Source organism: Cheilinus undulatus, linkage group 1 (assembly GCF_018320785.1).
Source record: "Cheilinus undulatus linkage group 1, ASM1832078v1, whole genome shotgun sequence".
Taxonomy (NCBI): Eukaryota; Metazoa; Chordata; class Actinopteri; order Labriformes; family Labridae; genus Cheilinus; species Cheilinus undulatus.
The window spans coordinates 7936457-8056799 of record NC_054865.1 but is presented as its reverse complement, the minus strand read 5'-3'; the positions used below and the strand labels follow the sequence as shown (position 1 = coordinate 8056799).

At 39.4% G+C, this 120343-nt stretch overlaps 2 protein-coding genes across 3 annotated transcripts; both read right to left on the bottom strand.

Moving 5' to 3' along the window:
- Positions 1 to 13473: 13473 nt before the first annotated feature.
- Positions 13474 to 61219, bottom strand: LOC121515193 (USP6 N-terminal-like protein). 2 transcript variants are annotated; one of them, XM_041795874.1, is made up of 15 exons: positions 60984 to 61219; positions 46180 to 46253; positions 45930 to 46011; positions 33180 to 33265; positions 33055 to 33094; positions 32875 to 32955; positions 29775 to 29882; positions 27454 to 27563; positions 24083 to 24131; positions 21445 to 21565; positions 21205 to 21299; positions 20989 to 21054; positions 18062 to 18161; positions 17311 to 17463; positions 13474 to 15433 (listed from the first exon to the last, which is right to left on the bottom strand). In XM_041795874.1, exons 2-15 carry the CDS (start codon positions 46185 to 46187, stop codon positions 14775 to 14777), a joined length of 1758 nt encoding a protein of 585 aa, XP_041651808.1. In that variant the 5' UTR covers positions 46188 to 46253; positions 60984 to 61219; the 3' UTR covers positions 13474 to 14774. The 2 variants fall into 2 exon arrangements, with proteins under 2 accessions (XP_041651808.1, XP_041651890.1); XM_041795956.1 differs by lacking the exon at positions 45930 to 46011.
- A 7934-nt stretch (positions 61220 to 69153) lies between these two features.
- On the bottom strand, positions 69154 to 97623 carry si:ch211-71n6.4 (para-nitrobenzyl esterase). The gene is made up of 10 exons (XM_041785424.1): positions 97520 to 97623; positions 91233 to 91503; positions 88098 to 88518; positions 85278 to 85385; positions 84119 to 84315; positions 78178 to 78377; positions 78042 to 78100; positions 77529 to 77696; positions 74463 to 74690; positions 69154 to 71142 (listed from the first exon to the last, which is right to left on the bottom strand). Exons 2-10 carry the CDS (start codon positions 91494 to 91496, stop codon positions 71000 to 71002), a joined length of 1788 nt encoding a protein of 595 aa, XP_041641358.1. The 5' UTR covers positions 91497 to 91503; positions 97520 to 97623; the 3' UTR covers positions 69154 to 70999.
- Positions 97624 to 120343: the final 22720 nt, after the last annotated feature.

Below are 120343 nucleotides of genomic sequence, written 5' to 3'. Positions count from 1 at the left end.
AAAATCTTTTTACTGTTGGACAGAAATGACTGTTCAAGTACCTTATTGGGACAGGTTTAATGGAAAGAATTTAAGATCAGTCTGTTCTATTTATTAGTATTTATTTTTGTTTCCTTTTTTTCTAGTTAAATATATATATATATATATATATATTTTTTTTTTTTAAGTTAGATTATTATTTTCAGTAGTGACTGGTTGAACACAGGTAGTTACTCTGGTCCACACTCCAACACAGTAGGTGGCGGTAATACACCTTTAACGCTGGTTGCCACCCACCAAAAAACAACGGCTGTTTTCGAATTGGCATACTACATACTCCTGCCAAACGCAGTACTGCGTTCGACAGTAGTATGCAGTATGAATGCCAGTCAGACGTTATCGTGTAGTATTCCGTGCCCGGTTTCGCTGGTTTCCGGTATACAGAAGTACGTCATACCCTGGTCAATATTAAATGACTTTTTTAAATGACTATTAAATGCCGCTAGTGTTTTCCATCCATTTATGTACAGAAAAAAATCTGGGAAGTGTTTTTATTTGATTTTTCAGGATTTCTATAGCTGTTGCTTTTAGCTTAGCATGTATAGTGCAGTGGAAGGACACGCTTGACAGCACCTTTCCGGTCGTTATGAGCCGTAACGGCTAAACAAAAACAACAGTGACCCTACTACACCATATTTCGCTATAGTACATGTTAAAAAAGGTAAAGATAAAAGGTAATGGCACTTCTTGTGACCATCGGCCGTTCTGGTGAAAGTTACGCCGCTCTCCGCTATTACGAACTCTGACCCGGCGCTTTGCATTGTGGGTAACAGTAGGCGAAGCAGACTGGTCCGATGCATACTGTGCAATTTTCCCGAATCAGTACGTCATCCGGGTATTTTTGGCATACTGCAACTTTTGCATTTGTTCACATACTGCATACTACATTTTTGGCAAATCAGTATGTACTGCTAGTATAGTAGGCGAATTCGAAAACAGCCAAGAAGAAGAAGTAGAAGAAGAAGAATGGCTGTTTTCGAATCAGCTGCGCATTGATATGTGCCAGTGGAGGAGGAGACAGGCGAGTCTACGGACTGAAGTTAGTTATTAAAACTTATAGAAAAAAGATAAAATCTAAATCATTTCCGAGAAGCAGATAAATAGGAAAATACAAATATACTGAAAAAAGGCTCCAGCTGCGATCATGTGCAGCACCGTTCTTTATGAGAAAATCCATGAGAAGTTAAAAGCTGTAGGAGCTGAATTTGTACGTGGGGAATTAATTATTCTCAGTGGATATCTACGTTATAACAAGACTGATCTAGCAAAGCATTTTTTTGTGTTAATACAAGCCATGAAATTTCTCTGCTTCACTACGATGATGATGATGGTGATCATGATCGATAAAAAAGGTGAAAGTAATCATTTTACAAAATTAATAGCATGACGTTATCTAAAGAAACTGGTACTGATAGCCCTCTAAACGAGATTAATGCGTCCCCTTTTCTTAATCCAGCTGTCTGTGACATGACAAGCAGTAAAATCAGATGGCTCGGCTTGAGCTGCAAAGTGCTGCGACGCTCTGCTTGACAGCTGATTGCCGCCGTAGTGCGCATGTGCGTTTTCAGAAATTGTCTTTTTCCCTGTTTACACGAAGATGGGGGCATATTGGAAAACTTCCACCCTGGAGCCCGCTTCCAGAAAGTTTCGTTTTCAGGCACCAAAATGCCGTTGCTGTGTAAACGGACTGCCAAAACGCGACAAAACTTTTGCGTTTTCACCTGAAAACGTTGTCGTGTTAACAGGGCATCAGACACATGAGAGTGACCAGTATCATTTGAAACGGAGCAAGCTTTCTTTTTCCCTGTGGCAGAAAGGGGCTCAACAAAACATTGAAAACTTTATCATTTGGAAGTCCAGTGTAATATTTTACTCTATCATCGTCATGCTTCAGAAACTCCTCTGTAATTTCTTTTTCAGCAAGTTTACGCTTCAAATTCCTATTTTCCTCCAGTAGACAGTTGATTTCGTCGCACCTAGGCTTGCACAGAACACACTCCTCTTCACACTGGTCATCAGGAAGCAGCACTGTGCCCGCTTCCCTTTGTGCCCTGTCCTCTTCTTCTTGTGTGTTGTCCTTTTGCTAATAGTCCTCCGCTCTGTCCTCCACTTGAAGTTGTACCATTCCCTCCTCTTCTAGCGATCTCTCCTCTACTCTGTCCACTCTGTCCCCTGCCCTTTCCTCCATCTTCTCAGCTTGGTTTTTGTGTCTCTTCAAGTGACGTGCAAATCTGTCTTGGTCAGGAACTCTCACCTCATCGTGCCCCAAGAGCAAAGACGGCGTCCAATCATGATGAGTTTCCAACATTTCATATGCTGGTTGTCCTGTGAATGCAGAAATTGTGTCAATTATACCCAATAATGCAAATACTAACATGATTTCACAAGCATTTCTTTAAGATAGGAACAAAGACTGAAGACAATTTTGACTGGAGAACGCTGAGTAACGTAGGCGTCAACACACACATTTGAGGCCAAAGTCAGATCAAAGAGAATCACCAGATTGTACCTCAAAACACCACAGAACTGAAAATGAAGAGAACACACTCTCAGATGTTCAGAATGGTGTTAAATGTCATGTCTTTTCTCCTTACTGCTGATATCCACGCCATTCGCTGTCTTTTGGTAAGTTCCTCAACTTGTGGGCCTTCGTTTTTTCTCCACTTAGGAAAGGAGAAAAAGTGGATGCCATTGTCCAATTTTTTGCCAGATCTATCATGTGATCTACTGTGGCAATTTGTTACGCTGCAGTCCTGTCCTACCATGATTACTTTTAATTGCTTTTATAGGCGAGTTTAGCGAGACGAGACAAACAAAGTGTGGGTACAACCGCGATCCTCCAGTGATGGCGCCGACGCCCCACAGTGCAAAGCGGCATGACGTAACTTCCCATTCTCTATAGAGTAATCCTTGGCTGAATCTCAATATCCTCCCTAAACCCTGAGCCCTCATTGACTTAACTGACTGCTCCTGGAAAGTGATTGAGTGAGTGAGGCTGCAAGGGCTTGAAGGGTAGAAACAGGAATGGGACAGCCCTTTGTGTTTTTTTGTTGACAGCCGGCATCTTGTAGAGCTTAAAACAAAGATAAAAACAAGCGTGCCTCACCTACAGATCTGTTTTCTCAGTGGATGAAGGCTGTTTTATATAATATACTTACAGGAAAAAATGCGTCTTTTAACGTCCACCCCTTTTTGCACCTTCCATGTTTTTTTGTTTACATTTTAGCTCTTTTGACTTCACTTTTATAGGGTTTACTAGCCAATCCCAATGTCCACACTCACATTGGGATTGGCTAGTAAACCCTATAAAAGTGAAGTCAAAAGAGCTAAAATGTAAACAAAAAACATGGAAGGTGCAAAAAGGGGTGGACAGTGTAAAAAGAAGTATTTTTTCCTGTAAGTATATTATATAAAACAGCCTTCATCCACTGAGAAAACAGGTCTGTAGGTGAGGCACACTTGTTTTTATCTTTGTTTTAAGCTCTACAAGATGCCGGCTGTCAACAAAAAAACACAAAGGGCTGTCCCATTCCTGTTTCTACCCTTCAAGCCCTTGCAGCCTCACTCACTCAATCACTTTCCAGGAGCAGTCAGTTAAGTCAATGAGGGCTCAGGGTTTAGGGAGGATATTGAGATTCAGCCAAGAATTACTCTATAGAGAATGGGAAGTTACGTCATGCCGCTTTGCACTGTGGGGCGTCGGCGCCATCACTGGAGGATCGCGGTTGTACCCACACTTTGTTTGTCTCGTCTCGCTAAACTCGCTTATAAAAGCAATTAAAAGTAATCATGGTAGGACAGTACTGCTGCGTAACAAATTGCCACAGTAGATCACATGATAGATCTGGCAAAAAATTGGACAATGGCGTCCGCTTTTTCTCCTTTCCTAAGTGGAGAAAAAAACGAAGGCCCACAAGTTGAGGAGCTTACCAAAGACGACGAACGGCGTGGATAGCAGCAGTAAGGAGAAAAGACATTGTATTTAACACCATTCCTGAACATCTGAGAGTGTGCTCTCTTCATTTTCAGTCAGGTGAGTTCTATGGTGTTTTGCTGGTCCAATCTGGTGATTCTCTTTGATCTGACTTTGGCCTAAAATGTGTGTGTTGACGCCTACGTTACTCAGCGTTCTCCACTCAAGGTTCTGGTCTAAATTGTTTTCAGTCTTTGTTTCTATCTTACAGAAATGCTTGTGAAATCATGTTAGTATTTGCATTATTGGGAATAATTTACACAATTTCTGTATTCACAGGACAACCAGCATATGAAATGTTGGAAACTCATCATGATTGGACGCTGTCTTTGCTCTTGGGGCACAACGAGGTGAAAGTTCCTGACCAAGACAGCTTTGCACGTCACTTGAAGAGACATAAAAACCAAGCTGAGAAGACGGAGGAAAGGAAAGGGGACAAAGTGGACAGAGTAGAGGAGAGCTCACTAGAAGAAGAGGGAATGGTACAACTTCAAGTGGAGGACAGAGCGGAGGACAGTTATCAAGGAGAGGACAACACACTGGAAGAAGAGGACAGGGCACAACAGGAAGCGGGCACAGTGCTGCATCCTGATGACCAGTGTGAAGAGGAGTGTGTGCTGTGCAAGCCTAGGTGCGACGAAATCAACGGTCTACTAGAGGAAAATAGGAATTTGAAGCGTAAACTTGCTGAAAAAGAAATTACAGAGAAGTTTCTGAAGCATGACAAGGATAGAGTAAAATATTACACAGGACTTCCAAATTATAAACTTTTCAATGTTTTGTTGAGCCATGTAAGCCCTTTCTGCCACAGGGAAGAAGAACGCCTACCCAGTTTCAAATGATACTGGTCATTCTCATGTGTCTGATGCCCTGTTAACACGACAACGTTTTCAGGTGAAAACGCAAAAGTTTTGTTGCATTTTGGCAGTCCGTTTACACGGCAACGGCATTTTGGTGCCTGAAAACGAAACTTTCTGGAAGCGGGCTCCAGGGTGGAAGTTTTCCAATACGTCTCCGTGTAAACAGGGAAAAAGACAATTTCTGAAAACGCACATGTGCACTACGGTGGCAATCAGCTGTCAAGCAGAGTGTCGTAGCACTTTGCAGCTCGAGCCGAGCCATCTGATTTTACTGCTTGTCATGTCACAGACAGCTGGATTGAGAAAAGGGGACGCATTAATCTCATTTAGAGGGCTATCAGTACCAGTTTCTTTAGATAACGTCATGCTATTAATTTTGTAAAATGATTACTTTCACCTTTTTTATCGATCATGATCACCATCATCGTAGTGAAGCAGAGAAATTTCATGGCTCGTATTAACACTAAAAAATGCTTTGCTAGATCAGTCTTGTTATAACGTAGATATCCACTGAGAATAATTAATTCCCCACATACAAATTCAGCTTCTACAGCTTTTAACTTCTCATGGATTTTCTCATAAATAACGGTGCTGCAAATGAGCGCAGCTGGAGCCTTTTTTCAGTATGATATTTGTATTTTCCTATTTATCTGCTTCTCGGAAATGATTTAGACTTTATCTTTTTTTTTCTATAAGTTTTAACAACTAACTTCAGTCCGTAGACTCCCCTGTCTCCTCCTCCACTGGCACATATCCATGTGCAGCTGATGGAGGAGACAGGATTAAAGCTTCCGTGTTAAGGTTAAAAAAGATAGTTAAAGGGATACTTTATCATTTTGGCAAATTTGCCCATTGCCAAAATTCCTATAGTCTTAGCAATAGGTTTGTTACCTTTAGTTGTCAGTACAAGCTGTTTTTAGATTGGCGCTGCCGAGTTCAGACCTGCTGTGCCAACTCAATGTAAGCAGACGGTATTCTGGCTTTCCCTCATCAAACACACAATCCAACAACTCAAAAACGCTCTCGTGGACAAGTTGTGACCTGCACATTCACCATGCTATGAAATAATTATGGAACATTATGAGACAGAGATGTTTTAATGCAAAGCCAGAACTACACTCCAGACACGGCTGCTGCACTGTGTCACTCCGCCCAGTGGTTTACTCAAGAAATACTTCAGAGTATTTGCTTCCTGCATCGTAATGTTACACAATTATACGTTATTATTTCATTTATTTGGAACAGGTGTTTATTTGTCAAAATGTACTGCCACACCCAGCGGTTAATTGGGGCCTGGCGATTATTTGGTGTTTTACGGTACGTGCCAAAAAGAAGCAACCTTACCTTTGTCAAGTACGACTGTGTTCTCGCAGTTCTCCGGCTTGTAAATGAGCAAATCTTGCACCCATCCACTGCAGAACTGCTCATGAGCTTCTACAGATTTATATGTTTTGAATTCTTTTTAAGTATATGCACTCAGTCCAAAAACGAGATAATTTACAATGTCTAGATAAGTCAGTGGAGGGAGTACATCGGGGTCTTGAATCCAGTCCTTGGTCTTCAAAACGTACAGATCAACACCGTTAATAGTTTGCAGTTTCTCTGTGTACCATTGCTTCACATTTAATTTGAGTTTGTCAGGGTAGTGTCCTCTTTCATTTTCTTTTCCCTTCTCCATCTCTTATTTTTCTTTTGGTTTGTCTTCAAACTACTTTTCTTTCTCTGTTTCTCCTGTTTGTTTTCCATATATATTTGTTTAGATTTGCATTCCTCCAGTGATGGCGCCGACACCGTAAGTGCAACGCAGCGTGATGTCAGCTTCACATTCTCTATAGAGGGAAAAGCCTAAATGTAGGCCCTTTGCCCCATGTCTCTCCCCACTCTCTTCCCTGTTTCCAAGTCTATCCACTGTCCTTCCTCTATCGAATAAAGGCATGAAAAGTCCCCATAATAAATCTTTAAAAAAGAAAAAAAAAAGCTTAAATGTAGCTCCGGTGTGGTCCTTCTATTTTGGTCCTATAGCTTTCCCCTGAGGTTCAGTTTCAGCTCAGAGTCTGGGATGAACCTGGGATAAATTGCACTGACTGCTATTCTGGCCAAACCAGCAAGATATATACAGCTGAGAACAATATAACCCCCTATGAAATTTAAAGTTTTTTCAAGATTCTCCCAAGTGTTTTACAACATAGCATTTCTGAACATACTAGTTATCTTTAAAGGCATAAATATTTTCATTTGCACACAAAAACAGAAGTTTTTCAGAAAAGGCAAAATGACCAGGGTCAGTATTATTGGCCCCCTTCAAGAACTGACCTTTCTACTGAGCCACAGCACAAACAACTGTTGTGCACAATGCTTTAAGTTTGCCATGCTCAAAGCTGGTAAGATCTAGCTAAAACCAAGGGTTATTTCCTAGTTTACACGCAGTATAAAAGCCTCGGAAAGGGTTTGAGCTGTCACTTGAGACGGCACCATGCCAAAAACTAAAGAAATCAGTTTAGACTTGAGAAAAAGAATTGTTGACTCTCACAGAGCAGGAGAAGGATCTAGAGAAGTTATCACCGAATTTCCAAGTGTCAAGAACTGGAGTGAGAGATATCATCAACATGTATATGAATATTTTTGTGGAATATTTTCATTTCTGTGTGCAAAGTTAAATAATAATGACAGCATCTTAAATAAAACTGGGATGTTTGAAAAGCTGTGTTAAAAAAAACTTTGCTTTGTTTAGCAGCACTTGAGAAATTCACTTAAATCAATGACATTTTTATAGGGGGGGCTAGTAATTTTGTCTTCGTTTGTCCATTAAATCAATGATAAATAATACTATCATAAGTGAAATGAAGGGATATCTGGGGAAAAAAAAATTATCACTAATATCAATGATAATAATTAAAATATATTGGAAGATTTTACCCAGCCAGGCTCCCAGTCTTGTTGATCTAAACGCAATGAGAGATTTTACAAATATCCTGTAAGCAAGGATGGATAAAAATGCAAATCCCAATATAAAAGTAGTCACAATTTTGAACAGGGCCTTAATTAACCAAATTGTGAGTACTGTTAAAATTTCTTTAAATGTGCTTTCTGCTAAAAACTCTCTGAGCTGCATGATCTGAGCCCTGACTTGTGAGATAAAATACGTCCCCCTTTCTTTAGCTTGGACCAAAAGCCCTCTGAGGCCGATGACTGTCCTGCCTATAAAGGCTGAGGTTTTGGTCCAGGCATTGGGAAACGCTTTCACAATCTTGCTCCATCTTGTGCCATTAGGCTGTGCTGTGTCCAAGCCAGGGACATTGTAAGTATTAGTATTATCATTACTATTAATGATAATATCATGATCATTTTCATGATCGTTAGTGGCACTGATTGAGGGATACTCCTCTGCCCATGTTCTAATTTCTTCTCCATCGCTGAAAGAATAATGAACTGTTCTTTCTAGTTTTGGTTCAGATGGAGGTGGCCTAATAAGGTCCAGAGCAGATCTCGCAAATCTGCAAACAGCTGCCTGACACGTTGTGAAAAAAGACATGTTTGCTAAACTGAGGTGGGAGTTGAAACGAGGTTTGGTCTGAGTTTTCTCAGACTACCTAACAGACTGAGGCGTTTCTGATTCCTCTCTAACCGAGTGAGCGCTGCTAATCCCTTCATATGCGTTTCGGCCTAGCATATGCACCATACCCCGCAAAGATCCAAGGATCAAAGCAATCCATTTGTGAGAAGGCTGGCCTTTCATCTGTGACGTCAGAACAACGATGAGCTGATAGGCCGCTGGCGTCGCGCATGCGCCATGGCACACTCGGGCTTTCTCAGAAGCGTCACGCAGGCCGGCGCCATATGTAAGAGGGCGAGTGCGGCTGACGATGAATTTAAGTCAACGACTGAGGGACGTCCATCTACGATTAAAATACTCTTAATTAACGGGATAATGAATCGATTTTTGAGCCGTTTGCTTTGTCATAGACGTCAGACATGCCTTTATAATTCTGGATACCTGATCCAGTGAAAAACACAGGATTTCATACTACAATTCTTCATCTTATATAAAATATTACAGTGATTCTGAACAAATGGCGACGGATATATAATAAGTTCAGGTGACGACATTTTCTGAAATGACAACTGGGGAAATTTCCACTTTAGCGGACAAAAAGCATTACATTTTTTTCATTTTACAAAACGGGGAAACTCAAAGGGGGAGGGAACAAACGCAGCCTTGTTTAGAGACTATTTTATGTTAACAGTTGAGCAATAATAAAAGTAGTGTTTAATGAATCAAATACAATAGCTCATTAACATAACTGCTACATGTGTCAGTTTACCAATCTTCTGTATAATTTTTCTTCCCCAAGAAAACAAATTAAAAGACGTCCTCTGTGAATATTTTAAATTACCAGAGGTCCCCAAGTAACATGAGTACACTTTGGAAGTGATCTGGGTCATATTCCAGATCCAGGAGTTCATATTTTTACATTATTTTATTTTATTAATTTTAATTTTGTTAACAAGAAGCTGCCTTGTCGCTGTATCAAGTTGTTGCTTGTAAAAATGAAATCATTCCAGCAGTTGCAGTTTCCAATTAAAAACATTTGAATACTGAAACGCAATTTGACTTTTATTCTGAAGAGACATTAGACTGCTTACAGGAAACACCTGACCCACATGTGGCCCCTTGGCTAGCTAGCTAACTAACCAACTAGCTAGTTAAGTTACCAAGCTAGCTCACTTACAGAGAACTAAAAGGACAAAGCTATTTCCCAAACTGTTTACCTGCCTCTTAAATTTCTACTATTATTTTCCCTGATGTTAAAGGGCATAACTACAATTCTTAACACTTTAAGCTACCAAAACTCCCAGTGCAATATTTACAGGTATTTTTGTAGAATTTGTTCATTGTTCTCGTGCATGTCTCAAGTGAATCGTCTTAGATACCTTTATCTTGTCGACCTCCTCGGCATAACCTGCCATAAATTTTATTAATAATAATTTAAAACTTTTTTGTGGAGCTCAGCGTCCTCTGTGCTCATTCCTTGCTACAGGACATTACGTTTGTAAGATCAGACACTTTAAAGTGACAGACAGCACACAGAAAACCAGAGAAGATAAGTTGTATTGTCTCAGCTCAAGGATTTCATAACTTCAAACTTTTAACTAAAGGTGCCTTAGATTTACAACAAATCTGCAGTAAATAATTAAACACTTTGTCTTAACCCCACATGGACCAGATGTGCCTTAAAAAATCCACAAAATACGTCTAATTCAGGTAGACTTCAGGCAAACCGGTTCAACAAATGAGTTAGCGGACAATTACAGTGAAATGTCATAAAGCCAGAACATATTCACAATTTAAAAGGCATTAAATGACTTTAAATACTCCAAATCTTATTTTCTGTTGTTTGTATGAGTCCTAATGTCTTAAAATGGACTCGGCATATATCAGGACATGTTGACTTCATACAGTATACATATAAAAGCTACATACTGTATGTTCAGAGGATCACAACATTCAAACATTTCAACAAGATAGACACACAGGCTGCCATTGTTATGCAGTGCATTCTGGGTAGTGGTGTCAAACCAAGTGTAAGAAGTGAAACTATAAGATGGTTATCATAATAATGAGATGGAAAGGCAAAACTAGTTCACACCAACCCATTCACACCATTTTATTCCATATTCACACACTAATGGCAGAGGTTGCTATGAAGAATTGGCCATCAGTATTGGCTAATCTCATTCATGCACACCCATACACATTTACATGCCACGGACAAAGCAGTGGAAGCAAATCAGGGTTAAGTGTCTGGCCTAAGGATATGTGACTACAGGAGCTGGGGATGACTGAGTCTACTCACTGAGACCTCAAAAGGACAATTATGGGATATTAAGTAATAATTATGTGAATGTCAAAATTATGAGATATGCCATAATTATGAGCGGGGCGGAGCCAGGAGTGTTTGATACCCTGGGCTTATCCCAAACTAAAGATACATAGTATCTTTACATACGTATTTCGGCAGAAAAGCTGTTTTTTATGTATTTGCTTTGTCAGGAATGTCATATTTGTTTATGATCCAAGAACAGGAAACGGTTTGACAATAAAATCACATGTCAGAGAGTTATGAACATTTTAACAGTGGAAAGACCTCCAGCCTTCTTAGACTTACATCCATCATGAGCTGCTGCAGAACTTCTTTAACATGTGGGCCCAACTAAATAGTTATATGTGATGTATCTCTCCTGAAAACTGTTCTGGCCCAGGTAGCACCTAGATGTGTACATTTCTGCAATGCAACCATTTGATTTCACTACCCAGAGTGCCTTACACAATAATGGCAGCCTTTGAATTTTTGTTTTAAATGTTCTGAAAATGAAGAAGTCAGGAGTATTCTCTTGTATTAAAGACACTGTTTTTAGTCTGTTCAGGTCAACATGTCTGACAGTAATATACAGAGCTTCCTTTAAAACCTTTCTACAACATTTCTACTCCTAGACAGATCTAGATCGAGACATGCTTAACCTAAAGCAACCACAAGATGTCCACCTTTCACTATTTCTACTCACAGAGCTGCAGAAAAGGTTTTCCTACCTTCAAATTTAATAACTGTTTCTAACTGTTCTAACCTACTGGTTCTACAATACTGTACATCTGTAAGCACAAAGTTAACAAAATCTGACACATAATCTAGATCCTTGTTTGTAGGACTAAAAACAAAGGCCGTTTTTCACCATTAAAGGAACTCAATGGAAATGCAGCAAATGTTCCAGTTGGAAAGGACGAGCCCAAAGCGGTTATTAAATGGCCTGGAGGATAAAACAATAAATAATTGAGCTAGAAAAACAACATATTTAAACTGAGCTCAATAGGTTTTAAAGTGTACAATCATAACAGTGAGCCAGCTCACCAAGTCAGATGATTTCAGTCCAGAACAACACCTGAAAGTCTGTTTTTGTCTGCCGTGTTGTGTTAAATGACCTCACTCCTTCTGTTTCTGTGCAGGGTTTAACATCAACAGCGTCCACAGAAGAACTGAAGCCCATCCAAATAAGGCATCAAGACATTAGTACAAAAAATAAAACTGTAACTCTGCTAGCAAACATTTTACAAAGGCTAACCGAGCAACACTTGTTCTCTAACAAAACATTACAAAACTACAAAAGTGTTTCTTTTATTGTAAAGGGCGATGCCTCAGAGACTCCTGTCTGTGTGTCAGTTCCCCCACTATTATAAAACTCCATCAAAATGACCCCCCAGATAATACAGACTTTTATATCTCAACAGGAAACGGCGTGGATGTGGCCGTGAGCGCTCCAGAGATCTGTGAGGTCACTCTCTTCGTTGAACTTTCCAACATTTACCAAGATCTGACATAAAAGAACAAATTCATGGGGTTGTAAATAATATGCTTGGTGCAAAAGGGGTGAAAGAAGTCTCTTTGTGAGGATTAAATCATGATATACTGAGATAATGTCAATAACGCTTGCTCTAGAGGTGTCACATTACTGTAATTTTGATATGATTCACCTAAATAAAGGTATTTTAGTACCACAACATCATAAAATACCTCCAGGACATCCAAAACTGGCTCATTATTGTAAGTTGTTTTTTGATTTCAGACCTGCAGATTAAAGATATAGTCAGGACCTTTCTGTGCTGAGTTTGCATGTTCTCCCTGTGCATGTGTGGGTTCTCTCTGGGTACTCCACTAAAGACATGCTCGTTAGGTTAACTGGTGACTCTAGATTGGCTGTAGGTGTGATTGTGGCAGTGCCTGGTTGTTTGTCTCTGTGTGTCAGCCCTGTGACTGACTAGCCACCAGTCTAGATTGTACCCTGCCTCTCGCCCAACAACAGCTGGGATAGGCTCCAGCCCCCCGTGACCCCGAATGATTGAGATTCTTGAAAGGAGGCTCAGTCAAGCCCAAGAATCTCAATCAAGTCCAGTTGCACCTTTGACAAACATTTGGACATTAACTTGACAAAAGAAATTATGACTTATTATGGATAGAAAGTTAAATGAAAATAGTGTATTATCCTCTGAGACCCTCATGTATATGAGGATATTACATGTTGGCTTTCCTACAACACAGTGACAAATTCTGCTATTAGAATTTTTGAGGTAATTGATTAAACTTGGTATATCTGCTTTAAACGTGATGAGAATTTGTATGAAATTTTGGGGGATATGGTTGTATATTCTGGAGCTTTCTGTATTTTGTTTTTAATTCTTAGTTACATAGGTACTTTCATGTGAATTTGGGGAAATTGCATTTCTTTTTTTTCAAAGTTTATTTGGAAATTTTCCATAGAAAATTTTCCTGAATTTTCATGGAAATATTAGGCATTTTTAAGGATGTTTGCATAAATTTCTCTGGAAATTTCGACAATTTGCCATGGATTCTAGGGAAAACTATTTTTTTTTACACTTTGGGGAATTTGATCAGAAAGTTTGGGTGGAATTTGAATTTTGGGGACATTTTTCAGAAATTGTCTTGTAAATTTGGGGGGTTTTTTTTTTTTTTTTTTTTTTTTTTTTTTTTGGTTTTGTTTTTTTTAGATTTATTTGTGGGCCTTTTCGTGCCTTTATTAGATGGAGGCCGACAGTGGATAGACTCTGAAACAGGGAAGAGAGTGGGGAGAGACATGTGGTAAAGGGCCATAGGCCGGAACCAGGGCCGCCCACGTACATGGTGTGCTCCTAAACCACTCGACCATGTGCACGCCCAGCGGGAATTTTTATTATTGAAATCTTATCGACTTTTTCAGAAAGTTTCACTGAAACATTTTGGAAATTAATGTTAATGGTTGTTTTTCAAAGTGAGTTTTAAAAAAATGTTCAAAACCTTTTAAGGAAATTTGAAGGGATTTGAGTGTTTTGGAAATCTCTTATAGTATTATAGGAAAGAGCAGGGGCCCATTCGTTGAGCCTATATCTTCATGCCTGGTCACAGGATTGATTCTTTGTTTGGTGCATGTTTGGTGGATGTCTTCCCCTGTTATCTCCTCTCTCTCCTCATGTCTCCTGTTTGTTTTTGACTATCCTAATAAATTTTATACAAAAAGATGATAATGCCAGTGGAGAAACCGATCTGACTTGTCTTTTCAAGGCTAAAGTTCCAGGTCTAGAATCTGCTGCCTCTGCCTGGACAGCATTTATTTTCATTTTTTCCTTGTTTTGTGGTGATATTTCCTTGAAAATATAAATATAAAGCATACAGACCTATTTGTAAATAATGTTACCAATGTAACAAGGGAATGCAGAAGTCAACTTTCAGACATGAACAACAATAAATAAACTGGGGCTGCAGGTGCTGCCCGCACTTAAGCACCAGCTGTGGACGATGGCCTTTATTGGATCAGATCAGTGGTTCTCAAATAGTGAGGCAAGTCTTGATTTGGCATAGGAGTTTTTTACAATCATGCATCAATACTACAACTACCACAACTAAAGATACTCTAAAAAGTTTGAGGGAGGCATGGATATGGTGTGCCTTGAGCTTTTGGCTTGCTCTTAGTTATTCCTTAGGCTAAAAGTTTGAAAACCACTGGATTATATCAACTTTACATAAACTGTTGCTAATCTTGCAGTGTGGCTCCTTAAATTTATTCTGGAGGTCTCTAGCTGTTGACCCTGCTGCCTTTTGGAGTTTCTGTAACAAACAGGGAGTCCAGTTCTCTCTTCCCACATCTACTTATGTAAAAACAGTAATTTACATGAAAACTGTTTTTAAATCTGGCTGGTTAAGGTCATGAAAAAACTTCAAAGAAATAAGAGTTGTCTCTAAACTGATATCATGATTTAATCCGGTATCTGATTGATAAATAATCCACCAAACATGTGACCTTCACAGAACCGTTCAGCGCCACCACGGGACACATCCTCCAATAAATGAATGCTCATTTCAAGAAACATCCGTCGGCTGTGTTTCCTCTGATGCCTCACTGGAGTCATGGGTCAGGTGTCTGTTTGTCAGAGCTGAGGCCTGCTCCAGCAGCTGAACCAGGTACCGGTCCTCAGCCCTCTCTGCTGCAGAGAGACTCTCAGACTGAACCAGACCCAAGGACGGTGAGACCGCCTGGGCTACGGGGGCTGAAACAGTCCGGGGGAGCTTGCAGGAGGATTGTTCGGTGTTGACGGCTGATCGTGTGGTCAGAGAGGAGTCGTCTGTGGAGTGAGTGGGTGAATCTGTAATCTGTGGTTTTGTTTCCTCCCTCATCTGGTCTGAAGGTGATGGATGATCCTCAGTGTGACTCTCTGGAGGCTGGTAAGGTGGGGGTCCAGTCAGCGGAGAGCCGTCAGGGGTAAGCGGGGCCTGGCTGTGGATGATGATGGGGTCTGGAGATGGGAGCGGAGCCTCCTCCTCGCCTGCAGCTTCGAGTTCTCGGGGGTCCTTGGAGGGGCTCTGGTCAGGAGAGATGGTGTCAGGATGGTGGGAGATAATGTGGAGGCTCAGACCAGCTCTGGGGAACCCGCTGGCTGAAGACGCCTTCCCTCTCGAGGGACTCAACAGCACCGGCAGCTCCTGACCCAGAGGCTTACGAGGCAGCTCCTCAGGCTTCCCTAGAAACACAAAATGTAAAAAGGTAATCTTGCTGAGCTTGTTGTTTCAATCAGAGCTGGGCAAATGTTCAATTACTGTTAAATATTGGTATTAATTTTCAACATGGAACATAAATTTTAAAACTTTAAAAAACAAACTAATGAACGGGCCAAATTGATGATACCCTTATCTTAATATTTTTGGCACAACCTTTAGAGGCAATCACTGCAGTCAAGTGATTTCTGTAACTCTCAATGAGACTTCTGCACCTGCCCACAGGTGTTTTGGCCCACTCCTCATGAGCAAACATCTCCAGCTGTCTCAAGTTTGAAGGTCGCCTTCTCCAGACTGCATGTTTCAGCTCCTTCCACAGATGTTCAGTAGGATTTAGATCAGGGCTCATAGAAGGCCACTTCAGAAATGTCCAATATTTTAGTCTTAGCCATTCTTGGCTGTTTTTAGCTCTGTGTTTTGGCTCATTATCCTGTTAGAGGATCCATGACCTGCAACCAAGACCAAGCTTTCTGACACTGGGGAGCACATTTCGCTTAGAATGCCTTGATAGTATTGAGATTTTATTGTACCCTGCACAGATTCAAGACCCCCTGTGCCAGATGCAACAAAGCAGCCCCAGAACATAACCGAGCCTCCTCCATGTTTCACAGTAGCTAAAGTCTTCTTTTCTTTTGATGCTTCAATTTTGCATCTGCGAACAAGAGCTGAGGCAAATTGCCAATAAGTTCCTGTAGCTTTGTGGCTTGTCAGTATGCATTTTGGTAAATTCCAGTCTTTTATTTTGATATGCTTTCAAAAGTAGAGTCTTCCTCATTCGTCTTCCGTTAAGTCCACTTTGGCTCAAGCAGTAATGGATGGTACATTCTGACTAAGATGAACCTTGACCTTGGAGTTCTCCTCTAATCTCTTTGGAAGCTGCTCTGGGCTCTTTGGCTACCACTTGTGTTATCCGTCTCTTCAATTTGTCATCAATCTTCCTCTTGCGGCCACATCCAGGGAGATTGGCTACAGTCCGGTGGGCCTTAAACTTCTAAATAATATGGTCAGCTGTGGTCACAGGAACATCAAGCTTGGAGACGGTCTTATATCCTTTAACATGTCTATAATGTTTTTTCTGATCTCCTGGGACAACTGTCTCCTTAGCTTTCTTTGGCCCATGTTCAATGTGGCACACACCATGATACCAAACAGCACAGTGACTACTTTTCACCCTTTAAATAGGCAGATTGACTGATTACAAGTTTGACAACACCTGTGATACTAATTACAGCACACATCTTAGTTTAACACATCCCTATGGTCAAATTATTTTCAATCCATTCTAGGGGTACCATCAATTTGGTCCAGGCCAATCAGTTTATCTTTTAAAATGATTCCGTTGCACCACAATTCAAAAGCAATGTCTGATTTTCATTATTTAATTTTCAGTAATTTTTTATTTAATACTGTTGTCAGTTTCAAGTTATTCCAGTGACCACTGTGGGTTTTTGTCCAATTTTGTCCATGTGTGTAACTGGTAAAAATGACCAAATGAGTGAATTAAAACACAGTATAAAATGAGATTAATTTCTGTGACACATAGTCCTGCAGTGAAGATGTTACCTTAATTTTATTTAAATTTTATTTAATCTTGATTTGTACTCCATTAGGGGTTGGGAAATTGTTAAGGAGCCTGAAGCTGTGACATTGTGCTTACACCTGCCTGCTGCACACTGAGAATGGGAGAGAGGAAGAGCTGCAGGCTTAGCTGAGGATCCCTACTTCTTTGTTTATGGAGGTTTTATTGAAGCAACTTTCCTCAAAAAGTGATCTAACTTCACTGCAAGACACAAAAATGAGCATTTAAGGCTTTAAGGCTTTAGAATTGTGTGTGGCTGTGTACCTGGAGGAGGAAGGTCCAGCTTCATCTTCCTCAGTTCAGTCATGGAGGCCTGAAGCTGCTCGACGATCACGTCATCGGTGTAGAAGAAAGTTTGAGCGATCCGCTCCTGCAGGAACTCTCTGAGCTCCTCCAGAGACATCTTTAACAGACGCTCTGTAGAGACACACACATAGGTGTACAGTTTAAATACTGAGGCGATCTAAGGAGTGAAGTTTATTACTCTGTATTCTCTTTTTTCCTTGAATTTTAACACTTTATCTATTTGTGTTTTTGAGATTGAGTCATCTCTCAAGTACAAAAAGACAAAATTAAACCTTTCTACTTGATTATTTTTAAAACCTTTAGACCCTTTTTTTTGTCACACTTTAAATCAGTATTAGTACTGTTTTACTGAACAAAAGTTGTCTTAAATTGAAGAACCTTAGCTACAAAACAAAAATGCTGTTCTGGGGATAAATATTTTAGTCAGACCACAAAGAAAGAAGAGGGAAATGCAACAGCCCAAAATTATGCATCCAGGACTTTTTGTTGCTTTTTTTTTTTTTTTTTGGTACCAAACTCATACCAAACTGTATCTTCTGCATACCATCACACCCCTAAAATCCAGTAATAAGACATGTAAGTGGTGTTACTGGTCTATTTATCTCATCAGTTACAAACTACTAGGCAGACACACATGTAAAAATGGACCATGATTAAAAATAAATCAGAATTCCCCTCAGATACAGTGGACAGTTCCTCATATTCTTACTCTTGTGTATCTTCAGGATGGTGTAGGACATGGCGGTGAGGAGCCTCTCTCCCTCCAGGATGAAAATGTCCCACAGACGGAGGGTCAGTGTGAACGGCGTCTGCAGGAACAGGAACACAACAGGTCATCATGTATCACGGTGAGACGTCTGAAGCTGTTTACGCCAGCGGTTTCTCATATCTGCAGTTCTCCTCCGGGCCGGAGTCTAGAGGTTTGTTTGGTTCAGTCCCAGACCTCAGAGGCCTGCAGGCCCCTCTGAGCTGAGCGACTCAGCGGGACGGAGAAGTGCTGACAGCGGCTAAATCCTGCCAGACCACCACCACAGGATTGTGGGCATGCATGAAGGAGACTAATAACAGTTTAACTTAACAGCTCCTAATGCTCTTTTCTAATGCAGTGGCCCTGAGCTGGAATATCACTGGGACTTTTACTGCTGATATCATGTAAAACTGTCCTGAGAATGGAAATCTGACAAAGTCTTGTTGTCTTTCAAGGTTAAAAGCTGATGATGCATTAGCAGTTTTCTTTTTTATGTCAAGTTTGAATTTTTGAAGACAGAGATCTTTTCTCCCTACTTTGGTACAACAACTATACAACTACAAGGTCTGTTAGCCAAAGAACTGCTGCTCACTGGATATTTTCTCTTTGTGTCACTGTTGCTGTGGCTGTGTATGAAAATCCCAGTAGATCAACAGTTTGTAAAATATTGAGCCCAGCCTGTCTGGGACCAACAACAATGGGATGATCAATAAATCACCTCTGTTCTCCATTCTGATGGTTAGTTTGAACTTTGAAGCATCGATCTGACCATGCCTAAAAGCACATGCATTTTGAATATCCCACCACCCAAAGTACATAATATCATTAACAGATTTAGAGAATCTGGAGAAATCTCTGTGAGCAAGGGACAAGGCTGAAGGTCTATGCTGCATGCTCGTGATTTTTGGGCTCTGAGGCAGCCCCGCATTAAAAAAAAGGCATGATTCTGTACTGGAAGTCACTGCATGGGCTCAGGAGCACTTCCAGAAATCTTTGTCTTTCAACACAGTTTGCCGTGCCATCCACAAATGCAATTTAAAGCTGCATTATGCCAAGGAGAAACCACATGTGAACACAATCGAGAAATGCTACTGTCTTCTCTGGGCCAAAACTCATTTAAAATGAACTGAAATAAAAAGGAAAACTGTTCTGTGGTTAGACAAATCAAAATTTGAAATCTTTTGGAAACCATGGACACCATGTCAGTTCCAAAGGCTACATCTCTGATGGTGTGGGGCTGCATTAGTGTGGTGTGGACATCTAGAAAGGCACTATCAATGCAGAAAGAAGATAAAGGTTTTAGAGCAACATGTGCTCCCATCTAGACAATGTCTCTGTCAGGGAAGGCCTTGAATATATCAGCAAGACAATGCTAAACCGCATACCACATCCATCACAACAGCATGACTTCACAGTAGAAGAGTCTGGGTGCTGAACTGGCCTGTATGCAGCCCAGAACTTTCACCAATAGAAAACATTTGGATCATCATAGACCCAGGACTGTTGATCATAGGGCTGAACAATTTGCAAAAATAATCGAATTGTGATTTTTTTCTCCCCATACTGCGAATGCAACTGAATATGCAATTACAATGAAGTTCCTCATCTTATGTATTTTTCAACAAATTCAAGCGATAAATCATTCTATATTATAACCTACATTCAGTCAGGAACACGCTCATCATACATTTCACCATTTTATTGCAAAATGGATATACAGTTTTACTTGGCAGAGTAGAATCTGCCAAAAAGATGCTCCCTGGGTCAGTCAAGTAGCATGCTTTGACTTTACAGGGAGTGCATAGCTAGAAACCCCTGTATGGACAGATCATTTTATGACAATGCGTAATGAAAACAATGAAATTATTTCAGAGGCAATTAATCCATAGTGGCATGAATCTGAATATGAGGGTGAAACATGCTTTAAGCTATAAAGGAGGAGGCTGGGTTGGAGGAAGTGAAGCTTTGCCAGCAGAGGCAAGTGTGGTGCATCAGCATTGATGCAAGAAGGGATTAGTGAGAAGCATGTCATATCTAAATGGACTGGTGTATTGACACTTGAATGTTTGCATATATGTATAAAATCTCTGCTGCTGCTGCAAAAAAAGAATGGATCAAATAGTATCTTGACACATTTCAAATTAAAGATATATTGCAACTTCTGCAATTTGTAAAGTGCAGCAGGCCATATTGTGATTTAATCTAATTTGCAATTAATTGCCCAGCCTTAGTTAAGCAACTATATTCCTACATTAGCCAAGAATGGGACAGCATTCCTCTCCAAAAACTCCAGAAACTGGTCTCCTCACTTCCCATATGTTTACAGACTGTTGTTAGAAGAAGATGGAATGAAACACAATGGTAAACATCACCCTGTCCCTACTTTTTTGAGATGTGTTGCTGCCATCAAATTCAAAATGAGCTAACATTTTTAATGAAATGGTAAAATATCTCAGTTTCAAGATCTGATATGTTTTTATATTGTATTGTGAATAAAATATGGGTTAATGAAATTTGAAGTCATTGCATTTCATTTTATTTGCATTTTACAGTGTACCCCAACTTTTTTGGAAATGGGATTATAGAAGTGGACATATTCTGATTGCCCTTTCTTGCAAAGACTACAGTAATTAAAGCCTGTTTCATGAATAAATCAGAATAAATTTCAACACCTTTGTTGCAATTCAGCATCTGGATGTCCAAATAAAACTACCTGAATTCAATTATGGGTACAAATTAAGTAAAATGGGTTAGGATTATCTCTGCTCTGGGTTATCTGAAAAGGTTAAAGTGTGATGTATTTTTTTATTAACTGGAGATGAGCACACACGGATGTGCAGACATAAAATGGATAAAGACACAGGGCAACAGTAAAGCTGGTTTCTCACCCTGTCAATGAAACACTGTAGGAACCATTTAGTGCAGTAGATCCCAGCAGACATCTGCTCCTTATCCTGCAGAGAAACAGAGAGAGAGAAACAAGAAATCAAACTGATGGTGAGACATGTCTAACACCATCACAAATCTGATATTTAGCTGCAGAGCCGTTCCTCCATCATCATGCTCTGTTATAAAATACAGTAGTTGCGTAATGGTGATCTCACCAGATGTTTCTTCAGCTTGGGGATGAGTTTAGAAATAATCTGATCATGATGTGCCTGGAAACGCTGGAGTTTGGGAAAACCGGGCACAAAAAATCCTTTAGAATAAAAGAGCAGAGAGAGAATGGACAGATTTTAATCCCTCTTAATACAGGTTTAAATTTCTCCGAACAAGCCTGTATGCCATCAGTATTTATTTGACTGATCTCTTCACAACAGTGCATGCTGAGATCGCCCTCTCACCGTGCATGCCGTGCCTCTGATTGGTCAGCAGCTGTGACAGGGCCCAGAAGGCGTCCTCCTCATTCATGTACATCAGCAGCAGGGCGGCGATCTGACTCATCCCCTGGCAGTAACTCACCTCCTGGTGGCAGACAAGCAAAATGGAGGACAATGGCACAACAAATTCTCCTATGGCTTTCAAACCCCTGATCTTCCTAGTTGTTTATGTTCAATCATTGCTAAAAGTGGAGCTAAAAGCAAGCAACACAAATACACAGGGGGATTAAAAGTGTCAATTCTAGAGTTATTTATTAACAAATCATATCCCACTTTAATTGTCTCTTAGAAGCAAAATGTAAAGATTGGGCAAAGCTTCCTCCTGGGTGTAGTGCAGGTCACTCTGGAAACCTGTGGGCACAGGTTAGTTCTTAAAGGCCTGTGTCCACAATGTGGTTTTGTGCTGGCAGCACTCAAACAAAACCAATGCAGTCCAGCATTTTAGTGCTCAGCATCCTGAACCCTAACACATTCTCATCATCAGCTGTTTTTCTCACCGCACTCACTGCAGCCTGAGTTCTCTCACTTAAAAACAGTTTAACTTCTGGAAAAACTCTGCGCTCTTCAATGCCTGACAAACATTCAAAACCTAGAAGGACCTCATGTTTTACCCTTTAATTGATTTTATAAATATGTCATGGTCAATATAATTTGGCTTCTTGAATAAAAAAAAAAAAAATAAGAAAACCTCTTTGATGTCAAGCTGAAAACAGATTTCTACTGAGTAAAGCAATCCAAATAAAAATGTGTAATGTAAAATAAGTGACTGCATAAATATTCACCCCCTTCAAGTCAGTATTTAGTAGATTTGGCTGCAATCACTGCAATGAGTCTGTTTATAGGTCTCAAACAGGTTTGCACATCTGGACACTACAATTTCACTCCATTCTTCTTTGCAAAACTGCTCAGGCTCTGTCAGGTTACATGGGGATTGGGCATGAACAGCCACAATCTTTCATTGGATTGAGGTCTTGCTTTGACTCGGCCTCTCCAGGACATTCACCTTGTTGTCTTGAAACCATTTCTGTCGCTTTTGCTGTATGCTTTCAGTCACTGTCTCCAAAGTCATAGTTCTCTTGCAGACTGAAAAAGATTTTTCTAGAATTTGCCACATGCATTTTACCCTCTACCTTTACAAGCTTTCCGGGGCCGGCTGCTGAGAAGCATCCCAATAGCATGATGCTGCCACCACAGTGCTTCACAGTGGGAACATTGTGTTTTTGGTGATGTGCAGTGTGTGGTTTCCACCAAACACGGCGTTTTATCTGATGGCCAAAAAGCATCATTTTGGTCTGATCAGATGAAAGAACTTTCTTCCTCTTGACCATGGAGTCTCCCACGTGCCTTTGGCGAACTCCAGTGGAGATTTAATGAGTTTATTTCAGAAGTGGCTTTCTCTTTGCCACACTCCCCGAAAGCTAAAACTGGTGAAGAACAGTTGTTGATTTTCAGTGCCTTGGAATTTTTTTCCCTGAGTTGCTTGGAGTGTTCTTTTGACTTCATGGTTCAATGGTAGCCAGGAACACCGATTAACTAGTGACTGGACCTTCCAGACACAGGCGTCTTTATACTACAATCCCTTGAGACACATTTACTGCACTCAGGTGATCTCTATTTCAAGAACTGTGAGACTAATAGCATCAACTGGCTGGAGCTCTGTTAAATTAGGTCAGTCACTAGGGGGGGAATGACGTTCAAGGGTTCTTTTTGTCAGAACACCAAATTGTATTGACCATGACTGATTTATAAAATCCATAAAAGGGTAAAACATTCAGATCAGTTAATGCTTATTATAGACTCTGCATGTCAGGACAGGGTTCCTTTTAAAAGAAAAGAAAAAGAAACATGAAGCCATAAGTTATTTTAAACAACGTTATGGATATTCAGGAAAACAGAAGTCATCTTCCATAATCTAGTAGCATAAACAATTCAAGTTTTTGGGTGCTGCCAGTGTAAAAACAACAGCAGCTGTACCGCTTTGTATGAAACAAATAAAATTACAAACAGGATTACATCAAACTAGGTATAAAATTAAAAATTAAAACAGCAGATGCATTACTTCGAACAACTACTGCTTTATGCGTGTTGCTATTTATAAGTGCGATGAATGATAATCTGTTGCATAACTCCTCTGCTATTCAATTTCCTGGTAAAAGCCTTTTTTATCTTGTGACACAGTGTTTTTATTTTTAGTTAGAACTTGAATGATCATGGTGTAATTTCTGATTTTTCAGTTCAGTTCTCTGAAACGACATCACCTACATGTTGTCCCAGCTAAAACCCTACCACATGGAAGAAATCCTTGTATTTGACACTGTTTGTTTCCACCAGCTGTGGATTTGTCCAATGCTATGATGATAAAATCCTATGAAAGCAGACAGGCATTTACATTCAGAAGTACCCTGTATCAGCAGGCTTTACATGTGGACAAAAATAAGAGAAACATACTGAACTGTAGAAACACATAAAGAGCCTGTAGTGGAAAAAAATACTTTAAAGCCCTGCTCCGCTCAGGGAAAAGAAAACTGTAGATTTATATCAGGAAAATCGAGTTAAAGTGGTATTTAGTGTTTCATGTGATGAGGGAAAAACAGCCACTCACTGTGTTGTAGACTGAATATGCAGCGAGGACGTGGAAGAGAGATTGCTGCCTACAGAGAAGACAGAAAGGAAGACAATCATATGAATAAAATGTTTATAAATCTATTAAGACATTTATCAATAAACCCTTTTAACATGGCAGCATTTTCAGATGGGGTCTCTGTGAAAATACTGAAATCGGGGATGCACCGCAACTGACCCTTAGCAGGGTCATAATATAGTTTGATGCATGATGGAAAGTATTTGGTTATAACCACTGATAAACTCATAAAATCTACCTTATGCAACCCTTAACCCTTACCTAACCCTAACCTACCATAACCCCTAACACTTACTTAAGCCTAACCTACAATGTACTTCAATTCTTACCTAACCCTTAATCCTTACCTAAAACCTAAACCCCTACCCCACCCAAACCCTTAATCTTTACAAAACCCTATCCTACCATAAACTTTCATCCTTACCTACCCCAAATCCTACCCCATCCAAACCCTTAATCCTTACCTAATCCCCCTTATCATAACCCTTAATCCTGACCTAAACCTACCCTACCATAACCCTAAATCCCTACCCAACCCTACCCCACCCAAACCCTAAATCCCTACCCAACCCTACCCCAGCCAAACCCTAAATCCCTACCTAACCCTAACCCTACCATAACCCTAAACCCTACCTAACCCTAACCCTACCATAACCCTAAATCCCTACCTAACCCTAACCCTACCATAACCCTAAATCCCTACCTAACTTTACCCTACCATAACCTTTAATCCTTACCTAACCCTACTTTACCATAACCCTTAATTTACCTAATCCTACCTTACCACATCCCTCAATTCTCACCTAACCCTACCCTACCATAACCTCAAATCCTTACCTATCCTTAATCGATTTCTAAACCACTTCACACATAACGAGCCTCTTTTTTCTGTGCTATTAAACTTGGAACATAAATAAATGGTCCAGTTTTCCATAGATGGCCGTACCCTTTGCACCTGTACTTGTCTCTGTTTCTTATTTTTTATTGTCATCATATCAAACCTGTCAGCTGTCCATGCCATGGTCCAGCGTAGTCTTCAGTGGCCTGTATTACTCATTCCACCACCATGAATAACAGTTTTACACATTTAGCTGCAACTTTTTAATCCTTAGATTTTCAGCACAACCCATCTATTTTCTTCTATCTTTTTTGCCAGTTTAATTTGATAAAATGGAAAAATAGAAACTTTGTGAACATCAGCCAGGCGTTTTTAGGAAGAGGAAAGAACACATGGCATGAAACAAAAAAACTGACACACTGAATGAAAACACACCAAGAATAAGAAATACTGAGTATATGTAAAATCAAAAACACTTAACAGATCATGAAGAAAGAAGTGAAGAAATATGACAGAACAAAGAGAGTGGACATGAAAAACAGACCACAGTGTGTAAGAAACAGGGAAAAATAAAGAAAAAGGGAGATAAAACAAAGTCTAAAGGACACTAAGCTGTCAGAAACAAACAAAAAAATCACATTTCCAAAGTTTCAAGCTCATCTTAAAAGACTCATTCTGCTGAAATCTTCTAAATACTTAAACGTTCTGCTGCACAGACTCATGTTCAACTTGTGAAGCGGCCTGAGATCCATTAAAGAGTCTGTGACGTCGCTCTGAAACAGATCAGGTTCCACTTAAACCCTCTGATACACATCCTGCTCACCTCCTTCACACAGCAACCACAAGGAGGCTGTCCAATCAGAATCACAGAACAGTTTGGGGTTTCACTGCGCTCAGAAAAAACATCCACACTGAAACTAATGGACTCTGCAGATGGCAAAGTTTATGATTCTGTAATAATGCACAACTGATATGTTTAAAAACAACACAATTCTTGTTGCTGCAATGATCAATAGTATTTTAAAAGTACTGAACCTTTAGTAAAACAGCAGATCTTTAGTTATATTTTGACCAAAAGCTGCTGTGGGAATAGAGAAATTGCAAACTGCCTCCTAACTCCTAACAGCTTTGAGGTGTTTGTGCAACTTTTCAACACCATGTGTTTTAAAACAATATACATCCTCTGTTATTTTAGCAAGTCTTGAATGGAAAGTAGCAAAAACTTGACATAAAATTTCATAAGGAGCGCGTAGAAGAGGAATAAATCCATTTAAAGTTGCAGGCAAACTCCTCCACAATGTCAAAATCACAAAGATGCACTGCCAATGCTTCTGTGCAAAAGCATTGCTGATGATTTTATGTAATTTAGACCGCGTGCAGCAGTTCTCCTGCAACTTTTAACAATTAAAAATAAATGATCAAAAATTCAGACCTCTACTGCTTAAAATAAACAGTAGATATCTTTGGATTATTTAAGTATTTACTAGAATTTCTGTTCTTGGATCATTTTTTAAGCCATGTATGTACAGCTCTGTGTGTACATTTTAGGCATGTAGGGTGCTAGCAGTTTTCAGGCCCTTGGGACATCCACTGCACGACCAGGGGCTTGTGGAAACCCTCCTGACCCTCCAGACAGTACCCTAGGCCATGTGTACTTCCCTTATCCACACCTTACTCTCCTCCTAAGACCCCATCCACATGGAGACAAATTCAGGAGTATACGCAAAAGTTTTTTGTCATATGGGCATTTCATCCACGGAAGCGGTGTTTTGTGAGGCCGTAAAAGCTACTTTTTGAAACCGGGTCCCAGAGTGAACATATCTGTAAACACTTACTGTTTTGTCTCCGTGTGGACAGCCAACCGCATATTTCTTGAAACGATAACATCACACATAACGTAGCATATTTATGATTACAGGGTTGTGTTTGTGCTGCAGAAGCTACTGAGCTTATTATGGCTTTTGCAGCAAAATCTGATGCTCCTGTACCTCCTCTAAATCCAACGCGTAGAACAACACAAAGGGCAACTAGGAGAAAGTTTTGGGCAGTTTTCTGTAATCTTCCCGTGTCACTTACAGCTTGGCATATTATACTACAGCGTTTTCATTCGTTGTCAGTGGATCTCTGACAACAGATCAATATTGTTTGATTTTTACTACAGACTTTCAGTAGATTAAAATTCTCAGCGTGTTGCACCAGGCTTTGGCCCACACTATCTTAACTAGTAGAACACAAGATCCAAACTCACTGAAATGTTACATACACTCTTGTGTTCAAACGAGGCTATGTGTCAATTAAGCAAAGCTGGGAGTAACCCTTAACTGATATCATGATGAAACAAACATCTACCCATGTTATCCACAACCACAAACATAAGCACAGCATTTCAAAAGAGGTTATACTAATGTGTTCAGTAAAGTAGGTCTGAACTTTTCACCCTGCCTAAAATCAATAACAGATGGAGACTGTAAACTGTCATTGCTGTGAGACTCACTTGACTCCGAAGCGATCCATGAACATGATGTGGTTTCGAAACGTCCTGTTGATGTCCAGGTCAATCTGTTTGATCTCAGACGAGTACAGTCTGGCCTGCTCCTTCATTTTCTGAGAGGGGACGAAGAGACAAAGTCAACAAGGATGAGTCTGAGTGTTAACAGGTACTTGTGACTCAGTGAAGTGGGTAAAATATCATGAAAATCCTCAGACTAAAATAGTTTCCTCTCACAGACTTTGATATAAGAGTGTAGCTTTCATCCATAGTCTCTATAAAATATTGCAACTATTGGTTTCTAAAGACAGGATTACTGCATACTTGCATTGCTTAGCATTTGGACTTTCAAGATAACATGGCTGGCTCACCGCTTTCATTCCCATATTCAAAGGTTTTAGGCTTATCTTTCAATCTCATAATCATTGTTTGACCACAATTCTCTGTATTTTCCATCCTGAAGCTAAACTTCTCTCCAACTAAAATTTCTCCAATCCCCACTGCAACAGATATCCAGGACAGGGCGATGGCCACCTTAGAAATCTGATTCATCACCACAGTGGCCAACCCAAAATCTAAATTTTGGCTGTGTTCTGTCAGAGGTAGAGTTTCTGTTAGCCGGCATTTGCAGGTCTTGGCCCGTGATAAAGATATAAATGTCAAACTGAAAAATACGCCAGTTACCAAATAAATAAAAATGACTAATAAGATATTGTATATTGTGTTACCTAGAACATAAGTTGTACGAATCCTTCAATATAAACTCAAAGTAATTTTGCTACGACTTACTTTCTGTTCGGTGCTGAGGTTGTTTATCTACACAACACAGTACATGGCTAATTTAGGTGGTGAATATTCATCTGATCTGTGGGGGACTTTAGAGCTACTAAAAACTACGCAGGGAAGGATTGTGAATTTGTCATTGCTGTGGGTAATAAAGAAGCTGAAACAAAGGGAACTGTAGATAACTGAAGGATATAAACACTGATGAGCAGAGAGTTGTAGTGGACTTCAGTGGGTGGGTAAATTGCCCAGTGACAAATTTATAGATGAAGTGGAATTGTATTCAGCATTGAATCAAGTCATGCAGAAAGGTGTGGATCATAAGGGCCAATGGTGAGCACCAGTGATGTTCAGGCTTGGGACGTCCTGGCTAATCAGCAGCTGCAATGTGGGAAGAGCCATCGATGAGAGGAGGACTGTACTGAATTATCTACAGTGGATGCTTTTTTCTGTCTTTGGGATTATTCCAAACAAACTATGATGGTTGGATTTATTGTTTTCAGCAGAGGTTACAGTTGAGATCATCAGTAAGACTCAATTTCCATTTGTAATGCAGAGTTTAAACATGGTGACTAGTTAGCAGAGCACTGGTTAGTTATTTGTTGGTGTTTTTAGTGGAGGATGGCATTTGGCTGTTTAAAGCTGCTAAATTATGCTAGCAGTTAATGTGCTAACTTAGAGCTAACGGTGATAATGTGAGGCTAAGTGCTATTATTTATGTGCTAGACTTAAGCATATATTGTGCAACTGACTGCATGTAAGGTTCAAAGCTTTTATAATGTTAGTTTAAACAGCTTGCTTACATAAAGACAAATAAAATAATGTCTTTCTACATTAATTTCCAAGGTCTCGTCAGAAGTAACATGTACAAACAAGCAGGCTATAATAACTGGTTAAAATGACTCTGGTTTACCATCAGCTCAATTTCTACTGTCTCAGTCTGGGGCCGGGTTTGGAATAAAAATGAGTCCCGTTTTGCAACGGACATAAAACTGTATCACAGTGTTTCAATTTCTGTCTGTTATTGCTGTTAAATGCAGGTGATTGGTCACATGGATATCTAAAGTAAAAGTATAGCTGTTCTACATGACTGAAATTCTTGAGGACTGTTTGCATGTGGAGTATGTGCATTTGTATTAAACTTTTACCATTTTGTCTTTAGTCTGTGACTTAATGGATAAATTGGAGATGTAATTTATTACATGTTTGTTGAGAAAGATTCCAACCTTAAAAAGTCAACTTGAGGATTGAAAGATGAATTGATGGTCTGTGGAAGGTTTGATCAACTTTGAAACTTCTAATTTAGGGTGGAAAGTCATATTTTTGTTTTAAATCAATTAAACTTACAACTGCCCCCTCAAAGATAAAGAGTGTGTTAAATTAAAGAACAGAGATAAAAACCTGGGACAAAGATATAAAACTGGGACATTTAGCTCAGGAAACCAAACATTCAAAGGAAACACTGTTTGATTTGACATAAAGAGCTCCACTCATTTCACGTGTTTACCGGCAGGGTGAATCACATTAACATTATTCTTGCACACCTCGTATTTGCCCTCGTTGTCTTTCTTCGCCCTCTCCACGTCCAGCATCAGTGCCCAGGCTCGGCCTCGGAGCTGCAGGGGAATGCCCTTATAAACCCGTTTGACCATCTGTGAGCAGAGAGAAGAGAAAACATAAACACTGGCTGAAGAAAAAGCCAGAGGGTTTAGAAAGCTGTTTCTGTGAGGTATGAGTCACCGGAAAGTTTGACCGCCTACAGTTCGCCTACGACCAAATTCACAAGAACCAAACCGGAGATTTTCATGTTTTAAACATTTTAGAAACACCGGTTTGAATGTGTGAGACATGGATGAAATAACCGCTCAGTATAATGACAGTGTTTACTTTTAGAGGTCAGATAGGTTTAAATCTTTTCAGTATAACACATTTCAGTGGTCTGTAGAAGCAGTGAGAAGTTGGAAATGTTTGATTTAACATCTCAAAGAAGTACAACTCCTTCTGAGTTCTGTCAAATATGATTTTCATCCAGCCACATTGGGACTGGAGGACTGATGAATTATGAAAAATGGACACCAGACACAAAAATGGCGCCTATCCGGTTAAATGAGAATCGCTCATCAGGTATATGGGTTCATTTTTTCAAACAGAGTTCAGCCTAATCCCACCAGGCGATGATGTGATTGGCTTGGAAAACCAGTTTCTTAATCAGTAGACTGCTGTTTGCAGCCAATGTGAAACTGAGTGTCAACTCTTAGTATTTCATCAAGCCAGGATCTTTTCCTAGATAATTTAGAGGATTATTTCTGAGCCACTGTACCTTTGGCAGCTATAAATGCTATGTACACATGGAATATAAGCATTGTTAGTAACAAAATGAGAGAAAACACTGAAGAACTGTGTGAATGACCTGCATTCAGATCCAGCATATGAATTTATATTTAGGTTTAAACCTCCTGGCTTAGACACGCTCTCCATCAACCCAAAGCCAAATAAACAGGCCAGTGTAATTCAAAAATCACGACCATCAACATGCACAGTAAATATGTTTACCATCAATAACAACAAGATTATAAAACATAAGCAAAGCAGTGCACTATATTTAAGACTCAGACAGCTCAGTGGACAAGTCAAAAGTCATCTGCACTCTGTGCTATCAAACAGCTACATTTTTACTGTTCACTTATATCCATTTCAATCCATTACAAGTTCCTTTTTCTGTGGTTAAATTCATGTCATAGTCTTCCATCTATCTGTAAAGCAGGTCTGTATCCAAACTGAAATCCATTAACCTGAGTTTAAGACAGTAGATACAAAATGGCACAAAGCAGTTTTATATGCAAAACAGTGGAACTTTAGAATTGGATAATAAGGGTGTAATTTATCGTGATTAACTACAAAAATCCTGAGATTAAAAATTGTAATCTTTTGACAGCCCTAATAACAACAAAAAGCAGAGATCTGTAAAGTATTTTTAATCCATATTCAACTAAATACAGCAAAAAAATAAACAATATCTAATGACTTTTTTGGGAATATAAACACATTCTGAATCTGATGTCTAAGGCATGTCCCAAAAAAGTTGAGACACAGTACCTTGCTGCTCTTGTAAATGTAAGTTGATACTCCACCATGCAAAGTGAAAGCCATATCAATAACGTCTAGAAGCCCCGCCCACTTCTCTGGACCTGAGCTCATCCGAGATGGAAACACCTAAAGTGGAAAAGTTCGCTGTGGTCTGACAAGTCCACATTTCAAATTGTTTTTGGAAAATAATAGCCACTGAGCCCACCAGGCTAATGAGGAAAAGGACTGTCCAGACAGTTAGCAATGCAAGTTCAAAAGCCAGAATCTGTGATGGTGTGGGGTGTATTAGTGCCCAGTGTGTGGGTCACTTACACATCTGTGAAGGCATAATTAGAGCTGACAGGTACAGTGTTCATTTCACTGACTAAAACCATGACTAATAGTGTTTTTTGACAATTGTTAATAAGGGAGACTTAGACGCTCTTTGGGGTTAAAAACTCTGACTCTGTTTTCGGTATTTTCATTAGTATGTTTTAAATCAATTTAATCATTTATCATAATGTATATTGATGGTTTTTACCTGCATATTAATTTTACAATATGGCTGATTTAGTTGGTTCAAAGAAAATAACTTCCTACACTAAAACTATAAGAGTGAAAACAACTAAAAAGTAACTAAAACTAAATATTTTTATCTAAAGACAAAAACTGAGACCAAATTTTAAAATAGCTGCCAAAATTAACACTGGAAAGGTACATTACATGTTTTGGAGCAACATGTGCTTCCATCCAGATGATGACTTTTTCAGGTACATGCCCGCTTATTTCAGCAAGACAGTGCCAAGCCACAATCTGCACAAGTCACAACAGCATGGCTTCACAGTAAAAGAGGACAGAGACTGAAATGGCCTGCATGCAGTCCAGATCTGTGTCCAACTGAAGATGTATGGTGCATCATGAAGCAAAAATATAAAAGTGGAAGCCCTGCACTGGTGAGCAACCTAACATGCACATTAAGTAAGAGGTGAAGAATTCCACTTTCAATGCTTCATCTATTAGTGCCTTCAGATGTTGTTTGAAGAAAAGGTGATAAAAAAGAGGCAAACATGCTCCTGTCCCAACTTTTTTGGAGAGTGTTGCAGACATCAGCAACCACAGAGTTAAACCTGTTTCACTGTTCCTTAACTCAAATATAACATCATAAATATAATACCTCTCAATATTTCCTGCAGTTTTAACAACTTTTGTGTAAAGATCTCTTACAGAAAGGCTGTCCTGGCTATAACTGTCTCCACAAGGACAGCTCTGGCTACATGTCTTCTGTTTTGACTCATATTTTAGGGATTACGTTGAGCTCTGATTCACAGCTCTTCAGCGTGCGTGAGCGTGTAGGAATCCAGCGTTGTGCTGAGAAAACAGTTTCTGGACTCAACGTTGACAGCTGTGGTGATTCACCATGTGACCTCGCTGTCTCATTCACAAAGCAGCTTGTTCTTTTCATACTTGTTAGCAGTTTGTGTGAACTCTTTAGCAGTGAAGTCATCTTAAATCAAAATATTAAAGCGTGTTTTCCATCTCCATTTGAATGAGGTCTGGTGTATGTGGGCTGTTACTCACCCTGTCACTGTTCTTGTACTTATCCCACTTCTTCACCATCTTCAGCCACTTCTCCGCTCTCTCGATCTCCAGCTGCTTCCTCTGCAAACACAAACCAGGATATAAACAAACAATATCCACCCTTTTAGCCACTAAAACAGCTCATTCACTTCTTGGTCCACTGATTTTTTCTATTTTTACCTTTTCCTCGTGTGCTGTCGGAGCCGGCAGCTCGTCCTCGCTGGAAAATAAAACAAACCATCAGGTTAAAAACTGGAAGAAAGCCACCGTCACATGAGAGCAGAAAAAACAAAGCGTGGACTTACTGCATGAAGCCGAAGCGGTCGATGACTTTGTAGATACTGTAGTCAGCATCCTCCCAGGGGTCGATCTCCACCCCGCCCTGCCTGCCCTGCACACACAAACACAAAAACACACTTAGATATAAACAGCAAAATACACAAACAATAAATCTCCCTCAGTGAAAGAAACACAAACAATAAAAGTAGACAGATCGCTGATATACTGAGGCACAGCTTATCTACAGGCAAGGCAACCCACCTCCCTATGAGAGCTGACAAATTTAGAGCACAGTCAAAATGTGCAAAGTTTGCAATGACAGTAGGAAAACTCACGAAAGGGGCCCCATCTGACACCACTTAAGCCTGTTATGTGCACTAAATGTCCAAAAGTATTCACTCATCTGCCTTGACTGGGTTTATTATGATGTCGGTCCACCCTTTGCAGCTATAACAGCCCTAACTCTCCTGGGAAGGCTTTCCACAAGGTTTAGGAGTGTGTTTATGGGAATTTTTCACCATTCTTCTAGAAGAGCATTTGTGAGGTCACACACTGATGTTGGATGAGAAGGCCTGGCTCTCAGTCTGCCCTCTAATTCATCCCAAAGGTGTTATATCAGGTTGAGGTCAGGACTCTGTGCAGTCCAGTCAAGTTCATCCACACCAAACTCTCTCATCCATGTGTTTATGGACCTTGCTGTGTGCACTGGTGCACAGTCATGTTGGAGCAGGAAGGGGCCATCCCCAAACTGTTCCCACAAAGTTGGGAGCATGAAATTGTCTAAAATCTCTTGGTATGCTGAAGCATTCAGAGTTCCTTTCACTGGAACTAAGGGGCCAAGCCCAGCTCCTGAAAAACAACCCCACACCATAATCCCCCTCCCCCAAACTTTACACTTGGCACAATGCAGTCACACAAGTACCGTTCTCCTGGCAACCACCAAACCCAGATTCATCCATCAGATTGCCAGATGGAGAAGTGTGATTCGTCACTCCAGGGAACGCATCTCCACTGCTCTGAGAGTCCAGTGGTGGCGTGCTTTACACCACTGCATTGGACACTTTGCATTGCACTTGGTGATGTATGACTTGGATGCAGCTGCTCGGCCATGGAAACCCATTCCATGAAGCTCTCTACGCACTGTTCTTGAGCTAATCTAAAGGCCACATGAAGTTTGGAGGTCTGTAGCCATTGACTCTGCAGAGAGTTGTGCCCTATGCCCTATGCCCTATGATAGGTGGCATCCTATCACAGTACCACGCTGGAATTCACTGAGCTCCTGAGCGACCCGTTCTTTCTCAAATGTTTGTAGAAACAGTCTGCATGCCTAGGTGCTTGATTTCACACGCCTGTGGCCATGGAAGTGATTGAAATACCTGATTTCAATTATTTGGATGGGTGAGTGAATACTTTTGGCAATATAGTGTATGTCTGGGTTGAATCACCCTAAATCCTTCTCAGAGGTCAATGCACAAAGCTGGCGTGCATTCTCCTCAAAACAACTAAATTGAGACAATGCAGACTGCAAGGCCTGAGGTTGATCTGCACAGTGGCATCAGTTGGCCTCCAGTCCCTCTATAATGTCTACCGGCATATTGTGTGTACTCTAGAGTAAGAAAATTGTTGCAGACGATAAAACAGCTAGTTATACTAACTTGCAAGCATCTAAAAATTTCAGACACTCATTTCCCCATCCATGTCCTTCTACTTCCCCCTTCACCAGTCACTCACAACAAAGCCATTACCAGCTCTGTGTTTTCATTGTGGATCACATAAGTCTGATGGTCAGTGTTTGTATAACAAGATTTGGTAAATTGCTGATTGGTTCTTTTTTAAACTTGTGCAAATACATTTGTGTTAAATTTTGAGCTACTGTCAGCAGTTTAGGAGGGAGCTGTGGGGAAAATCCGCCTGGTCTGTCTCTGAGTGGGAGTAAATCAGTGCAGTGCCAGGTGTGTGTTTTGCTGATTGCCCTGATTAGGGCCAGGTGTGGCGAGCTCATACAAACTCTTGGCTGAGTGTTTTGCAGCTCGCATACTGTTGGCCAAATCTCTTTGCTGTCAAATTTCTGTCATTCTTTATAGGTTTTACTTCACTAAGCTTCCCAACAAGTGCCATTACTCAGCATGCCAGGAACTACTGAAAATTAAACCAATATGTACAAATAAAGGGAGTTTCTCCAAAGAAATTCTACTTTGGAAAGCACAAACTGTAAGTCCCCTTTTTTGTCTTTCATGTGACATCATGTACCAGCCTGGAAACCCTAAGTTTTACAAATAGAAGGAGTTTAGAGAACAACTTTATTAAACGGCTTGTGGCCTTCATCAGGGTCATCAAGAAACAGACATATTTGTAACAACAAGGAAAATATGGCTCTGTTGATCATTTTCCTGTCTATCTAAGTCAATAACTGCGTGTGATGAACAGAAAAACCAGGTGAGACCTCAATTCTCTAAACTCACACAGCAGCCTGAAAGCCCTGACTTGTTGACGTGCAAATAAACTGAAAACCAAGCCGTGTTTCAGGCAAAAAGCACATCTCATGCTGCCTGTCTGACACATCCGTTAGGCTGTAGCACAATATGCTGACTCATTATTTGCATTTTAAGAACTGTCTGCTGCAAACACTGGCATGGTCTGACTGCTCACGCAGACTTTAGACAGTTTTTAACTCTGTGCCTGCTGCATGTTTTCTTTTAGCTTTTCAGACTTATACCTTTTATGTGTTGCTAATTTCTAGTAGGGATGTTCCAATACCATTTTTCTTTCCCAATACGATTCCGATATCAAGGTATTGGGTATCGGCTGATACCGAGTACTGATCCGATACCAGTGTGAACTTTCTGGACTGACTGTGCAGACTGGAAAATTACTGTAGATCTATATTTGACTCAGAACATGGCTCAACAAATAGAATCACAACATACAGCATCTCTGTGATCCTAAAGTTGTTTTTCTGCTGATTACTGATTTTTAATGCTAAATATTAAAATAACAATAATCCAGACTGCATCACAGGCTCTCTCTCTCTCCCCATTATGCTCTATTCCAGCAGTATGATGTGATTATGGAACAACCTGCAACTGGCTGACAGACCCTCACAATATGGTGTTAGGATTCGAGTTAGTGGTAATAAAGCTCCCTTTTCCCCTAATCTAAATAGTTAGCATAGCTAAAACACAAAACTTTTGCATTATGATAGCACTTCTTTATGCATATATCACTTCCTGTCTCCTATGTTGGGTTCAGTAGGCGACTTGTCTTCTGCAGACAGCCAAAAGGAAATATTGCACGTACTGGGTGCCTAGGACTTCTATTTTTGATGTCATGGTATCAAACAGGTATTGAACACCCTTAATTTTGTCTTGCCCTGTGTCAAAGTTAAAACCCTGGTATCTTGTTAACCTTGTTTGCAAGCAGATATGATTTCACTGCATTAATCCAGATTAAATGTAGGCTAACTGGCAGTAGTTCAAGCTGCACGCTCTGACTCTAAAAGCTTCCTTAAATGCAGCAGCAGCAGTTTGCACTAAAAGGTTTATCTCTAATTGAGTCTAACTGCAACATGAAAACGGTCCAACCCAAACACGCGTTCAGAATCTGCATTAACAGCACAAAGTTTGGAGTTATATTTATATGATGGAAAATCCATTTAGGCCTCAATCTGGTCCCGGTGTTGACATAACAGAGAGGGAGCTAATCCTCCGACAGCCTACCGGAGAGGCTTCTCACTCCGCTCTGAAAAACAACACGCCACGCTGTGGTTGGCTGCACGTCTGGAGGGCCGCCAATCAGCCGCCTGCTCTGAGTGCGAGAGAGAGGGTCAGCGTGTGCTCACAGGACTCTATGGCTGCTCTGTGGTGAAGTCGGCGCTGTGAGCCCCCGAGGCTCTGAAGTGATGTCAGCATCATGAAAGTGAGAGGACTAAAAATATTCCTGAAAGAGACACGAAGAGAGACTGGAGGAGATCAGAGGAGTTTTAACAGGAAGATCTGCTGATGTAGCACATCTGGATTCAGATGAAAATGAATAAATTTAAAGTGCGATGAGAATATTTAAACATTAAGGTGTGGTTTCAGCCTCAGATTTCTCTGTGGGATTAGATGATGGTCTGTGTTAGGTTTGGATTGCTAATGTGAACCAGACAAACATGTGCGCTCATCTTTTATGTTTTTGAAAGATCCAGAGTCTGATACGAATAAAAACAAGACAAAAGTACAACATAGTGTCACTTGATTTTTTAAAACTTCTCAGGAAACAAGAGTACTTTTCATCCCAGGACCCCACATGACCCCACAAAAAGCACCTTGGTATACAGCACAGGTGTATTTCCCTTATTTCTATCTGAACAGCTGTCCTTTTAGCACTCAAGCTGTTTAAATAGCAAACAAACTTGTACTCATGTTGGTGCCAAAGTTTGTCTTAAATTCAGAAGTCTTGCACAAAGCTTGGCCCATTCTTTATCTCAAGGACACAGAAAATGACTGCCCCTAAAACAACCTAACACCTGGTCTAAAGCCTGTGGTGCGGTGTGTTTCTGATGTCTTTATTGAAAAAGGAAGACCCAGGCTTCCTTCAGACAGGCATGCTTTCTGTTGCCATAACAGTGTCAGACACTGCCAATCTGTACAGGCACAATCAAGAAAAAAGCCCTGAAATTAAGGACTCAGCTTGTGGTCACAGGCTCAAATTTCAAACCAAAAACTCATCTGACCAGTCAGGAACAGGAGATCCAGCCCTGATCGGCCATCATGCCCTCTGTAGACTGCAAGGATATGATGTCAATCCATCTGAAAATCAGCCCAACCTCCAAAATCAGTTGTAGGACTAAAAAATTGGGTCAAAACTGTCCTCAGCAAAGTAGACCAGATGTTAACAAAATTATTGTGCAATTTCGACAGTGTACGGAAGTTTTAAAATACACTGTGTACCAAAGATTAATGCAAATGATATTTTTCTCTGATTTTCCTAAATATTAGTTGCAATTGAGTCAGAATAATTTTCAAGTCATCAACAGTTAGAGCATAATTCAGATTTTATTGAACAAACCTCCCAACATTTAAAACAAATAAAAAACTCTAAATGCACTGTCCCACATTATTATGCACATTAGAGTTTCAAAACATTTTATAAGTTGTAAAGAACTGAAAATGGTCATTTGTTGAATTTGCAGCATTAAGAGGTCATATTTACTGAAATCAAAAGCTATTTCAATCAAAAACATCTAAACAGGCCAAGTTCCATGTTAACACAGGAGCCCTTCTTTGATATCACCTTCACTATTCTTGCATCCATTGAACTTGTGAGTTTTTGGAGAGTTTCTGCTTGAATTTCTTTGTAAGATGTCAGAATATCCTCCCAGAGCTGCTGTTTTGATGTGAACTGCCTCCCACCCTCATAGATCTTTAGCTTGAGGATGCTCCAAAGGTTCTCAATAGGGTTGAGGTCAGGGGAGGATGGGGGCCACACCATGAGTTTCTCTCCTTTTATGCCCATAGCAGCCAATGACACAGAGGTATTCTTTGCAGCATGAGATGGTGCATTGTCATGCATGAAGATAATTTTGCAAGGGAAGACATGGTTCTTCTTTTTGTACCATGGAAGAAAGTGGTGAGTCAGAATCTCTATATACTTTGCCAAGGTCATTTTCACAGCTTCAAGGACCCTAAAGGGGCCCACCAGCTCTCTCCCCATGATTCCTCCTGGAACCAGAAATCGATCCCTACCAGTGCATGTATGAAGCTGCTTCACTGTCTCTAAGGACTGCAGTCCCTGCAGGCGCCTGCTCCAACTGAGCCAAACCAGCACCTGGGTGCCAAAGGACTAGATGTGTTTGCCATGATAATAATAGGGTTATTGATTTTATTTCCATAATGCTGACACGCTTCTTCAGTGTCGCATGGAGGTCTGGGACAGTACCTGTGGAGTGGCAGACTTGGACAGTGGCTCTTATTTTGACCTCCGCCAGGGCTGCCCTTTATCTCTGGATCTGTTTGTCATTTTCACGGGCAGGAACTGGAGGCGCGGCTAGGGGAAGGAGAGTTTTTGGTTGGGTGACCTCAGAATTCCATCTCTGCTTTTCGCAGATGATGTGGTTCTGTTGGCTACTTCAGCCGGGGACCTCCAGCAGGCACTGAGTCTGATAATGACTCAGCACAGAGTGCAGCAACCCAAGAGTTCATGTAAAATGACCACACCTGGTCTTAATCAGTGCCACTCAGCCACAAACACACCTTACACTGCTCTGAGATGCTTCTCCACACTCACTGGTGATCAGTTTGATCTCCCTCACATAACATTAAAATGAAAGAGAGTCAACGAGCAGGGTGAGCCAGGGACATAGCAGTAAAGCTATCCTTTCTCTCTTAAAGTTGAATATATCTGAGGCAGATTTCACGGTTGAGGGATGAACAGCTAATCTTTCCCCCGGCCTGCTCCTCCTCTCTGCTCTGAGCTGTACATGTGGCCGGAAACAACATCTCGACGCAGAAAACACGATGACCGGGACTGACGCCAGCCCCCGGAGGTCACTGTCAAGTCAATCGCTGCGCAGTGTGTCACAGCTGTTGCTATGGCTAGACAGAACAAGCCCCCTTCCCCCTCCCCCACCCCTCTGCTCTGAGCTGCTGAGCTAAATATAACTGTCTCCACTGCCCCTGTTCAACTTTGCAGCCGCACGTTCATCAGACCTCCCAGAACAAGATGCTTCCTCTGAGTGGAGACTGCTTTAGGCGGCATGGCCACAAATCTGAGCTCTAATTTAATTCATTTAATTTTATTCAATTCTGTCTGCAATGTTTCTGAGCTCTGACGTTCATCAGTCTAACTAGTTTAGATGAGAAAACATCATTTACATTAGTGTTTTTGTAAAGTAAGTATGACTCCATTGTTTAAGACAGTGTTGGAGTTTGGGACCTCCTTGGGAGTCGTGAGACACTGGGCCTCATTCGCTAATAAATGCGTAGAAATGTTCTTACTCTGCACATCAGTTCAGTGTATACACAAAATCACCGTCGGATTCATGACACGTGCGCACTGGCCAATTTTCTTCTCACCACCGTGTGTATGTTAGTGAATCAGAATCATTCAAATTGACAGGCTCGTGCCCGCAATCTGCATAAACAACACCCCTATTTCTCTATAAAAGGACATCCGTTTGATGCATCACAACGAGATCGGTGAGGAGCTTTGAAGTTGTGAGAGAAGGCCCCAAAAATTAAAGGAAGAAATTTTACAACGGCAGAAATTGAAGTTATCGTGTCAGAGGTGGAGGCAAGGAAAACGACACTTTTTTGAAGCGTTTCCACTGGAGTCTCGATGATAAACAAAAAAGATACCTGGGCCTCTATCACAGAGGCTGTCAATGCAGTGTCACCTGAGGTCTGCACCGTGGCTCAGGTGAAGAAAAAGTGGTTTGATATCAAGGTGGATGCAAAGAAAAGGATATCAGACCAGAGAAAAAAGAAGGAGGAGGACAAAGACCACCTGATCTCACTCCACAGGATGAGCGATTGGCTGCATTAGTTAGAAACTCATCCATCTCTGGCATATGTCAATGGAACGAGGTTGAAAGTGATTCACTGATCCGTCAGGTTACCTGTAATTATTCATTTGTTTATATTTGTAATTCTTAATCACTTGCAAATAACGAGTGAAGTCAACCAGAAAAAACAACTTTAACTGAAATTGCCAGTGCTGAATGCAACAATTAATTAATTTGTAGGCCCGGATTATGGTGACGTGTCAAAGTCAAAGCTGTTTTATTTCACTTGAATGCTCATATTTCTTTTTAAAATGAAGTGTTAAATTGAAAATTCAAGATTTTAAGTGTATGAACGATGGACAAGTGTCCATTTCATGGTCATTTAGTACATTTGGCACACTCATTAGCTAATTCCTGGTTTTAAATATTATCTTTAAGCTTTTTATCAGTTAATGTTGTTTCAATACATTGTGCATCTTGGGTAAAAGATATGTTTAAAGATTTTAGAAAGCTGATCTTTCATTATTTGTGCGTACGCATGGTCTGAGGAGGTTCTAAATTTGTTCGCAGAGTAAGAACAAATTCAAGTAAAAATATATTGATGAATCGCAGATTTGTGCATCAAATGTTCGTACGCACGATTTAAGCACAAATTTGTGCTTACGCACTGTTTGTGAATAAGGCCCAATGAGAGGGGGCCTCCAGATGCCTTAAAAAACTACAAATATTTTAAATTACACTTTTGCCACTTTAAACAACTTTCACCAAATTTCTACCTGTTATCGTCCTTTTTCCCACAGTTTTTCCAATTTTAACACATTTTTCCACTTAAAAGCAATTTTTTGTCCATTTAAAACCTTTCCACCCCCTTTATGCCTGTTTTTGCTGTGTCTAGACCAATTTTTGGAAGTTTTGATTTTTTGTTGCCTCTGTTGACCCATTATTACCACTATTTACCAGTTTTAAGCCAATTTTAACCACATTTCACTATTTGTTATGCCCATCGTCAACAGTTTAACTCATTTCTGCCTGCTTTTCTGCCTTAGTAAATCCATTTTTGCCAGTTTAAACCAATTTTTCATCCCGTTTCACCAAATTTTCCATCCATTGAACCCATTTCAGCCACTTTTTACGCCCAATTTACTACTTTTTATGCCTGTTTTTCCCACTTCAACCTGTTTTTTTGCTTATTTTTTGCCACTTACATCTCATTTTTGCCACCTCTAACCCATTTTTGCTACTTTTAAAATCACATTCCACCATTGTAGCCATTTTTAACCCATTTTAATTCCATTTTTAAGAAAAGGGGTTTACATTTTTAAGAATGCTGTTTACTACAGCACCAAAGAATCAAATAATATTTGTTTATTTGATAAGAGTGGTTATTATTCAGGTTAAAAATAAAATATTCCATCGTCCCCCAGTCTGGCTGGGCCCCACAAAGCTCTTCCTTATATTCACCCCTATGGGTGCCTTGTCTGCACATGGCTATTTTTGATTGTGCCTGGCTGTGTTCAACCACCTTCAGGTACAGTGGGGGTCCCCAGTCTCTCCTTTACTTTGAGAGTTGTGTGCTGAAAAGGTTGAGAACCAATGTTTAAGATGCATTTATAACTTTTCTGTCATCTGTGTGTTATGAAGACAGTTTTTGTCTGTAATTGTGGCTGAATGTAACAGGAGGTATTAACAAAGAAAAACAGAGGTGAGCAGAAGAGTCTGAAGCAGTTTCAGCACGTGCACACCCTTTGGATCAGAGCTACACCTGTAGCATGATGCAGCATCCACAGGCTGTTTTACCTTCAGGCTAAGGTAGGAAACTGCCTTGAGGTAAAACTGCATCAAGGCAGAGATGAACCAATCGTGAAATCAAGGTCAATACTGATACCGCTGGTTGATACTGATACTCTATGCTGCTGTCAAATCTACCTAATAAAAAGAATCCTCACTCTAAATCAGGATAGTAGAGCAGCATTAAAGTGATATTTCAAAACTTAAAAAATTCTGCTACTGATATCTGTGGCACATTATTTGCCAGTTAGTCGATGTTTGTCAGCAGGGCTGATGTTGGACAGATGCATGGGTGCATCCCTACCTCGAGGCACAGGCAAAAGTGAGCATCAAATCAGCATTCTTCCGACTATATCAGAACATGTGGAGAAAGTTTTCACATGTAACCCAGGAAATGACTACATAATTATGCAAGAGACTTCAATAAATAGATATCAGCCTGGAGAACAAATTCAGCAGCAGAGTAAAAATGCTGGTAGAATCATTTCAGAGGAAGAAAGGTGGAATTTCTAGGAATGGGAAGTAGTACTGAAGTACTGTATCCCTGGCTATTAAAAAAGCTATGGTAATGCTTTACTTATCGTCATGTAGATGGTGCTGTTTCTAATTAATGAATGTGTTAATGAATATGTCTGTTTCCAGCAGCAGCACCACTGCCTGCGTTTGAAGATGTTTGAAAGTGGTTAAAGAGCTCTTAGTAATTATATTAGGCTATTTATCAAACAACAAACGTGAAAATAAAAAATCATGTACAGGTGCATCTAAAAAATTGATTCACCATGTACAAAGTAAAATATTTCAATACTTTTCTGTTTTAATCTTGATGACTTGATGGCTTCTATCTCATGAAAATAAAAACTGCTTTATCTCAAAAAATATAAGGGTATTGTGGAAAAGTCCAAGTTGTAAAGGTTTACTGAGCCTTCATTCTCTCATTCTGGTCAAGCACACACCCACAAACATGAAGTAGACTGCTGACTTCACAAATGTCCAGAGGACCGTCACTGACACCCTCCACAAGTAGGGTAAGCCACAGAAGGTCACTGCTGAAAGGACGGGCTGTTCTCAGAGGCTGTATCAAAGTGTTTTCATGGAAAATTGACTGGAAGGGAAACGTGTCATTAAGAAAAGGAGCACAAGCAACAGGGATGAGCTCAGCCTTCAGAGGATTGTCAAACCAAGATTTAAGAACTTAGGGGAGCTTCACAAGGAGTGGACTGAGGCTGTAGTAAGTGGATCATGGACTATCAGTGTTCTTAGTGTCAAGCCACTCCTGAAACTCCAAGAGTCTGGAAGATGATCAGAGAGGTACAAAATCCAAGGTGCTTGAAGTCCAGTGATTTCAGTTTGAACAGCCAGTGATAGTTTGGGTTGCCATGTCATCTGCTGCTGTTGGTCCACTGTGCTTTATCAAGTCCAGAGTCAACGCTGTCAGCCGCCTACCAGATTTCAGAGCCCTTCATGCTTCCATCTGCTGAGAGGCTTTATGGAGATACTGATTTCCTTTTCCAGCAGGACTAGGCACCTGCCCACAGAGAAGCCAGAACTACCAGAAACTGGTTTGCTGACCATGGCAACCTGGTCTCCATAACATCCCAGCAGTGTCACAGGCTGATCACCTCCTTGTCTTTAAATCACTTCCAGTTCTCCTTAAATATGTCCTCCACTTTTTTTTCTAGACTCAAAGCTTTCTGTGAACAGAATAAAATGTCTGTGCAGGCAGTGAAATTTCTGCATTCTGTGCTTGCATGCACGACTTTTTAAACACCTGACGGTATAGCATGCAAACATTTCTTGGAAAAGTTTGACGGTATTGTAAAATGCATATCGGCTAATTCTATTACATACTGTGTGATAAAAACTTATTGGTTGACAATGCAACTATAAAAATTTTCTTCTCGAACAAACATTAAACATTTGTGCATCAATGGTTAGATCTAAATGGTATGTATAACAGATATAATTTCATGACAGGAAGTGTTAGTAAGTTCAAATGGTTTGAATTTCAGCTTTGAAAAATACTGAACTGGGTTTCAAGCTTATCACCACATAGTTTTTGACAGGGGATTAGTTTATGAACATTACAAATAAAGAATAAAACCAGAAAAATGAGGCCTACTTCATCAACTTCACATACACTATATTGCCAAAAGTATTCGCTTACCTGTCTTGACTTGCATATGAACTTAAGTGACATCCAATTCTTAATCCATAGGGTTCAATAGGTTGTCGGTCCACCCTTTGCAGCTATAACAGCTTCAACTCTTCTGGGAAGGCTTTCCACAAGGTTTAGGAGTGTGTTTATGGGAATATTTGACCATTCTTCTAGAAGTGCATTTGTGAGGTCACACACTGATGTTGGACAAAAAGGCCTGGCTCTCAGTCTCTGATCTAATTCATCCCAAAAGTGTTCTATCCAGTTGAGGTCAGGACTCTGTGCAGGCCAGTCAAGTTCATCCACACCAAACTCTTTCATCCATGTGTTTATGGACCTTGCTGTGTGCACTGGTGCACAGTCATGTTGGAACAGGAAGGAGCCATCCCCAAACTGTTCCCACAAAGTTGGGAGCATGGAATTGTCAGACAAGTACCGTTCTCCTGGCAACCGCCAAACCCAGACTCGTCCATCAGATTGCCAGATGGAGAAGTGTGATTCGTCACTCCAGGGAATGCTTCTCCACTGCTCTGAGAGTCCAGTGGTGGCGTGCTTTACACCACTGCATCGGACGCTTTGCATTGCACTTGGTGATTTATGGCTTGGATGCAGCTGCTCAGCCATGGAAACCCATTCCATGAAGCTCTCTACGCACTGTTCTTGAGCTAATCTGAAGGCCACATGAAGTTTGGAGGTCTTTAGCCATTGACTCTGCAGAGAGTTGGTGACCTCTGTGCACTATGCCCCTCAGCATCCACTGACCCCGCTCCGTCATTTTACGTGGTCTACCACTTCATGGCTGGGTTGCTGTCGTTCCCAATCGCTTCCACTTTGTTATTATACCACTGACAGTTAACTGTGGAATATTTAATAGTGAGGAAATTTCACAACTGGATTTTTTGCACAGGTGGCATCCTATCACAGTCACACACACACACACATCACCATGCTGGAATTCACTGAGCTCCTGAGAGCGACTCATTCTTTCACAAATGTTTGTAGAAACAGTCTGCATGCCTAGGTGCTTGATTTTAGATACCTGTGGCCATGGAAGTGATTGAAACACCTGATTTCAATTATTTGGAAGGGTGAGTGAATACTTTTGGCAATACAGTGTATTATTAAGTAACGGCAAAGCTTATTCCCTCCAAAGAGAATGTTTTTTCTGTTAGTTTCAGATTTAGTCAGATTAAACATCCCTGGTGATAATTCTCAAACCACAGGCTCAAACTCGTATTATTACACAACATGTTATTATTAATACACTCTGGCAGAAAACACACACCCACCCACACTGACAGTGTACTCTACACATGCAGAAAAGCACAGCACACACACCACACTACACACATTTGTATTCACACGTTGGTCGTCCTTGGAGTGTTTGTTGGTTTCTTTCACCACAAAATCGACCGCGTTTGAACTCTTCATCCTACACGGTAAATACACACAGCACAGCGGGAAATGTAGACTCTCTCTCTATACTTATTTATCTAAATAATCCGCAGTAGGGAGTGCCTGAAAACACTTAAGACCACAGCGAGATAAACAATAATAACACAGCAGAAAACTACGAGGACTGAATGTGCAGGAAACTCACCGTAGCATACTTCAAGATGATATCAGCTCGTTCCTCTGCTATTAGAGTCTCAATGTCTTTCTTCATGTCAGTACCTGCAGAGAGAGAGGGGAGGGAATAAATAATGAATAAACAAAAACAACAACAATAACTGAGGATTAGTCCGAAAAAACACAATCACAGTTGATAGATGTGGGCGACTGTCAGCCTCCAAACTGAAAAAATCTGTGAGTAAAGCGGAGAAAGTGAAGCATCTTTATCAGAGAATAAAAAAACAATATCAGGGGTTAATTATGTAACAGGTTTGATCAAAATATGGACAAGAGCTCCAGATAATGGTTCAATTTTATTTTAAGTCACTCAGTGCTACACCTTATTACATGCATAATTTATAAAGTGAGTAATGGTGTTTGTGCATGCACAAAATTTCTAGAAAGTTTAAGAAATGTAGAGCATTTGTACATGTGAAGCTACTTTTAAATGAATCAAATTATTTTAAATCCAAATAAATTTAAAGAGAGTTTCCATGTTGAAAATGATTGATTGAAATATTTTGTATTTTGTGCTGCCATATTTTAAAGCCATGATGAGAAACTATATAAAAATACAAAATAGAATCCCAACATCAAAAAAATTGGGGTGCTTTAAAAAATGTAAATAAAACAGATACCATTGGTTTTCAAATCTCATAAAGCCATATTTTATTTACTATAGAACATAAACATCATATCAGATTGTTAAACTGAGACATTTCACCATTTCATGAAAGATTTAGCTCATTTTTAAATTTGATGGCGGATTTGGCAGTCATTTTATTCTATTTATATCTACATTTTGCACAGCGCCCCAATTTTTTTAGAACTGGAGTTGTAAAATAGCAAACAAAACAACTAATTTAAGTACTTTTGTATGTGTATACGCAAGAATAAGTGTAATTTCATTTATAAAATCTCAAAAGCCTCAGAAGCCTTGCGCTTCACGTCACAGATATTGCAGCATAACCTGCATTGTATTTTGAAAAGTGAAGCCCTCCTTCACCCTCTTCCTATCAGCCATGCTTGTTTTGTTGATTCAGTAAGCTGCTACCAACGTCATTATCCAGTGCTGCATTTGCATCCAGCATGGAAAATTAAAAACACATCTACTCTCCCAGTCACAAGGATGCGTTAAGGTACCGAAACATGGTACTGTTTGATTTTATCATAGACTGTAGAAAGAACTGGACATAGCCTGTGTGACGTCAGCCGTCTGCTTACAATAGGCGGACTCAAACAGCTCTTGAAGCCAATCCGCAGTAGCTTCCATATTGAAATCGCGGTCTCAACCGAACTTTGAATCAACCTAATGGCCCGCCCACTAAGCTCGACTTGCTGTCAGCTAGCTAGCTAGCTTTCTGGTTGACAGAAATGTAGCTTATGCCTGTCGAGCTATCTGTCAATCAAATGAGACGCCCCAGTCAGTGCGCAGTGAGGTTTTTCCTAAATATAATCTAAACCACTGGCTTTACTGTAATTTTTTTGCACTTCCGCATTGGCTTCATTTTCATTATCGCTTTACCACAGCTACATCTGAGCTAACGGCTACCACAGCAGTAGTCCCTGGATACACTGGAAAACCCCACCGTAGCGATCACAAACCTATGCCAAATCAGAACGAAAACATCTTTTTTGTCATGGAAAGGTATCAGTGTTGCTTTCTGCCCTTGTTTTAATAAAGACACGTTGTCCAGTTCAGACAAAAGTGCCGCTGTGGTTAAGTCTGAGCTAATCACCCCACTAGTAGGCATAGTATACAACCGGTCATGACAACTAACCCTTTCCCCGTAACTCTGACAAACCCATGCCAAATCAGGTTGGCAGAAAAGTAAAAAAAAAAAAAAAAACACCTATTCTGTCACAGAAAGCTTGTTTTAAAAATGTCCAGTTCTGACAAAAGTGCCGCTGTGGCGAATTCTGAGCTAATCACTCCCCTAGCAGCCAGAGCCACTAGCGGCTCTGAAAGTTGAGTCACTCAGTCACCTACAGACCCATGTGCAGGGCTGACCTCAGCAAAAAATGCAGAGAAAAATGTAAAAACCCTGTTTAAAGATTAGGAATTCATGTTAAACAGAGTTGTTTCAAATACTTATATCATGTCCTTTCAAGGGAACTCACTCTCCTCGCTTTGAAAGCCTCTGGTGTTTCTCCTTGTGAAGAACAGAAATGAATCAGTCATAATTTGTAAGCAAAATGTACCTTTGACTTCTTTTTTTGTTGTCTCGGTAATGGAAAAGTTATTTATATAGTTTGTTTTCAACTAGGTATGCATCAAAGTTTTAAAATCTGGTATTTAGTTGAAGGCTGCAGTACTACAGCATCACAGGAACAATCACCCAGTGTACCTAACACCACCCACAGGTCTCCTACATGAAAGCTGCTTCACAAAGTTTGTGAAACAGAAAAACAGATGAGTTAGCTCTCAGTTATGACCCCTAATGACTCCTCTTGTTGTCCAGTCAGAGATCTCCAAACCCATCCTTTAAAAACAGCTTCTTAAAGCAGGAATGTGATGCTCATAGTTAACAACATAACGTGTCAGTATCATTAAATGTCAGTCATTTTCTGTTTGAACGATGCTCAAAGTTGAAGCCAGAGTGTCAGAGCCTCTGATAAATCCTTTCCAAACAAAGCAGCGAGGGTATTAATCCCACTTCATCTCTATTCTCAGTACACCAGAGGCAAGAGTAGGGTGGTAATCTGGACACGCATCACGACACACGAACCATCGGGATTAGGAATATCTCCAAAGTGGGATTATGCAATAAAAGTCTGTTATTCCCAAAGTGGGAACAAAGAGGGACTGTTTGAGCTCTGCACAGTGAACATCAGTGAAGGTTTCATCTCTAATGTACATTTTCTGTCTCCAGAAGCATTAAAGTTCAGCAGTGTGGTCCCATAAATGCAGATAGGGGGTCTTTGTTGGTGTTTAACTCCATAAAAAAACATCTGGCATTAGAGCTGTGGCTGCGGTTCACACTCTATGAACTTCATTTATCAAAGACGTGTTGTCTTCTCTGATGTCAGGAATCTTAGATGGTTTGGGTTTGAAATCAGGCGTCACAGCCCCCTACAGACTGACGGTCGAACCACAGACTGTCTGGTTTGAAACTCTAGTTCAGTTATTAAATCAAAGAGTCTGCAGAGATGTGTACCAGAACTTTAAACTTTTAAACACATGAGCAAAAATCTAGCAATGTTATGGAGACAAAAAAAAAGTGGTCCTATAGGCAGGGGCTTTAAGACAGCTAAAAGCAGTCTATCTAACAGTAAATGCTTGATGTTTGGACCTTGCTGATAGGGCTAGGGGTCATCCAAACAATTACTTCCTAAATTACTATCTATTTTTATATTTTTCATTCACTCTTGGCTCCTTATTATTATTCAAAATACACATGGTACAGCATGTCCTAACTGCTAATGATGCAGGTGGATGTCAACAAGAAAATCAGCTTGATGACAATGATTTCTGCTGTAGCATCCTGACTGCCAGTGAGCAGAAAAGAGGGAGATGACAAGGCATCAGGAGTGTCTGTTATTGAAAGGTTATGATCTGACTTGATCCGACCTGTGAGCTGCACAGGTTTTGGGTCAAGACACCAGGCGATGATGAGCTGTTCATGAACGAGCCTGTGCTACAAAATGACTCTTAATGTGAGCGACTGTAGCTAGCTCTTGTTCGAGTCCCAGTTTCCTTTCCTTCATCCTTTGGCATTATCTAATCCATATTTAAAAGGCCAAACTGTTAAAAAGTGAAGAGTCGAATGAGTACCAAACAAACAACTCTACTGAGCTGAATCAAAAAATTTGGATCTCTCAAACAAGATGGATTTCGCTTCACAATCAGAAAGGATGGACATAAGCTGAGGATGTAATGTGCTAAACTATGACAACATTGTATGGAACGAATACCGCTTTGTGGAAACAGAGCATAGACGAGCATCCAGGCATTAGACGGAGGCTTTTTTAGATTCCTGCCTGCTGCCAATTCACTGTGAGGTTTTTAAAACTTTTTGTTTTTGCCTGAATGTTTCTCTATTTTAGGTGCATAAAAGCAGCTTAAGAATTAAGTTTTTATTTCCACAATTTGAATGCTTGGCATAGCAGCTTTTAACAGCTCAAAACATGACCTTATAGTAGCGTTTCCCCATGCAGAAATCACTGCTTGCCCCCCATCTGGAGTTCTCCACTGCTGTTTAACATCATCTGAAAAGAACCTATCTGGCTCAAAGCAGGCAAAGGCTCATCAGTACTAAGCACTGCACTTCAGATTCTTCAATTCAAAATAAAACTGGTAGATGTCATAATTTTTACAAAGCAAGCCTGAAATTCACAAGGCAGAGCATTACAATTTTGCACATGCAGTCAGGGTGGTGTTCATCTCTCTCTCTCTCTCTCCTCTCTCTTGTTCCTACAACCTACATGTCAAAAACTCTGGCCTCCATACAAGGACTCCTGCTCTATCAGTTGAGCTGAACCATCGTCCATGCAGTTAATCACTGAAGATTGATTTTCGTCTTCTGTTTCACAACGCCACATGTTTGTTCAAGATGCTGAGGCACTGTGAATAATACTCAGAGTAGCATGGTTTAGTTAGAGGACCTAAAATTGCTCTACATATCTTATATTGTTATACTCCTCAGCTCAGAGTTTAAACAGGGGTCTGCCTGTCGAGACAGCGTCCCAGACTGTGAGTCTCACTGTGGGTTAACCAGTTTGAATAATTCAGGAAGGTGGAGGATGGAGGTCGTGTGTGGCAGACAGTCTGTGACACAGTTAAAGACAGCGAGAGATTCAACAGCAACATTCACACTGCTGTTCTTCCTGTCTTTGTATCTACACACAAGATGTTTTTAGATTTCAGAATTTTAAAACTTGATTTCATTCTAATAAAGAACAATCAGTATCCCAACCTGCTTAGATAATACAGCAAGGCGTATAATTCCTTGCTTTTAGTTTCCAAAAAAGGGGAGTCATCCTAATCAGATGCATGTACTGTACGTAATAAACTGGCATTTTTCAGTGCAAAGGAGAAGCATCCCTCTCTGAGCTCCCTCTGGATGTGTAACCTCTTCACCCTATCAAGAATAACCCCAGACACCCTGCAGAGGAATCTCGTTTTAAAACTTGTTTCTGTGACCTCGTTCTTTTGGTCACCACACAAAGATCATGACCACAGGTGAGAGCTAGAATGAAGATCGACTGCTAAATTGAGAGCTTTGCTTTCGACTCAGTGGCCTCCACTATAGCATTTCAGCACAAGACCCACAAAACTTCTGATTCTGTACCATTCCCCATGTCAATCTCAGTCTATTCTACCCTGGCTCATGAACAAGACCTCCAGACACTTGAACTCTTTCACTTGGGGCAGAGAGGGAGTAATCCACTGTTTTCTGGCAGAGAACCATGGCCTTGGACAAAGAGATGTTGACTCTCATCCCAACCTCTTGCATTCAGCTTTAGTATTTTTGCTTTGTAGCCAAAATCAGTTAATACTCTGGTGTCTGTAGCTGAGAGCAGTACAGTGTTTGCCGTGTTTACCAGCAACTAAATATCAAGCACATCAGTGCTGTGACTCAAATTAAACTGAAAAACAGCGCCTTAAACTGTCAGCTAGAAAAAAAAACGTCATCTCAACTGCTGCTGAGGGTCTGTCATCCTTTTCCCCTCCACTATCGCCTGAATAGCTGCATGGTGATATGATATCTTCATTGTTTTTGGTAGAGAATTGACAAATATCTTCTCTCTTCCTGTTTGTCCCTCTATCCCTTAACAACACAACACAGCTTCAGCAGATGGCTGTCCATCATGGCTGGTTATTTTCCAAGTTTCTGGTAAAAGGATGTTTTTCCTTGCAACTGAAACTTTGCTAAATGTTGCTTGTTGCTGAGCTCTTGGTGGATTAATGTTGGCTATTTATCAATAAATGTAACAGAGGGTATGGTCTAGACATGTGCTCTTTGTAACCTGTCTTAACGTGGTTGAACACAATCAAGAGTAGTCATGTGCAGACAAGGCTGCCCATAAGGGGGGATAAATGGGAGACTGGGGGACCATGGAGGACAGCAAAATCATGGTCAATTGTAAAGTTAACCTGTGATATCCATATTTCATATTTAACCTGAATAAAAAGTACTCTTATCAAATAAAAAATAAGTTTTTTTTGTGTGCCATAGTAAATAGAAAACATCAAATCCATTTCCTAAAAACAGAATTAAAATGGATTAAAATGAATAAAATGGGTTAAAAATGGCAAAATTTTGTGGATAAAGGGGATAAAATGTGAGTTTAAAAGTACATAAAATGGGCAAGAAGTGGTAAAAATTAGATAAAAGTGGCAAAATAAGCAAAATATGGCAACAATAGGGATAAAAAGTAGTTATGGGGGATTAAGAAGTGGCAGACATGGGCTTGAAGTGAAATAAATGGGTCAAAAATTTGATCAAATGGGATGAAAAATAGGTTAAAACTGGCAAAAATGGGCAAAACAAAAAGTGTAATGTGGTTAAAATGGGTATAAAAATTGGTTAATAGTGGCAATAATGGGTCAACAGAGGCAACAACGGGCTTAGAATGGCAAGAATTGGTTCAGACGTGGCAAAACAAGCAGAAACTACGTTTAACATGGACAGGAATGAGTTTCAACTGGCAAAAATCTGTTGAAATTGGCAAAATTGGTGGGAAAAAGTGATGGAAACAGGTTAAAATTAGGCAAAATTGGTGTGAACTGGCAAAGGTGTAATTTCTGTTTTTATAAGGCCTCGGAGATTCCCCTCTCAGTGTCTCATATCCCTGCAGTGGGTCCTGACCCTCTCACTGAGTCAGCAACTTCACTCATGGTGCAGAAGAGTCTAATGCCCAAAGGCATTCTGGGAACAGAGACAATAAAATGATTGAGTACTGTTGACTTCAAACTTAATATGTGTTCAATCGTCTCAGAAAAAAACAGAGCTGAAATAGCTATTTTGCATTTTTAAGCTAACACAACTTAATTTCTAACAACCTCCAACTGTTTGGTCTTACAGTACATGCTGGGAGGAAATCTACAACCTCCAGTGCCCCAGGTCTCTGGGGGATGCTGTAACTTCCTGTTTATTTGCTTGCAAAGACCTGCTGATAGGGAAATTGGACACACCTGTCCATAATGTGTTGCATAATGTAGCTGAGCTAATGTTCTGAAACATACTGCCTCTTATTCAACAGACCATCCTGTCCAAAACTTCAGACCTGGAAACCTTCCTGGGCCCACCAAACCCACTGAAATGCTTACTTTTGTTCTGTTTCTTTTTCTTTACCTTGGGAATTTCAATGCTTGTTTTTCCAGAGACAGCAACATTACTCAGGAAGTGCTGGTGGGCTCAAAAAGTATAATCAATGAGTCACTGACATTTATTTGGTTTTGATGAGGAGGCAGCTATGACACTTAAATATTTTTTCTAATATTCATCTCTGCAAGCCAGAGGTTCCCAAATGGTGTGTCAAGGTACCCTAGTGTGCCTTGGGAATTTGTACAACCAAACATTATTGCTACAGCTACACAAGAACTAACGATACCGTAACACGTGCTACAGTGGCTTTTTAGCATTGATATGAATATGGGTGCCATGAGATTTTGGCTTGATATCAGGTGGCAGAAAAGTTTGAAAACCACTTCTATAAGTGTCTGTGGCCCAACAAACTCGAACCTAGTAGCCTCAACATCTCCAAAGACACTTGTAATGTCTTAAAATTAGCAAGCAAGTGGCATAGTGGAATGTTTTATGGCAGTTCACCACTTAATCCAGCACTAGTTGAACCATGACTCTGGTTCCAGACATAAGACTAAATAAATGACAAAAAGGTGACATAAGATAGAGTCTGTCTGTTAATTCTCATTAATTAAAACATACAATGACTAAATCATCGCATTGTTTAAATCAGTTTCCAGTACTGTAGGACACTCCTTGGAAGGTTTTTGTTTCGTAAAGTCAGTGACAGCATGTTGTGACTGAATCAGGATGACTTCTGTGTCATTTTATCAGGTTATACTGCCCCCTGTAGGAGGTCCCAGTACACTACAAAGCTAACCATGCACTAAACAAGCTCTATCAAAACAAAAATATGCCTGTATCAGCAGGACTAGTGGATTTCACTCAGATGATCACATCACAAAAATCCTGATCAGAACAGCCTTAACTACATTTAGAAATGAAGCTTCTTTTTTGAGCCTGCAATATAAAATTAAACAGTAAGAAAATATAGAAATTTCGTCATCATGAATCTTAACTTGAGTTTCCTGCCACTGCTCTGTATGAGGCTACTTAGTATTACGTTGGTTTAGAAGAGCTCTCTTGATGATTTTTCTCCATTCAAATAACTATTAATTTAAGATACCTCATATAAATTCGACTATTTATAAACATATGTCCCTTTTTTTAAACGTCCACATCTGATCACAAACAGCCTCCAGCTCCCACGTGTCCACTCTGTGATGTGGTCTGTTTGATGTAATTATAACTCCACTCGAGGTTTGGTGACTCTTAGTTTCTACTTTAAACTGTCCTCAGGACACCCTGTCCTTCAGTCAGGTAGAGTCCAGTCTCTCTGCTCTCCCCCAGTTTGGGCCTCCACCCTCGTTACTGGGACTCCAGCCAGAGCCGCTCTGTGATTTAGAGCGCTGACCACATGCAGCCGCTGCCATATGTTTCAGATGACAGCACATATTTAAAGCTTCTGTAAGCTGGGACGTCTCTGCGCGCACGGCTGCAGCCGAATGACTGGAAGGTCTGACGTTTTACACAGAGTCTGCAGAATTTATGAGGCATCAAGTCATGACTTTTAGGGCCAAAATCCAATGAAGTAGCTCAAAGGTCTGATAAATGAGGTTGTCCAGAAACCCAATTTTTAAATGCAGGTATAACACATCTTTTCCAGGGTAAAATTCAAGCACTTTTGAATCACTGTCAAGCTTTTACAGCACAACAAAGCTGCGGCAGATCTGTGCTATAAACAAACGTGTTTCATAATGGCAGTTTAGTTGCTTTAAATGCACGACAAATTTAAATCAAACACAACTTAACACTACAAAGTATTTGTCCAAACAAATAACATCATTCTCAATAAACTCTCTATGAAAATGTAAAGTTTACTTCCTTACTGCCTGAAACTTTTCAAAATACAAACTTTAATTCCTAGAATTACTTCATCAATTATATTATCATCCTCTTATGTGAAAGACTGTCAGATTTTTTAAAATTTTCTGTCTAATAATCTCAATTTTTAGTCAGATGGCTGTTTTTATGACAAGCATACAGTTAAAATTTCAGGAACTTTGACCAAACTTGTGCACATAACTTAAAACTGAAGCAACTTCAAGGACTTTAGAGCGCACTGAATTTGATTCTAGCAAAAATAAAACACTGATATCTACTTGGAAATAGCAACAAAAACACACTGCTAACAGCAAAAAAATGTGGCTAAATTCTTCTTTTCAGCAAGAAAAAAACGCAAACTCCGGCACAATGTTGAATTTGCACAAAAATAGAAACATAAAATGAACACAGAGAAGTAACAACACTAAACATAGTCATCAAAAAATGCTGAACAAATTTTCTGACCATGGATTCACCTTAAATCTTCCTTATTTGTTGATGCAATAATATGACCTGGAATTACATTGTTAACAATTTGAAAATTTTCAATTCTTTTTAATAGTGCGTATTCAAAAATGTAACAGTTATTATAATGGTCGACAAAGAACCAGCACAAAAGCTTTAAAAGCAGAGTTAAAATGATATTACACAGCTTTGCATAAATAACAGTATGCCCTTTATTTTCTTCATCTACTTATTTTTAAACAGAAAGTTATAAACAGATAACCTTGCAAAGCAGATGGCTACGCCCGTTTCTGTGTTTCTCACTGGCGGATCTATCTTGCAACACTCCCGTCTGAACCGTTTGGGCCCAGTTAGAAAGTGACAGGACCAATCAGCGATGAGGGGCAGTACTTTCTGGCGTGGCGGAGTTGTGATGGAAGCAAGCAGCAACAAGAGACCGGTGCAATTATGGTGGAAGACATTAGGATGGGTGCTGCTAAAGCACCAGTTTTAGTCATGTACTGATACGTCTACAGCCGCCACGGTTTGCAGAGTTGACTCCTTCGGTAGGGCTACAGCTCAAAAGTGGCTACGTCACATGTTTTGTTGCTCTGATTGGCCCGTAAAGATGTGACGGACAGAGCGTTCATCCAATCACCCTCCAAGATTTTTTTCTTTTTTCAAAGGCTCTGCCCTTTCACAAATGCTGTCTATGAGTGGTTTACCAGATGGATGTGTGAAACAGCTACTTTCTTTCTACTATATTCATGTATTTCATGTTAACATTACTCAGTTGGAAAAAAATTACTTACTTTGCCTTAGAGGCCTTTTTCTTAACCTGACATGCCAGACGGACTGTTTCTTCTATCCATGACATGGATATATTTCACATTCATCCAGGAAACCTCCCAAACAGAGCAGCAGGACTTTTCATTTAATCCTCGGAAGGTGATTGGAGGAACATTCTGTCTGTCACATTCATTACGGGCCAATCAGAGTGGCGACAAAATGAGGCAGCAGGCATGTGCAGCTCTGGTACATACACTGCCCTAGCATGATAAGTCAAATGACTAAAAAGGTGCTATACAAGCACAAGTCCATTTTTCCACATATGAAGAGAGGATAATGATGTGGATTAAATTTATGCCGAGGTCATTTGGGAGAACAGTGAAAACATCTTCTTGCCAAGAGAAGTGTTCAGTGTGGCTCTTTGCTCTTGTTATAATGAGGAAATATGGAACAGTTCTGATGAAAATGACACTTTTATATGGCTACATCCAAGCTTATTGCTAAACCACCAGCAGCCTTTGTACACACCAACTCACAGTACAACTTAACCCCAACCAGATGATCGCAAACTCATGCAGAAGCAGGACGGCAGAGTAAAAACACATTTTATGTCATGAGAAGCTTTCAGTGTGGCCTTTTGTTTACTGTCAAGTACAGTTACTCTGGTTAAAATTTACTAGAAATAAATGTACTAGTCTATAAATCTATATAGGTAGAAGTAAAAAGTAAGTCATTTAAAATTTACCCAAAGTACTGAGTAGCTACTTTCGATATCTATGGGGCCTTCACAGTGAAATACGACCTGTCCTTAATGTGCAATAACAACAAGAAAATATGGACCTCTAACCAGGTTGTTTATTATAAGGTTTGACATAACCTAAAGTACAATGCAACAGCTGTTTTGGAAAGAAATATGGAACAATTCTCTCACTATGAGCATATTATATGTTGTAAAAGCCAAATGACTGGTCAATTTTATGTTGATGGCGGAAAGCTTGGACCTCTTTGTTGTGGATTATAGCGTTTATTTTTTGACTCAGTACTTGATGCTTTTTAAAATGTAATTAAGTACAAAACTTCACTCAAAATAAACTTAAAAAGTTAAAGTACACAAAAAAGCTACTCACAATAATTTGAGTAATTTCATTACTTTTCGTAAAACTGGATAAAACAACCACCATACTATTAGCTACATCTGAGCTAACTGCTACACTGGTGGCAGACATTATTAATGGCTTCCAGTAAAACTCAGCCCATAGCTACCGTCGTATTCTCCTCAAACAAATTGGAGCTTTTCAAGATGGATATGCCTAATGACAGCTGTGGACTCAAATCCATCCTCTTTGCAAGGTTACCTTTTCTTGATCAAGGCGTGCTGCCATTGCTAATTGTTAAAAAAGGCTAACACATGAACTAGCTAGCAAATGTTAACATCAGCTTGCGTGCTAGGATGCTAACAGTACAATATTTGCGACGTCACCAGTATGGCGGTAAGTGAGGGTGCAAATTGTCTATTCCACACAGTTTTGAGTGTACTAGTATACTGCATTTGAATTTACTTCCCAATGTAACATATTATGCACACTATGGGAAACAGCACTGGGTCTATAAACAACAATTCAAACCACCAGCTAGCTATCTATGGAGCTATTATTGTTGCGAAAGTATTTACAAATGCCTACAAAGATCTGCATAAAAATCTACAAATGTGTGTACAGATCTGCAAATATGTGCAAAGTTTAAAAAATTTGTACAAAGATCTACAAATGCATGCACTAATCTGCAAATATGTAGACCAATTTGTAATTGTGGACTTAGTTCATTTTGATTCAGAATTTACCTCTCAATTGGCTGTCATACGCACGTGACTTTTGCAACACTTGTACCACGCACGATTTGTACTCAGATCCGTAAGCATGTACTTAGATCTTTAAGCGTAAAGGCTGGGTCTGCTGCCCTCAGCGCAGGCTCACAGGCAAGGCTGCCTTTCTCATCACATAGGCATCACCGAGGAGGCAGCAGTTAAGACTTAGTAACGGCTCTATATAACGTCAGTGTGAAAGGAAAAATGTTATCGTATAATACTGTTATTGTTATTATTTATATTGTCCTTGAAAGAGTGAAGAAAATAATGACTTCCTTATCTCCAAACTCATATCACAGCGGTGGATGAATTGCCATCTCTACAAGACAGGGGTTCATTGTATTGTATTTAACAGAAATCCCCATTATGACGCTGTATGAGCCAGGTGATGTTAGCAATAAGATCGATGGAGTGGTCTGTAACATTTATATTTATAAAAATAGGGGGAAAGGGAAAGATTGTCAATTTTGAGTGGATATGCTAAATGCCAATGTTGACATTTAAACCACATTATGACACCATTAGTGTATATGTCAATGAAGTGGCCGAGTGGCAGTGTTGCAGTCTTCTAATCCCGAAGTCTGGGGTTCAAACCTTGCAATGTCCTGAAAATTTATTTCTTGTTACCTGTTTGTTTTTTGCTGATAAGTCTTATGCACTGCTCATGAATTTAATCACTCAGGCCAGGAAATATACATAGTTTTTGTTATGCCGGATGCTTTCAGTGAATCAGCATCAGGCCAGAATCCACGCATGCGTGGGCGGGAGTAGATGGCAGGTAGAGGGAGTCTTCACCAGTGGACAAAGAGTCATCACGCTGGCACCGTTTGTGCTGCACGTGCAGGATCAGCACCACATTAGGCAGAGCCAGGTGACGCTGAGGTCTCTAATTTCAGAGTTTTTCTGGTAGCCACAACAGAACTTTAGATATCGATTACATTTTTATGTTGGGATTCCTTTGCTCACGGGACTGCGAAGCGATTTTCTATTTTAAGGGCAGCTGAAGGAACTATCGGCGTGATGCCAGAGCAAATAATCAAAATATTAAAATGACTGTTTAGTGCGAACTGTAATGGACTGAAATGAATGTTTCGTCAGGCCGGTCGTTTTGATCACACATTGAAGCAAATTTTCAAGTCTTGTATATTTCCTGGCCTGAGTGATTAAATTCATGAGCAGTGCATAAGAGTTAACAAAAAACAAACAGGTAACAAGTAATACATTTTCAGGACATTGCAAGGTTCAAACCCTGGACTTTGTGATTGGAAGCTTTTACTAAGTCTTAACTGCTGCCTCCTCCGTGATGCCAATGTGATGAGAAAGGCAGCCTTGCCTGTGAGCCTGCGCTGAGGGCAACAGACCCAGCCTTTACACTTAAAGATCTAAGTATACCCTTATGGATCTGAGTACAAATCGTGTACCGTACAAGTGTTGCAAAAGTCACGTGCATATGACAGCCAATTTAGAGGCAAATTTTAAACCAAAATGAACTAAGTCCACAATTACAAATTGGTCTACATATTTGCAGATTAGTGCACACATTTGCAGATCTTTACACGAATTTGCAGATCTGTACACACAATTGTGGATTTGTACACGCATTTGCGGATTTGTGCACAGATCTTTCTACGTGTTTGCAAAGACTTTAGCAACAATAATAGCTCCATAGATAGCTAGCTGTTTGTAAACCAAACTTTCTTATGTTAGAAGATACACTTGAACGTGTAGCTTTGTCCGTTGCTAATCCATCGTATGGCTAATTTTGCAGTAATGTAGTGACAGAAGTATCTCAACATGTTGTGGAAAAGTCTTCAGGGCCAAAAGAATTAATTGGATCAAAATATGACTGAAATTCTGCATTTATTTTAAAAACCTTTGGTAATACTTTTTCCTCCTCTCAGCTGATTTTTTTTCTTTTTTTTTTTTTTTTTTTGGTGTTTTACAATAATATAATTCCATTGCTATAAGGGCATATGGACATAAAGAAAGCCTACAAAACATATGCATAGAAATTAGGCTATATTAAGCACAATAAACTACCTGCACAAGCCTATCAATAGCCAACTGTGCGAGCATTTCTTTAATTAACTGCATTTATGTCATGTCCTCAGCCAAAACCTCAGCTTTGTCTGCGAATATCTACACAGCATCAGCACTATTGTGTCCTCTTGGCTCAGCACTGCTGCTGTAAACTGAATTTTTACTCGTTATGAATTCTTTTGGAGCAACTTCTGTGTGTTATTGCAGCAGCAGCAGCAGCAGGCCTGAGAGCTGCTGTTGTCTCTCTGTACCATCACAGGGTCACGTAGAGAAATGCTGTGACTGCTGAAGGATGCTGGCTCAGTCTCCAGCCTCCTCACACAGAGATCCTGACCTTAATGACAGCCCTAATCGTCTTTTTTCATGATGGTAAACAAACCTTCAGCCTCCGTCAGGACGAGCTGGGATGCTGTGTTTTATCGCTGAGCTGCAGCCTCACGCGAGATCCTTTTATCCTAACGAGAATAATAAACAACAGCAACACAAAAGGCGTAAAATTAGAGTAAATAAGAGAGTAATTACCGTGATTCTCTGGTGTATTTCTGCGCTATCCGTGCAGTAACACGGCTCCGGCTCCTCTGGGCATTCTCCGGTGAAAGTGCAGCTCCAGCAGAACAAACCACAACAAAAGCCTCCCTCCGTCAATCCATAGGTTTAACATCAGACAGCAGTATGGGACAGAGCAGCTGCTGGTCCCTGATCCGAGCAGCGGCGGTGGAAGCGCACTGAGCAGGCGCCGCAGCGTGGCATCACAAACAGCCGAGAGAGAGCCGAGAGCCCCGGCCTTAAAGACACAGCAGCTCCACGAGCAGAGGCTCCGACCACAGACTGACGGGCCGGAGAGTTCTCTGCTGCCGCCATCTGCTGGACACTCACGGTAGAGACACGAGGAACAAGGACGAGGATCTCACAACTGGAAGCCCATTTCCACCGGTCTAAAAATATAATATGTAATACTATACTGTTGGTGTGTGTGTATATTAAAGGAAAGGTGGGTTCCTTTCTAAAACAATCATCTAGAGTTAAAACTTTAGGAAAATAAAAAAATAAATATGAAACAAAAGCACGCATTATGAAATAAAATGTGATATTTATGAGCTAGTAAATAAATCAGAATTATAACTTTTAATTTATTTTTACGTAACTCGTAATTTTGACTTTCTATCTCATAATTTTGTTTTTTTGTTTTTTAAAATCTCACAATTATGACTTCATATCTCATGATTTCAACTTTTTATCTCATTATGAAACTATTATGTTGTAATGTCAACTTTTTCTCGTAACTATGACATAATCTCATTTTTATTTCTCTTCATAGTCTATGTATCTTGTAGTTATTTGAAGATAAAGTCACAAATTTGAGATTTTTGTCATAATTATGAGATAAGGCAAAACTATAAATAATGTCATAATTAATTAATTAATTTATTTATTTTTTATCCCACTATTAAGATTTTTTGTATTGTATTATTTTTGCTTTTAACCCAATAGTAACTGAAATAAACCTATATTATGAGGGATGAAAAGTATTCAAACTTTTTATTTCATTGTCTGAAATTTATCTCTTTTATTTGACTTTTTTGGTCATAATTATCCATATTTATCTTATAATTTGACTTTTACTGCACAATTTAAACAGTATGAACATTTTATCTTGTAGTTATTATGAGTTTAAAGGTCAGGAATCTGCTTTTGGTTGTTTCAGTTGGAAGTAGGTTGTTGGCAGTTTTGCTTAGGCTGAACGTGTTAGTTTCACTCTCTCTGCAACAATAGGTGAGGCAGTTGACGCGTGTGGCTCCCTCTATTGATTGCTAAAAGTGTAAACTGCCGGGGCGGAGTTTCACTGTAGTCCAAGCTTTAAGAGAGTTTGAATCTAAATTTGCCAGCTGGGGCGGTTAGCGGCTGTGCACAATCAACTCAATTGTGCACATCTGTGGCATATCTCTCTATATAAGTACACAGACTGCGCTGAAGCGTCAGCGTAAGCGTCAGCCCTTGTGGAAGCCCAATTGTGTGAAGACCACATTGGGTAAAGACCAGCGAGTCTACCTGTGCGAGTACAGTCTAACGCACCCCAGCAGTCTAACGCAACATGTGCAACCAAAAAATACAAGTCATATATGGGAACAGAAAGAAGCACAATAGTTACAGAAAACGAAACCTGCATAATCTATCCACTTTGCAGAATGCCTCTTTTCCACAACCTTTTATCACAGTTGGCCTCTGGAACTGCCAGTCTGCAGTTAACAAAGCAGAATTCATCAATTCCCTCACTAAACTGTCTAACATTCAGGTCCTAGCCCTGACAGAAACTTGGGTCCGTCCTGAGAACACTGTAACACCAACTGCTCTATCAGTTGATGCAGTGTTCTCTCATACACCTCGCTCTTCTGGCCGAGGAGGTGGCACAGGCATTATTCTTTCTCATAGCTGGAACTTCAGCCAGTTCAAACCCTTGGACAATAACACCTCATTTGAATATCATGCAGTACAGGTCACTGCCCCAATAAAGGCTTACATGGTTGTGGTATACCGCCCACCTGGGGGTCACCTGGACAACTTTATTGTGGAACTGGACATGTTACTCTCAGACATCCCTGATGATGGCACACCATTGGTTGTCATGGGTGACATGAACATCCACTTGGATAGAGCCCAGGCTACTGATTTTATTTCACTACTGTCCTCCTTTGACTTGAAACTGGTTCAAACGCCTCCTACACACAAGGCTGGTAATACACTGGATTTGATTCTAACTCGCAATTGCTCCACGGCTAATTTGAGTGTAACACCACTTCACCTCTCTGACCACTACTTCATTCAGTTCTCACTTGGCTTACCTGAACTTCAACAATCTACTACTCAGTTAAGATCATACCGCAGAAACCTTCAGTCACTTGACCCAACACAGCTGTCTGACGAGGTCTCAGCTGCACTAGCCTCATGTAACGAGTCCTTCACACTCACTGTTAACGAGGCCACAGACACATTCTGCTCCTCACTGACCTCCTCTCTGGACAAACTCTGCCCTCTGGTGTCTAAGCCTATTCGTAATACTCCACCTTGTCCCTGGCTCACTGAGGTCATCAGAACCCAAAGGGCAGGGCTCAGAGCGGCAGAGAGAAAATGGCGTAAATCCAAACAAACCACTGACTTGAGTGCCTATCAGCAAAAACTGTCCTGTTTTACCTCTGCTCTAAAATCTGCTAAGAAGGCGTTCTATCAATCAAAGATCTGTGCTGCCACTGATGCACGCAAACTCTTCTCTGCTTTTAACTCGCTCCTCTCTCCTTCAAACCCACAACCCTCCAGTATGTTGACTCCAGACATGTTCGCCTCCTTCTTCACTGACAAGGTTTCTGCCATCAGCAACCAATTCTCTGAGCCTGTCCAACTCAGTTTTCTGCCACCAGCTAGTGATGCATCACTTAGCTCATTCTCTCCACTAAGTGAGAGCGAGGTCACCAGGCTTCTGCTTGACTCTAAGCCCACAACCTGTCCCCTCGATCCGATACCATCACATCTCTTGCAGGCGATTGAGCCCACAATCAGCCCTGCTGTGAGTTGTATCATTAACTCCTCTCTGTCCACAGGTGTTTTCCCAGCTGCTTTCAAGCAAGCGCGGGTTACACCACTGCTCAAAAAACCCACTCTCAACCCAGCCCTGGTTGAAAATTACAGGCCGGTCTCACTTCTCCCATTCCTATCAAAAATACTGGAGCGCACAGTCTTCAACCAGCTCTCAGAACACTTGCAGAACAATGATCTACTTGATCAGAATCAGTCTGGCTTTAGGCGGGGCCACTCTGCTGAAACTGCACTTTTGTCGGTAACGGAATCACTTCGCTTGGCCAGAGCAGCTGGTCAGTCCTCAGTTCTCTTATTGCTGGATCTGTCTGCTGCCTTTGACACAGTAAACCACCAAATCCTCCTCTCCACACTCTCTTCACTTGGTATCTCAGGATCTGCCCTACAGTGGTTTAAGTCCTACCTCACAGGGAGATCTTTTAGAGTATCATGGAAGGGAGGAGTGTCTAAACTGCATGGCTTATCAACAGGGGTGCCTCAAGGGTCTGTGCTTGGTCCCCTACTTTTCTCAATATACACCACCTCACTTGGTGCAATCATCCGCTCCCATGGCTTTTCTTATCACTGCTATGCAGACGACACACAGCTATTCCTGTCCTTTCCACCAGATGACACAACTGTCTCAGCTCGGATCTCATCCTGCCTTGCTGATATTTCTAAATGGATGAGGGAACGTCACCTTCAGCTCAACCTGCCCAAAACTGAGCTCATTATCATCCCAGCCAGTCCCACTATTGAACCGCAGATCAGTATCCAGCTTGGATCAAATAATCTCTTGCCTACTAAGTCAGCCCGGAATCTGGGTGTCATGATTGATGACCAGCTAACCTTCAAGCTCCATGTGGCCTCGGTTGCTCGGTCCTGCCGCCCTCTACAACATCAAGAGGATCAGACCCTACTTGACAGAGCATGCTACACAACTCCTAGTACAGGCTCTTATAATATCACGTATTGACTACTGTAACTCATTACTGGCAGGCCTACCTCCATGCACAGTTATACCTCTGCAGTTGATCCAGAACGCAGCAGCACGTCTGGTCTTCAACCAACCCAAGAGAGCTCATGTCACGCCTCTTTTAATCTCTCTACACTGGCTTCCAGTTGCAGCTCGCATTAAATTCAAAACTCTAATCATTGCTTACAAAGCAGTAACTAAAACTGCTCCTGTTTACCTGGAGTCCCTCATCCAGGTCTACACCCCTTCTCGCCCACTACGCTCAGCCAGCGAAAGGCGCCTGGTACTTCCAGCACATCATGCTCCTAAGTCACTAGCTCAACTCTTCTCCTCTGTTGTCCCTAAATGGTGGAATGAATTACCCAACTACATTCGATCTACAGACTCCCTGTCTACTTTCAAGAGAAGGCTAAAGACCCAGCTCTTCAGAGAACACTTTGCACTTAGCTAGGCAATTCTCTACTGTTGTCCCCAGTAGTAGATTGAGTCTCAGCCAGACTATTCTCCACTGCTGTCCCCAGTGGTTGAATGAGTTTCCCAACTATAGTTAGCTCGCACTGTCCTGCTCTACTTCTGGGATTTCTTTGCCCAGCTCTTTGGGAATGATCCAGCACTTGGTACTTGGTAAATAGTTGTTGTGAAGCCTAATGAATGGCAATTAGTGACCCCACATTTTCCTTGATTCATTGTTGCTGTCTAAAAACAAAAAAAACAAAAAAAAACAAACAAAAAAAAAAACTACATAAACAACGTATATTTTAGGTACTCTGCCCTAAACTCTACACGGCAGCACTTGCGTCCAATTGAACCTGAAGCACTTGATGGCACTTACTGATGTTGTTTCTTCTTGTCTAGATCATTGCTTGTGTTGTTCTTGCTCTCAAATGTACGTCGCTTTGGAGAAAAGCGTCTGCTAAATGACATTGTAACATTGTAACATTGTAACACTATTATGACATAATTTTCAACATGTTGTCTCATAGTTTTGACTTTTTATTCAACCACTGGATTTTAATTTTAAAAATCTGTCTTTTATTACATAATTTTAACTTTTTATCTTATAATTTCAACCTGTTTCTCTTATTTTCTGTTTTTATTTCAGTTGTGACTTTTATTTTAGAAGGTCAGCTTTTTACTGTATAACAAGAACACTGATTAACTCCATGTAAAATGTAGGAAAAAAAACATTTTTGGACCAATTTCCAAAAGAGGTATTTTTTATTCTTATATTTTTATGTAATACGCCTGGTATTAGCTCCATACATTAGAAAAGGGGTAAGGATTTATTTAAAAAAAAAAAAAAAAAAAAAAAAAAATATATATATATATATATATATTCCTTCTAAAATTTAAACACAATGACAGAGAACTGCACAGTAATATAAGATAAATACAACACTAGAAATAACATACAGTGCTTAAAAAAAAATTTATTAGACCACCACCCAAAGTAAGGTTTATGCCACAGCTGCCCTAAATTAACAGCATTGGTAATTTCCAAACTCATTTTTTATGTTTCTGCCATGGTTAATACACCAATATGTAGAAGCTCTTTAACCAAAATGATATTTTTAATGCTAAAATATTATTACTATTGTTATCCATGAATTTTCTAATTTACTGATTTACAAAAAACTGAAAAAATAGTAAATCACATTATTATTTCTTGGTTAATATGTCAAGTTATGGATATTTACTTGAATTCCTGAACAGAAACTTAGTTTAAGTGGTTGAATGTTATGCTTAATTAATTTCTGACTTCTCAGAGAAGCCCAGTGAACTGACTCAAATTTGGGTATAAAAAGGTGAATTCAGTTTGAAATTCCTCATTCCTGTTCAAAATGGTAAAATGTGGAGAGCTCACTGAAAATGAAAGAGACCGCATTTAAGCACTTCATGATGCTGGATGGTCTTTGAGACAAATATGACAGGTGGTCTAATAAATTTGTTAAGCACTGTACATGACAACATGGTGCTAGAGACAACATATTCTGTTTAACAGAAAACTGAAATAAATTTATATATATAAACAGAAATAGACAGGGACAGGTCAATTTCACATTTCAAAGGTGATATGAACAGACAGTTTCCAGTCTAAATCTCTACACAGGTATCATCAAGCATATCTAATGTGAAGTTTAAAGTTCAGAAAGAGTTGCCATATTTTGTTAATTATGTTTTCTTGTGCCTCAGGTGATATTTTTTCTCAAAATGCATACAGCTGTTAACTTCAGGAAACCACAGTCCTACAGACATCTGGTTTCCATTCTTATTCTATACATTATTTTAGCAATGACAAGCAGAATTTCTATGGGTTTAACAACATGTTTGCTTAGGATGTTAAATGATTAAATCTTTTAATTGTGACTTATCTGAAAATGTATATTGTTAACAATGATTAATCTCCCATTTTCGTCATTTTTGTAACATTTCAAAAATTCCACTACTGGCATGTGCAACTTTTTTTATTTTGGATTTTTATACACTCTTAAACTAAGAGTAACTGACTGCCTGTCGGATACAGACCTGCTTTTATTGTGAAAGAAAATAAGGAACTTTGCACTGATCAAAACAACAACATGAATTTAAAACCACAATATGTAGAATTTTAGCATTAAGATGTCTATTTAAAAAAATGATAGCTCTTATGTGGTTTCAAAAAGAAAAAAAAAAAAAAAAAGAAAAATCTTTATCTGACCACAGAACAGTTTTCTTTTTTGCCTCAGCCCATTTTAAATGACCCTTGGCCCTGAGAAGACTGCAGTATTTCTGGATCATGTTCTTCTTTGCATGATACAACTTTAACCTGCATTTGAGGATGGCACGGTGAACTGACGGTGATGTCTGCTGGTGTTCCTGAGCTCATGCAGCGATTTCCATTACAGGAGCCTGCCAGAGGGACTGAAGATCACGGGTATCCGATATTGACCTTTGGCTCCTGCACACAGAGATTTCTCCAGATTATTTCGTACTGTAGATGGTGGGATATGCAAAGTCTTTGCAGTCTGACATTGAGGAACATTTTTCTGAAATTGTTCAACAAGTTTTAGGCACAATTTTCCCAGAAAGGTGAAAATCTGTCAATCTTAACTTCTGAGACACACTGCCTCTCTAAAATGCTTCTTTTATACCCAGTGATGTCCCTAACCTGTTTCCACTTAACCCAAATGGTTGCAAAATACTCCTTCAGCAGCTGTTTTTTATTAGTACCACTTACTTTTCCAGCCTTTTATTGCCCCATTCTGACCTTCAAAATGTTTGCCATTAAATTTGAAATGAGCTAATATTTTAAAGAAGTGGTAAAATGTCTGTTTCAACATCTGATATGTTGTTTACATTCTATTGTGAATAAATGTGGGTTTATGAGATTTGTAAAATATTGAATTCTGTTTTTGTTTTTTTTTGTTTTTTTTTGTTTTGTTTTGTTTTTTACACTTTTCACAACTTTTGTGTAACTAGTATTGTATTTGTACAAAATCAAAAATTTTGTATGTTATTTAAATCTATATGCATTAGGGCTGGGAAACTAATTACAAATTAGATTAAATAGCATTATCGCCTCCTGCAATTTTTAAATCGCAGACAGTGCAAAATTTCCTTAACCTGAAACGTGTCCAAAACCAGTTTGATATATATATTTTTTACAGCAGAGATTTTTTTGCCCTACACATTATGCATACATTCAAGTGTTTTTTTAAAAGATGAAGAACCTAAAAATAATGTCATGTTAAATCTCAATACTGGGGGAAAAAAATTTCATTTCTGTTATTTTTACAAATTGTTCAGCCCTAATATGCATTTATTTTCCATGATTAACTGAACATTTTTTTCCTTTGGGCGAGGAACTAAATATGGTCACTTCCACTGATCTTGATTTGCAACAAAATAAAAATAATAATTAAAAAAAAAACAAAAAACGTGACGAAGGATTTGTCTTGTGATGTCCAATAATGCTTCAGGTTTTGAATTTCCTCATATTTCAATGAGGGCATATAAAGGGTTAACCCATCCCATATTAAGCTTTTTTTTTTTTTTTAATAATTTATATGTCATCAATAAAAACAGCTATAAATGCTTTATTAATGCACTGGTAAAGGGTGAGGGTGAATAAATTTCCTTATTTCAAATTCAAATGAAGAACAAAATTACTGAAGTGGTTTCAGTTTTATTGAGCATGTAAGTTATCAAACCAAGCATGATCAAACATTATTGATGTTAAAAAACCATAAAGGAAAAAAAAAGCTTATAAACAGTTAAAAACAACAATAAAAACTCTTGCACACTGTGAGTAATTCAGGCAGGATAAAGTTGGGTATAAATGTGAAGAAAGCTTCTTAACATCAGAAATATAAAAGTATAAAACACTCAGTCCAACTATACACAACAAAAAAGGAGTGAAATATACAAGAAATAAAGTGTTCACAGATAAGTGCAAAAACTTTAGTGAGTGCAAAAAGCAGAGTTCACATGATTACATAAAAAACATCCTGGGACTCTCACGGGATAAAATAAAAACACAAAGATTTTATTAAATGATAGCTCCCTTTTTCACTTCATTTCATCATTTCCCTGAAGATACAGCCTCGACTAATGTCTGTGAACCGAAAAGATCTCTTTTATGGAGCATGAAACATTAAGAATGATATTTAAAGGCGCTTTTTATTCCTGAGTGACCTGATATAACAGTCTGTTAGGGAGGAGACGGATGTGGAGCTATTAAACATAAAAATAGGACAGAGTGCTGCTTTAAAATGCTACAGAAATCCATGATGTTTGGTATTTTTTTTCTTTTGTGGTGAGGATTTAGTGGTTATCACAGAACAAAAACATGAGACGTAAGAATTTCTATCTACATGACAGCTTGCCTGATAAAACCGTGTACAATAGATTAAGCTGCAACACTGCAATACTGAAATCTAAATGAGTGAATTGACTAATTACTAGTGTGTTTTTAAGAGAATTGGACAAATACACTTCCTCTGACTTGTTTCTTCTTAGCTAAGAAAAAAGTCACAGAGAAGAAAACTTTGCTGAATGTTGGAATCTTGTTCAAAACTGCATGAGAGGGTTTAAAGAGCAAATTTCTTCTTAAGAACAGTTGGTTAATGAGGCCCAAAGCTGGGGCTTTCAGGCAGGATGCCATGTTTACTGCTGGGATGACATGCAAAACAAAAGGATTGCATGCACACACATGGAAGTCAGTCCTTCATCAGCACAGCCAGCTAGATACTCAGGAAGTAGCTCATGATAGGCACAGCAGAAAGCAAATAATTCTGCAGCTTTTGGGAGTGTTAATCCAAATTTTCAGGTTAAAAAGTGCCTCGCTCTCTGTTAGAAAGGTCAGTGTCAGCAAGGATCTTTCTTTGTGTTGTCAGACACTTAAAACAACAACAAAAGAGTTCACTCTCACAGTAAAAGGACTTTGATTTGGAGCCATTTCCTACAAAGATCCCAATTACAACCTCTGTGTAGCTCAATCACTGCTTAACTAACACCAACACACTTCACACTGACCTGATAGAAAACACACTTTCCTCTATTCTTCGCTCAGTCAAACACTTAGCTCTGCGTTCAATCCTAAAGCTCCATTTTTAAAAAATCCCAGGCTCCTTTTTGGTCACTTCAGTGCTGCAGCAGCAAAAACCTTTGGCTTGTTAAAGGGACAGTTCACATAAAACATTTTAACATTTCTCTAATGAAGCAAAAACAAGCTGTTGTTTCTATTTCTGAAGAAACCAGCTCCACTGACGAGTCCACAGTAGGCTTTTCATGTCTTAATAATTCACTTTTATCCTTCTGATGTGACGGGTTCCTGAAAACTTGATCACATCATCAAAATATGGCTGTTTTCCTTACAAAATACACTAAAGATGAAGACATCCTTTGAAACTTCAAATCTAAAAATGTTTTAAAACTCACAGTCCGTGAGCAGGAGACAAATCAGTGATTTAAATCAGGATGAATACTGATCAATGAAGCTGCCATCACTGCAGGGTTAGTTCATCCAGGCATAAGCGTACAGGCCGCTCTCATTCCACAGCTGACACCGAGCAGCTGAGTAGTCCTGCTCCACTGACAGGCTGTCATCCAGGAGAGCAGTGCCTGATGGGTATTCTGGCCACTTGTCCGCCATCTTACCTGAAAGACAGAGGATAAGAGACATAGTTCAATCGATAGGGGCATTGATTTGAAATAAGGAGTAAACATTGTCTAAAGTTTGACATGGTAGAACTGCCTTTAAGTTGCATTCTGTCTAATGGGCCAGAGAGGGCGACTTCACTTGAAAGAAATCGGTCTCAGAGGCTATCAGCAATCATTTCTGGATAGACGGTTTATAACTCTAGGAATAGATCTTACTTTTCTTGTTACTTCCACTGAAGCTAGAGGTTAGCATGCAGTAACTTTGAGACAAGACTGACTTTTCTGTAATGCTGCACGATTTGGTCATAATGTGCAAATGCAATTATACTGAACAACACAGCAATTTGTGATTGCAATTGTAATACAAATATTAAGTAGCATTAAAAAACTCAAACTACAAAGTTCAAAAGCAGAGGCATAATTGTACACTTAATCCTCTGAGCCAAAAGCTTATTTTTTAACCATTGTGTCTCACCTGTAGTTTTTGTCTAACAAATATCGTAGAACATCAGCCTGTGCTGCACAGTCACGCTCTAAGCACCATTTTGTTCAGCACAGTCTGGGCTTTAAGAATATTTGTGCTGCAGTAATGTCACTTGAATTAAAAAAAAAATTATGGGACGATAAAAAGAAAAGAAAAAAAAAAAAATACCAGAGAGTAATACTCAAAGATTTTTATGTATTACACACCATTCATATAAATTCTATTATTGGAACAACACAATAGAGGGTTTACAGAGGAAAAAAACAAGTGGCTATGATTTATGGTTCAAAAGTTATTTAAATAACACATCTCTTCTTGTCGAATACCATAACACCGGTCTCTGAGGGTAAAAGGCCTTTCTGCTGACATTTTTGTAAACCTTTTAATTACAACTTTATCTAAAGATAATTGCAGCGTTTTGTGCGATTATGAAATTGCACAGCCTGACATTGTGATTGCAACTGTGATTACATTAGTTTTGCAGCACAGCTTTTCTATGTAGTGGTTACAGCTCCACACCATCATTTCTTGTTCCATATCATCCTGGAGAAGTGCCCTTTCCCTTTTGAATCTTAATTTAACAGCAGAATGTATTTTTGGTTACACAGCAGACTTGATGATTCAACTCTGAACAATCCCTTTAAAAGAAAGTAGTATGAAGTATCTGTATTTATAACTGTGTTTAGGATCATACCAAATATAACTACTAGGGATCCTTGACATGGATCACACCTCACACAAGTTACTATAAAAGTACACCAGACTCTAGCTCACATACATGCTAAAGCCTCAGAAGGCTGTGATTGTTCCTAATGTTTGCTATGTCCCATTTACGTGGGGCTGCACTTTTTTGATTATTTCATACCAACATGTGATGCAGTTTTAAAAAACGTCACATAGAGAACATTTCTTGAGACTTCAGCGGTTAATACTGAGTGATAGGTTTATCACTTTTATTCTACAGTTTGTCTAGTAGACACTCAGAGCTTTTGTTATTACTATAAGCTGAAGTCAGTGGGGATACAAACAAACAAACAGCAATGCTTTGAAGGCTGTACCACAAATGTGTCCTCCTTTTCTCAGCTAACAAAGGAGTGCTTCCTTTGTCACCCAGTATATCTTGAGATTCATTGTGTGTCATTTCAAACAAGCTGGCAGACTCTCAAGTGGCCTATAAGCCCCTTAAAACATATTTAAGTTACAATATGTTAGTTGTGTTAGCTTGTTCTGGTACAGTTGCTGGCTGCTAGGAGACAGGTTGGTGTCTAGGCCTGTGTCCACAGCAGCTGCTTTTTACGCTTCTCACCAGCTAAATTGTTGGTCATTTATTAAAACCTCTGCCTTTGAGGTAGCAGGGCTCCTACACACTTTTAAAAATCATATTAAAGACTTTTTACAACCTGAAATGAGAAAAATAAATACCACTTTTTGCACAATAGTCTGTTAATAATGAGAAGCGTGAGACTTCTTGGTACACCGAGGGCTGAATTTCCTGATCTAATGTTCTGTTAATGAAATGTCAAATGGTATAGAGCAAAATATTTTTTGTGTGTCATAAACAACCAACTGTAATGATTTCTGGCACATATAATGCCTCTTTTATACCAATAAACAGTTTATTGACATTTATCAAAGCACATGTTTAGTGCTGAGCTGATTTTAAACAGTTTAACTGTTAAAAAGCAGAATAATACTTCTTGTCAGGGAAGACATGCTAAAATAAGGGTGGGATGCAAGAAGTTTTTTTTAGCAGGCAGCCTAGTAGCCCAGAGGTTTGGTGTTTTACAACAACAGTGTTTTTTTTTGTTCAAAGTGAGTCAGAAATCATAGAGGGGTCTGGGGGTCCTCCTCCTGGAAATTAAAAACTTACAACACTGAATTCCCTGAATTATGGAGAATATTCATGCAACAAATTTGGGGGAAGATGATTCAAATTGTATAAGGTTGGCTAGAAAACAAAGATAGGATAAGGGCATGTCTTACTCAGAGTATCTGCTAAAATTAAAGACCTTATTATGGCCTTATTTTTCAAAAATGCAATTTAAGACTAAGACAAGGATCTGCAGGAACCCTGAGGCAGTATCCAAAATGTTTTCAACTGGCTTGGTGTGCTTAATATTCCCCTTTATTCAAGGTTATTTCAGCAGGAAAACATAAAAACAGCCTCCTTCCTAGAATTAGCAGCAGCTCTAAACCTTAAAACTTTACTTTTAGATTCTCCTCCACCATTGATGTTGACAAAGCTGGCGTCAGAAGTCCCACCCTTCCTGATTCTGATTGGCAGGTGAGGATAAGCTGACATTGACGAGCAAGCTGCTGCTCTAAAAGTTAGTCCAAAAGTCTAAAACTGAGAGCGCTGTGAGCAGTGACAAGTTACAGCTGATGCTTAGGGCATTTTTGAGCTCTGGATTCTGAAAATACTGGGTGATAATGATTGCATATGAAAAATGAGCAGCTCTGGACACAGGTCCCGAGGGCTCGAACAGCTGGTGACAAAAACAGGAAATCCTCTGCAGGTCGTACCGTCTAAATTCAGATCGCTCTGTGCATCCACCAAGGCTTTGAAGGCTGGGACCTTGGAAGGACGATACTCCCCAATATGAGGCAGCAACACTAACTTTATTCAAGAGCTAGCTTACTTTTCAGGGGCTGATCAGTGAATAAAAGCCTGTTAAAACCTGCAGCTTCACTCCAGTAGCAAGAGAACTCTCACAGAATTCCACGTGAAAGATTATTTAAAATGTTCATGGTCAAATTCATCAGAAAATCAGTGTGCAATGCCAAAGTTGCTCCATACATAACTCAAACAGTCAGTAACAGACAGCATCCTCACCTGTTTTGGCAAAGTGGACGAGGTGATTTGTGATGAGATCTTGGAACTGTCTGTCTCCATCAGACAGAGGCTTTCCCAAAATGTCCTCCAGCCACCCGAAGAACGCCATGATGTCCAGACAGTGGAAGGAGAAGCGGCTAGGGAACGGCAGCAGGTCACTGGACACGTTGAGGGGTCCTGACGGTGTGTACCTCACCACATATCGATACACCGGGCTGTTGAGAGCCGCTGTAAAAAAAAGAGATTTTAGTCCAGCTGTCAGAGAGGGGAAAAATAAGTGGATAACACTGCTTGAAACTGGTGCACTCAGTCCTAGTTTAGTCTTCAAAATGAGATTTTCTAAGAGAAGTATAAAACCCCACCAGTCATTTTATGCTGCGTTGCTGACTTCACAGAATCTCTGACTCATGCTGTCTAAGGAGCTTTATTTATTATTCCATAAACTAAGAATATTTGGGTTTTATTCCTGGTAAAGATATTGGTATAAGCTCTCAAGAACGTTTATACATCATCATCCCAGATTGGCCGTTTTTCTGCAACAGAGTCAAAACAGACTGCATAAAAATAAAAAATCTAATGAACCATGAAGTAGAAATCACCCAGGATGCCCTGCAGTTTCCTCTCTCTACGGCTAAATGTCAGTTTACACAGAGCTTCACCGCTGACTGAGTTTAACAGGCCCCACCGGCACTAAACCTACATGAAGCACAAATAAACTGCAGAGCAAACTCACAGGAGTGGGACCAGATCTGTTCTATGGAATAAAATGTCTTGTAAGTTGATGCCTTCTTAAATGACCTTCATAAACACAGAGGAGAAGGAGCAGTGCCAGCTTTTCTGATAAAAACTGGAAACACTTTTCAGTACAAGTTCTGTGCATCTCAACATAAGGAGAAAATTATGGTTTAAAGTTTGTCACTGGCCACAATAGGGAATTACTCACCCCCAATAACTCTACGGTGATATAGAATCACTGAGAAGTTCATCTGAGGCTGTTGGCTTTCACTGCCTTTATTAAAGTTATCAGCCATAAAACAGAATTTGTCTTTTCATAAGGTCAATGTAAGGTCAAGAGGCAGGCTAATAGCACGAGTGCTTTCATGCTTTCATCCATTCAGGTTGTGGCGATTTCCTAAATCTGAGATGATCATATTTAATGTGAGTGGGCGTGGCTTCAGCTCATTAATAGACGCACCCACACCATCCCGGAGCAGACTTCACTCCCTCATTTTACATGATTTTAAAGGATAATAAAAAAAAAAAAAAAAAGAAAATTTATTTGCCAGAAATTTGACCTGGGGGTTCATAACACTGTGGCCAATCATACAACAAACTTAAATAAAGATTTATTATGACTTTACAGGGTCTTTAACAGAGAAACCTTTAAAGTCTGGCAATAATTTAGTGAACTAAGACTTTTTAAATGATATATTTTTATGCTTTTTATGCCTGTATTGACAGAGGACAGTGGGTAAAACTGGAAACAGGGAGGAGAGACTGCGGTAGAGACATGCTGGAAAGGAGCTGCAGGCCGGACTTAAACCCAGGCAGCCTGTGTACATGGGGTACGACCTAACCACTCAACCATCTGCACCCTTAACAGAGACTTTTTTAAATATCAGTTGATCCCTTTTCTATCATCAATTCTTTTTCCAAACTTGATGAGAAAGGTGAACTAAGGGGGCACTCACACTAGCCCATTTGACCCCCTCCCCTGACCCCCTTTGGCCCGCACTCATACTGCTCAATGCATCCAGACCTGGGAACGGATACGTCACGCGCCGACGTCATTGCACAAAGCATCCACCTTTGATGAATTTATACGTGTTGATGACTCAGTATACATAAGTATTTTTTTTTTAGGCTGTAAAGCAACAGATTTATGTGAAATCAGATCTGATACTGGGGTTATTTCACCCAGGATCAGTAGGCTACGTTAACAATACAGAGCCCAGTGAGGAGAGAGAGAAAGCGGTTCATAGCTGAGAGTCATCGCTCACAGAATATAATCTGGAGCCTGATCAGAGTTCCAAGCACTTCTGCTGAATGAAACCCCGACTTTGTAACTCATATGAGCCCCTACAGTCATTACTCTGCGTGTCCGTGTACTATCTGAATCCCCCTGGCATTCCTTTATGCGCCATGAACTGTGCCATTTCTTCGCATAATTTTGGATGCCTTTCAGTGCTGCACCAAACAAGCTCTCATGTCATAGGACAACTTGTGTTTACAGCAGGATTTAATGTTCAGTTAAGAGATTGTTTTTACTGTGATGAGAGATTTTAACCATCTGATGAGAGCTGGAGGTGAAAATGCCACAGGATTAATAAACGATAATCTGTTCAAAGGTCAGCAAACAAGATCACAATTTCACTTATTGATGACATGAAATAGAATTAGACGTAAGTTAATTCAGTGGATGATAGTTTGGCATTATAATTTTATAATAAGTGAGGCTAAATCAGCTGTATGATTAATCCTGGCACACACTTGTCCGCGTATTCAGCACTCTCCTTTACCCATGGATGAAAGGTGTTTGTTATCCTGTCAGCTGCTGTTTGTGACTCAAACAAGGGAAGAAGCTTTATTTCACAAACCAAATAAACTTCTCCCAGTTGTTAAAGCCTGACTTTTCGAGAAACTGGTCAGAAATGTGGACAGGACTGGGATCCATTAGATCAAGGTCATAGTGGAGCTTTGCAAAGTTAAATTCTTCAACTCTGATAAAATCTTTGTAACCTGTTAAAATGCAATGAAAAAAATACAGTTCTCCCTATCTTTTTAGAAGAATCCTGCTGTCTCTGCTGCCTGGTGTGCTCTCTGCGCTCTGAAGCAGGTCCTCTTTTTACTTCACGTTACGTCACATTCCTGTGTAGGGCTTCCTCATTTGCATTTGTGCCGTATCTAGGCCTACCTTGTCCTTCCGTGCCGGGTCCATGAAGTGTGTCTTGCTCAGGCACTAAATGATTACACTTACACTGGCCAAACGTACCAGATTTTAGGCTCAAACGCGCCCATTCACAGTACAGTATGCCTAGTGTGAGTGTGCCCAAAATTCAGGTTTACCTGCAGCTCTCCTGGCCAGGTCGTTGTTCGGACATGTGGTCCTGATGTCAGACACCATGGTGGTGTACGCCCTTTCTGGACAGCGGTCTTTGGTGGGGCAGGGGGCAGAGGGTGGGTACAGCTCCAAGGCATCTTTGGCGAGACTGTCTGAGAAGGTTTGAAGTTTCTCTGTGTGCAGCAGAGAGGTAAAACTTTGACATATCACAGTCACGTTCTCATTAAATCATAACAGCATCAGCTCAAATCACAAATTACAGTTTCTAATTTTACATTTGTACTCCTGATCATACCCTTTTCTGTCAGTGGAGTTTGGACATCATATATAATACAAGCAAGTTTCTTTTTTTCATTCGACCTTCTGTCCATTAGGAGTTTAGTTTTTTTCACAATGCATCATTGAGCTGTAGGATGGGTGCTGAGGGATAAAAAAAAATTAAGGTATTCCTACAGTTGCATCATCCTGCACCAAACAATCCTCACAATCATCATTAACAATCCCACAGAAGCTCTGACCTTTGACAAACCACTGGTAGTCCGACCAGGTCCACGTGGAGATGTTCATAACAGGAGGACTGCAGAGGAAACACAGAACCCTGAGTTCAGTCTGACAGGAGCAGCTGGCTTTATTTAATCTGAACAGGAAACTTACATAAAGTCTGCCTCCTGCTCTGTCGTCCCGATTACAAAGGGAACATCACTGAAAACTCCCTTCTTTTCCCACACTTCAAAAGGTGGACCTTCCAGTACATATCGGTCCACCACGGAAACCGGACCAACGAAGCTGCCTCTGACAGGTAAGTCTGTGTAGCCACCTCCTGCCCAGAATGGGTACTCGTCCCACGGGACGGCCTGGAGGCAGACAACAGAGGGTATTCAAAGCTTAATTATGGATCTTAGTCCTGTAAAAAATAGACTCAGTGTGCACATGCCTTATATCATACTAAAAACTTAGCAATAAATTAATCACAGTCATGACAAAATGCAAAGAAACAAAGACATTTCTGTATGTATCCAGGGTTTGAGTAAGAGAGAGCAAACAAATCTAAAAAGATAAATAAAACAAAGAAACTCTGGGGGAACACAGAATTAAAGGAAGACACTAATAGATTAATAACATAGGGGATATGGAGGCTTTAAATATTGACAAATAAATAAAACTAGGGAGGAGAGAAGCTCAATACATAAATTAAAAAATGAATTTGAGTAATATATATTTGTGCACGATAAAATCTGCCTTTTCACTGACAATGAGAGAGTATAAACTTCATCTCCACAAGCCTGGTGTCTTGTTGGTTAGTGAGCTTATTTTAATGAGTCATTACACTTTATGTGGTTTGTCTAGACTGGTTTTATTGCCATCAGGATGGAAAAAAAAACTTTATTTATTTATGTTTTTTAAGAAAATACAAGAAAAGTCCAGAGTGTCAAAAAGTATGACAAATAATACAGGAACTGTGCATGTAAGGAATATTTTTCAGCATGTAACTGTTCTATTTTTTGCTTTGTTTCAAGAGGAAAACTTATGGGTTATATAAGCAAAAATAAATTTAAAGCATCTTTTTTTAAATGTTATGAATATTCAATAATCTTCATCTAGTTTAAGAGTCACACTGTCTTCATCTGCACTAATGCACAGAGCCATTTAATATGTGATATTAACTTCTGGTGCAGTTTGGGGTTAGTTAAAGTTTACATTAATAAATAATAAGCGAGTTTAATAATTTAAAGTATAGGAAGAAATATAGAGCTGTATGCATTAACTTAAAGTTTTAATCAGTCCTAAACATTAAATGAAGTCCACCTATATCTTTCTTTCTCTCTCTTGCTTAAAGTATTTTAGTTTCATACTGTGTACAATATAAGCCTCAAATAATTGTTGCTGTTAGTGTTTGTGTTATGAAAATGGATGTTATTTTGCCGTGCAGCTCAACTGCATAAAAACCAGCCTACTCCTGTGAAAGACTGAAGTTATAAGCACCCAGGCCTGGATCCAGGTACTCTCAACCTACTGTTAACACTTTTAGATGATGTAACACATGATGGCAGCAAAATGAACTCAGAAGCCTACAGAAAAATGTTTGCCAATTTACAGAAAGATACAGCCAAACTGATTGAGAGATCCTTCATCATGCAGCAAGATAATCACCCAAAACACACTGCCAAAACAACAAAGGAGTTCATCAGGGGCAAGAGGAGGAGGGTTTTAGACTGGCCAACCAATCTCTAGACTTAAACACAACAGAGCAGTGGTTCTCAGTGTCAGGGTCAGGACCCTCTTGGGGGTCTTGACACTGTGAGGGGAGTCTCCAGACGCCTTAAAAATACTAAAAATAGTTTTTAAATTACCCTTTGCCCACTTTATACGATTTTTGCCAAGGTTTAACCCATTTTCATCACTTTTCCCAGACAATTTGCCAATTTTAACAAATTTTTGCCACTCAAAACCCATTTTCCCACCACCTTTTCCTGCATGTTTTTGCCACTTCTAAATCAATTCTTGCCACTTTACACCTTTGTTTCACCTGTTGACCCACTTATTGCCACTGTTAACCACTTTTTACACCTATTTTTGCCCGTTTAAACTTTATTTTTGCCCATTTAAACCACATTCCACTTTTTTAATGCCTACCTTATTTTTGCCAGTTTAGCCTATTTCTGCCCATTTCTGCCTTAGATTACCAATTTTTGCAAATTTTAAACTATTTTTTATCCCATTTCACCAGATTTCCCACCCATGTTTGTCACTTTAAACCCATTTCAGCCATTTTTTAATACCCTATTACCACTTTTTAAGCCTGTTTTTGCCACTTCAACCCATTTTTTTTGCCAGTTTTTGCCACTTTTATCTAATTTTCTGATTCCTACTTGTTTCTGCTACTTTTAAAATCACATTTCCCTCCCTTTACCACCAATTTTTGCCATTTTACTAATTTTTGCTGTTTTTAACCCATTTTAATTCTGTTTTTAAGAAAAGGGATTTACAATTTCAAGAAGGTTATTCACCACAGCACAAAAGAATAAAAAATGTGTTTATTTGATAAGAGTGGTTATTATTCAGGTTAAGTATAAAATATGGTTATCACAGCTTTACTTTACAAATATTCATGATTTTGCTGACCTCCATGGTCCCCCAGTCTAACTGGGCCCCAGAAAGCTCTCCCATTGTCTGCACAAGACTATTCTTGGTTGTGCATGGCTGTGTTCAACCACCTTCAGGTACAGTCGGGGTCCCTGGTCTCTGGCACTTTTCTTTTGGGGGTCACAGGCTGAAAATGTTGAGAACCGCTGCTACAGAGCATGCATTTTACCTGCTAAAGAGGAGACTAAAGGGAGTAATCCCCAAAACAAACAACTTAAAGAGACTGTGGTGAAAGCTTGGAAAAGCATGAAAAAAGAAGAATGCAAGAGTTTGGTGATGTTGGTGGGTCACAGACTTAGATGCAAGCAAAGTCATCAATTCACAATGTGTGTTTTTTCCCTGAAACAGAAGAAGTCTGTCAGTGTGTAAAAAAATATCTGGTCTTTGTGCTGTATTCAACTTAAGATAGGTTAAAAAGGATTTTCAATCACTGTTTTCTGGTTTTATTCATATTTGAAACAACGTCCCAACTATTTTGGAAATGGGTTTTCTACAAAATGATTATAAAATTTCTCTTGACCTACTTTATGGAGAAAAGAAAAGGAGCATAATTAACATAAACCATGCAAAAGAACATGAATAAAAACCAGGTGTAGCAAAACAAAATGCTTTGAAAACTTCCTGTCTTCCTGAGTGTCAGCCGCAGAAATGTAAAGTGACATTTAAAAACCGAGCAGCCACATAAAGGACGATGACTGCTGCACGTAGAAAAGTTCAGTTTTCATCCTTTTAAACAACCATTAAATACATTATTCATAGTTCATCCTGAGGTTTTGGTGAGACGTGTTGAATAGGAGCTTTTTCTTTTCTTTTTTTAAATGCCATTTTTTTAATTTAATAAATGTAAATGGGCTCTCTGAGAGAAGGTGTGAAGTTATGGCTGCAGATTTCAGCCTAAAAATCTTTCTATTAAAAGTTGAGGGTAGTTTTTTCATAAACTGTCACATTAAAAGTCGAAGGATTCAGGTGCTTGAATACCTGAGTGTGAAATTATGATCCAACAAAAGGAAAGAGCAATTATAGAGCGTTTGAAATGTCTCAATTTATCTGAAAGATGAGCTATGAATCACATATTTTATGGATGTTTCAAATATTAAAGAGAACATTAAAGAGAATAACTACTATAATGGATATTTTCTCATATCAAGATTAATTTAAGTTCACACAAATGATCTTTTAGTGCAGAGTGGCTGAAACCTTCTGTGTGTTCAGAGCAACATGAGAGAAACTAGAGATAAAGACAGGAGAAGCATTAAAGAAAATGAGAGAATCTTCAGACAGGTTAATATCGATAAGAGAGAAAATCTTAACAAACTTCAGTAAGTAGTTTCAGTCAAGCATCAGATAAAGCTAAATGACACTTAAGAAATCAAACATAATCTGCAGTTTCCCAGATGCTGGATGCACAAACTGATGCAGAAAAAAGCCTGGAATGTAATTCTAAAGGACCCTATCTTAGAAAGAAGAGTAACAAATAGGAGAAAGGAAGGAGAAAATAGCGGCTCACTGCTATCAGATGCTCAGCTTTCTCTGTAGGATACAAAAGACCAAGCACCAAGCAGACTTCTTCTGATCCTGCCACCAAATATCAGATTAATGTGATCAGACTACGGCAGCCTTCCCAGACATTAGTGTCCCAGAACATTGACTGGAGAGACAGTGATTCTGATGGTGTTGCCAGCTGACATTATCAAGTAACATTAGCTAATCAGAACCGCCCCATAAATTTGATGATGAAGAGTGTCTTGTCTCTCACTACTAGGGGTGGGAATCTTTAGGCACCTCACGATTTGATTGGATTACGATTCAGAGGGCTGTGATTCGATTCGAAATCGATTATTGATGTATTTTGATGCATGTTTTTTTAACAACATATCTGTTGCTCTCATTGTGTCCGCTGACTTTTTTACAAAGACCATACATTTGTAGTTAGAGAAAAAGAGACAAATTTACTTCCATTATCATTAATTAAACTAATGGAAAACTCGAGTAAACTTGAAAGTTAGAATTGCATTGAAACAAAGGTTGATACCTCCTTTCTTTGTAACACAACCTGAATTACAAACAAAAAAATGTCCTTTTTTACAGACAAACAGCTGTTAGTCTGTCTTGCTGTTCAGTGCAAAGAGCAATAAAGCATTCAGACAAAACAAAAATGCATGCTATACCAAAACAAAAAATGCCAATTTATAGAAAACAATGCAATATAAAATTATGTAGCAATATTTAACCACAGTGCTTTTAAACCTATGTCGTAATAACTAACACTAGCTTAACAAAAGGCCGCCATTCATCACAAATAAATAAGACTTTGACCTGCAACAATTCTCTTTAAAAGAGGACGAAAAATAATGTCCTTCCAAAACAGCTTGTGAGGTTCATGGCTACAGGAACTCAAAAACCCCCACAGCAAACATTAAGCACGTTTGCTGTGAGTGACTGAAGGGAAAAGTTGCAAGTTCTTGTGTAAGAACCAGCTGATCTAAATGTTCAGATGCAAGTGTGCAACAGAACTTGCACTGAGTCCTTTGAATGAATTTCTCTTTGGGGATAAATAAAGTTATCATTGTATTGTATTGTCTTGTATTGCTTCTTCTTCACTTCTCTAAAAACGGCAGCCCATGCATGACGTGCTTTTTGGCATGCCCCTCTGTTCAATAAACATGGTCAGTTGACCTCTATGGTGCCCTATAAGTGACACAAAGTGCTGTCTTTACTGCCCTTCAAGTTTACGAAACGATCAAATTTGCCTCTGTGGTGCCATTCTGGTGGACATTAAGTAACTAAGAGCCCTCTAGGTTACCCCCTAAATGGTCAAAACCAGGTAAAGTGCACCGTAGGGTGACAGTTTTACAAACTTGCTTTGCCCAAGGCACACTGAAGATCAAGCCAAAATCTCAAGACACACCACATTCAAGATTAATCACTCTTTGGTCGTACTGGTGTTGCTAAAAATAGTCTGGCCCGCAGGACATCTCATTGGAGCAATTCCAGACCCCGATTCAAAATGACTTTGACACCCCTGTAATAGTGATTCATTGATTACTGAGCCACATACTGCCCCACTTTTTTTGTCAATCGGTGAGGGGAAAGTGAAAGAAATTACTTATTCATACACAAATACAAAGTGTTGCAGGCATATAAAGTTGTAATGAGCTAGAATGAGACAAATTGGAAGCTCTGAAAAAAACGAGATTATTAGAACTTTCAATAAAATAGAGGGATAAACTGACACATACTTAAGAGGAGGTTAACAGTAAAACTGTGGAGAAACTTTAGACAAATTTCACATAAACTTTAACCAAAAAGTCAGAAAATTAGAAGAAAGGAGAGGAACTCAAGAAAAACTTAACAGACTGGTGAAATCAACCTACAATCTAGAGGGTCCCTGACATGAACTAAAGAAAAGCTGAGATTAACTGAGAAACACTATAGAGAGGATGTTTGGTACCTGCAGGATCTGGCTGACAGAGAGGCCTCTGAGGCAGGTCAGGTCTGTGCAGCCAGTCTTCCTCAGAAACACCAGGTTATCAGACTCGGCTTGTTCCAGCGTTGCATTCATGACGTATGATCCGCTCATGTCCACCGCTGCATGGAAGAGACCTTTCGCCAGTGGTGACATCATCAGGACCCTCACTGATGTCCCGCCTGCAGCAGAAAAAACATGCTATCATGCCCTGTACAGTCGCAGATCTACATGTTTGAATACCCTGCGGCCTCATAATCACATTCAATGGGAAAAACAAAACTACTAGGACTTAGGTTACAAGTAAAATATACCAAATGTGTTTCATAGCACATCTATGAAAATATCATTACAACCCTCTTCATTTAAATGTACTGCATTCTTTCGATACAGATAAATATTCAGTGTGTGAGAATAGTAAAAGATCTCATCATGCTCGTCATGTGTGTCATACACCACAATGCCAAAATGTACAGGATTGGTTTAGATCTAGTAAAAATCAAAGGGTACTGATACCTCTTAGATGTCCTTGGCACCTAATTCTGGGAAATTTCTGGATTTTAAAGGGATATTCCTGTATTTTAAAGTTGGGTGCAACACTATGGGAATGTCACAGTTACTTAAAATGATGCTGACTGGACCAGTCCGCTCTCAGACCTGGCACTAGAGATCTGCTAGACAGATCTGCCTGATGACAGACATGAAATCTGACCAATCCATCCACTTTGCAAGGTCATGACAACCTTAACAGTGGTTGTTACTGAATCGTTGATGCTCACTTACATTGAATGCCGTTAGAGCACCTTGTAACAGGAAGTTTTGGGTTGTCTCTGTGTTTGTGCTTGTACATTTAGCCCTACTGATTAATAATGCCAACAAATATTTGGAAAAAACGTACCCAACTAACTTTAAAAAAGTGGGCAAAAATGAAAAATTATACTACACTGTGCAAACTATTTTAGTAAACTTTAAAAACATTTCTCTAGCATGATCTGAAGGACATACAAGCTCATTTTTCACCTATCTTTGCTACAGAAAAAAATGATCACAACAACTGCTGTGGACATGTATCAAAGCAGGTCTGACAAGCGTCTTTCCCCCTGCACAACCTTATGACATTTTTTTGTTGTGACAGTTTTCATACCTGAGCTCTGTCCAACTATGGTAACTTTCCCAGGATCCCCTCCAAACACATGGATGTTCCTCTGGACCCACTTCAGAGCTGCGATCTGATCCATGAAGCCATAGTTCCCTGTTAATAAACAGAGATGTGGATCAATTATTAGCAAGAACCTGCTTTTACATGACCTTGTTTCCTGTGTCCCATTTCCTCCATCAGAAACAAAACCAGCCTCTGACAGCTTGAACTAAAATTAACTCTTTTCTAGCTGAGGGAGCGAGGAAATGGGCCATGGAATCAGGAGGGTTCAGATTTAGAAATGTGGCTGCGGGAACATGAGGAGGACTCACATGTCCTGTGCAATCATGAAAGCCCTCTGATTTAACAGGTCATCACACACCACAGTCACAGCGAGGCATTTTATCCTTACGTAACAGTAATTACACAGGCTGAATCACAACACGCTAATTTGAGAGTGAAATGCAAACACTGACACAAAGAAAAAGGCTCAGAAATCAGCTCCATTTATCCATCCTGCGTTAACATTCATTAAGTATTCACATCTTAATGGAAAGGAATAGACTTCTCTGCAATCAATCAGACTGAGAGCACAACACAAACAACATAAATATTTTAAAAGTCTCCTTAAGTGCTAAATAGTATGCAAGAAAAAGGCCACAAAGCCCATTATAACTTCTCTAAAACTGGAATAAAAGCCATTAAACACATTCCAGGGCTGCACAATAATGATCTTATATAACTCTTTAATTGAAATGTACATGAAAACTTGAACATATGAAACTGTAGGTGCATTTTATTGGCCTGGTTTCAGCTAAATATGTTCAAAAATACTGCCCCCTACTGACACCAAACAATGAGGGAGAGCTGTAAATAAAAATAATTCTAATAATAATGATTCTGCTTTACATATACACAAATATTCATGGTTTAGAGCAGTGGTTCCCAACCTTTTGTTTTTTGAGAATTAACACAAAAATAGTGATACTTTATTGCCAAAATTAACATAAATGTTAATTTATGTATAAAATATTAACTCAAATTAATTTTTAAATTATTTAATTAATTTATTTATTTTGTGTAAATTCAAACAAAGTAGCCAAAAACACAAATTCATTTACCCAAAAACCATTGTATGAATAAAAGTGTTCTACCATGATTTCTGTTAATATGTGCAAATCTAATTTTAACAACCTCGGGGCAGACAGAGTCTTGTGCCCCCCTAGGGGGGTCCTGGACCCCACGTTGGGGACCAAGGGTTTAGAGAGAAAATCTTTTAAGATTTGTGATTTCTTCATTTCAATGACTGAATCAAAGTTAATTTCTAGTACTGAAGTTTAGAGTGCTATATTTGTAGTGCATATTCATGTTGTCTTTTCAAAGTTTTCACCTCCTCTAACAAAATGTTTTTGGACTGTACAGTGAATTCAGAAAGTACCCAGGCCCCCCCCACAACTTTTAACTTTTTTTTTTTTTATGTGGCAACCTGATGCTACAATTGTTTGCTACAACAAACTTTGCACGCAGGGATTGGGAGATTTTCTGCCATTCTTCTTTGCAAATCCTCTTAAGCTTCCTCAGGTTGGACGGACATTGTTGGTGGACAGCCATTTTCAGGTCTCTCCAGAGATGTTCAATAGAGTTCAAGCCAGGGTTCAAACTTGGCCGCTCTAGGACATTCACATTTATCCCTTGGCCACTCCTCTGTGGTCTTGGCTGTCTGCTTAGGGTCACTGTCATGTTTGGCCCAGTCTGAGGTCCTGAGCGATGCAGAGCAGGTTTTCATTGAGCAAATCGCTGTACTTTGCTCTACTCATCTTTCCCCCAACCCTGACCAGTCTCCCAGTCCCTGTAACTAAAAAACACCCCTACAGCATGATGCTGCCACCACCATGCTTCACTGCTGGATGGTATTGGGCAGGTGGTGAATGATGCCTTGTTTCCTCTGGACATTGAGGAGAACTCAGGACAAACAGTTCAATCTTTGTTTAATCAAGCCAGAAAATCTTGTTTCTCTCTCCAGCAGACTGAGAGTCCTGTAGGTGCTTTTACTCCAAGTGGGCTTTTATGTGTTTTACACAGAGGAGAAATTTCCAGCTAGCCACTCTGCCATAAAGCCCAAATCGGTGGAGGACTGCAGTGATGGCTGTCCTTCTGAAACTTTGTCCCATCTCCACACAGAATCTCTTGGAAATCAGTCAGAGTGACCATCTGGTTCTCTGTCAACTCTCTGACTAAGACCATTCTCCCCCAATTGTCAGGGGTTCAGCTCTTGGATAAGTCCTGGTTGTGCCAAATGTTCTCCATCTGAGAATTTTAGAGGCCACTGTGCTCTTTGGAAATTTCAGTGCAACAGAATTTTTTTGTAGCCTTTCCCAGATCTGTGCCTTGCAACAACCATTTCTCTGAGCTCTGCAGGCACTTCCTTTGACCTCATGGCTTAGTTTTAGCTCTGATATCATTGTCAGCTGTGAGGCCTTCTGTAGAGAGGTGTGTGCCTTTCCAAATCATGCTCAATCAATTTAATACACCAGCGTTTGACACCCCTGGTGTAGAGGGTCTGATTACTTCTGAATGCACTTGTATGCACTAATCAGCATACAAGTGGGCCACCTAAGTTTCAGAATCGATCAGACCTTACTGGAGTACAGAAGCTCGTATTTTACTCAAGTTCATGCTCATCATTGATGTTGTGACCTGCTTACATAGCCAGGAGTAGCCTCCCTGAAGGGGCTTTAAACTGTGAATAAGAACAGATGACTAGATAGGGTTTTCATAATGCAAGCATACATAAATATCTGTTTCCTGTATGCCTTACAAACTGACCTGAAGTGTTCTTTGGTGAACCTTCTCTCAGGATCTCCAGTGCGAGGAAACCAAAGGCGTTCAGTCTGTAGTTGAAGCTGACGTAAACTATCCCCGTGTCTGCAGCGAGCTTCTCATTGGGCGAGTATAGATGCTCTCCTCCACTGAGAACCATCAGCGAGCCTCCGTGGATCCACACCATGACAGGCAGCTTGGCGTCTGGCTGCAGCGATGGCGTCCAGACATTGATGAAGAGGCAGTCCTCCTGGCCCTCCACCTTCCCCGTGTTCGACATCATCCTCACCTGAGCGCAAACACTGCGGAATCGGCCGGCATCCGTCACACCGCTCTTACACACAGGATCAGCCGGCGGGGCCCAGCGCAGGTGACCAACAGGTGGAGCAGCATAGGGCATTCCCTTAAAGGAATACGCTCCATCTTTCTGCAAAGATGGATTAAATATTAACATTTAATAAGTCAGGTGAAACAGAAATATAAAACACAACTTCACACAGAGCTGGTGTATTGTAATTTGGTACTGACCAACTTATTCAGGAAAGCATCAGGATAACATGCAGAAAATGGGGCTCATCTAGCTCTGTGTAGCTGGTTTCAAGAAGTGTGTTGTGGTATTTTTATGTCAGATGTTTATGTGTGGAAAAACATAGAAACTGCTTTCATTGCAGACTTTAACATCCCAAATTAAAATGACAAACATCTTGAAAGTTGCAGGAAAATTTCAATGTAAAAGAGCTGCATAAATCTGCAAAGACTGCCTTCAGAATGCAGCTGCACTCAAATCCTCTGAGGGAAATAAGATTTCAAAGCAAGTTTCACTTTGACATTATTTCTGCAAAATCAGCACTTCAATGCTCAAACATACAAGGCTTTTAAGGAAGTGAAAGGGGAGCAGGGTTAATACAAAGAAGTGTTGAGTTTCGAGTGTTCAGTTCATTTCTTTTAATAGAGTTGGAAAAAAACTGCATAGCAACAAGGATAACATTTCCAGAATGCTGGTACAGTTTCAACTTGTGATTAGCTTAGCATCCTACATCCATCACATCTGTTTCTCTTGAGCCCACGCCTTTAACACAGACCTAGTGCCCTGATGTTGGATTATAAGTTAAACATACAGGCATGTCTGTCACAAAGTTAATCAGCTGCATTATTAAAACGCTGAGTTCTGCATGCTGCATGATAGAAACAGAGAGCACCACTATAGGGTAGGGCTGGGCAATTAATCACACGTGAGATTAAATCGCAATATGGCATGCTGCAATTTACAAATCACAGATGTTGCAATATTGCTTTAACTTGAAATATGTCAAATTACCAGTTTAATACATTCATTTTTTGTAGCAACAGAGATATTATGCACATTTTGCAAACATTCAAGTGTCTTTTTTTGAATAAAATGGTTTAAAAATTGTCCTTTTCATGTTTTACATACATTTTACTTAATAAAACAATAATCCTCATATAATAAAGCAATTGATGTCAAATTTGCAATATAAGCAATAATTGCAATTAGATTTTTTTTTAATCGTTCTGCCCTAGTTCCTTCTATCTAATATTGATTAAGCTTAGCGTTAGTTAATGCAACCTCTAGAACCATCATAGAACTATTGTTTTCAATGCACATTGTCATAAACATATCTATCCATATGGGAGTTTCTAGCGATGCACTCCCTGGAAAGTCAAAGCATGCTAATAATCGCATATCAAATCACAATCGCAATGCTAGGGGGGAAAAAAATTGCAATTATATTATTTTTTCAAATTGTTCAGCCCTTCTAGAGGGCATGTACAGTATTCCCAGTTGCCCTGCACCAGGCTAAAACACGCCTGTCCCTCCACCCAAGGGCCCAGGCTGTGGCATGGCTACGTCTTCTTGGTATGTCTACTCAGTAGTCATAGTACGGCGCACACAGCTTACAAAGAAGTGCAATCCAGAACAATGGACAGATACACAGCCTACATGACAGTGACTTGTTTAGACTCATTTTGGTTTGATACTCTCTGAAACACTCCACTGATCAAAATGACTGTCAAGACAATCATTTGTATTGACCAAACGTCTCAAGCATGTTGTGCACAAGCTCCAGTACATGTCTTCTATCCGTGCCAGAGCTAATGAATTGTGCCGAATCTGAGTACCATACAGGGCTCTCACACTAATCAAACAAACTGGATTTTGGTGGTTGAGCATGCTTATGCATGGTAATTACTGCCTAGTGTGTGCAGGTACACCTGGGGGGAAATTATGGGCCTCCTTTACCAATCAGTCTTAACAGGAGATTTGATTTTATACCTTCTTATGCAGTTTTTAAGATGATTCTATCATTAACCAAAGTTTTCTGTGATTTGTTCTTTGCTAAGAAAAAAAAAACAATTCAGAGCACTTTTGGAAACATTTCATATCATAATCATGTGATATGAAAAAAATACATGACTTAAATATGACCAAGTGTTAATTTAAACACGCAGTTTGATCTTAGCTGCAAAATGTTTAACTATGAACATAAATTTTAGACCATGTGTGAGTTTTTTAATCATTAGATACTTTTGCAAAATAATAAAAACTTAATTTAACATATGGACATCTAAATATTTTTAAATTATGTTCCAACCAATTTAATACATCAGGTTTTAGAATAAATGTATGTTCAAATCAAACTCACTTTTTTATTTTATCTTGAATGCACCTTTTTCTTCTTCTGATGAAAGCACAATTTTTGTAGCACTACATCCACCTTAGAACTATCAGAGTATTTTCAAGTATTGTGACCATTTTTATGGTTTATTTTCATTTAAATGTCACTGACATCTTCTTTCTTCTCTCACTCCTGTGTGCCTTTTGTGTTTGCAAACTGCCCTGCAGTCTCATGCCCTTATATGGACATGCAAGGAATGTTTCCCTTTGTTAATTAGGAGAAATGTGCATGTGCATCCAGCTTAAGTGCACCAGGCATTCTTCAGCTTAAGAACACAGGTGCGAACAATTCAGTAGTATAAGACCATGTCATGAATCTGAAGTAGGTCTCTCTTAGAAACCTTTTAAGAACAAAGCCCATTGCATCTTAAATATTGTCTACTTGTGTTTTACCTCACAACATGTTCAGCTGACAGATATTAAAACCTGGATTATAAACTCACGTGTTTTCCTCTGAACTCTCCGCAGTCCGTGGTCACCTGTGCGACGCCTGGGGGCAGTGTCTGAGCTATGTAACCCAGGTAGGCGGCGAGAGAGAGCAGAAAGAGTACTCCCAGGCAGATAAGGAAGATGCAGCGTTTGGAGAGCACCAGCAGAGGGTTGACGTAGTGTCTGTGACGCACATACTGCACCTCGTCCTCCCCCTCCTCCTGCACCAGGTAACGGTACTCGGTCCTCTCTGGGACCTCGAACACATCCTCATTCATCTTTGCTCTGAGACACAAAAAACAGACACCACTTAGAAAGATGCATTCTGGAGCAATTCCTCCTTAAGCAATGCATCTTAAACACTTTTAAACCTGTACAGACTTAAAGAAAAGGTGACAACACTTTATAACGTCAGACAATCTGTGGACAAACGGGCAACATATTTTGGCCCTCAGATCTTTGTTTGAGGTCAAAGGTTTGTTGGTCATTTATCTGTTTCAAACAGGCAATAAACAATTTTCACTTACTTTACATCTTTTATTTGCAAAATTCAAAAGCTGGTGTGCTAGAGTGTATAAAAGTTGAAAAAGTATAACACCAAAAAAATAATGACATTAACGAGGTGTCCCATTTACAATGGTGCTGAGGTAAATCCACAGCCATATTAGAAGCTGCCATAGACTTTTTCTGTCAGTCATTTTAATCGACAGGGTCATAAACATCCTGTCCTGTTGTGTTATTGTCTTATTCCAATTTAAACAGATTAACTTGTTTTAGGAAAGTCAAGAAACCATTAAGACTATTTAAAGTCTAGATGGCTAAAAATCATTTATACTAAGGGTGGAAAATGTGTTAAAATCAACACAATACTATGACACAAAACAACACCACAAATTTCAATCAAATATGGAAAAAAAGCTACAAGCTATAAAAGAATGCACGTTACTGGATTTTGCTGATATCCAAATGCTGACATTAACAAATTAATCTTGAATGATATTAGTAATTATGATATCATTGGCATGATGTTGGTATTGGCAGATATGGAAATTTCTGCCGAAATTTACAACTGATGTTTTTAAGTTATAAAAAGCTGCCTGTAAATATTGCCAATTAAAAAGAAAAAAGTTAGTGGAGTTTTAAGGCTGGACCAACAGACATACTGTATGTCAGTGGATGTCTTTTCTTTATTTATCATCATTCCTTCAGTTTAAAGTCTTTTTAAAGGACTGAACTTCTGATGCCATGCATCCCTGCTCCTATGCATTAGGTTTTATAACACAGAAGAGTTTAACAGTCATAGTATAATGCCAAGTGTTCTATACTCCATCATCTTTCACTATCCTGACATGTTAAATGTCTATTCATTTCTGCACACATAAATGGTTCAGGGTTTCCACGCACTTCTAAGAAAATAAATGTAAGACTTTTTGTGCTTTTTTAAGACCTAAGCTAAGGAAATTAATACCACTTATTAATTGGGAAACAGTCAAAAATGAGGGCTGTGTGAGATTTCTCAGTACACCAGACAGAGCTGATTTCTCTAATGTAATGAACTGTTAATGAAATGTCAATAATATCATACATTTTTGGGTCAGAAAACCCCATATGGGATTTTTCTAGCAAATGTTAAGCCTCTTTTCTAACACTATAATGTACAGCGATATCAATCATCACATATGCTACAAGCATATACACAAAAAATAAATGAATAGATCAAGCTACAAATGAAGACCGGATAAATACACATCTTTATCAAAGTGCCTTCTAAATTTTAAGACCGTTCACAATTTAAGATAAGACTTTTTATGCCAATAAATAAGTCCAATTTAAGACCCTTTAAGACTTCTCAAGGATCTACAGGAACCCTGCTGGTTGCTGGTAAGTATACCATGTCACTTTACATCATCACATGCTGCTTTAAATGTCATTTACTGAATACAATTTTAATAATATAACTACTATTTATATTATTACTGAGAATAATATAATCACTGTGTTTGTTATTATCATCAGCAATAGTAGTAGTCATTATTTTATTCCATATTCTATGCTACCTACCCTTATTTGAATTTTGCTGTATTGTGCTTACTTTTGTTTTGTGTTACTGCAATTCTCCTCTGGGGATCAAAAAGTATTATCTAGGGATGCATGATATTGGATTTTTGCCAGTCTGCCAGTATTTACAAATTAATCTTACCTATATTGATATCATTATTGAAATGTAATTAAGACCTAAAACTTCAGTCTTTAAAACAAACATGAACAAAATAGCAAATTTCCATCCTTAAAACACTTGAAAGTGTAAGGAATGATGATGAATAAAGAGAAAGTCTTCAGCTAACATAGGTCTGTTGGTCCAGCCTAAACCTGCACTAATTTATTTGTTTGTACGGCTAATACTTACAGCTGATATATTCAGATTTTGATGCCAAAATATCGGTTGTAAACACTGGCAGAAATGTTCACATCTGCTGATACTGATAATCAAGTTTTTAAGGGGATACCTGCAGAGACCACGCTGATATCATGCAGCCTTAAAATCAGCTTACATTCAGCTGATAGTTAAATGATGTATAAAAAAAACTCAAGATTATTGATTTAAATGTTTCAGCATTATACACTGTTGTATGAAATGCTTGCTAAATGCACCAGCCTTTAACATCTAGACCAGCGGTGTGAAACTCAAGGCCCGGGGGGCCAAATTCAGACCGTGGTACAGTTATCGCCCGCAAGATCATATCCCTCTTTTTTTTTTTTTTTTTAAATAACTGGCCCTTAAACATGAGGTCTGCAGTTTTCCTCCAGTATAAAAATGTATGATATTAAATGAATTTAAGTAATAAAAATGTGAAAAAAATAAGAATAACTAGATAAAAAGAAATATGGGAAAATAAATTCATCTGTGTTTTCATTTCATATTTTAAGTTTTTCATTGCACAATTATGACTTCAATCTATTATCTGGACTTTTATTTCATATTTTAACCTTTTACATTTATTATTTTGACCTTTTGTCTTGTACTTTGACCTTTTCAATAAATAATTTTGACTCTATCTAATATTTTGGCTTTTTAAATGTAAAATTTTGACTTTTTATCTCATATTTTGACTTTGTCAATTTATTGTTTTCACTTTTGATCTCATTTTTTGACAGTCAATTTATGATTTTCACTTTATATTGAATATTTTGACCTTTTCAATTTATTATTTTAACCATTGTCTCATATTTTGACCTTTAAGGTGCTCCACTATAAATCTAAAATCATATTTTTGCCTTAAAAACATGATGGTGACTTTCTTTTTTATATAGTTGCCTTTTTAAAGCATTAGGCTATTTTATCATCTTTTTTCATGCTTTGACCTTTTCAATGAACTATCTGGACTTTTAGCTCATATTTTTAAGTTCACAGTTTTAAACTTTCAGTCATATTTTTGCCTTAAAAACATGATTGTGACTTTCTGTTCTATATATTTACCTTTTAAAAGCATTGTTTTAACATCTGATTTTGTGTTTTGATTGTTTGAACTAGAAGTTTGACTTTTTTACTCAGATTTTGAGCATTTAAGCTTATCATTTTGACTTTTTAAATCTCAAAAATCATCACACCTCAGTGCTAAGTTTTTCCCCCATAATTTATTACTGGCAAAAATGAGGTCTGCAGTTTGGTTATATGTGGACCCTGTCAGGCCCTCAGGTTAGACCTTACTCCGGCCCCTTCTGTGATTGAGTTTGACACCCCGATCTAGAAGTTGTACAGTATGATTGGCACATTACTGGTAGCCAATCAGCATACAATATCAAAAATAATATTTGAAAATCACTGCCTATCCCTGAAGTTTGTAGAGTTTCAGGCAGAATCATATAACAGTCTGCAACAATTATTTTGGAAACATAAGCATATTGAATGATGCAAAAATTTAACGTCATACATCTTTGATATACAGTAGAAAAATAATCACACACGTGTCATATTAGTGATAGTGATGTGCGGATCGATACTGAAGTATCGATCCCTCCGATACCAGAGTCTTACGTTTTAGAATCGATTTACATACAAAAATATCGATATTTTAATAAATGTGGACAAATGTGTAGTTTGCCATTAACAGGAATACAGTGGAGAGTAAAAACACTATCGCAAATTTGTTGTAATGATTCCCAGTTAGTAGGAACTACTTCTTCTTCCGCCTGTCAGTCACATGCGTAATACGGCTCTATAAGAGCGTCACTGGTCACAACGTGCTGTTGCTCGCTAAAACGCAGTCATGTGGGGACATATTTCAGCTCCACAAACAGCAACAACGTGGCACGTGATGTATGTGAGAAGACAGTTAAGTATTAAGATAGTTAAACATCTGAGAATCAACCATAAACAGAATATGATGAGGCGATCCAGAGAGCAGGAGAGGAGAGAGACAGGTGCTGCTAGGGCGAGACAGACGTCACTCTCGGAGTCCCGGTGCTGCAAGCAGAAACTATCCAGGTACAGAAAGAGCAGAAAGAATAAGGAGCTGTTGGAGATGTGTAGTGATATACCTCTGTCTACTAGACTTAGGTTTCATTTTAATGATCAAACAACGGGAGTTCCCTGCATTCTTAAAGCTAAGGAATCCTATTCTATACAAATGTTCATTAATATAAATATGGTTATTAAATTAGTAATGAAATAAATAAATGCCACAATAAACAACTGCATGAGCTCAGCTTTGAGTAAAAATCTATGTCCCTGAGATCACCTCACATCTATTCAGTAGGCCTAGATTTAGTCAGGTAAGGCTACCTACCTGTAAAGTAAAACATTTGAAGCGGATTACATAGGCTAGGTGTTCCTAAAATATACATTATACTTGCAATAAAACAGCCATTGAGGGCTAAAAAAAAAGCTAAGATAAAACTGAAAAACATTTTATAAATGAGATAGATAATAACATTGTTTCTATAAAATATTTTTCTTGTATTATTTTCAGTCTCATTCGTTTTGACTGATGATTAATTGAATATTTTGAAATGTAGTAGTGACGAACTTATGCAATTATTGTGACATTTATTTTATTGTCATTAAATTATGTATTTCAATAGCAATTTCAATGAGTAACATAGCTTTTTATATGAAATGGCAAGTGTATGAAAACTGTTAATTCTTCAGTTTTAGTGTAGGCTATTTTGAGAGTCTACACACACAGCTGAACCTAAATAAGATTAAGAATTCACGGCAAGTATCGGTATCGGATCAGTATCTGCGATACCAGCCTGAATTTTACTTGGTATCGGATCGGAAAGGAAATCAGTGGTATCGCACATCACTAATTAGTGACGCTGTGAATGTAATCCAAGTACTATATCACAAAGAAAACACTGTCAGACTGGCACTTGGCTATAAATGCTGTTCCTGTTTCACATACTGTAGTAAACAATGCTAAAAATACAAAGTTTTGTTACAGTAGGGTTTTTAAGACAGGATTTCAGTGATGAAAATTATTAAATAAATATTGATACCATGCTAAAAGCCCACTGTTCATAACGGGGGGACACAAACACAAAGGACACAGTAAAAGTGTGGAACAATAGACGGATATAACGGACAGCACGGTTGCCAGTTCAGTGTGACAAAACCAGCCCAATGGCCGATAAAAATTAGCCCAAAACTAGCCCAAAACCAAACCCAATGCTGAAATTCAAAATAATAACAGTAAAAATCTGCCACACTGCATATATTGCTTGATTGCCCGCAGACATTCTGCTTCTCTGTGGGTGGTGTGCTGTCTATGTGCCATGTTCCATGTTTTCCTGCCTCTCTGCTCGTTGTTGTAGTTGTACTTCAGTGTAAATAGAGTAGTTTGTTCTGCTACAGACATTAAATACTCATTTACAAGACATAAAAATGGGTCTGCTCAACCCGCGGACAACAAAATATACCTGCGGCAGTACGTTGAAAGTAGTAGCCCAATTCCGCGGGAAAACCGCGGACCTGGCAACCCTGACGGACAGTAAACACCACAGTGACGAACGCGTATCTCAGAGGGTGCTTCTAACGTCTAAAATCCTTATAAACATGTTTTATAAACTCAAGTTTGCTCCCAGTCAAACGTCCTGCAATGAAAAAACTACCAAATACACCAGACTCGTTTAAGAAAACGTTGTTTTCTACTCAACAACGCTCGTGCTTCTGCACTATATCACAATTTTCCGGCTCCTTTTATAGCCATAAACTTCCTTTAACTCTGCAGACTTTCACTAAAACAACCTTTAACTGGAGATACCTCGAAAGAAAATTAACTGACAGACTTTAGTCACTCACCATGTCCTGTAAACTCTCAACACAGAAAAGTCAGAAACTCCAGTTATCAAAACTTGACGCATTTAGTTTACAGTACGCGAAGTGCGCATGCGCTAATGCTTTTTCTCGCCCTCGCTCAAACGCTCTATCTCATTTTTTGTTTTGTTTTTTTTACACTTAAAGGGGCAGTACACCAAGCATCGATGCATTTCAGTGTTATGTGTCTGGTATGAAGACTTAATAAATGTAATCACTATATCTTTGTTTGAGTGAGATGTAGTACCAGAGAGTGGGGCCAAGCCACAAATACTAACGTTAAGGATTCTAGTCCTCATTAATTTTCAAAAATTAAAGTTTTCAATTTTTAGTTAGATCAATTAGCAAGACATCTCGGTTAAAAATAAATTGTTTTGGCTGACTGACTTTAATGCATTTTCTAAGTTCTGGAGATAGAAGTGGTATCCATTTAATAGAATGATGCATTAACAATTAGGGATGTGGCATTTTTACAGGAAATTTAAAGAAAAGCGCCAGATGGGCCAATATGTAGAACTCATCTATTTATTCTGAGCACATGCACACAAATAAACCAATCATTATCTGACTTCTGGAGTTACCTGATTACTCAAGTGTTCAAGTAAACAGCATAATGCAATATGTTTTCTCAGATAATTAAAAGATTAATGTATTTTTCCCAGTAGGGGAGAGTTGGGCACAAACTCACACATTTGGAATTTTGCTCAATAATAATTGAAAAAATAATTGAGTTGGATTGGTCAAGTTTTATATGACCAAAATAAGTGTGGAGTAATGACAGCCCCCACTAAACACTGTAGTGCTATGGCATCAGCATTTAATTTCTTTGAAACGGTGCATGTTTACACCACCTGACCACTGCAGAAATTATAGAAATCTACTCAAACTGTATGTTTCCGTCACTTTTTATCTTTATACAGCACAAATGACACTACTGAAATTGCTAAAACTGAAAAGGCTGAGTCAGAACTTCCCTTTGGTGATGTTTACCCACTAGTATGTATCCACATTAGTGGAAATAACATCTTACATACTGCTACAAAAGTAAAAACAGTTTGGGTCATGCCTCAGTATACTCCTGATGATATCCACTGTCACTTCTCTACCAATAAAGGCATATAAATGCCAAAAATAAATCTTTAAAAATAAAGGTGGTTTTAGGTATTTTCAGTGTGTTTCAGTAAGGGTTAATTTGGTTGACTGGATCTAGGACTAAAAATGTTCTTCCAGTCAATAAGGGAGACGAAACTAAGACTAGCTTAAAATGGAGCGTCAAAAACAATTTTGTTTTCATCCATGAAAATTCAAAATCTATACATATGCTAGATTTAAAAAAAAAAAACAAGCTGAGATTTGGTAGAGAGCATGCAAGTTATGTCAGTATTTTTCAATATATTAATTAGTAATTAAGCTTTAGCTTTAAGTTAAGCTTTAAGTTTTATGCTTATATTCATTTTGTAATATGGCTAATAGAATTATACCTTTAATATATAGTTGGTACCGTACCTTTGATTGATGTGTAACTGTTATTACTAATGACTTAAATGTAAGGTCTTTTGTTTAATTATAACAGGTTTTTGTCAACTAAAACTTGACTGGAACTATAAAGGTTCAAAATAAATAAAATGAGCCTTAACCAAAAATAAAAACAGTAAAATAATACAGATATATTTGTACAATTTAGAAGTCTGTGTGTCTTAGTACCTGAATATTACAAGAATAGGGAAGCAGGAGAAACAAAAATAAATCAATCATTAAATAATGATAACAAAAATGCCACTGGTTGGGTATGGACATGTATGCATTCACATGCTTATATGCTCAAATATGCTCAAATAGTATACAGATGGGTATGTGCATGTGCATGTATATATGTGTATCGTGTGTGTATGACTACACACATGGATACATGACACCACTACTCTTGCTTTAACTTCAGGTTCAGCATTTTGAGTGATTTTTTTTAAACGAGTTGATGTGCTCTGCTGGAGTGTATTTTTGTACCTTTGCTTCTACTCAGCTTGTTCTTGACAAAGGCAGCTGTAGCTTTTGTTTTCCATTGTTTGTTTTAATATCAACCTTATCACTACTGGTTAGTAGTACTGGTTAGATGGTCACTTAACATGGTATGTTTTAATTATAAGCCCTTCTCGGGTTTCCTTACCTCACCTGCACAAATATACATATACTTTCTTTGTGAAAGCTGTGTACACAGTTGTAATTCTTTTTTGTCAACAAACATAAATAAATGGAGAAAACAGAAATCTCCAGCAACACTTGTAGTTTAGAGAACAACTTTATTAGACCAATGCATAACGTTCTCTAAACTACAAGTGTTGCTGGAGATTTCTGTTCTCGTCAAGATCTTCTTCATCCTCCATGCACCTTGGAAGTTGGTGAAGTTGTGCCAGAGTTACCCACTTCAGACATAAAAAAATAAAATAAATGACCTAAAATTCATTTTAATCTAAAGAATAAAGCGCAAGACACACCACTGCTGCAGCATCGTCTTAATTGCCTCCACTATCACACACCAGGCGCTTAATACCAGGGTCGAGAGTAGTGTTATTTCACCGGCGGCCATGGCCTCCAACTTTTCTACACCTTGAGTGGAAGATTATACTAAATGTCTTGTTCTGTTCTCTCAAATAGAGTTTCTACTCGGCAGACAAGATGTACAGCTGTTTTCTCAGGAGAATCTCATGCAAAACAGCTTCCAAAATTAACAATTTTTTTGTGTCAAGAATAGGTTGCTTGCAGCCACATGATCCTGATTGTCCGTTGGGGGTCAGGAAGCTGGGGACAGCCTTTGGGAATGAACGGGAATGGAGGAAAAATAATACTTCACAGCTCTAAATGGACCTCTATGCTGCCATTACCATCAGAAAATTTCTAGGTACACTGAGTATGATCCTACACTTTACAAAAAAGTGTTTTTCTCCACAGTTTAACCGATTTCTGGCTTTGAGGCAATGTCACAAATTACTCAGTCCTGCAGATGTAGCATCTAGCGTTGTCTAGCTGGATGAAGGGATTAGAGTTTTGAACTGTCTGGTACTGAGCTAACACAAAAGTAAGAAGAATTAAGAGTGTTTTTTATTCTTGCACTTTGAACACTTGGTGTAATTGTAAACAGCTCAACACAACCTTTTTGGTAGCGCCTCTCCATGTACAAATTACTACTTGCCCCCCCAAGGCGAGTTCTCTTCTGCTGCGTGATATCTGCAAAGAACTATCTAAAATTCTGATATCCTAACACAATGTCACTGCATTTCTGACTCAAGAAAGTTATTTACTTAACAATGAACATTTATAATTACATACAGGGATAATTTCTTTGGTTTGAAACTATTTTTTTTACCATAGTTTGATTAACAGCATCAGCAGACATTCTGTTCAGTCCATCTGCTTCTTTCTAACAGCTTGAGGTGGTTTCACGTCTCATTTCACTGCAGAGAAATCAAACCTCACCTGGCTCATTGCTCAATTATCTACCTTTACTCTGCTGTGTACCACGATCAATGACCAGAATCCATAATGAGCCCTGAGACGTTAGATCAAGCTCTGTCACAAACAGCTGTACAGAAACCACATTAGCAGAATCCATCAGGGTCGATGCTGATGGCGGCCTACGAGGCCACAGTTAAATGTTTTCACTAATTGTTTGATTAGAGCGATGCATTGAGGGTCCTAAGGGGGCTGAGTTTGTGCCCCGTCAGCCATTTTACTCATCGATCCTCATCGCATGAGGGGAGACGCAGAGTCTGTAAATATTTCACCATAGGGAAGGATTTCTGTTTTTTCTGCGTGAGTGAGTTCAGTTTTTGTTCATGAATCCTCTGTAAGGGAAGGGAAAAATGTTTGATTTTAGAAGTCTGAAAGATTGTTGTTCAAGCACTTCGGGTTTTTATAGGGTTTTTATTATAGCAGAGTTTTAAAATTTGATCTGATACTTTTAAAAGTCAAACAATATCAGTACCTGTTTTTATACCATGTCGTTAGAAATAGCTTCCACAAATTCATGGTTACAGAGGTGAGCCAACCAGAAGTCCATTCTTTCCTCCAGGAATCTGACAGATACTGCCATGTTGTTCTGGGTAAACATTACATGCAGTCATACATTTACCAGTTTGATATGAATAAAGCACGATTAATCAGTCATATGAAATGCTGTCAGATTATACTGGTAGTTGAAATATACTTATACATTTAAGTGAAAAGTAAGAAAGCATAATTAGATTGTAGCATTGGTGCTAGCATCCTGGCTAACAGTTTCCTCATGTTGGATCTGAAAAAAGAGTCAACCTATTACTGGGTTCTGGCGTTGGAATCATTTACCCATGCAACGTTTTTTTACACAATCCTTTTCCATCCAATATTGCAATAACATTTTTTAAATCAAATTTTTTCTGCTTTTTGCCTGTTTTTGACACTTTTTAATTATTTTTTTGCCCCGTTATCATGTTTCTCCCATTTTCACAGATTTTTGCCATTATTTTTTAGCTGCTTTTTCCCTTTTTTTTTTGCCACTTTTGCCCATTATTGTAACATCTTTTTGCAAATTTTTGTCTATTTTAGCCCCTTTTTGCCATTTCCTCTCTGTTGTCCATTCTTTCCACTCTTTGCAGTTTTGGCACATTTTGCCTCTTAACCCTTTTTTGCAACTTTACACCCATTTTTTTTTTGTCATTTTGTGCCTATTTGGCCCCTTGCTGTCCATTTTTTTTGGCAACTTTTCAAAAACTTTTTCAATTTTTTCCCACTTTCTTCAATTTTTGCAAATGCCACTTTTTACAGCTTCCCCCCATTTTTTTTTACCACTTTTTGCCCATTTTTCTTTTTTCTACATGTTTTCTTTTGCTCAATTTTTGCCACTACTTTTAGCCACTTTTAACCCATACAAGCGGTTTTTGACTATTTTACCAATTTTTGCCACTTTTCAGCCATTTTTTTTGGTCTCTTTTCACAATTATTCTATTCTTTGCCAAAAAAAAAAAGTCTCAGTTTCTTCGACTTCATTTTCTGGCATCCTGACATTTTTGCACATTACGGCCTAGCAGTGAAGACTGCCATTACTTTCTTAATAATTTAGTTCATTGTGCAATCAGCATTGATAACATCACTTATGAAAAGATAATTCTGTTATAAGAAGAGGACTTACATTCAGAAAAAGGCAATATTGTACAACAGCATAAATAAATGAAACTCATTATATGTTGCTTTGAGAAGAGTGGTTATCATTCAGGTTAAAAATAAAATAAATATGGTTATCACAGTTTAACATTACAACTAGGAGACATCATAATTATGATCATGCATAAATTAGTATCCTTGTCTTCAAAATCCCTATTTTTCATTATTTTTTTAACAATGTTAGGCCAACAACTCCAGCCAAATACCTCATTTAAACTGTAACACAGCCACCCATCACTAGACACCTCTGCAGCCCCAGTTAATGTCTACTACCACGCTGTCATAATGCTCTTTGACCCATTGTAAACAATGGTGAACTGTTAGCACTGATGACATCTCAAAGTTGTGTGTATGCTAGCACTGCTAAACTTTACTTCATTATGCAAACCAATTTGACTGTTGAAATTAAAATGCAATTATGATTCGCAATTTTAAATGATCCCACTAACTGTTGGTGCGTATTTTCATTATGAGTTCAAGAAAAGCAAGAAAAGCATGCTGGTCAGTCTCTGTCAGCGCTGTTAAAGAACATGAAGAAGCTCAAACTGCAGCAGATAAACTCCTCTACCAAATACAGGGTTTAATTTTACAGAAACATGACCGTGTTGGTATGTAAACAGAGGCCCTCAGCAATGCTCAACTTGTGTATTAAAGCAGCAACATGACAAGTCCTGGACAACATCAGCATGAGCTGCTGTAGGCAGCTGTATGTATAAGGTAAACTTCAGACATTCAGATGTGCAGTTTCCTGATGTTAACAGCAGACAGCCGCTGTTTCACAACAAGCTTCAGTCAAAATTTCTCCTTTTTGTCTCAGACGTTGTGTTTGTAAGCAGCGGTGTTTCCATTCTGTGTGATGAGAGAGAAATGACAGATCGTCTTCAGCTTCACCCTGCATGGATTTTATTAACACACTTTCACAATCTTGTTTACTCTCTGGGTGGAAACATTCATCTAACAGCAGCAGTGAACAAGCCTGAATTACACTGTGACTTATGAAGCACTGTGTGTGTGTGTGTGTGTGTGTGTGTGTCTCTGTGTGTGGGCAACATCACATCTCTAAGAAAATGCAGCACAGCCACTCTGAATTTTTTTATTTCATATTTTTGGCTTGAATTTATGGAGTAATACACAAATACTGCAACAGTTTCCCTTTTTCAGACTTTTTCCTTTATGCTTCACTGAAGGGGGAAAATTCAGCTGAACTCAGGGTGGTTAATAATCAAGAATTATGGAGATGATGTGCTCTAACTAAACCTTAGATTCTTATTTTACCCTTGTTACAGATGGTGTTTTTTAATAGCAGACGAGCTTTGATCACATTTGTTAGATCTAACCTTGGATGGCCCAGATTACCTGACATGAAGGATGGTATTATGACATCCAGAGGCATATACTAAAAGATTTTTGAAATCTCAACCAGATTTAAAAAATGTGAAGCCAAAGCATGCCAACAAATAAATAAAGATTTAGCAGTTTTGTTCTGTAGGTTTTGTGGAACCAGATGACAAACACAGCTAACAGATTCTGTCACTACCAACCAGAGTCTCCTCTTTTAAAACTCAAAATTTGCACTGACAAATGTGACTTTCAGGCAGTGGTTCTAAACCTTTTCAGCCCTGGGCCCCCAAAATAAAGGTGCCAGACACCGGGGACCCCCACTGTACCTGAAGGTGGTTGAACACAGCCATGCACAATTTGGCATAGTCACGTGCAGACAAGACCGTTCATAAAGAGGGATATATGGGAGAGCTTTCTGGTGCCCTGCCAAACTGGGGGCCTATGGAGGTCAGCAAAACCATGGTCCATTGTAAAGTTAAGCTGTGATGCCTTAGAAACCTGAGAAACCACTCTTATCAATGAAACAAATCTCTTTTTTAATCATTTGTGTGGTAAAATCCTTCTTAAAATGTAAGCCCTTTTTGTTAAAACGAAGGATTAAAATAGTTTAAAAACTGCTAAAGTGGGTTAATAATGGCCAAAAATGGTGGAAAAGGTGGTGAAGTTGAATTTTAAAAGTAGCAGAAATGGGTTAGAAGATGCAAAAATTTGATCTCAGGCTGGACCCTGTCTGCTTTGACGTCTTTTTCTGTTTTGAAATCATGTTTAGAAACAGTGTATGACAGCATATGAGGGTCAACTGAAAGACCTTAGACTTGCACTGTAACCGTGCAGTTGGCCCTTTTTGTCGCTGCCATATTGCTGTATTTAAAACTCTGAAAATTTGGCTGATTATCCCCATTTACCTCACCAAATAGTGTCTGTAACACTGACTATATCCACTAGGTGGCGCTGCTGTATATAAATATCATTGTCTGAAAACAAACAAAGGTGTCTTGGTGCTGCACAGCTCCTTGGAAATCTCACAAAGTGAGAGCAAAAATACATGAATCTTTTGTTAGGCGCTCTAACAATCATATTTCAGTTGAAGGATCTAGGATTCCTCTGAAAACTGAGTCGGTTGAGTTGCCAGGTTTTATAGTGTTAGCGTGAACAGGTTTCTTTTCTGTTTGATGTAATTTGTGTGGGACATTAACACTTTTTCCATGGTAATGGTTAAAGCCAAACTTGTGCTAATGTACTGGGCTTTGACATGCTTCAACAATGCTTTCAACATACACACTTGTTCTCCCACTATGTTGATGAGACCCCTGAATGGACTACAGAGGTCACTTGTGCTTCATTCAGCACTCTGAGGAAACCTTCTCCCAAGCCAATGCTGGCTGTTTTGGACAAGACCTGGCATGGGACAGTATGAAAAGTCTGAAATAGAAAATGTCATTGTAGAAGAACAGTGAGGAAATTCTCTCTTTAAGGACACTATCTCTGTCTCTGAGTCAGCGCCTTGCTTACACGCTCAAGGACAGACTACTGTTAAAGACCCTGTAAAGTAAAATCCAAAATTTGTGTCTTAACACACTACATAAGGTTGCTGTAAACATGTGAAAACGCTGAGATCTACATCTGACTGAATTTTGGATTGGGAGCTAAATTTTCCAAATCTGTCAGCCACAGTGGCCTATGGATTATTTAAAGCATCATGACTGAGATTTGAGCCAGAAAATGGACTTTGTCTCTTAATTTTATAAACTTAGAGATTTTTTATTTGACTGAAATTTGGCTTGGGGCTTCAAAACACAGTGACAAACCTAAATGCAGACTTTACAGGGTCTTCAACATGCTGTACTCTTCAGAGCATGTAATAGTGCATGTTTATGTTTTCGTGTGGACAAATTTTTTATTTCAAACATAGACTGTGTGAACAGCATAACTTTTGTAAAGTGTGGAGGACACTAGGCCTCAGTTTGTTGTGGTTCCTCCTTTGGCCTAACAAAGGTCACCAGCTCTTAGAAATAAAAATAAGGAACAGTTCACCCAGATTAGGGGTGCAGGGGAGGGGGGGATGCATACATTATCAGATAACATTAGCAGTGATGTAGACGATGCAGTTTGCTTTATAAACATTAACTGTCTTTCTCCCAATCATTGCAGTACTTTTACAGCCTTCTCTTCTTGCCTACTGTAGGAGTGGTCTCCCTGTCAGCCATGTTTTTTAAAAGTCACATGATCTCTCTGCAGTATCCTAGCAACCATGGGGCAACAACACTAAAAGCATTTTTCATTGGTCTATGAAACAGGCAGAGTGAAAGCGTGATGCTTCTCATTGGTCAATGAAAAGCACTGGTTAAGCAGCTGTGATGATTTCATTAGAGTAAAAACTATAAAGACACTGATTTTTGAATAGGTCAAAGATAAGGAACAAAAGGTGTTCCTTATCAATTCAATAAGAAACATGCACTTTAGCTTCCAAATAATAAATGATTTCTTCTTTTAAGGAATGATAGGCAACCTGAGGTCGAAGCTAGCTAAGCAGATGGATTTGCCAGACTGTCATCCATCCTGAAAAGCTTCATTCCCCAATGTTTGTGAACCAAACACGGTTCTGACACATTCATCCTCATTTGAGGAGAACTGCAGGCACGGTTGAGTTGTACTGAGAGCCTTTAGCAATGGCTGTCACCTGTGTAGCATTTAGCTCTAATGTAGCTGGAATATAGAGGCAGTTTTATCAGAACCAGACCTTATTTTATGAAATAAAGAGCTGCTGACCTGCTTCGGCATTAGTTACGGGTGGGGTTGAGTTGCACTGTAAGCCGGTGTATACATTAGCTACAGCCAGGGTAGTGATTAGCTCAGATGTAGCTGTAGAAAAGCACCAGGTTAATCAGACCTCAACCACACTTCTCTTATTAAAACAAGAGCAAAGAGCCACACTGAAAGCTTCTGTTAGCAGTGAAAATGTTCATGCACGCTTGTTTTACTCTCTCCATAGGCTTCGGCATGAATTTAAGTCAGCAACAAGCTTGGCCATTCTAACTCTGTGAGGATGAGCCTTTATAGCTCAGGTTAGCACTGGAGATGTGCATGTCTCCTACCTCATGTTATCTTGTTGTTATGATGAAAGACAAAGGGAGAGTTTTCTGTGCCTTATATAAGTATTTTCATTATATTTAGCATTTTTAGTTTAGAGCAGGTGATAATAATTTGTTAAGTATTGCCAGAATGCATGCATCCATCCATCCATTTTCTATACCCCTTATTCCATTCCGGGTCGGGGGTGGGGGGGTGGGGGGGGGGGGGGGGGGCTGGAGCCTATCCCAGCTGTCATTGGGCTAGAGGCAGGGTACACCCTGGGCTGGTTGCCAGTCAATCGCAGGGCTGACATATAGACAGACAACACATAGAGACAGACAACCAGGCATGCTCACATTCAGACCAATTGGCAATTTAGAGTGATCAGTATACCTAATGAGCATGTTTTTGGTGGTGGGAGGAAGCCAGAGTACCCGGAGAGAACCCACGCGTGCACAGGGAGAACATGCAAACTCCGCACAGAAAGGCCCTGACCGGCAAGCGAACCAGCAACCTTCTTGCTGTGAGGCAACAGCGCTAACCACTGCGCCGCCATGCCGCCCGCCAGAATGCACGTTTAATAGAAAAAGAGTGATTTCAGACTGATTTGTAGTAAACACTGCCCTCTGCTGGCTGTATGTGGTAAGCAGCAGCTTATTTTGGAAAAAACTAGTCATTTTCTACAAGCTCGTGGAGTGGACAGTCATGTTCCGTGTTTCTGTAGATCCCTGCTTCTCATGCGCTTAAAGAGGCATAATCTGTAAGTGTTTATGCACATTAGAGCTTTATTAAGCATAGTGAATGCTTTCTTTGTGTTTATGAATATATTTTAGTTCTTTAGTGATGGAAGCTAGCTGTTAGCTTATTGTAGAATTAGCTAGCCCGGAATATGTTGGCGTACAGCTTTTGCCTTTTACTTTATACACATGCTGTGTTCACCTATTGCTTATATTAAGATTTTGGATTTGCTGTTTACATGGAAAATATTTTGAATGTTTATTTTATGCATTTATAGAGACTAAATGCTCTGTATTGTTTTTCTGCATTACAGTTTTACAAAATAAGATGTGGTGCATCAGTAAAAGCTCTGAAGAAATGGAATCACTTCCTGAGAGCTTACTGAAGCCATAAGTGTTTAGCTCGCTGCATAGGCTAAATAGACACATTTAGCTGAGGGCAGAAGAGAGAGAGAAAATGTGTTTAAAAATCCCATCTTTAGAGAAATCCTGCTGGGCCTGCATGCATTATTATAGCTGTTATATTTATTCAGAAACAAGGTGAGTAAAGTAAGGCATGAGTTTAAACAATATACTGGATTTTCCCTCAAACTTTTTCAGAAAACTTCCCAATAATGTAAAATAAACCCTTTTGTGTCTCATAATAACTGCTAACATGCTTTTTGATTGACAGGCTGATCTGTGGGAGTGCATAGCTCATTCATCATGTTTTCACACCAGAGACCAAAATACAGATCTTTCCACTCTGATGCAAACTCCTGAAATCACTACAAAAATCTCCCAAACAAACAAAACTAAACACAGGGGTGACATTGAAGTCTTCTATTTCTGTCTCCTGATACATGTGAGGCTGAGAGCTAAAATAGAGCCGATCCATCCGATTCATTAAGTTGATTTTTTAAAGCTGAAACTCGCCTCACAGCAGCTTGAGATGGATGAGTCAGCTCGCTGCGCTGGCTGAGAGGACAACAAAGACAAGACGGCGTGTTGATAAGTGACTCGGCAGCCAGTGACATGAAACAAGCTCCGTGTTCTGCCTGCAGACACACTGTCGGTGAAAATATTTGCACACTCACACCTAATGATTTTTAATCAACAACTGAGACAAACAAGGGCAAAGATCATATTTCAAAGAGTCACTGAACCCCAACACCACTCTTATCAGCTGAAGCTGACTTATTTCAGCTCATGAGCACAAAGTACTTTAATTTTACACACAATGCTAGAAATACGCATTTTGATTGCCCTCTACAGGCTGAAATCTAGCAACTGCAGAAAAATTTTCCCATAGGATGTTAGCAGATGGTGGCAGGAAGTGATTCCTGCATAGAAGCTCTGTCAAATTGCAAAAGTTCTGTACTGTTTACAGCTCTGCCATTCTTAATCCATAAGGTTTGATATGATGTTGGTCCATGGATGCAGCTGCTCAGCCATGGAAACCCATTCCATGAAGCTCTCTACGTACTGTTCTTGAGCTAATCTGAAAGCCACATGAAGTTTGGAGGTCTGTAGCAATTGACTCTGCAGAAAGTTGGCAACCTCTGCGCACTATGCACCTCAGCATCCGCTGACCCCGCTCCGTCATTTCACGTGGTCTACCACTTCGTGGCTGAGTTGCTGTCGTTCCCAATCGCTTCCACTTTGTTATTATACCACTGACAGTTGACTGTGGGATATTTGGTTTCGGAAAAAATTCACGACTGGACTTGTTGCACAGGTGGCATCCTATCACAGTACCACGCTGGAATTCACTGAGCTCCTGAGAGCGACCTATTCTTTCACAAATGTTTGTAGAAACAGTCTGCATGCCTAGGTGCTTGATTTTATACACCTGTGGCCATGGAAGCGATTGGAATACCTAATTTCAATTATTTGGATGGATGAGTGAATACTTTTGGCAATATAGTGTGTCTTTTCCTCTGCACATATTCTGAATTTGGTGATGCTCTGGGAGCTGGATGGGAGGATGTGGGCTCCTAATGTAGCCAATTTTCCGCCAGTTGAGGAACATTGCTCTATGACATCAAGAGGCTCAGACCCTACCCAACACAGCTCCTGGTACAGGCTTTTGTAATATCATGCATTGACCACAGCAAGTCATTACTGGCAGTCCTCCCTTAGACCTCTGCAAGTGTTCAAGACTTTAGCACATCTGCTCTTCAACCAACGCAAGACAGCACGTCTTCTACTGTTCATCCCTACAGTGACTTCCAGTTGTAGCTTGCATTGAATTCAAAACCCTACACATTGCTGTTAGAGCAGTAACTAAAACTGCTCCTGTTCACCAGGAATCCCTCATCCAGGTCTACACTTCCTTTCACCCACTACACTCAGCCAGTGAAAGGCGAAAGGTACGTCCATCCCATCAGGGATGCTTTATTACTCATAATACTGATAAAATGGAAAACCCCCAAAACACAAACAATAAAGCTTCTTCTCACCATGTGCCTTTTACGCTGCATGGCAGCACCTGTGTCTGATCAGACTTGAAGCACTTTGTGGCACCTACTGATGATGCTTCCTCCTGTCTGGAGCTTTGGTGTACTTACTTTCAGTTGTATGTTGCTTTGGAGAACAGCCCTAATCCACTCAGTGGCGTTTTAACTTTGTAAGAAAGCCCTCATCCAACTGGCATTCAAATCTAAAACACAGAGTAAAACCTTAAACCTTGTACATCAAAATGTAATCAGTTCATCCTTGAGCCGGAGTGTACATTTATGTGAAGTTTGAAGAAAATCCCTCAAAGCTTTGTTGAGATATTTCATTCAGAAGCAAGGGATGAAAATGAGGCCTGATGGCCTTGACCTCTGACCTTGCACCTCCTCAATCTCATTAGTTTATTCCTGAGGGGAACTTAACATGTGTGCGAATGCCGTAGAGGTATAAATTGTTATTTTTGGAGATGAAATGTGATTGATGAGTCAACATTAAAGTAAAATGACCAGACTCTGTGTTTGTGCACTCACTTTGTGGCTTACACAGAGGAACACAGCTGCTGCCCTGTTTGTCTGCGGCAAGCTGATTGCTAAATGATACAAAACTAGAAACCTGCACTTTTAGTTGCCTAAGGGATGCACAGCAGTCATGCTGTGCTGCATCAGGAAGTCCGACTCAGTGAGGTGAGATCAGAACAGAGTCAGCAGAAGGACAGAAAAAAAAACATCAGACAACTACAAGGACTTCAGATGTTTTAGTGCCATTTCTTTACAGGAAGTGTAAACACATCTTGCCCTTGAGGGCAAGGCTGCCTGTAAGGAGGTAAAAGGGGAAAGCTTTCTGTGGCCCAGTTCTATGGAGGGGTCGTGGAAGTCAGAGAACATGATCCATCCTACTTTTAACCCTCAGGCACTCCTGAGAACATTTTACGGCTTTTAAGCTCAATGCCTGTTTATTTTTTTGATCATATTTGCTGTGTTTACGCTAACAACACAGATTTTGGAGGGCAAGATTTTCACTGAAGTTTGAAATTTTAATATCAGAACTTCTAACAGGCAAATAATAAGCTCTGGACCAGTTCTGTACACACTCAGTAGCTTCGTGACCAAAAATGGCTCATTGAAAACCATTAAAAATGTTCACCCCCCTGCCATTGCAGTCAAAAAACATGCATTTCATGATTTTAGGCTTTCATATTGGAGTCATTGCTTCTAATTTGTAGTTTTTCCCATCAGTCACCATATGTCAGTCATTTTTTATTTTTAGCATAAAGGGCAACTGCATGCTTTTTAATGATTTCCTGTTTCCTAATAAAGAGAGAGTGGTTAGAGTTTACATGGATGTCTCAGTGTACTGTGTGAAAAAATGTGTGTCTAATGTACACAGGTGTGTGTGGGTGCACATGCGTATGCACAGTGATAAAATGCTAGTTTGACTTTCAAATGTGAGTTCAAAGTCTTCAATCAACAAGTTCAAAGTACCTTTTTATTTTTTGATCACCTACACACTTACACAAAGGCCTATACTCATCCTAACATGACCTCAACTAAAGTAATAAAAACATGGGACATCAAAGACGCAACCACAGAGGAAAACAAAATAAACTGTGCTTTTGTTATCAGACCATTACTTCGTTTACACAGGTGCTGCAGCAGAAACATCTATAAGTAAATGCAGCTTGGATGGCTAACTGTGCCATTTTCTGAAAGGATGGAGAAGAGTGGAAGAAGCAAGAGATCTGGAGTTGGATTAACGATGATGAATAGGAAGAAGAAATGGAACCAACAGAAGTGGAAGGGTTCGAAGAAACATAAGAAATTGAGATGTTGATGATGAGGATTACCAAATTTCTTCAGAACCATCAGACTACTCTGAGAGCGAAGAAGAGACGGTGGAAGACAGCGAATATGGAGGAGATGCCAGGATGGAGGTCAAAGAGCGAGCTTTGCTGGTCTCCAGCTCCAGAGGGCACATTTCAGTACATCCCTGCGCCTACTGTTCTGAACCCAGGGCCAAGCCACTATGCCACAGCCCGGATCATCACCATCAAATCTACTTTGGATCTGTTTCTCACAGATGATATACCACCCCCCACACTGGTAAAAAGTACAACATTAAAGGAGTAATTTCCTGTACCACTAGTAATGTTTATCTACTTAAACGCCCATGCGGATTGGCCTATGTTGGCAAAACAACAAAAAATGTGCATATCTAAGCACCGCAGTGCGATCAACAACGATGTAGCATCCAGCCCCGTTGCTGTACATTTTTCCACAGCCAGACACACTGTGTCCATGCTCAGATACATTGGCATAAAAGCTGTGTAACATCCACACAGAGGTGGTGACACAGACTCTGTTTTGCTTAAATAAGAACTCTTCTGGATTCATACACTGGGTACTCTTGCCCCTAAGGGTTTGAATGAGGACTTTGATATTTGACCTTTCCTATAAATACAAGAAAACTATTATCATGATGCATTGTTGCTTGATATTTATTTGTCTGTGCTTGAATAATAATAATGTGAGGCTAACTATCTGTGTAGCATATCATGTGTCCCTATAATTTAGTCTGAGTTAGCTATAGAGACGCCTCTTTTTTAGAGAGTGCTATATGATGGCTTATCAGCTTGAGTCCTTTCTTGGAGTACTAACCTTTAGGAGAGGTGTTTTCATATGTTTTATTATGTATACATGTACATGATATGCAACATGTTTGTTTTTTATGCAATATGTGCATTACATGTAGTCAGAATTACATACTGATCTGCTTGTATTGTATATTTTTGTATATATCTAAAAAAAGTATCTATTTTCTGGGAATATGCACAGATTCCAGCTGTTTCTGGATATATATTCTAATTGTTCTGACTTGTATATTTTGTGTATATTTTATGTAGCTGTTTACACATACTATCTTTTTTTTTGGTATGCCTTATTCATCTCAGGATTGCTCTATGTATATTGTATTTTCTATATTTGAATAAAAAAATTGTCATGTTGGGACACCTAATTAGTTACTGATGGGCTTCAGCAAGTCACATGTGTATGTTCACGTATTTAAGATGGATACTCTCAGGTGCTTTCACAAGTCTGAAGAAGAGCAGGCTTGAAACGTCACTCTAATTGCTGATTAAAGCCTTATATGGGAGCTCCTTGGGAGACCTTTTCTCCTTGTCATCACAGATGATATCCTGCAGGTCATTGCTGAAATGACAAATCTGCCGAGGAGAAGGCCCACCAGTAGCTGTGTGTCCATTACCCTTGGAAAACATTCCTAAAGTTTTTAGACTGTCATGAGGACGTTTTTCAGACATTTTGATATAGAAATATATATCGCAAAAGTGTAATGGAAACACTTTTCTGTATTTACACGTCACACGACGTAGCGTATGGTGTCACATGACCAGGTCACTCCTAGACAACATGGCGCAGTACGTGTGGACAGAAGAAGAGACGAGACTTTTCTTAACATCATACTTAAACCCTTATATGTGGCGTTGCCATACGTACGGACTTTACCTCTGAACATCATCCGTTGGCGTCATCTTTTGTTCAAAATTGTCAAGGCAACCGCTGTAGATGTAATCATAACTGTACCAACACACAACAGGTTTTGAGCGTCCATCTACCTTGCAGCGGAGTCTCAGGACATTCGATTTTACGAGAATTGCGAGGCTCATGGCCAAAACTCCCTTCAATGGAAACACACTCTAGGCGCAATTGCACTTAGTCAAAATTTTAGAAGTATCACTTTTATTTAGCCAAAGACTGTAATGGAAATGCAGCGACTTACTGGAAAGACCTTGATACAACTGACCTCCAAGGATACGTTGGCCTTCTTATCCGTGGTGGTGTGTATTGATCACTCAGTGAAAGCCTACATAGCCTATGGGATTACCATACGGGGTGGGCAATTTTCTGGGCTACAATGCCATTCAAGAAATGTGACCCTTATTGGCTCAGTTGTCAGATTTGATGGCAGACTGTTTAAGCCAAGAAGGAGGCCTGCTATTCTGGCGTGGATAAGTGGACCCATTGACTCCCCATGCTGTTCAACCCAGTTCGCAACATTAGTGTTGATGAACAGCTTGTGCCATTCAGTGGCCGCTGTGGGTTTCGACAGTACGAGCCAAAAAAAAACCCAGCCAAGTACGGCCTCAAAATCAGGGTCACTTGTTAGTAGGGGTGTAATGGTACAGAAAAATTTTGGTTTGGTACATACCTTGGTTTTGAAGTCATGGTTCGGTATGTTTTTGGTATGGTAATTGAAGCAAATAAATAAAATTTTATTTTATTTTTTAAATTAAATTGTATTAAAATAAATAGGCTGAATAAATTACATTTATATTATTAATAATGCTGTAACCTCCTTCCAAAAGTTCTTCAGTGATTCAAAGTATTACTAAATAAATACATCTTTGACTTACTAGGTTATTTTCATTGATATATTGACATATTTATACCCATTCTTTAAACTCCAAAATTTCCCAGCCAACTTGAACGCATCATCATACTACCATGCGTTAGCTTGTTAAATATGCTAATTAGCGTTTTTCCTTCCCATTTTCAACACCGACTTCAGCACTGGATTACTTTTTAATCACTGGGACCTACTACAAAGTTTGGGAGAACTTTCCACAGCCTCTTGGCAGATAAAGAGGTTAGAGCCGTGTGAATCTGAGGATAACTTTACCTAACATGCAGCTGCAGAGTCCATCTCTCCCTCCTTTGAGGCTGACAAATTAAGGTGAAATTAATTTGATTCACAGAGCCAGAGCGCCATTGTTATAATAAAAACGATCTTAAAGTATAAGAAATTTATAACCAGCTGGTAAGACTTTGCTGTTCCTCCTCTTTACAGTGACGTTCTTGTTTGAGCTTTTGCAAATGCTTTGATTGGTCCGCTGGGCGACGTGCTTTTAGCAACACAGCTGCAGAATATTGTCAGTGCTATTGTTGTTGTCTTTGTCCACTGTTGTATTTTACTGGGAAACAAAGTGTTCATAAACCGGACACTTTTATCTGGGAATATTCAGGAGATTCCACCAAGAAACTGGAGATCTGTAAAGTTCTGCCTATTCTCCTGGTGCACTTAAAACGATTATCATATGAAGTCGGGGTAAAAATGTTCTAATGCTGAGCTCCAACAATAGCAGTCAACGACAGAGAAAAAAGAAAGTTGGTCATTATAACCAATTACAACAGCTGCAATGGTAGTGTTGACAACCTTGATAAGGTATGTGCCATTTCACATTTATTACTCATATATTCTGACAAGACGAGTTGGTTGCCCCTGATGATATTGTCACACATCTCTGATGTGTCAGCATACAATGCAGTTGATCCTGCATGGCATGCAAACAAAACCAGCAGGAGGAGGCTGTTCCTTGAAGAGCTGAGGAAATCCCTTATGACCCCTCACATGGCCCAAAGAACAGTCCTACCCCGCGCACCAGTTGCTGTCACCACGGTGCAGGTTGCCAAGGAACAGCTGGCCAGGCAAGATGAAGATGCAAACCCAGCTGAATCCAGCATGAAAAGGATGATGTGTGCATTTTGCGAGGAGAAACAAGGAGTTTCCCACACGTACTGCAGATGTGGAAAACACATTTGCAAGGATCACACAGAAACCATATGCCACTCCTGCTGCACGTGATGTGGTAGCATACAACGACAAACACATAGATGCTCATTTTTACTTGTCAGCTGTTGTTCTATTTGTTGAAACTTCTGTTATGTATTAAGAAGATATGAATTTTGTTGATTTTTTAAACTAATGTTCAAAGTCAGTGTTTATTTTTGCATTAGCTGATATGGACTTGCTCAGTCGAAACTCTGTGACTCTATAAGTGAAGATAAAGAAGACAGAGTTTCTAAAGTGGTTAAAGCACAGAGGAGGAGAAGATGTACAGCAGGGGTCGGCAACTAAGTTTGGCCTCGGGCCAAATTTTTTTCTGACCAACTCAATTGTGAGCCCAAATTACATCTTCATCAGACAAAACCTGTCTTTCCTACTAAAAAAAAAAACTTATTTCTCATCTATACTATTATATCTTGTACAAAAACCTAATTTAATAAAGTTATTTATTTAAAATCAATGAATTTGCTACAGGCTGTTATTATTTATTTATTTGATCTTTGAGCCAAGCTTATTTATTTTAATTCAATGAAACAGATTTTGCACTTTGTCTGTTACAGCCGCACACAGAGAGTGATTTTTCATTTTCTCCTTTTTCTCAGAGCGCACATGTGCCAATTAAGTTCCTACCTCGAGCCAATGTGCGTCTGAGGTCAAGCAGATGCTGTTTTATTTTATCATATTTTGTCATGACTTTTGAGTTAATGTTCTGTAATCTGTGTGGAATTGTTGTTTCTGTGATAGCAAATACACACACACACACACACACACACATATATATATCTAATCAGTATTTTAATCAATGTCATCTGGTGGGCCAGGTATTAGTGGCGGCAGGCCAATTTTGGCCCCAGGGCAGCCAGTTGCCTACCACTCATGTACAGTATTTATCTCGCTAAAGAAAACAATAAAGGCCTATCTCTCAGCAGTAGTCCAAAGCTTCTGGCAGATCTGGTCAATTACAGAAGAAGTAGAGACCAAAAACATCTTTGTGAGCCTTCAGTCCTCACACACAGGCCAAACAGAGAGCAAGAAGAGAAAAAGAGAGTCTAAAATTCAGATGTGAACCTCCTCTGAATGTCTGCTGTCTGTTTTTGCATCTGTGGAAAGACGACTGACAGGTTCAATGCGTTCCTTTAAGTCTGAGGGTCCAGGCCACCCTGGGTTTGAGAAAGGGGCTGATTGGGCCACACTGTCTGACATCCTTTATTTCATCAAAACAGTACTTTTTTTAATTTCTCCCCCGCCCATTATGAACAGGACCAAGGGCCCCTTCCAAAGGTACGCTCAGCTGAACCCCACAGTGGCTATTCCGACCATATTTTTTCTGGGGCTGGTGCCACACCAGACTTCAGACTCTCCAGAGGTAGAATTCACATGCTCCTCTCATGGATGGAGCATTGTGATGAAGGTGTTGGTCACAGTGTACTGGCCTGCCTGTGGGGCCTCTAACAGGGTGATGTCTGATATATTCAGCAGGCCGCTGGCTTCAGTCTGCAGGGTGGTCCACCTTCAATGACATGATGACCATCCTGCACAAGGTGATACATTTCCCTAAACCAGAGGAAACTGGGTAGGTGGGGACCAGCTTTGCCTGCCTTCCTGGTCACGGGGCACTCCGCTGGGCTGCTGGTGCCATCAACAGTTGTCACATCCAGATCCAACCACCTACAGAGCCACTAAAAAGTGCTATGTGAACAGGAAGCTTTTCCCCACCGTCTTATCGCAAGACATCCGTGATGGGAAAGGCATTTTTCTAGATGTGTACATCGGAAACTCGGGATCCATCCCCGATCCACTGATCCTTTGCAGATCGCCCATGTTCCAGCAGGCCCTTTATCCACCAGCTGGATATTTACTATTGACTGACAACCAAAGATATCATACCTGCAGTATCCTGTGGCCATTACAACTCCATACCAGCAGACTGTCAAAAGTAAGCACATGTACTTGCTTTAAAACAGGGATGTCAAACTCATTTTCACTAGGGGCTGGGTTCTGAATGTAGGCCATATCGACTTTTATCTCAAAATTGTATTATAACTTTCTTCTTGAAATTTTGACCTTGTACTCAAAATTTGACTTTAATCTCAAAGTGCTTAGCATTACTTTTGTCTTCACCTGTGATCCTATACCACTTCTGTAAGACAGATAAGATTGGATTAGTTTACTTAACACAAGTACCCTTTGATTTCCTTTTCTAACCATTATCCTTGTACTTAAGTTAATTTTTATTACTAAAGTAGTATATTTGAGCACTATCTCTACATTTTCAGGTATGGAAAAAAGCCCCTCAAGAGTCCCAAAGTCCAGTGTCAAAGGGTAAACGGATCAGAGACATACTGTCAATTTTTTGAGGACGTGCTGCATTAATGTTGAGGCTAGGACAAGGGAGACGGTGCAGCTACAGTTAACAGAAATGCAGAAGTCTTGCAAAGCTTTTAGCCCGGAATTGCTGATTCAGTCACAGGTTCAGGCAGTAGAAGAGGAGACCAAACCCTGAGCTCATCGACTATGTGGTAGGATAACAGCCTCCAAACTTTAGCAGGTTCAACGCACTACTCTGGCACATCCAATGAAGTCCTTGATCGGGTCCATTTGCTTTCCAGAGTCACACAAGTTCTCTACTAGTGCTGAAGCCATACTACAACTACATTTATGATAGGATAACCAAGATAAGGCTTTCTTGCGAATTATCTTTTGTTTTTGCCAAGTGTTTAATTTTTATTCTTTTAATTCTATGTACAGCACATTAAAAGTGCTGATCTGACTCCTAATCAATACTCTCTATAGTTTGGTGGAAAGACAAAACAAGGGCAAACATTTCAACTACAAGTGGTCTTCGCTGAGTAGTGCTTGAGTTATGATTCAGTCTGTCGCAGCTATTGTATATCCCTCAAATATAAACACATATTCACACTGTATTTATTGAAGTTTTTCATCATAAACTGAAATTTTCCATTTTTATGTGACATTTGAACACACCATAACATATAGAACACAGTCATCTTATGTACTGAGGTTACCTGAATGCATCATATTTTCCATCTTCAGCTTGTAAAGTTTGCTAATTAACTTCAATTTTGCATTTTCCACTGCAGATTTCTACACTGGATTAATATTTCTAACAAACAAGACTTGCTCAAAAGTTTTGGAGCACTTTCAGCATTTATTTGAGCAGCTGAAGAAGAAAACTGTCCTGAAGCAGCTGAAGAGAGTGGTATGACCATGGCTTGATCCCATATTGTTGTTAGCATCTTTGCTAACGTTAGCAAAGATGTGCTTTGCCCGAACATAGAACTTAACCCTCGCTTCGGTGTAAAGACGGTTTATCACTACAGCATGTACCCTCAATTTTGGTTTTATCTCAACTAACACTCTCCAGCTTTTTTAAAAGAAAATTGCCATTAAGCAGACCTGAGTCTGTCTCCTCACTCATCACTGCTGGCTGTGTCTGACCCACCTCTCACCTCTTCACCCCCAAACACATAAACATCCGTGCTGGAGGACTACGAGAGGAAACTGTGGTCAAATTTAGTCATATGATTAAATAGTGTTATTATTTTTCAACGGGTCAAGGTTTCAAGATTAACCACAAGCGTTAACGCATTAATGTTAACAGCCCTAATATGAAATGTACAACATGCTCTGTAAAATGTGTACGTGTTTTGTGAAATGTATTTGTTCTTTGATAAATGTATTTGCACTTTGAAATATTTAATCTCCTTGGGCTTCAGGGCCACCGCACCTTCCCGACCCCTCCACTCTCTCTCCTTCCTTACATCAAAATCTCGCTGAACATCGTAGTATTATGTCGATATCAACCATGGAAATATAAAAGATAAAGGCAGAAGTTCAGTTTCACAGCCAGCTTACAAAGAATGAGAATTAAAAGTTGCTCTCCGTCTTGGTTCAAATGTGACGCTCAAGCCGGTGCTGTATGAAGTCAGGATGGATAGATCAAGCGTGATTTTTTATTTATTTTTTCTTTAGATCCAGTCTCATCCTCACTGCTTATCCTCACAGCATTTGTAAGAAAAAACCTCACAGAGTGATTGGATGAACACTCTGTCTGTCACATCTTTATGGGCCAATCAGAGCAACAAAACACGCAACGTAGCTATTACTGAGGTGTGCTGCTACGGAGGGGTAAACTCCATAGAGAACTGCATAATGCAAACCATGGCGACTATAGACGTGTCAGTAGACCACTTTTGTCATTTTTAAAAGAAAACAACTTACTGCTGTTTTTGATCATCTTTTAACAAAGAAATGTTGTCAAGTTCTGATAAAATAAATGCTAGTCTCTTCTGCCACCCTTGCACCGGCCTCTTGTCACTGCTGGCTTAAGTCAGGACTCTGCTGCGCCCAAAAGTACTGCCCCATTGTG

Coding starts and splice junctions, on each gene's coding strand:
- LOC121515193 (XM_041795874.1), bottom strand. Junction 27,564..29,774: donor ACAACGAGGGCAAATACGAG/GTGTGCAAGAAT, acceptor GTCCCCTCTCAG/AAAATGAAGGAGCAGGCCAG. Junction 24,132..27,453: donor ATGGATCGCTTCGGAGTCAA/GTGAGTCTCACA, acceptor TCTTCTCTGTAG/GCAGCAATCTCTCTTCCACG.
- si:ch211-71n6.4 (XM_041785424.1), bottom strand. CDS start 91,496: ATGAATGAGGATGTGTTCGAGGTCCCAGAGAGGACCGAGTACCGTTAC. Junction 77,697..78,041: donor CTACCAGTGGTTTGTCAAAG/GTCAGAGCTTCT, acceptor TGCTGCACACAG/AGAAACTTCAAACCTTCTCA. Junction 74,691..77,528: donor CCTGGCCAGGAGAGCTGCAG/GTAAACCTGAAT, acceptor TTTTTTTTACAG/CGGCTCTCAACAGCCCGGTG.